Source organism: Bos indicus x Bos taurus, chromosome 7, assembly GCF_003369695.1.
Source record: "Bos indicus x Bos taurus breed Angus x Brahman F1 hybrid chromosome 7, Bos_hybrid_MaternalHap_v2.0, whole genome shotgun sequence".
Taxonomy (NCBI): domain Eukaryota; kingdom Metazoa; phylum Chordata; class Mammalia; order Artiodactyla; family Bovidae; genus Bos; species Bos indicus x Bos taurus.
Window position 1 is genome coordinate 17784605 of NC_040082.1, and position 144179 is coordinate 17928783.

Here is a 144179-nt window from a genome sequence, read left to right on the forward strand (position 1 = left end):
CCTTGTCTAACTTATTTCATTCAACATAATGTCCTAAAGGTTCACCTGTATTATTACAAATAGCAGGATTTCTTTTTTACGGTTGAATAATATTCCTTTCTGTGTGTAATATTTTCTTTATTCATTCCTCTGTTGATAGACACGTTGTTTCCATGTCTTGGTAATTGTAAATAAAACTACAATGAACATGAGGGTGCATATCTCTCTTTGAGATAGTTATTTTATTTCATTTGGATATATAGTGGAGTTGCTAGATCATGTGATGATTAGGATTTTTTGGTGGCTCAGATAGTAAAGAATCTGCCTGCAATGCAGGAGACTCGGGTTCGATCCCTGGGTCAGGAAGATCCCCTGGAGAAGGAAATGGCAACCCACTCCAGTATTCTTGCCTAGAGAATCCTATGGACAGAGGAGCCTGGTGGGCTACAGTCCACGCGGTCTCGAAGAGTTGGGTATGACTGAGCGAATAACACACACATGGTAATTATGTTTTTAATCTTTCTAGGAAACTCCATTCTGTATTCTATTTTTTTATTGAAGTATAGTTGATTTAAAATGTGTTAGTTTTTGGCATACAGAAAAGTGGATCAGATATATATGGGCTTCCCAGGTGGCGCCAGTAGTAAATCACCTGCCTGCTAATGCAGGATAGGGAGGAGATGCAGGTTCAGTTCCTGGGTTGGGAAGATCCCCTGGAGAAGGGCATTGCAACCCACTCCAGTATTCTTGTCTGGAGAATCCTATGGACAGAGAAGGCTGGGGGGCTACAGTCCATAGTGTCGCAAGGAGCTGGACATGACTGAAGCGATTTAGCACACGTGCACACACACACACACACACACAACATATATATATGTCCATATTTATAACAATTTTCCATTGTATGTTATTACAAGATATTAGATAAAATCCCACAAGTAAGACCTTGTTGTGTGTCTATTTTTTTATATAGTAGTTTGTATCTGCTAATTTCAGATTCCGAATTTATCCCTTCCACTTTCCCTTTTGGTAACTGTGTGTTTTCTATGTCTGTGAGTCTGCTTCTGTTTTGTAAATAAGTTCATTTGTACCGTATTTTAGATTCCACATATAAGTGATATCATATGATATTTGTCTTTTTCTGTCTGACTCACTTCATTTCACATGATAATCTCTGGTTGCATCCGTGTTGCTGCAGATGGCATCATTCATTATTTTGATGGCTGCATAGTATTCCATTGTGTGCATTAATGAGCATTTAAGGTTGTTTCCAAGTCTTGGCTACTATAAATAGTGTGGCAATAAAAACTGGGGTGCATCTATTCATATTCCCGCCCAAAGATGTGATAACAGACATTGTATGTATCACGGGCAGGTGGATCCTTATCCCCTGAGCCATCAGGGAAGTCCTAAAACTGACATTTTTATTTACATTGCTGTGATCCTTGGGTCTTATTTCTTAATTGGGTCTGCATTCAGAGGGACAGTAGCCAGTAAACAATACCGAGAAATATTACCGTCTATTTGTGCTTCTAACTCCTCCAAAGCTATAAGGTTTGACAATCATATGTGAAGTGCCTAGCCCTGTGCTGGTCAATAGTGGAGATTAAAGAAACGGAAGCTGATGGTAAGGATCTCTGTCATAGTTGTTTCCTTACCATCATTAATGGGTCATGGATGCGTCACTAGTCCTGTGGGCTGGCAAGTGTTTTTCTTTCCTCTATTATTGTGCACCAGCATAATGTTTCCCAAGATCCACCCTTCCTTCTGTATTACTATGACAGCTGTTTCCTTACCTTGTTATCAAGGGCCATTTTTCATTAGTGGAAAGGGAAGATTTTTTTTTTTTTATCTTCCCAGGGCTCTGTGGCTGTCTTTGGACTGTTTGGATATGGGAAAGAACCAAATTATTAAGAAACGCTATCCCGGGTGTCAGAAGCCGGAGAGCGGATTTCCCCACATGCCTGAGCTGTGCTGGAGCTGGCAGGATTCTTTTTCGGAGGACAGTTCGTTTTTGGCTGCCTCAGTACTGATTTCCTCCTCCCCACCAGACCTGTTCTCCCCGAGAACCCACCTTTGGGCGATGGATCCTTCCTGCTTCCTGTTGCCGAGGCTTCAGTTTGTGCAATGGCTCTTTAAGCTGTCCGATCACCTTCTCTCCCACCCTGTCCTTTCATTGTGCAGCGGGGCAGGGGCTCGGGTCTCTGCCTCCTGTGTTCCTGCCCCCCTGCACTTGCTTCACCGTAGTGGCTTAGAGACTCAGCCAGGCGCCCCCAGCAGCACAGCGGCCCATCACCAACCTCCTCCTTCTCCCCTCTGGCCTGGCACCTCTCGCCCTCAGTCACTGTCTGGCTGTCTTCTCCCCCAAACTTGCGGTCCACGACCGCTCGAGTCACCTGCCGTTTTTTAAGAGCCCTGCGCAGATCCCATCCTTTCCTGCTGACCCTGCTTCCCTGTCTCTCCTGACCCTTCCGTGTTCTCGCCTCCCGCGTCCTCCAGCAGCACCTTCACCACCTCCCTGTCTAAACTCTGCCCTCGCTGGCCCTGCAACCTGCAATAGGCTTCCTCCTGAAAGTCTTCCAGGCCTTTCAGGAATCCATTCAAATTCTAACTCCCCAGAGAGGTTTTTCCTGGACCCCCCTCCCATCCTTCCTCATTCTTCGTGCCTTTTCTCTGCTTTATTATTTTCTTCTTTTTCATCATACCTTTAACTAGCAGATATTCAATTATACTTTCATTTGCTTGCATTTTGTTTATTACCTATATCCACCACCCCCACACCCTCAGGCTCCATTCCAGAATATAATCAAGCCCCCTGAGAGCAAGATTTTTTTCTGTGTTTTGTTCACTTGGGCCCAGAACTTAAAATAGGGACTGGAAGCTAGTAGGTGCTCAGTGGATCACCCTCCCTATGTGCTCAGTGGCTTCAGTTGTGTCTGACTCTTTGCAACCCCTATGGGCTGTAGCCCACCAGGCTCCTCTGTCCATGGGTTTCTCCAGGCAAGAATACTGGAGTGGGTTGCCATGCCCTCCTCCAAGGGATCTTCCTGACCTAGGATTGAACCCATGTCTCTTATGTCTCCTGCATTGACAGGCAGGTTCTTTACCACTAGCGCCACCTGGGAAGCCCTTACCCTACCCTATGGTAACGCAATTCCATCATTCTTGATAACCTTAGCTGGTTATGAATTAACATATGTTGATAAATGTGTCAGGTATAAAAGGGAAAGTTTTAATTTATAAGTATAGACTTATAATCTCTTCTGTGAAAAAAGTTTTCTTCTTTTCTAGCAAATTCATTTGCCCAAAACCTGACCTGAGCTTGTATAGTGTAAGTATAATATTTATTTAACTCAGTATGACTCTTCTTATATGTCACTGCCTACATATTAATGCGCTTGATTGCAGGGTGCTTTTCCAGACTGAATGCACCATGCAGTTTGTGCATTATCCTAATCTTAGAATTTGAAAAGTTCTGAGTTTCTGAATATATCTGGCCCTAAGGATTTCAGATAAGGGAGTGCAGACCAAAGTTTGCAATCCCTTTTTTTTTTCCATTCTCTTCTAAAGAGGGTAAAGGGAAGAGAGAGAGGTAAGGAGGTGAAGCGAATTAGCACAAGGCGAGATGGGGAAGTAGTTTGGGGGAATTTATGAAGAGAAAGAAAGGGAGAGAGAGCTGCCTTTTAGAACTTTGGGATGTGTTAGGAAGATTTTTAAGGAATTAGGTCTTGCTGCATATTATGTAAGGCAATTCCTCCATGCTACTAACTCCAGATCTACAATAAGAACTTCCATTATATTTTAGTGTTTTATGTACTTAGATTTTTATTTTGTATGCATCATAGTGCTGAGATAAAGTTTGAGGGACACCCAGTACATTTCTGATTCTGTGCATGAAGTGAAAGTGAAAGTCACCCAGTCAGGTCTGACTCTTTGTGACCTCAAGGACTATACAGTCCATGGAATTTAGCCTATCCCTTCTCCAACTGATCTTCCTGACCCAGGGATTGAACCCAGGTCTCCTGTGGGTAGATTGTTTACCAACTGAGCTATCAGTGCATGTTTGTATCATGATTTTGTGCATGTTCAGAAGAAATTACATATCTATTAGTGGTTTTTACTTCCTGTTCTGAGAGTTCTTTTCAGAACCCAGGAATATGGATAGGTCCTTACCAGAATATAAATAAAACCTATCTAGATGGTCATAAGATTAATTACATAAATTAATACATGAGACACCAGTTGAAGATAAGTTTGGGTTGGTGTTGAAATATTATCTGTTAAGCAACTGCATTAGGTACTCTGCCAGGAACTTTCAGATCAGATCAGTTCAGTCGCTCAGTCGTGTCGACTCTTTGCGACCCCATGAACCGCAGCACGCCAGGCCTCCCTGTCCATCACCAACTCCCGGAGTTCACCCAGACTCATGTCCATCAAGTCAGTGATGCCATCCAGCCATCTCATCCTCTGTCGTCCCCTTCTCCTCCTGCCCCCAATCCCTCCCAGCATCAGAGTCTTTTCCAATGAGTCAACTCTTCTCATGAGGTGGCCAAAGTACTGGAGTTTCAGCTTTAGCATCATTCCTTCCAAAGAAATTCCAGGGCCGATCTCCTTCGGAATGGACTGGTTGGATCTCCTTGCAGTCCAAGGGACTCTCAAGAGTCTTCTCCAACACCACAGTTCAAAAGCATCAATTCTTCAGCGCTCAGCCTTCTTCACGGTCCAACTCTCACATCCATACATGACCACAGGAAAAACCATAGCCTTGACTAGACGAACTTTTGTTGGCAAAGCAATGTCTCTGCTTTTCAATATGCTATCTAGGTTGGTCATGACTTTCCTTCCAAGGAGTAAGCGTCTTTTAATTTCATGGCTGCAGTCACCATCTGCAGTGATTTTGGAGCCCAAAAAAATAAAGTCTGACACTGTTTCCACTGTTTCCCCATCTATTTCCCATGAAGTGGTGGGACCGGATGCCATGATCTTCGTTTTCTGAATGTTGAGCTTTAAGCCAACTTTTTCACTCTCCACTTTCACTTTCATCAAGAGGCTTTTTAGTTCCTCTTCACTTTCTGCCATAAGGGTGGTGTCATCTGCATATCTGAGGTTATTGATATTTCTCCCGGGAATCTTGATTCCAGTTTGTGTTTCTTCCAGTCCAGCATTTCTCATGATGTACTCTGCATATAAGTTAAATAAACCGGGTTACAATATACAGCCTTGACGAACTCCTTTTCCTATTTGGAACCAGTCTGTTGTTCCATGTCCAGGTCTAACTGTTGCTTTCTGACCTGCATACAAACTTCTCAAGAGGCAGATCAGGTGGTCTGGTATTCCCATCTCTTTAAGAATTTTCCGCAGTTTATTGTGATCCACACACTCAAAGGCTTTGGCATAGTCAATAAAGCAGAAATAGATATTTTTCTGGAACTCTCTTGCTTTTTCGATTGCCAAGAAAATGCACTGGTCATAACAAACACCCTCTTCCAACAACACAAGAGAAGACTCTATACATGGACATCACCAGATGGTCAACACCGAAATCAGATTGATTATATTTTTTGCAGCTAAAGATGGAGAAGCTCTATACAGTCAGCAAAAACAAGACCAGGAGCTGACTGTGGCTCAGACCATGAACTCCTTATTGCCAAATTCAGACTTAAATTGAAGAAAGTAGGGAAAACCATTAGACCATTCAGGTATGACCTAAATCAAATCCCTTATGATTATACAGTGGAAGTGATAAATAGATTTAAGGGCCTAGATCTGAGAGATAGAGTGTCAGATGAACTATGGAATGAGGTTCGTGACATTGTACAGGAGACAGGGATCAAGACCATTCCCATGGAAAAGAAATGCAAAAAAGCAAAATGGCTGTCTGGGGAGGCCTTACAAATAGCTGTGAAAAGAAGAGAAGCAAAAAGCAAAGCAGAAAAGGAAAGACATAAACATCTGAATGCAGAGTTCCAAAGAATAGCAAGAAGAGATAAGAAAGCCTTCTTCAGTGATCAATGCAAAGAAACAGAGGAAAACAACAGAATGGGAAAGACTAGGGATCTCTTTAAGAAAATCAGAGATACCAAAGGAACATTTCATGCAAAGATAGGCTTGATAAAGGACAGAAATGGTACGGACCTAACAGAAGCAGAAGATATTAAGAAGAGATGGCAAGAATACACAGAAGAACTGTACAAAAAAGATCTTCACGACCCAGATAATCATGATGGTGTGATCACTGACCTAGAGCCAGACATCCTGGAATGTGAAGTCAAGTGGGCCTTAGAAAGCATCACTATGAACAAAGCTAGTGGAGGTGATGGAATTCCAGTTGAGCTATTCCAAATCCTGAAAGATGATGCTGTGAAAGTGCTGCACTCAATATGCCAGCAAATTTGGAAAACTCAGCAGTGGCCACAGGACTGGAAAAGGTCAGTTTTCATTCCAATCCCAAAGAAAGGCAATGCCAAAGAATGCTCAAACTACCACACAATTGCACTCATCTCACACGCTAGTAAAGTAACGCTCAAAATTCTCCAAGCCAGGCTTCAGCAATATGTGAACCGTGAACTTCCTGATGTTCAAGCTGGTTTTAGAAAAGGCAGAGGAACCAGAGATCAAATTGCCAACATCCGCAGGAACTTTCACCTATGTCAAATTCTAAATTCTAAGGAAATCTGAATGATATTTATTTCTCTGTTGTGTTTTAATCAAATGTTAGTATTTCCCCATCCCTTGTATGGTATTGTCTTTTAGTGTGGAGTAGAATAGAAGGCATTTTTGTTTTGCTTTGATTTTGCCATATAATGGTTAATTTCCTAGAATAAAATATCGAGATGATTGCATTTGTCATTTTTCTTCTGGACATTTATCAATATGTAAACATAGACTTAATCATAGTTTATCTGGGTTGTTGGGAAATTGTCTCAACATTATTGCTTAAAATTTTCTCACTGGTTAAAACAATTAGATTCTATCTTTGTCATGCTTTCTTTGTTTCTAGTACTTTACAGTGTGGCAAGCAGGAATTGCAGAGCCTTGTTCCTTCAGTGAGTATTTTCTGCCTTGCTCTTGGGCAGAGCATGACTGTCTGCAAGTCAGGGGAGAAGGGAAGGATTCATGCCAGGAGAATTAGTTAGCCCATGACCAAAGAGCATCCAAACCCTATGAATGGGGGAGTTAAAGGTAATCAGAGTTCCTGAATCTGATGATGTCTTGATAATATTAGGTGGCTGTTCTAAATTAACTGTAGTTGGTATATCAGAAAAAAAGATTTGCTACACTAGTGGAAGGCACAGTGTGGTTAATTTATATAATATGACAAGATAACTAGTATTGGGGAATATATTGGTAATTATTAAAGTAATTTTTGCATCTCCTTTCACACTATCTTGAGTAAATAGCTTTTGGGTATTGCCTAGGTAACAATATTTCAATTTCATTCAAAATGATCACTATTATGATAGTAAAGATCAAATTTCATTAAATCTAGACACATCATACTTGTCATTTTAAGACTTCAAAATATTTTCTCTTTTTAAAGGAATACCCAATCCTATATGTGTTAAAAGTTATAATGTAAATACAAAAATCTTTACATAAACTTCATAATTATGAAAAAATTACACTACCTACTGTGTGCCAAGGTATTGTGCAAGGGGCTTTAAATGTATTCTTCTAAGTCTCACAACAGTCCTGAGAGAGGGGAATTGTTAAGCTCATTTAAGGAACATGCTCACGGTCATCTAGGTAGTCAGCAACAGATTCAGGATTTGAACGTGAGTGTATCTGACTGTCAACGCCTTTGAAATCTTCCAGAATGCCATGCTGCCTTCTCCATCCATGTAAACAAATGATGGTAGCTCACAAGACACATTATGTGTTGAGTATGTTTCAGAAGAAGAAGAAGGAAAAAAAAAGCCTAAATCCAGATGATGACAGAAAATGACAGCCTATAAAATGTTCCAACAATTTGTAAAACATGGGTGTTGCTTTTAAAGCTTCATGACTTAGAATGACTAACAAATACCTGGCAAAAGTTGCAGAGACAATTGCTAAGATTTAACTATTTTTAAACTAGAAGAGTTCACATGTTTCTCTCTGTGATTTACTTAGGCTTCTTTAAAGATCATGAGTATTCGGTGAGTGTGAAGCAGATTGGAACTCTGAAATTTGATCAGTGAGACTGCTTTGGCATGAGTATAGATTTTTCAAGTGAGCAGTAGCATACTCTCCCTGGTTTTGCTAGCTCCAGTGTCATGATGGCGGCACAGGACCCTGTGGTTTGAAAGCAAAATCTTACTATTTCCATTGTTTTGATTCAATGTAAATAATAATATTCATTTTGCTTTGAATCAAATATAACATTCAAAGGAAGCATAAGATGTTGATACCTATGAAAGGACGATATGAGTTTCAAAAATTTGAAAAACTCTTTGCTGAAGAAACTTCTTCCTTTCAGACTGCTTGCCTTCTGCTGACTCACTAGAGCACAGAGGCCTCTATGGTAGACTTGCTTCTAGGGTGAGTTACTAAGAAAAACAAGCATCTTACTTATAATAATAATGCCTTTATAATACAGTATAAAATACAGTTTGAAAAGTTAATACATAAATTGATAATTTCTACTGTAACCAAGAAATCCATTTTGAAGCTTCTAAGTACAAGTAAAGCACCTTATAAGGTAGAAGGTTACCTGAATCCATTTTAATCATTAGTCCATTTGAATCTTCCCCTGAACACTTGGGCCATTTTCTTGGCTTTTGGTTAGTTCAGTGTTTTCTATTTGTCCTAAGCTACTGGTAACAGTACACTAAACCCCAGGCATTTAGTGTTTTCAAATGATTCATGGTTCCTTAGAGCACAGGGAGGTTTATAGTGGTCAGGTGTCAAATTTCTGCGTTAGCTCTCAGATCTTTTCTGCTATTTTGTGTTAAGTCTTGATGTGCACTCCCTTCCCTTTTCTCTCAGGGAATTGAGCGGCCTTTTATAAAGTGGAGGCACCTTGTAAATACCTCTGTTGCTGCCCTGTCACTTCTGACTCCAGTCTGTCTCCTTCACCATGGGATATGTCCTGGCTTTTCCTAAAGGGATCAGACCTTCTACTCTCAAATTCAGAAGTGAAATAAAAGATGTGAGAGCTGTATAATTAAGGAGGGGGAAAGGAAAGAACTGACATTGGCTGAGTACCTGTGGCCGGCATGCTGGCCGGGCCTTACATATGTTATCTTATTTGGTCTAGATAGACCCTAGAGACCTTAAATCCACTGTACTTATAGTATGCTGATGATGGCGTCAGCTCAATTTCAGGCTCTTCTGATGGTCTTTCTGATGAAAACTTTTGTCATTTGCTTTGTGTATAATTGAGAAAGAGTTGGGGGCGGGAGGATGGGTTTGTTGTTCTAGTTGTGCTACATGTTGACAGATCATGGTTGGTTAGCGCAATGGGGGTCAGAATGTCTCCAGAACGGCTTTGTTTCTGAGTGCTGATATGGTGAGAGCCATGTGGATGGCATATGGAAAGCTTGGGGCAGCCTAAGTCAGCTCTTGGTGGGCTGGGACTGGTGACTGAGGACACAATGAACAGACAAGGAGTAAATTCAAGGTTTCAACCACCCAGTTAACTAGATATTAACTTTACACTCCTTTCCCAGTATGGACTATAGTTAAGGCTGGTGGCCACAGCTCCAGGTGAATCCAGCTTTGGGGCCCAGTCTGGCTTGTCACTATGTACCGGTATCAGGAGACAGTATAGTGTAATAGAGAGGGTCAGCGTGCTGCCTCTGGAGGGAAGCCGCCTTGTACGAATCCTGGTCCTACCTCAAACTGCCTTGGGGACTTTGGATAAGTCACTTAACTTCTCATAGAATCAGTTCTTTCCAACTATAAAATGAGAGTAATCACAGCACCCACAATGCATGTAGAGTACAAAGCACAGAGCCTGGTATATTGTTAGTACTCATTTGTAATTTTTTTTCATACTAATGGGCTTCTCTGGTGGCTCACATGGTAAAGAATCTGCCTGCAATGCACAAGACCAGGGTTCGATCCCTGAGTCAGGTAGATCCCTTGGAAAAGGGAAAGGCTGCCCACTCCAATATTCTTGCCTGGAGAATTCCATGGACAGAGGAGCCTGGTGGACTACAGTCCAAGATAACAGCAACAACACTATTATGTTTAAATCTATAGACCCAATAAGAATAAATCAACTTAATGACTTCAAGGAAGCTAATGCCATTAACATGATGGCCTCTTAAATTTCCATATAGTGCTAATTTATGCACTTAGTGATCTTAATTGTCAGGAAACGTTTCTTCATTTTTAATCTAAATCCTGAATGCTATAGATAGGTTCTCATTCCTCTTGAACTACCCATGGAGATTGTTTTCCTTAGAGTCTTCATTTTCTATAATATTTTCTCCATCCTTCCTAGAAGGCCCAAATTTCATTAGATTTTTGGAGGACATGGAATGTAAGTTTAACCCTTGCAATAGCATCATTTTAGTCTATTTTGTCACCTCAAGTAAATTCTTCAGAAGAAAACCGAAGTTCTTCCCCTTCATTTTTCGTGACTATTTTATAACGGGAGGAACCATATGGATAATAAGCATTGTGGCAAAATCATTCTTTGGTAAGGGCAGTTTGAAACCATCTATTTAGTGGGATATTTTGGAAAAAAGAAAAAGAAAAGTCATGTCAGCCCAAATTTTGTTTTGGGCATATTTAGGTGACAAAGTTATTTTATAGGAACTGGTTTTACTTTCCTTAGTCTTTCCTTAATGTGGTTGCATAATTCATGTTCATGTTAAGTGTTATTAAAATAAATGTAACTGTTTTAAATTTGATAAGCACATAAATTCTTTTCTTTCAGTGGAAGCATATATGCCGTGAAAAATTTCACTGTCGGACAATTCATATCAGTAGAGACAGATCTCATAAGATGTCTTCTTATTTCAGCTACAAATCAGAAAGGCTGCGTGCTGTACTCCCGAGAAGATGTGTGCATGCATTATAAATTCTCTTTCACATTCTAGAAATTACAACCAGGGACTTCAGGTAGTGTTGAAAGCTCTTTCAAATTATTAAATGCTGGAGACCAGAACTTTTCAAATTTTAATGAGTGGAGGAGTCACCCAGGGGATCTTGTTGGAATGCAGATTCTGATTTAGTAGATTTGGGGTGGAGCCTGGAAGTCAGCTTTTCTAACAAGTCGCAGGTGATGCTCAGGCTGCTGGTCCTGGGAAACATCAAGATTGTGGACTTACCTTCCTGTTTGCGACTTCTACCCATCTCAGGAACTCTACAGGGTATTCTGTACGCCAAAAGTAGGGGGCAACTGAAGTCAGTGAGAAGGGATGATAAAACAAATAATCACATAGGTAAATACAAGTCTCACGATAAATACTTGAGTCACTATAGTTTGTGGTCTCTCGGGACAGCAAGTCTGAGTCAGCTCTTCTGCGTTGTGGTTCCATTCTCCCAAGATTCATTATTCACTATTGTGATTACCATTACTTTGCCTCTGCCATTTCTATGTTTGGTTTCTTTCACAAAAGCTGGGAAGACAATGCAGGCTGCAAGATCCAAGGAGGTTCCGAGCTCAGATAAAGATGTAGCCTTCATAGGAAAACCAGTATCTGCCCTAAAATTTGGTGGTTTTGTGTGTATGTGTCGGGGGGAGGGGGGTTGTTTACAAGCATACATTACCTTCTACTATTTCTATTTATACCAGAGTGCCTAAAATAGTGTCAGATACTTAGGAGTTGTTTAATACAGAATTTGGTGGCTGACTCCTACAGTGGTGTAAGAATGCTCATTTGCACTAGAAAACAATTCTGAAGGAGGATGTGAGGTCTGCGCATTAAAGGAATAGCATTCTCTCTATTAGGGGAGAATAGGTTGGCATGGTGCCTCACTTCTTCAAACCCAGCAGGGCTGGGGGATTGTTGTAGTTTAAATGTTAGTTAAATACTGGCCCACACTGTCCTTCATGTTGAAGAGAGAAGCCAAGATGAGAGGTATTAAACAACAGAATTAGTTGCCAAAGGCAGTAACCCTGGAAAACGTGAGAAAACTAATGCATAACTCTATTTAAAAAGAAAAAAAACAAACAAACCTCAACTTTTGCTTTGTTTGATTTTGTTGAAAGTTTAGGAAAAGGGATAGCCCCTTTAAAAAGGCTTGAAAGAAGTTTCTAGAGAAGTTAATTGGTAATCTTTACTATTATGGGAATAATGGTAACTTTTATAGCTTCAAAGGGTTCTGGAATGAATGATTAGAAAGTTACTGTCCAGGGCTCCTCTTGCTATTTGAAAGAGAGGCTGTTCTGGTTTTTCAGTGTCTGGGCTGCTCGTGGGGCTGGTGGAAGATTGTCTCATTTTGGCCAGTTGAAAGGGAGCTGCTGGGAGTCAAGCTATGTGACAGAAGTGTGCCTGTGCAAAAAGAGCCAAAAAGAGACATCCTTCTGGGAAGATAATACAAGAATCAGGGACCCCAAAGCCGTCCTTTTCTTCACATGAGTGTGTGTGAATCATAAACTGCTGCTACAGTTATTTCAGTTAGTCCAGATGGTTGACCAAGTTGCCACAAACCGTGAATCTCTAGCAGGTACTGTTTTCTGTTGTTGGTATTGTTTGTTTGTTTTAATATGGAAAACAACCTGTGTTTTTCTTAAGGAAGCATAATGTTAGAGTAATAACTGATAATGCTAGTTTGGGCTGGTATAACAAAAATACCATAGACTGGGGGTCTTCAACAACAAACATTTATTTCTCATAGTTTTGGAAGCTGGGAAGTCCAAGATCAAGGCACCAGCAAATTTAGTGCCTCATGAGGGCACATTTCCTGGTTGATAGGCAGCTATCTTCTTGCTGGGCTTTCACGTGGCAGAAGGGGTGAGGGAGTACTCTGAGGTCTGTTTTATAGGGCACTAATCCCATTCCTATATGCAGGTCAGGAAGCAACAGTTAGAACTGGACATGGAACAACAGACTGGTTCCAAATAGGAAAAGGAGTACGTCAAGGCTGTACACTGTAACCCTGATTATTTAACTTACATGCAGAATACATCATGAGAAACACTGGGCTGGAAGAAGCACAAGCTGGAATCAAGATTGCTGGGAGAAATATCAATAACCTCAGATATGCAGATGATACCACTCTTATGGCAGAAAGCAAAGAAGTACTAAAGAGCCTCTTGATGAAAGTAAAAGAGGAGAGTGAAAAAGTTGGCTTAAAGCTCAACATTCAGAAAACGAAGATCATAGCATCTGGTCCGATCACTTCATGGGAAATAGATGGGGAAACCATGGAAACAGTGTCAGACTTTATTTTTTTGGGCTCCAAGTCACTGGAGGTGGTGATTGCAGCCATGAAATTAAAAGATGCTTACTCCTTGGAAAGAAAGTTATGACCAACCTAGATAGCATATTCAAAAGCAGAGACATTACTTTGCCAACAAAGGTCCGTCTAGTCAAGGCTATGGTTTTTCCAGTAGTCATGTATGGATGCGAAAGTTGGACTGTGAAGAAAGCTGAGCGCCGAAGAATTGATGCTTTTGAACTGTGGTGTTGGAGAAGACTCTTGAGAGTCCCTTGGACTGCAAGGAGATCCAACCAGTCTATCCTAAGGGAGATCAGTCCTGGGTGTTCTTTGGAAGGACTGATGTTGAAGCTGAAACTCTAATACTTTGGCCACCTCATGTGAAGAGTTGCCTCGTTGGAAAAGACCCTGATGCTGGGAGGGATTGTGGGCAGGAGGAGAAGGGGATGACAGAGGATGAGATGGCTGGATGGCATCAGCGACTCGATGGACATGAGTTTGAGTAAACTCTGGAAGTTGGTGATGGACAGGGAAGCCTGGCGTGCTGCGATTCATGGGGTCGCAAAGAGTCGGACACGACTGAGCAACTGAAATGAACTGAATCCCATTCATGGGGGCTCCACCCTCTTGACCTAATCACCTTCTGAAGACCCCACCTCGAACTACCATCATATACGAGACTGAAAAGTGAAAGTCTCTCAATCATGTCTGATTCTTTGCAATGCCTTGGACTATACAGTCCATGGAATTCTCCAGGCCAGAATACTGGAGTGGGTAGCCATTCCCTTCTCTAGGGATCAAATCCAGGTCTCCCACATTGCAGGTGGATTCTTTACCAACTGAGCCACCATTAGGTTTTGGCATATAAATTTTGGGAGGATACAAACATTCAATCTATAGCAGGTAATATTTAAAGACCAGAAAATAACAAGGCCAACTTTTAAGAACTGATTTTAAATTACATCATAACCTAGGTTTATTAAACAAAAGTTAGCATCTGTGTTATATCTTTAATATACATTTTCATTTGTATGTAATTGTGACCATATAGGTTTACTTCCAGTTTCTGACTTCCATGCTTGGCTGACCTCTGAAATGGAAGCTTAACCTCTTTCTTTTCTTTATGGCATTGTCCCTAAATGAGGCATAGAACTCACAGGAAGGATCATGGAAGGACCCTCTCTTTACCCCAGACAGTTTTAACAGGCTCTAAGCCAGTTCCCCGGAGAAGGCAATGGCACCCCACTCCAGTACTCTTGCTTGGAAAATCCCATGGACGGAGGAGCCTGGTGCGCTACAGTCCATGGGGTCGCTAGGAGTCAGACACGACTGAGCGACTTCACTTTCACTTTTCACTTTCACACATCGGAGAAGGAAATGGCAACCCACTCCAGTGTTCTTGCCTGGAGAATCCCAGGGACGGGGGTGCCTGGTGGGCTGCCGTCTATGGGGTTGCACAGAGTCAGACACGACTGATGCGACTTAGCAGCAGCAGCAGCAGCAGGCCAGTTCCCAGGTGGCGTGGTGGTAAAGAATCTGCCTGCCAGTGCAGGAGACACAGGAGGGGCAGGTTCAATCCCTGGGCCAAGAGGATCCCTTGGAGTAGGAAATGGCAACCCACTCTTGTATTCTTGCCTGGAAAACTCCATGGACAGCCATGGCGGGCTATAGTCCATGGAATCACACAGAGTCAGACACGACTGAGCATGCACACACGTGTATGCAGGCAGAAGGCAGGGTGGGTGGCCTATGAGTGGGGTTCTTTAGTTGCAAGTGACAGAACTAACCCTAGGTTATTTGAGGAATAGGGAATTTATAGGAAAAATGTGAGAAGAGGCAAAGCTCAGCAGGAAGTCTGTAACTCCCAAACTTGGAAAAGGATAGACCCGGAGCAGCTCTAGGGGTTTGGGCAGCAGTCTCATGGCATCATTGCTGGAACAAGAGAGCCCATCTAACTTGGCTCCTTGCATCCTCCTGCTCAAGACTCACTTCCCACAAAAGTAAGCATGTCCTTAGCCCTTTAGCTAAAGATGGTGGAAGACACTTTGTTCCCCAAAGAGTTTATGCCTTGGGGGAGCAATAGTTCCCTAACACAAAATTGAGATGCAGTCATAGAAGGAGGAAGGAAGTCAAGTGGGTGAGAAAAACAGATGTACAGAGTTGCAAAGAATAAGCAGGGACTGAGAAGATGGTTCTTCGTCAGTTCTTTCTGTTGCAGGAGGGATTTTGAGTCTATAATCTAGTTGTTGGGCTCTGAGGGCAGGCCTCTTTAACTGTGTTGCTCACGTGTTCAGCTTTTAATAAGTGTTGCTTTCTCAGTGGGTACCATTGCTGAGGAGATGCTGATTATTTATTTATTTTTTAAATTTGATTTCCATCTTGAATCCTGGAGATTTGCCACCCTTGTAAAGAAAACTAAGGAAAGATGTCAATAACCTTGCTTAATGCTCCAATAAATAATATTTATTTGGTCATTTCAAAACCATTTCCTTCTCCTTGGCCAACCTTTGCATTCACAGTTGCATGCATGCATGTGTGTGCACACACACACACACACACACTTCTGGGAAATGTTTCCAGACACATGGTGGAAACAGTGAAGGCGATGACAAGACCGTTTCCCAGGTGCCATGAGCATATTAATCATCAAAGAGGAGAAGGAAAAAAGTCTGAAGTTTTGTGATTCTTGAGCCTTTGCTTGCAATTGATTAGGCCAAATGGATTTAGCGTGATTGGCCTTGCTGGCAGTTTTAACTCTGTAGTTGATGATAAAGAAAAAATGCTTTTTTATTGGAATTCAGACACACATTACCCTATCCTAGTCTGCAGGATGTATGCAGTGTGTAATCACATAGAGTCATTTTTAAAAATCGGCAAATCCTCTTCTTTTAATTTTGTGTAACTCTAAGCAAGGTTTAGTTTTTTAGCTTAAAACAAAATTGTTGGCTAACTGTTTTTTGAAAAGCTTGTGGCAGTCACAACCCAGCTGAGAACAAGTGGCATAATTCTAAGGGTATTAGGGGAATATATAACCTCAAAAAATTATTTCCATCGTCCACAGGTGACCATTTCCCTTAGTAACAAAGGTTAACATTTATTGAGCACTATCTGCCAGGCACTATCATAAATGCTTTTCATGAAAAAGGGAGTTTAATTTCCACAAAAATCTTAAGAGGTCTGAACTTTTACTATCTCAGTTTTACAGATGAATCTGAGGCCCAATGAGATAAAGTAATATTTAACAATGAAGCCTAGATTTAAACTCAGGAAGCTGACAGACTTTTGTTTAAACACCATACTGTGTTTCTTCTCATGCTGTGGGGTAAAATTTAGAAAACAAATTGGCTTTTATTTTTTCCATTTATTTTTATCCCACGGTCCTTCTCCCATTCAAGTTGGAATCTTGTAGCATTTGCTGCTTGGGAAGGGGTCATTATAGTCAAACCCCTTAGGACAGTAGCCATGGGAAGATAGTCAAATTGTTGACTTTAGAGTTTCAGAAAGATTCAAGCATGGGATTGGATGATGTGGAATGGTACTAAGGATACTTTGTTAGAGTCAGGACCTCCCACTCTTATAATGTTTGCTGATAAGGGAGGGACCATGTATAAAAGAAAAGGGAATCAAGCTGAAGCTGGAGGGATGCTTCATCCTTTAGGGTAGGTTTTGAGAAGGGGATTTGAGGATTGAGTCTTAAATCAGGGGTGAGAGCCATTGATAAAATGCTTAGATTTGCCACTTTGTAAAAGAAGGGTTTGAAATAGATACTAAACTCTCTAAAAAGTAGAAAAGTCCTATATCTTATACACCTGAATTTTGCTTGAGAGTTACTCCCTCTGAACTCCAGTAAGTCTACCAAGTCCTTTGCCTAGAAGTCTTATAAAAACCATTAAAGCAGGAAGAAAATACCCGATGGCTCAACTGAGGTCAAATAAATTAGCGGGAAAACCAGTTTTCTGAACTGGCAATCCTCATTTTGCCTGGTCTAGGTATGTGTGAGTTTCAGTTACCATCACTCCCCCAACAAAATGGTTCAAATTTCAGTATTAATCTCAAGTAATTTGTCCACAGGATAAACTTTGCTGCTAGCTCTCCAGCTCACAAATCAAGACATAAAAAACAAATGCACCCTTCTTTATGGAGAAGTAGTTCTCCATTAGGCTTCACAGGTAGAGCAATGGTAAGGAATCTGCTGCCAATGCAGGAGTCACAAGAGACATAGGTTTGATTCCTGGGTTGGGAAGATCCCCCGGAGACGGAAATGCAAACTGCTCAAGTATTCTTGCCTGAAAAATTCCATGGACAGAGGAAGGTTGGCTACAGTCCATGAGGTCTCAAAGAGTCACACCTGACTAAGAGTGAGCACACACACACCAATATTCCATTGTGTATATATGTTATATCTTCTTTATCCATTCATCCATTGATGGATGCTTACATTGTTTCCATACGTTAGCTATTGTAAATAGTGCTGCAGTGAACATAGGAGTGCATATATCTTTTCAGATTCATGTTTTCAGGTTCTCTAGATAAATATGCAGAAGTAGAATAGCTCGGTAATATGGCAATTCTATTCTTTTTTTTTTTTTTTGAGTAATTTCCATCCTGTTTTCCATAGTGGCTGCACCAATTTACAGTCCCATCAACAGTGTACAAGTGTTTTCTTTTCTCCAAACGCTCTCAAACATTTATTGTTTTTTCAGTTCAGTTCAGTCACTCAGTCGTGTCTGACTCTTTGCGACCCCATGGACTGCAGCACGCCAGGCCTCCCTGTCCATCACCAACTCCCGGAGTTTACTCACACTCGTGCCCATTGAGTCAGTGATGCCATCCAATCATCTCATCCTCTGTCGTCCCCTTCTCCTCCCGCCTTCAATCTTTCCCAGCATCAGGGTCTTTTCTGTTGAGTCAGTTCTTTGCATCAGGTGGCCAAAGTATTGAAGTTTCAGCTTCAGCATCAGTCCTTCCCATGAATATTCAGGACTGATTTCCTTTAGAATGGACTGGTTGGATCTCCTTGCAGTCCAAGGGACTCTTAAGAGTCTTCTCCAACACCACAGTTCAAAAGCATCAATTCTTCGGTGCTCAGCTTTCTTTATAGTCCAACTGTCATGTCCATAGATGAGTAGTGGAAAAACCGTAGCTTTGACTAGATGGACCTTTGTTGGCAAAGTAATGCTCTCTAGGTTTGTCATAACTTTCCTTCCAAGAAGCAAGCGTCTTTTTATTTCATGGCTGTAGTCACCATCTGCAGTGATTTTGGAGCCCCCCAAAATAAAGTCTGTTACTGTTTCCACTGTTTCCTCATCTATTCGCCATGACATGATGGGACCAGATGCCATGATCTTAGTAATTATTTTTTATCTTTTTGGTAATAGCTATTCTAATATCTGTGAGGGCATAGCTCATTGTGGTTTTGACTTGCATTTCCCTAATAATTAGTGATGTTGAACACCTTTTCATGTGTCTGTTGGCCATCTGTATGTCTAAGTGTCCTTCGATGGATGATTGGATAAAGATGTGGTGCATAAACACAATGGAGTACTGCTAAGCCATAAAAAGAATGAAATCCCGCCATTTGCAACAATGTGGATGGACCCTGAAGGTATTATGCTAAGTGAAATAAGTCAGACAAAGGCAAATATCATATGATTTCACTCATATGTGGAATTTCACAAAACATAACAAAACAAACTCATAGGGATCAGGCTAGTGTTTACTAGAAGAGAAAGGGGTTGGGAGTGGGCAAAATGGGTGGAGGGGGTCAAGTGCATGGTGATGGACTTCTGGTGATGTTCACTTTGTAGTACATGCTATGCTATGCTAAGTCGCTTCAGTCGTGTCCGACTCTGTGCGACCCCATGGACGGCAGCCCACCAGGCTCCCCCGTCCCTGGGATTCTCCAGGCAAGAACACTGGAGTGGGTTGCCATTTCCTTCTCCAATGCATGAAAGTGAAAAGTGAAAATGAAGTCGCTCAGTCGTGTCTGACTCTTAGCGACCCCATGGACTGCAGCCTACCAGGCTCCTCCGTCCATGGGATTTTCCAAGCAAGAGTACTGGAGTGGGGTGCCGTTGCCTTCTCCGTTGTAGTATATATGATGTCAAATTATAATTTTTCATATATATATATATGAACACTATGATTAGTGACACTGATCATGTGATGAGTCATTGATTAGATAAACCTTATGATCAGTGACCGGAGAAGGCAATGGCACTCCACTCCAGTACTCTTGCCTGGAAAACCCCATGGACGGAGGAGCCTGGTAGGCTGTGGTCCATGGGGTCGCTAAGGGTCGGACACGACTGAGCGACTTCACTTTCACTTTTCACCTTCATGCATTGGAGAAGGACATGGCAACCCACTCCAGTGTTCTTGCCTGGAGAATCCCAGGGACGGGGGAGCCTGGTGGGCTGCTGTCTATGGGGTCGCACAGAGTCGGACACAACTGAAGCGACTTAGCAGCAGCAGCAGCAGCATGATCAGTGACAATCACATCACTTTATTCAGTGCTTGTCACTGATGGCTCACTGTGCACAGATAGCAAAGTGCATAGTGATGTTGTGTCTTTGTCATCCAGTGATAAGCTCACATGACTTTTTACAAAACTGGATCCTTGAAACAGGGAACTGGCCAACAAAGATGAAAGTGCAGCGAAGAAACAAAAAGACTCTGGAAGTAAAATTGGAAAGTGGTTGTGAACAATAGGATGAAGATATCCCAGAGGAAGTGACGATAGTGAAAAAAAAAGCTCGAAACAAAAAAGCTCACATTAAAGAACTCTTCGAGATATTATATGATATTTAAATCAAGCAACAAAGAATGAAAGGTTAGAAGGTGACCCAAACTTAGAAAAGAATGTAATAACTCAGTAAGACAGAAAAGATATTTGCTCCATATCCTATCATACAATGAAAAGGCAAGCACTGTTTAAACTACTTTTGATGAGATTCTTACAAAAATTTTAAACACATTTATTTACATTTAAACACATTTATACACATTTAAGCACATTATTTCTAGTGTTTTAAATTACAATGTATAAAATAAATATTAATTTTTCTTTTGTTTTAGTTTCCCTATGTTTTTATAATTGACAGTAAGAGGTGATATATCATCTGGCAAAAACTTCCAGAGGTGACGAAGCAATCAGAATTTCTCATTGATTATTAAGACGACATGCATGGTCATTTATATCATCTCACACCGTGTAATATGAAGACTATCAGTACCCAGAAATGTTCTTTTACCTACATATTTAAAACCAACCTCAAAATATCTCCATCTCAAAAAACTGTACACCTAAAAATTCTCATGGTGTTCTCAAGAGTTGTCCTGAAACTGGTGTTTCATGCATGCAGTGGAAGAGAAAAATGTGCCGTGAACTCTGTTCTGAGGCGTTAGAAGTCCTTTAGGAGCGTGCTTAGTCAGTGCCTTCTCTCCGACAAGCCTTCGGTGTCCCAGGGTCCCCCTCGGCTTTTTAATAGTCCTATGTGGTTGTCATTGCTCATTTTTGGTGTTGTTATCACACTGTCTCATAAGTGAACCTATGGTCATTGTGTGGGATGTTCACAAACCCAGTCCCTGCACTCCAGCCATTACTACTCATTCTCCTTGTCATGCTTTACGTGGGAATATGCCTTGTGGGACAGGAAACAATCAGACACTTATATTAGCAGAGAGGATAACAGATGTGCTCTTCTTTTATTGTCTCTGGGGTTCTTTTAGATCATCTGAAAGGGCTACATGAAGTTTAAAAATATTTCACCAAAAATGCTTAATGCAAGGAAAAGTTGTGCTTTCCACACATGATGTTTCTCGAGACAACCTTCAAATGCTCCGAGAAAAAAGAAAGGTTAAAACTTTTAAATAGAGGGTTTACTAGGTGAAAAAGTATTCCCTAGAAACCCTTTAAATATGCTTTTAGGTGTAATTATCAGTGACTTTAAGGAAAGGAAGGAAAAACAAAAACAGAAATTGGGGAAATGGATATTTGTTAAGTAGCTTATAAATCCTAGCCTTTTTCAAGACTGGTAAGTTGGTTTTATAATTTCATGAAATGCATATACTAGGTATTGTGTGTGTATATATATATGTGTGTGTGTGTGTGCTATAAGACACTACTGAGAAAAGTCATGCAACAGGCTGAAATAAATTATTTAAAAAGAGATATCTGTCAAACATTTATCAAGAAGATGTAAAAAACTCCTGCATATCAATAAAAAAAAAGACAAGCAACTTTATGAAAATGGGGAAATGATTAGGTCAGGCACTTCAAAAAGAAGACAGGCAACTGGACAATAAACACGTGACAATGGGATCCAAATCATTTGCCATCAGGGAAATGTAAATTAGAATCACAATAAGACAGACTTTCACAATGACTAGAATGGCTTCTGTTAAAAAGGACTTACACCACTAAATATCTGTAAGACATGCAGAAATTGGATCTTCTAAGCATTACAGGAGGGGTATAAAATGGTATAACAAGTTTGAAAACTGTCTGGTACCTTTTTACAAAGTTAAACATAAATAATACCTATATTTGCATAATTATACTCCATTGTTTCCTAACCAAGAGAAATTAAAACTCACATCCACAAAAGACTTGTACAAGAATGTTCATAGAGGTTTTATTCACCAGTTCATTTCAGTTCATTTCAGTTGCTCAGTCATGTGTTTGTGACTCCATGGAATGCAGTGCACGAGGCTTCCCTGTCCATCACCAACTCCCGGAGTTTACTCAAACTTATGTCCATTGAGTCAGTGATGCCATCCAGCCACCTCATCCTCTGTTGTCCCCTTCTCTTCCTGCCTTCAGTCTTTCTCAACATCAGGATCTTTTCCAATGAGTCAGTTCTTTGCATCAGGTGGCCAAGGCATTGGAGTTTCAGCTTTAGCATCAGTCCTTCCAATGAATATTCAGGGTTGATCTCCTTTAGGATGGACTGATTTGATCTCCTTGCAGTCCAAAGGATTCTCAAGAGTCTTCTCCAACACCGCAGTTTGAAAGCATCAGTTCTTCGACGTTCAGCCTTCTTTATGGTCCAACTCTCACATCCATATGTGACTACTGGAAAAACCATCGCTTTGACTAGACAGACCTTTGTCGGTTTTATTCATAATAGCCCCAAATTGGAAATGTCTCAATGTTTAACAACAGAAGAATAAATATATAAACTGTGGTATTTTCCTACAATGGAGTACTACTTAGCAAAAAATAAAATAGAATGAACTAAGGGTGCTTAACTATATGGGTGAATCTCAATATGTGGAGCAAAACATTCCAGACTCAAAAGAGTACATACTGTGTGATTCCATGTATATGAAATTCAAGGAATGATAAAACTAACATTGTGAGATTTTGAAATCAAAACAGTGCTTGTCTTGTGGAAGGAGGATATATGAGAAAATTTCATAGAGAGATGAAAATCTATATTTTTATTTAGTTATTGGTTACATGTGTGTTTGGAAGGACTGATGCTAAAGCTGAAACTCCAGTATTTTGGCCACCTCATGCGAAGAGTTGACTCATTGGAAAAGACTCTGATGCTGGGAGGGATTGGGGGCAGGAGGAGAAGGGGACGACAGAGGATGAGGTGGCTGGATGGCATCACTGACTCGATGGACGTGAGTCTGAGTGAACTCTGGGAGTTGGTGATAGACAGGGAGGCCTGGCGTGCAGCAGTTCAAGAGTCGGACCCTACTGAGCGACTGAACTGAACTGAACATGTGTGTTTACATTTATGTATTTAACTTAAGGATTTCATGGTATGTAAATTTCACCTAAATAAAATTAAAACTTTCATTATTCAAAGATTTCACATTTCTTGTAACAATGATCAAGATATTAGATTTTAAAGAGTAGTAGTTGCTTGGTTACTAACATCTGCTTTTATCTTACTATGAAGTTTCCCTGTCAAATTTAATCTTTGTGGTTTTGTTTGAAATTTGAATGGGGTTCTTCACAGGAGAGTATTTTCACCCAAAATGGGACTCTGGTGTCAAATTGTAAATTGAAAATCAAGATAAAACAACATAATCTAAGTTCCGGAGCTGAAAAATTGGCATTTCTTTGGAACATTTGTAAAATATGTGGAAAAAATGTTTAATCTGTATGAACCTTACCCATAAGCACTGTGCAGGGAGTTGATAAATACCTGGAAGTTGTCACTGAAAAAAGGTAACAAGCGCAGAGCAGCTATTTGAAATAAGCATCCTTTTTCAGTTCCACCCCTAATCTGATCTATAAGATCAGTGATCTTTTTCAAAGGTCCAGGGGCTTTTTCCATGTCAGTAATGGTTCTGTGTAGTCCATGGTTCTATTTTATTGAATGCAAAAAATGGATCTAAAGAAGGTGGGTTAAACAAAGTGGACTCATTCTGTTTGGGAGCAAAGAACAGAATGAGTAGAGACCAGTTATCAAATCTGTCTCATTGCTTGGCTCAAGCTAGGGAAGAAGGCTGGGTAGGTACTGATGCAAGGAAAATCACTCTACAATCTTCTTCGACTGAGTACAGACTAGAGTCTTAGAAGGCTCTACACCATGTCACTATGTCTTATCTTTCAAATGTCTGCTACTCACCTTTACTTCAATCACGCTGGCCTCCACAGGCCGGGTATGCTCTTACCTCAGTGCCTTTGCACTTGCTTTGCCTAGAATTCCTTTCCTCCAGATAACCATGGAGCTCACTCTTTCATCTCTTCGAAGTCTTTGTTCAAATGCCATCTTCTCCACAAGGCCTTCCCTGACCCCAGTAGTTAAAATCAAACATCTCTGCTTTATTGGACACTCTGAATTCCCCTGTTCTTGTTAATGCTTTTTCCTTAGTAGTATATCACCTCCTCATACTTTATAACATTTACTTATGTGTTTAGCTTATTGTATGTCTTCTCACACTAGAATGCAAGCTTCACAAGGATGAGTACTGGAACAGTGCCTAGCTTAAAGCGGGTACTCAGCGTGTATCCAAAGATGGAGTGAGTGAATATAGCTGGGAAAGCGCCTGTGAGTAAGCCTGGAGACTCCTGATCCAGACTATCTAGGTAGAAATCTGACTCTGCTAGTTCCTGGCTATGTAACCTTGATCCAGTCACCTAGTATCTGTCCCTCAGTCAAATGGCATCTTCCTCACCTGACTGTGGTGAGGATTAGATACTGCAGAGCATTTAGGACAGTGTCCGGCATGTTTAGGCTCTACAAATATTAGTTATTGCTGATAGTAGTCTATGGATAAATTTTCTTCAGGTCCTATGTGCTGTTATAAGGGAATTTAAAATGAGGGGGTCTAAGCGTCTGAGAATTTAGAGGTAAATTTTCATATAATTCCATTTTCCCAGAAAGCCCTTTCACACACTGCCTATTGCATTTCAATTTATTCTCTTAAAAAAATTCTCACATTTGAGACCCAGCTCAAATGTGACCTTCCTGGTGCTGCTGCTGCTGCTAAGTCGCTTCAGTCGTGTCTGACTCTGTGTGACCCCATAGACGGCAGCCCACCAGGCTCCCCCGTCCCTGGGATTCTCCAGGCAAGAACATTCGAGTGAGTTGCCATTTCCTTCTCCAATGCATGAAAGTGAAAAGTGAAAGTGAAGTTGCTCAGTTGTCCGACCCTTCTTGGTGAGGCCACCCCAATTTTCCCAGGTAGTGTCAGCTCTCTTTGCTTTGAATGCAAAGCATTCATTTATTCATATGTTTATTTTGCAAAGATTTATTGAACATCTAATTGTGGGCCGGACGAGGCACTCAGGATATAGGGAAGACTAAGATGCAGCTTTGACTTTGAGGGGTATGTAGTTTGTTAGCAAATGCAGACATATACAGAAAAAAGGGCACAGTGGCGTCATCTGATTGTTGGCAGGTAGAGTGCTTATCTGTTTAATCTCTGTTCTGTCTCCTGGAATGTAAGCTTCTGTAGCCAGAGTCTCTGCTGCTATTGCTGCTAAGTCGCTTCAGTCGTGTCCGACTCTGTGCGATCCCATAGACATCAGCCCACCAGGCTTTCCTGCCCCTGGGATTCTCCAGGCAAGAACACTGGACTGGGTTGCCATTTCCTTCTCCAATGCGTGAAAGTGAAAAGTGAAAGTGAAGTTGGCTCAGTCGTGTCCGACTCTTAGCGACCCCATGGACTGCAGCCTACCAGGCTCCTCCATCCATGGGATTTTCCAGCCAAGAGTACTGGAGTAGGGTGCCATTGCCTTCTCCGAGCCAGAGTCTCTGCATTTCAGTTATTCTTTGTCACAATTCCATCTAGAGTGCTGGTCTGGCACAGGACATGTACTTAAATGTGCTTATTGAAATAATTGATGTAATTGGGGAAAAGGAGAAATGCATAACAGAAAGATGAGTAAAAGAAATGATGATGATGATATTAACAGCCAGTACTTACTGAGTGCTTACTGTGGGTCAGTTACCGATCTAAGGACTATGCATATTTTACTTCAGTTTAACCTATGTAACAATGGAAATAGCAAGGTATTATCATTTGTATTCCATGGATGAGGAAACAGGTTCAGAAAAGCTAAGCAATGTGTCTGGGGACAGAACCATGGTTACAACTCAGCATGGTTTGCTTCCAAAGATTATTTTTGCCTGCTACTCTGTACATCAGTAGGATGTTAGCTGGTGTCATTCTGGAAACTTTTTGTGGTCAGATACTTGTATCTGAGTATTTGATATTTCTTCTCCTGCTATTTTTCTTTCTCCAAATGCTTCAGACACAATTATGGACACAAAGCTTGTAGACAAAGGGCTCCAGGGAGTTGTGTTTCAATTAGCAAAGTTGAGGCCAGTGTGCTCAGCTTTCTGGATTCTGACATACCTCCTCTCATCTTTTCCTTTTTTTTCAGTGTAGTTTAAAATGTGCTGATAGAGAATTAGACTGCTGACAGTAGCACCAACCTACCCATCAAAAAGAAGGAGGCAGTGGGGAACAGTTAGGAAGAACATAAAGATATTCCTTTCCATTTCTTAAAAGCTTTTACTGGTGGAGAGAGAGCCAGAATGATAGGAGATAGTCCAAGGGGGCCTTGCCTTTCATGAGTTTAAAGGTACTTAGTGTGGGGTGAAAAGTTATTTTTCTTTTTTGGCTTCTCTAAATAAGGATAGACAGATCATATTAGAAAACAAAGGAGGATTCTATTTCAGCATCTGATGTAGTATTGGGCTTGGAAATTATTGTATACTCTGATATATTTTAATGAGTATCTATTTAGTCAAAATTTATAAGGGAACATAAAATCAAGTAGTTTGAATATTCACAATTAGTTAAAATCCACATTTTTCCTCTCAAATGAGCTAGTCAGGATGAGAACTCGAGTTTATTTTAGCAGACTTACCCCAAGAACACTGACTGCAAGATGCCAGTGGCTAGCTGTTTGAGGAGTCAGTACACACAGAACAAAAGGGGGGAAAAATCAGCTATTTCTGTTACATTAGTTAGGAATAGAAGTAGCAGGATTTGACATTTTAAGCAAACCCAGGAATGGGTTTACTTTGAGGCCAATGCATGATCATCTAAGCTTGATAACTTCTTCAGCCCTGATATGGACCAAAAATATCAATTAATTTAGACCACATTCCAACAGTCAGCTTGTAAATTGTGTTCTTATTATGGTTTCTCCCAAGAAAATCTAAATATATTAATACTAGCAGAATTATTGTAAAAGGACAAATTTGATAACACTAAATGAAATGATAAGACCTCTGATAGTAAAATTAGAGTTATGCATGGGGGAAGATAAAGCAATTCTAATGTAATGGTTATTACAACATCAGGATTGTTATTATCTTAGAATTGATATTATATCAATTATATGCTTTTTGATAGCAAATCTTAATAAGTTAATTTATTAAGATTTGCTATCAAAAAGTATATACTATGTGTTGTCAATGTTAAGGGACTGTTGTACTGATACTATTTTTGTATTTTTTATAGACAATAAAAATTATGTTCTTAAACATCAGATTCAAACATCTATTTACATAGTTCAGTTCAGTTCAGTTCAGTCGCTCACTCGTGTCCGACTCTTTGTGACCCCATGAATCGCAGCACGCCAGGCCTCCCTATCCATCACCAACTCCCAGAGTTCACCCAGACTCACGTCCATTGAGTCAGTGATACCATCCAGCCATCTCATCCTCTGTCATCCCCTTCTCCTCCTGCCCCCAATCCCTCCCAGCATCAGAGTCTTTTCCAGTGAGTCAACTCTTCGCATAAGGTGGCCAAAGTACTGGAGTTTCAGCTTTAGCATCATTCCTTCCAAAGAAATCCCAGGGCTGATCTCCTTCAGAATAGACTGGTTGGATCTCCTTGCAGTCCAAGGGACTCTCAAGAGTCTTCTCCAACACCACAGTTCAAAAGCATCAATTTTTCAGTGCTCAGCCTTCTTCACAGTCCAACTCTCACATCCATACATGACCACAGGAAAAACCATAGCCTTGACTAGACGGACCTTACATAAGCTTATATTAAATCCAACTTTAGCATAGTTTGAGTAGTTAAAGTCTGACTGACTCTGATTTGAAGATTTCCATGACCATTTCTCCTAGAACTCAGCTGATACTCTTATTATACTTCTTTCCATTTACTTTATTATTCTTGGAGTAGAACTATGTTAATTATTTATTTTTATAACAGAATACAAGCAGCATGAGGTTATAGAGTACAGAGAGCCTGATATGTCTTTTTGATGTCAGACTGGAACAGGCATTCAATAATATTTGCTGAATGAATGAATAATAACTTGAAGGTACATCTTCCTATCTGGTAATCATAATCATTATATTAACCAGCAATTATTGAGTAGTTACCATATCTTAGGCATAACATCTTTGGCTTTTTATACATCATTTCTCACAGAGAGGGAAGATTAGAGAATTTTAAGTACCTCATCCCAGTTCAGATGGCCAGCAAGTCTAAGCTCAAAGTCTTGCAGAGTCTTGCAGAAGCTGTTCCTTTCCCTTGTTCTGCAGGATTTTTCCCACCCTTTTTCTGTTAGTCTCACAAGTAGCAAGTTCTGCAAACTGGACACTGCTAGTTGAGAGGGTTGTCCCAGCCCTGCTCTCCATCCCTTCTGTGGGGTCTGATCTCCTCCTCAGCTCCAGGGCCACGAGGTGGATTTATCAGCCCTGAGTCATTCTCCTTCAAGCTGTTGCTCACTAGTGGCCCCTGTGATCTACAGACATTCTCTTTTCCTCCTTCCCTGCCTGTGTACTGAGCTGATGTCTTCCAAGCAACATGATGTTTCTCATCAGCACTTTCGTCCGATTGAAGGGAGACACTATCGGAACTGCTTGGCAAATACCATGTTTAATTGGAAGTCTCTTTGACTTTGCATTTTTAATTGTATTAACAACAGTGGACTGGAGTGACTTAAAAAATGTTTATTACTTGACCTAGTTGAGGCCTTGTTTACTAAAAAATATTGAAAAATTAAAATTCACCCTTAAATCTCCCTTTGCCCTTTGAGCCAAACCAAGCCAAACTTCACCGAAAGACCAGGTTTGGGTTTTGAATCTAGAGTGTTTTGAACTGAAAGAAATAACTTACTTGTTCACTTTTAGTATGTCTGTTTATGGTACTGGATTCCAGTGCCATTGTTTTGAATGTGTGCTTTCATGGGTATATACTTACGTGCTTGGCAGAGCACGAGGTCTCAAACGTGGAGGAGACTGCTTAGGATTGTGTGATGTGAGACACAGTCTTGGCTTCTTGCCTTTGTGTTTCATTGCATGAAAAACCATCATCTCAATGTAGAGTACTCTAGCTCTTAAGTATATCGTATTAGTGATACATAAATATTAAGAACAAATACATAAATATTAAGAACAAAATACATAAATATTAAGAACAAAATATGCTATGAAACTGTTTACTTCAACACACTATCAAGTAATGAACAGTAAAGTTTTTAGTCTGTTTAATTTACTCATGACAGTTAATTCCCCATTAAAGGACAAATCAATATGACTCTCCCCACCTCAATATTTTTGACCCCAAAATAGAAAACACGCAATTTTAGGTAGAATTTCCCCTCCAGCTCAGATGCTGCTGGGTTGAACCTATAAAGAATGAAAAGTAATTGGATAATACAGTTATTTCATAAACTGAGAAACATGTTGCAGCTGGGCCAATATTGCTGACTCAGCATTCCCTCACTTCGTCGAATCCCATTTTCACTTGCGATAAAAAGCAAGTTCAGATTTTCATACCCCAAACAGACTTTTTTGGAAAAATGATATGAAGACATGAGGCTGTTGCCAGAGGGAGCAAGACCCACTGTCCTGTTACCTCGAGTGCAGGTTGTCTGGAACGCGGGACCGTGGGGAGCACGGTTGACAAAACCAGCCCTGACTTGGTGTGAAGGCTCCAGGCCGATGAAACACCTCTGGAAACGTGCCCAGTGGAAACTCATAACGGCATGGGTATGGTTCCACGCCAAAGATTTTTGGGACTGGGGCCAAAAACATCTTCTGTAAAAGGAAATGAAAGAGGAAATAACTTGTTATTCCAAAGGAGTGAGAGGTTGGGTGAGAGCTGAAAGAAGGGTTGAAAAGAGAGAAGGAGGGTGAGGATACGCTGAAGAGGGCAAGGGAGCAGTTGGGGCTGGAAATTTTAATAAGCTCACAAAGATAAGGAGGAAATAGGGGCTGTTTAGAAGGTAAACACACCGTAAGGCAAGGAGCAGCCTTGCCAAGAATAACAACAGCAAGATAATTAAAGGAAAAGGGCTAACATAAATGTGAGGAAAAAGAGACAACGCTGAACAGGTCTTAAATATAAGAACATTCCAACTCAGCATTTTGTAACTGACAACATAAACAGGAAAAGGAAAGAGAGGCCTCCCACGGCTACGCACACAGAGAGCCCACACCCTGTGGTCTTGTTTTATCACTCAGATTTCTGTTGACTCAGGTACAGTGGGATGCATTGGGTGGGGTGAGAGTATAACCTCAATTGTTTATCTTTCTGAGTCCTGTATGTTTTGTATATTTGTCAGAAAGCCATGATAGCAGGGTACTTAATTTCCTGAATTGTATTATTTTGCAGTGTTAATATCTATCATTTAGTAGTCCATAAAATTAAGTCATATCCTCCTTTATCCATAAGATTTTTTTTGAGCTCGTTTCATTCTAATTAATAGACTACCTGAGAAATAATTTTAAAAGGTGATTAAGGGAAGCCTGGCGTGCTGTAATCCATGGGTCGCGAAGAGTCGGACACAAATGAGCGACTGAACAACAGGTTTATTAAGTGAAGTCGCTCATTCGTGTCCCACTCTTTGCGATCCCATGGACTATAAAGTCCATGGAATTCTCCAGGCCAGAATACTGGAGTGGGTTGCCATTTCCTTCTCCAGGGATCTTCCAAACCCAGGGATTGAACCTGGGTCTCCCACATTGCAGGCAGATGCTTTACTCTCCAAGCCACCAGGAAAGCATGCTTATTAAGGTTTATTACCCACTCCAGTACTCTTGCCTGGAAAATTCCATGGACCAAAGGGCCTGGTAGGCTACAGTCCATGGGGTTGCAAAGAGTCGGACATGACTGAGCGACTTCACTTTCACTTTTGCTTTGAAGTGGTGTGTTAATCACACACAGCATCGTATGGTGTAGTACCCCACTCCATTCTGTTCTGTAAATAGTTAATGTTATACTCTTTATTTGTGTTTTCCTTAAGTTCTTGAGCATCTCACAACCTTCTTTCTAGAATAACAATTGTTCAGAATATAGGATATATAAACAGGGAGTTATTAAGAGGATAGACAAAATTAATATATACTTCGTAGTACAGAGAGTCAAATTAAGCTTCTAATTTAGTCAAATGAAAGAAATGTTGGGGTCACTTCTCTAAATCATTACCCCAAATAATACATATGTATAACTTTGTTTATTATGAAAAAATATAAAAAATGACACACGTATATGTGTATTTTCCTATGTCATAAAATTTACCAAATGTAATTTTACTTCAATACTTGTCTTTAACAAAATTCTCCCAAAGGTTGTTCTATGCGTATCTAGGTTTACAGTACTGAGTCATGCCTTTTCAAAAATGTATATTGATATATTGAAAGTGAAGTTGCTCAGTCGTGTCTGACTCTGCGATCCCATTGACTGTAGCCCTCCAGGCTCCTCTGTACATGGAAATTTCCAAGCAAGAACACTGGAGTGGTTTGCCATTTCCTTCTCCAGGGGATCTTCCCAACCCACATTGCAGACAGACTCTTTACCATCTGAGCCATCAGAGAATCTTATATTGATATATTGGGTTGGCCCAAAAGTTCATTGAGGTTTCCCCAAAGATGATATGGAAAAACCTAAACAAACTTTTTAGCCAACCCAATATAAAACCCTAGGAATGATACATGACTAACCAAAGTAATCCTTGCTTTCTTTCCTCTCTTTGAGGTAACTTTTTGTCAAATTTAACGTCATCTGGTTCTTTAAAAATGTTTTCACTAGTTGTTTTATTATTGTTACCTAGAATTCCTCACAGTAGTTCATAAAGTCTTAAAAGTTTGACATATTTCTCTTCTTTTGCCAGGAGCAATTGGTGACAAATAAAATGCAAATCCTAACCTTGGCTCTTTTACCACGATCGATCGGAGCCTGATTATCTATCACTACTGTCTACATGTTTTCAAAAATTTAAGGCCAGGAAAGCTGATGTTTGAACAACCTTTTTTCTTTTTTTTTTTGAAAAGGCAGAATTTCTATTTGATGATCAGATAGGTATGTGCCCCGGAGCTCTGAGATAAAGTCTAGACCTGACTTTGTCACAAACCGCCTGTGTGGAGAAGGGAGAAAAGGAAAGGCTGCCGTCTAGCAGGGCTGGGGAAATGAGTAAAAGGAAAAAGGAGAACAAGTTCCCTGAGGACACTGGGAATTGAAGAACAAGTTATTCACATCCACCAGGAGAAAAGAGCATGGAGGGAAACCTGGAATCCAGTCAAAGGAAACAGTAAGAAGACGTGGCTGCGTTTCTGTGTACAGAAAGAGTAGCCTAGCTTTTCACGAGGAGTTGTAATGAGCTTGCTGTTGGATTTTGGAATTGAGAATGTAGTTTTCAACCACCGGGCTAGACTTATTAGTACGAGAACTTGATTGACTGGTTATAGATGCCTGCTGGAAAGGGAGGTGTACCTTATAATTTTTAGTTTTTAAAAGAAGAATGTTGGTTTTAGGATTATTCTTATTGCATTTGAGGAAATCATTTACATACTTGATTTCTATATATATATATATATATTTCTATCCATCTAGCTAGCTTTTGAACTGTGATCTCAAAGAATTAGAAGTCCCTTTCCAACACAGTTGAAAAATATAGACTAGTTCTCCATTATTTACGGTACTGGATCAGCAATCATTGTTACCAGCAATTCTTACTAGAAGAAGAGGGCATAGAGGCCAACAGATGCTCAGTGGAGCCCATAATGTCCCCATGGCAAAGCGAAGTGTGAGTTGCATATTGGTGACTATATGCTTCCTTCTATCTTTATCTTAGAAAAAGTTTCTGTTAAGACCACTCAAGGCAGGTGATTTATTAATCATTGAGCCTCATCCCCAATGTCAGCGTCTAGCTTATTTTCTTGTACATAGTAAGGGTTCAATATTTGTTTGATATATCAAATTGAACATAGAACTCAGATGTGTAAGAATCAAATCTCCCTGTTCATAGTATATTTTTAACTATACAGAATTATATAAGTAAACCAGTCCATCCTAAAGGAAATCAGTCCTGAATATTCATTGGAAGGACTAATGCTGAAGCTGAAACTCCAATACTTTGGCTACCTGATGCGAATAACTGACTCATTGGAAAAGACCCTGGTGCTGGGCAAGATTGAAGGCGGGAGGAGAAGGGGACGGCAGAGGATGAGATGGTTGGATGGCATTACTAACTCAATGGACATGAGTCTGAGTAAACTCTGGGAGTTGGCAATGGACAGGGAGTGTTGCAGTCCATGGGGTCTCAAAGAGTCGGACATGACTGAACGACTGAACTGAACTGAACTGAAGATTAACTTTCACTAAAAATCTCTGGGATGTAGAATGAGGATACACTGAATTCAAGTTGTAGCTTTCCTCCAAGTGGGATCAGGGACAAACAGAGATAGGCACTTGTCTGGACACATGAACCACACTTTCTCACAACTCGTGAGGAAGATGGGCTGTAAAAGATAGAGATCTCCAGACTTTCATGTTCTAGCCCCATCTTTAAGGTGTCCAGACTCTCCTGGAAGAAATATATTTTTCATGAGTTTCCTAAGGACGTCCTGACAAAACTTAAATGATTCTGTTTTTTATTTCTGGGAGCAAGTCTTTTCTTGATGTCATGATCTTATTGTTCATCAAAATGTCACAAGGAAAAAAAAAAAAAACTATCCATAAAGCAATTTCTTCCTTTTACTTCAGAGTGTGATCGGCTGCCAGGATGCAGGAGGGGAAGTTTGTGGGAATGGCAATTATCTAATAACAGCATCTTAAATACATCCTTATTTTATGGGCTGTGTTTGGAAACCACTTCCTTACACTGCAGGTTTTATTAGTACTTAAAAATAAGCTTGAATTTCCCTGCTTCTTGGGCATATAAAAAGTGCAATCTTAACTTAGTCTGATTACCTTTTTATTGTATGTAAATTTTGAAAGGATTATTTTAATTTTAATTTAATCAAAGGAAACATAAAAACATTCACCCTAGTGATGTGAATCTCCTCTTTGGCTCTCTTAGAGGAGGATGAATAATTCTCCGGTACAGAGTCTGAGAGGTTGTTCTGGGTTGGAGTAAACTATTGGCAGGATCTCTCAGAAGACGCTTTTCTCTGGTTCAGAAATCATGACTTGATTTCTGCCTTCTCCTCTCCAAGATAGAAGGGTTGATAACTTGCCTTCCAAGTATCAGAAAGGAGAAAATAATTGTGTGTTTCCTGTTGCTACTATACCTATTGACTACAAACTTAGTGACTTAAAACAATACAAGTGTATTCAGTTCTAGTTCTGGAGGTCATTTTTACTGGGCTAAAGTCCAGGTGTCAGCAGGACCATGCTGTAGGGGAGAGTCCACTTCTTTGCCTTTTCTAGCTTCTGGAGTTGCACTCCTTGGCTCCATCTCCAAAGCCAACAACCAGCACCTTTTTTCTTGACTTGGCTTCCCTCTGCTTCTGTCAGCTTCTGTCATATGGGCTCTTCTCTTCTGTGACCAAATATTTCTGTGGTTTCTTATAAAGACACATGTGGTTACACCTGGATAATCCGTGATAATCTCCCTACACCAATATCCCTCATTTAATGATTTTTTCAAAATCCCTTTTGCCATATGGAGTAACATTCACAAGTTCCAGGATCTGGGTAGTTGGGGGAGCCCGTATTCAGCCTACCACAAGATTTTTTTCAGTCTTTTCTAAGAATGTAGGGGGCCCTTTCCTAAATTTTTGTTTTTGCTCTTGTGAAAATTTGTAATAGGAAAACAAATGTTTCAATGAGGGAAATAAGGAATTTTTGAATCACAAAAACATAACTGTTTCTCCTATAGGAATTTAGGCTATAAAGGTGTTTTCATAGTTATAAATGAATTTTCAGGAAAACTAAGAAGAGCCAGATTGGGGGAATGAAAGGACTTCTGTTTTACAGATAAGGAAAGTGAGGTATAGTGAGATTATATAACACGCCTATAATTTGTCACACAATTAGTAAGTGATTAAGCTTGGATTGAAACTCAGAGCCCATATTTTACCTACTCAGTTCCGTTCAGTTCAGTCACTCAGTCGTGTCCGGCTCTTTGCGACCCCATGAATCGCAGCACGCCAGGCCTCCCTGTCCATCACCATCTCCCAGAGTTCACTCAGACTCACGTCAATCTACTCAGTGATGCCATCCAGCCATCTCATCCTCTGTCATCCCCTTCTCCTCCTGCCCCCAATCCCTCCCAGCATCAGTCTTTTCCAATGAGTCAACTCTTGGCATGAGGTGGCCAAAGTACTGGAGTTTCAGCTTTAGCATCATTCCTTCCAAAGAAATCCCAGGGCTGATCTCCTTCAGAATGAACTGGTTGGATCTCCTTGCAGTCCAAGGGACTCTCAAGAGTCTTCTCCAACACCATAGTTCAAAAGCATCAATTCTTCAGTGCTCAGCCTTCTTCACAGTCCAACTCTCACATCCATACATGACCACTGGAAAAACCATAGCCTTGACTAGAAAAACCTTTGTTGGCAAAGTAATGTCTCTGCTTTTGAATATGCTATCTAGGTTGGTCATAACTTTCCTTCCAAGGAGTAAGCATCTTTTAATTTCATGACTGCAGTCACCATCTGCAGTGATTTTGGAGCCCAGAAAAATAAAGTCTGACACTGTTTCCACTGTTTCCCCATCTATTTCCCATGAAGTGATGGGACCAGATGCCATGATCTTCATTTTCTGAATGTTGAGTTTTAAGCCAACTTTTTCACTCTCCACTTTCACTTTCATCAAGAGGCTTTTGAGTTCCTCTTCACTTTCTGCCATAAGGGTGGTATCATCTGCATATCCGAGGTTATTGATATTTCTCCCGGCAATCTTGATTCCAGCTTGTGCTTCTTCCAATTCAGCGTTTCTCATGATGTACTCTGCATATAAGTTAAATAAGCTGGGTGACAACATACAGCCTTGACGAACTCCTTTTCCTATTTGGAACCAGTCTGTTGTTCCATGTCTAGTTCTAACTGTTGCTTCCTGACCTGCATACAGATTTCTCAAGAGGCAGGTCAGGTGGTCTGGTATTCCCATCTCTTTCCGAATTTTCCACAGTTTATTGTGATCCACACAGTCAAAGGCTTTGGCATAGTCAATAAAGCAGAAATAGATGTTTTTTCTGGAACTCTCTTGCTTTTCGATGATCCAGCGGATGTTGGCAATTTGATCTCTGGTTCCTCTGCCTTTTCTAAAACCAGCTTGAACATCTGGAAGTTCACGGTTCACGTACTAGACTAGAATAAAGAATGGAAGGTGATGCTAAGAGAGATCAGTATCAACAGAGGTGGGAAATACTATTGGCTTCTAAAGTCAGAAACATAAATCTCATTGAGTTGGAAGGCAGCTAGACTTGCTAGATTTCCTGGGGGGGTACCTTTCAATCTGGCATGTTGGGCGGCAAGGATCCAACCTAGGTTAGTTTTTTGTTGTTAATATTATGAATAGCAGTCAGCATAAAGAACTTTGAAAACACAAGGCTTGTGCCTACTAATGATAGAAATAGAAGTCCAGTGGGGGCCTGACACCCCTTCCATTCTCACCGGCTCCAGATCTTGTTCCATCCATTATTTTCTTCTTTAATCATCAACCCCTCTTCTGTTTTGGTCCTGTTTGATCAGCCTACAAACATGTGAGATCTTTCTTTTTAATTTTGGCACATCCTCTCCATCATCACTCAACTTCTCTCCTTCAATTTACCACCAAATTTCTTGAAAGAGGAATTCAGTCCTGCCAAACTTAACTCTCTCCACATCCACTCACCCTTCCTCCCATTGCAGTCAGAGCTCCACTCCCATTGACCCACTAGCACCTCTCTCAGGGGTCACCAGTGTCTTCCTAGTTACCAAGCCTGCTGATCTATTTCCAGTTCTTATTCTCAGTGACCTCTCCTGAAATATTCGAGAATATTGACTACTCTCTACTTTTTGAAGTCCCCATTTCTATGTCTCTCCCTTCTGAGTCTTAAAAATTTTTTTAATTGGAGGATAATTGCTTTACAATGTTGTACTGGTTTCTGCTTTACCACAACATGAATCAGCTCTATGTGTACATTTATCTCCTCCCTCTTGAGCCTCCTTCCCACTCACAGCCCCCACCCACCCCTCTGGGTCATCACAGAGCCCCGAGCTGAGCTCTCTGTGTTATACAGCGACTTCCCACTAGCTCATTTTCACATGGTAATGTATATATGTCAATGGTACTCTTTCAATTTGTTCCCCCTTCTCTTTCCCCTGCTGTGTCCACCAATCTATTCTCTATGTTTGTGCCTCTATTCCTGCCCTGCAAATAGGGTCATCAGTACCATTTTTCTAGGTTCCATATGTATGTGTTAATATATATATTTTTTCTCTTTTTGACTTACTTCACTCGGATAACAGAGTCATCCACCTCACTAGAACTGACTCGAATTTGTTCCTGTTTATGACTGAGTAATACTCCATTGTATATACCACATCTTCTTTATCCATTCATCTGTCAATGGACCTGCTTCCATGTCCTGGCCATTGTACATAGTGTTGCAGTGAACACTGGGCTACATGTGTCTTTTTGAATTATGGTTTTCTCTGGGTATAATGCCCAGTAGTGGGATTGCTGAGTCATATGGCCTTCTGAGTCTTCTCTTCATTTCTTTTCCATTCCCACATGTTAGAATACTGAGGGTTCTGCCTCTGGTCTTTTGCTCTTATTTCCACACACCTTCTCCCTGTGTCCTCTCCTCTGCTCCCATTTCTTCAGCTCCCATGAATGTGGGGAAGATGTATCAGTTCTAACCTGCAGCCTGACCTCCCTCCTGAGATGAAAGCTCTTATTTTCAAAATCTTCCCTAGTATCTCCTTCTGCATATGACCTGCAGAACTGCAGACTCATCATCTCAAAACAGGACTCGGTGTCTTACTTCCTAGATTTATAGTGTCTCCTCCATTATTTGTCTCATTTTATTTCATCTTCCTAATATAGCAAACCAGGAAGCATGGTGTTATCGCCTCTTTTTCTTTCTTTCATGTCTCATTAGTCAGTAAATTCTGGGCCCTTGGCATCCTCATCACCACTTCCTTAGCCTAGGCCTTTATTCTTGCCCTCTCTTCTCCAGGCCTCTTCAATACCATTCTGCTCTGAAGTGACCTGTAGTCAGTCACTGTTGAGAATGAATGCCTTGTGTCCTTCACAAAGTCCTTCCAAGTCTTCCAGACCCATCTGGAACATGGAACCCTTCTCTGTGGAGGAGGAATTGGCTGCACCGCATTCATTGGTGGGTTCTAGTCAGTTTCTGATCCTTGTCAGACCCTCCTTCCCAGTGGACTGAAGGTATACAGGGATTTGTCTTGGTTCCCTTAGAGCCTGGAACAGCACCTGGGTCCCAGGAAGTGCTCATGAATGTCTGTTGGGTGAACTGTGGGAGACATGATGGGATGACTGAGGGATGAATCAATGAAGTGATGGAAAGATGATCTTCAAAATGAACAAAAGACCCTTTTCTATGTCATATATTTTCTTTTCCAGTTTCAGTTTGGACTTTAGGGTTCACTGATCCAGACTATACCTTTCAGTACCACAGTAAGGAAAAAAAAAAAAAAAAAACCCTGGAGAATAAAGTAATTAAATTAGAAGTCCCCAAGAATGTCATTGTTTCCTGGCACTGGGTTAAGCTTTCACCCATTAATTCCCAAACAAATTTTTCAGAAAGCCTCACTCATACTTTAATTGAGAAAAAAAAACTTTACTTGGTCTCCTAGTAATTCACAGGTGATTTGGGCTTCATTTATATCTTTGATAAGGTACACACTTATAGACAGTGAAATTCAAAAGCATTTTGAATACCAGTTGAGGTCCTCTATTGGAAATCTCACCATACATTATGAGAAAGAGGAGGCAGCTGTCAAGAAGAAAAGAAACTAATACTTACTGAGTCACAGATACTTGGCAAGCACTCTCCTAAGTGCTTTCACAAACATCTCACATCCTACACCTTTGCCTGGAAGGCAAGACAAGACTGAGATGAGCAGCCAGGACCTCTGCCTTCAAGTTAACACTCTCGAGATATTTAGTCACATTTCTATAAAGGCTAAGTGGGCACTGGGCGGGAAAAACCAAGAAAGGAGATGTTACACAGACTCAGCTTCCACTTCATTGTTCACAGCAATTCCTCTCTGGCTGCAAAAAGCAAAGCAAAACCCTGCATTACCTAGGTCTTTCGTCCTTTGAAGGCAGCTTATGCTCACTTGTTATAACTGAAGAACACCTCCTGTGTGCTTACCTTTCCACTGTACATGGGACTGTGGTAGTCAGAACATAGATGAAGCCCTGCGTGTATGCATGCTAAATCGTTTCAGTCACGTCCAGCTCTTTGCAACCATATGGACTGGCCCACCAGGCTCCGCTGTCCATGGGATTCTCCAGGCAAGAATACTGGAGTGGGTTGCCATGACCTCCTCCAGGGGATTTTCCTGACCTAGGGATGGAACCCACGTCTCCTGTGGCTCCTGCATTGCAGGCAGATTCTTTACCACTGAGCCACCAGGGAAGCCCCAGAGACCTAAATTGAAACATAACAGTCCAGTATGTAAGCAGTCTGGGTTGGAGTGGTCTCTGTGGTATGAGAGATTCAGGCAACCTCTAGCTTGTTGCTGTGCCTCCCCTAGAGAGGATATTCATGTTCATGTCCAAGATGCTTTCTACCATGTCTGCATTCCATCCAGTGGGAAGGAGAAAAGGGGCAGGGAAACGAGAGGCCACTCCCCTTCTTTGGGCATGGTTTGGAAACTGCAGATATTTATTTGTGCTCACACCTCATTGGCCAATACCTGGTCACATGACTCAATTGAGAAACTTCAGCCTTTCCAGCCTGACCACATGAAAGAAGGGGGAAATGGACATTAGATATCAACTCTTCCCTGCCAGAGGTTTATCCAATAATGTATTTCAACTAAATGTGATACTCTTTATAGGAAGAGGTCTATATCCACGTTTTTCCTAGTTATAAAGCTGCAAATGACAGGGAGGTTTAATGCCCTTTTTAGTTTAGAATCTTTGGCCTTTGCCCTGATAGCCCATCCCTTTCAGACTCGGTTGTAGATGGTACGTCCCCATCTCATGAATGAGATCAGAGAGCATTAATGAAATGGAGATGGTTTATTTTTCTTTGAGCTTTCCCTTGTTCTTTCTTATCTTTGTGTGTGCTCAGTTGCTCAGATATGGTTGACTCTGTGACCCCCAAGCCTACCAGGTTCCTCTGTCCATGGAATTTTTCAGGCAAGAATACTGGAGTGAGTTGCCATTTCCTCCTCTAAGGGGATCTTCCTGAGCCAGGGATCAAACCTGTGTCTCTTGCATCTCCTGCATGGACAGGCAAATTCTTTACCACTGAGCCACCTGGGAAATCCAAATAGCTCCTACAGTCACATACTAATATAACCTTTATATATGCAATGACTACTTTCTGGGTTATTCTTACAGGAGAAGACAATGGCACCCCGCTCCAGTACTCTTGCCTGCAAAATCCCATGGACAGAGGAGCCTAGTAGGCTACAGTCCATGAGGTTGCTAAGAGTTGGACACAACTGAGGGACTTCACTTTCACTTTTCACTTTCATGCATTGGAGAAGGAAATGGCAACCCACTCCAGTGTTCTTGCCTGGAGAATCCCAGGGATGGGGGAGCCTGGTGGGCTGCCGTCTATGGGGTTGCATAGAGTCGGACATGACTGAAGCGACTTAGCAGCAGCAGCAGTAGCTTACAGGAGAACTTTCTAGAAGCTAATAAAAAAATAACACTTTCTGTTGCCACTGATTAGGTTTAAGCGTCTAACAGCTATTTTTTGCTGTTACTCAGTCTTAGCCAGTTCTCTCTCTCCTTCCCTCCATATCGGTGTCTACAGAAAAGTTCTATGTTTAGGGGCTCTCAAGCAGTTGTAGGGTGAAGCAATTGAGGAAACAACTGTGTAACCACAGTCCTTGTCATGTTTTGGGGACCCAGTCACCAGGCCCCACAGTTCATCCAGAAGCAGAGGCACCAGGATCAGGTTCTGCGGAAGTCCAATGGCAAGCATTTTCAAAAGCATGGGCAACAATATCTGCTTGTTTCCTCTTTTGCCCCCCAACTCCTTGCTCTTTTTGTCCCCTCTTCATCTTTTCCTGGAGGACTTTCTCAAGTTCAGATTTTCTGAACCATCTGAAACAGCTCTGAATTGTGCTAGCGCTATGCTAGGAGCTTTACCTTTCTTAGCCACTTAATCCTCACTGGCTCGGTGGTTAAGGAGCTGCCTTCAATGTGGGAGATGAGGGTTCGATCCCTGGGTCAGGAAGATCCCCCAGAGGAGGAAATGGCAACCCACTCCAATATTCTTGCCTGGAGAATCCTGTGGACAGAGGAGCCCAGTGGGGTACAGTCCATGGAGTTGCAAAAGAGTCGGACAAGACTTAGCAACTAAACAACAACAAATGATATAAGCACTGTTAAAACTCCCATTTATAGGACAGGACATTAAGGCAGAGAGAGGTTAAGAAACTTGTCCAAAGTTACGCAATTGGTAAGTGGCAGGATTCAAAACAGTTATTATCCGCATTCTGTATATTTAGAAAGCTGTGGCTACTAGAGGTTAAGGAGTTAAGTTGCCTAACTGCTGCACAGGTGGCACAAACGGGTTCAAGTCCAGGTCTCAGACCCCCAGTTCTTCTTTTCCACAATGCTTAGTACAAAATATGGTCCCTACAATATTGTGGCCACCTAAGGGGAGGGCAGGGCTCCTTAGCTTGGTCTGTGCTTCTTCTAGAAGCCTCCGCATGCTCCACCCCCGGGATGGAAACACTGGCTTTATCCCGGCAGAGCATAGAGGCAGCTGGTGCACATAGGCTCCAACATAAGGCGCTACAGAAATATTACCTATATTTCATCTCCTTGTTCAAATCTCCACTCTCCCATTTACCTGCCAGCATAAGGCGTGTGGTTTTCTTTTGCAAGAGGATAATATGAAATGCTACTTTTGCATCAGAAAACTAAGAGGTTCATATATCCTGACTGGATGGGAATGTTTTTCAGCCTCAGAGCCTATAAAAATACCGTGGCATGAATAGTTCAGCTGAAACAACAGAATGCTGGGAAAATGAGTCTGCACAATGTACTTGAAATATCAGTCATCAACATGGTATAAAACACCACTTCTCCCACAGAGGGAGGCCTGTGTCTGCGAGCTAAGTACACTTTCACCTGCAGGACCAGCTGGGATTTTAGGTTTATGCTCTGCAAAGTCTTAACTACTCAAACCCATCTACTAACATGAAGATTAAAGACTAGGGAATGTGCCTCATTCCTCTGGGCTCCCTGATATAACCTCCAAGGTGATAGAAAACAGAGGGTGTCCTTGTACTGTAAAGGGATTGGAATATATATTAAAAGTATGTATAAATATTATATAAAATGTATGTCTACATGTGTATATCATATATGAATGGAATAAATGTTGCATTTTTTATCTTAAAAATATAATATATATTTTCTATAATATAAAATTATATTTATATAGATACACTATTATATATGACATGTAATTTATATATTATTTGTTTCATATATAATAAGTATGTCATTCCTATTATTAGATATATATTAATATTATACATAAATATTATGATATATTATATATCATTTGGTGACTCAGATGGTAAAGAGTCTGCCTGCCATGTGGGAGACCCGAGTTCAATCCCTGGGTTGGGAAGATCCCCTGGAGAAGGAAATGGCAACCCACTCCAGTACTCTTGCCTGGAGAATCCCATGGATGAAGGAGCCTGGTGGGCTAGAGTCCATAGGGTCGCAAAGAGTTGGATATGACTGAGTGACTTCACCAAACATATACAAATATAATTTATTTTATCTACATTTCATATAAATATAGACAGTATATTGTATGTATGCACATATAAGCGAGGGGCACAAAATTTGCTTTTAAAATAACCTGGAAACAAGAGATTCTCTAACCTTTGTTTCAATCAAGATGTTAAAACTGAAAGTGGAAGTAAAAGAAGAAATGCAAAAGATATTAAAACTTGCTGAGGGCATTAGTTTAGGTGTTTTGTGGAGATGTGGATCCGGCAGAAAGAGGGTATCACTTTCTATATAACTGATGATGGGGACTGGAATGCAAAGGTAGGAAGTCAAGAAACACCTGGAATTAACAGGCAAATTTGGCCTTGGAATAAGGAATGAAGCAGGGCAAAGACTAATAGAGTTTTGCCAAGAAAATGCACTGGTCATAACAAACACCCTCTTCCAACAACACAAGAGAAGACTCTATACATGGACATCACCAGATGGTCAACACCGAAATCAGATTGATTACATTCTTTGCAGCCAAAGATGGAGAAGCTCTATACAGTCAGCAAAAACAAGACCAGGAGCTGACTGTGGCTCAGACCATGAACTCCTTATTGCCAAATTCAGACTTAAATTGAAGAAAGTAGGGAAAACCACTAGACCATTCAGGTATGACCTAAATCAAATCCCTTGTGATTATATAGTGGAAGTGAGAAATAGATTTAACGGTCTAGATCTGATAGATAGAGTACCTGATGAACTATGGAATGAGGTTCGTGACATTGTACAGGAGGCAGGGATCAAGACCAATCCCATAGAAAAGAAATGCAAAAAAGCAAAATGGCTGTCTGGGGAGGCCTTACAAATAGCTGTGAAAAGAAGAGAAGTGAAAAGCAAAGCAGAAAAGGAAAGATATAAACATCTGAATGCAGAGTTCCAAAGAATAGCAAGAAGAGATAAAGCCTTCTTCAGTGATCAATGCAAAGAAACAGAGGAAAACAACAGAATGGGAAAGACTAGGGATCTCTTTAAGAAAATCAGAGATACCAAAGGAACATTTCATGCAAAGATAGGCTTGATAAAGGACAGAAATGGTATGGACCTAACAGAAGCAGAAGATATTAAGAAGAGATGGCAAGAATACACAGAAGAACTGTACAAAAAAGATCTTCACGACCCAGATAATCACGATGGTGTGATCACTGACCTAGAGCCAGACATCCTGGAATGTGAAGTCAAGTGGGCCTTAGAAACCATCACTACGAACAAAGCTAGTGGAGGTGATGGAATTCCAGTTGAGCTATTCCAAATCCTGAAAGATGATGCTGTGAAAGTGCTGCACTCAATGTGCCAGCAAATTTGGAAAACTCAGCAGTGGCCACAGGACTGGAAAAGGTCAGTTTTCATTCCAATGCCAAAGAAAGGCAATGCCAAAGAATGCTCAAACTACCGCACAATTGCACTCATCTCACACACTAGTAAAATAACGCTCAAAATTCTCCAAGCCAGGCTTCAGCAATATGTGAACCGTGAACTTCCTGATGTTCAAGCTGGTTTTAGAAAAGGCAGAGAAACCAGAGATCAAATTGCCAACATCCGCTGGATCATGGAAAAAGCAAGAGAGTTCCAGAAAAACATCTATTTCTGCTTTATTGACTATGCCAAAGCCTTTGACTGTGTGGATCACAGTAAACTGTGGAAAATTCTGAAAGAGATGGGAATAGCAGACCACCTGACCTGCCTCTTGAGAAATTTGTATGCAGCTCAGGAAGCAACAGTTAGAACTGGACGTGGAACAACAGACTGGTTCCAAATAGGAAAAGGAGTTCGTCAAGGCTGTATATTGTCACCCTGCTTATTTAACTTATATGCAGAGTACATCATGAGAAACACTGGACTGGAAGAAACACAAGCTGGAGTCAAGATTGCCGGGAGAAATATCAATAACCTCAGATATGCAGATGACACCACCCTTATGGCAGAAAGTGAAGAGGAACTCAAAAGCCTCTTGATGAAAGTGAAAGTGGAGAGTGAAAAAGTTGGCTTAAAGCTCAACATTCAGAAAACGAAGATCATGGCATCCGGTCCCATCACTTCATGGGAACTAGATGGGGAAACAGTGGAAACGGTGTCAGACTTTATTTTTCTGGGCTCCAAAATCACTACAGATGGTGATTGCAGTCATGAAATTAAAAGACACTTACTCCTTGGAAGGAAAGTTATGACCAACCTAGATAGCATATTCAAAAGCAGAGACATTACTTTGCCAACAAAGGTTCGTCTAGTCAAGGCTATGGTTTTTCCAGTGGTCATGTATGGATGTGAGAGTTGGACTGTGAAGAAGGCTGAGCACCAAAGAATTGATGCTTTTGAACTGTGGTGTTGGAGAAGACTCTTGAGAGTCCCTTGGACTGCAAGGAGATCCAACCAGTCCATTCTGAAGATCAGCCCTGGGATTTCTTTGGAAGGAATGATGCTGAAGCTGAAACTCCAGTACTTTGGCCACCTCATGCGAAGAGTTGACTCATTGGAAAAGACTCTGATGCTGGGAGGGATTGGGGGCAAGAGGAGAAGGGGATGTCAGAGGATGAGATGGCTGGATGGCATCACTGACTCGATGGACGTGAGTCTGAGTGAACTCCGGGAGTTGGTGATGGACAGGGAGGCCTGGCGTGCTGCGATTCACGGGGTCGCAAAGAGTCGGACACGACTGAGCCACTGATCTGATCTGATGATAAAAATTATTTAAAAAAATAATTCCCTTGACGGTTTCTGCAGAATTTCAGCCCAAGTTACCAAAGATTTCTGTTATTAGGGAGCCTTCTTGTCCTAGTCTGCTTAGGCAGGGGCTTCAGGTTCCACACCTGCCTTTTGGGCAGGAGAGTCCAGATTTTACACACATGCCCTGATACCCAGGGAGCTCTCCCCCTCACACTGCAGGAGGGTTACTGGATGGGTACCTGGCTGGGCAGGCTCAGTGGCATGGGAACCCAGGGACCCTCTCCTCCCTGGCCAATGCCTGCTGCCTCTGCAGTAGCTCAGAGGCCAATGTCTGCAGCTCAAGTGGACCTTTCCCCCCCACCCCCGCCATAGTATGGTCATATTTATTTCTTTATATTCTTGAATACATTTGTGATTGTATAAGTGAAGGTGAAAGTGGCTCAGTCGTGTCCGACTCTTTGCGATGCTATGGACTGTCCATGGAATTCTCCAGGCCAGAATACTGGAGTGGGTAGCCTTTCTCTTCTCCAGGGGATCGTCCCAACCCAGGGATCGAACCTAGGTCTCCTGCACTGCAGGCAGATTCTTTACCAGCTGAGCCACAAGGGAAGTGATTGGATAAATTACCTTTTAATTTTTAATACATACTCTCAAGCCATTTTATTGTTGTTTTCCAATCACTAAGTCAGGTCTGACTCTTTGTGACCCCATGGACTGCAGGACACCAGGCTTCCCTGTCCTTCATTATCTCCTGGAATTTGCTGACATGCATGTCCATTGAGTCAGCGATGCCATCCAACCATCTCATCCTCTGTCATCTGTTTCTCCTCCTGACTTCCATCTTTCCCAGCTTTAGGGTCTTTTCTAAAGCCATGCTCTTATATTTTATTTTTTCATTTTTATACAATTTTTAAAGGTTATTTCCTTTTGCAATTATTATGGAATATTGGCTCTCTTTCCCATGTTGTACAGTACATCCTTGATCCTATCTTACACCCAGCTGTTTGTATTGCCCGCTTTCCTGTTACCCCATAACTCCCCCCACCTTCCCTCACAGGTAACCACTAGTTTGTTCTCTGTATCTGTGAGTCTGCTTCTTTTTTTTTGTTCTATTCTCAGTTTGTGATATTTTCTAGTTTCCACATATAACTTGACTGATTTTTATAATCTTGGATTCAGAAAGCTTGAGTGAGCTGACAGCACTGGATCTCCGAAAGCATTCTGAATATAGGAGAGGGATGCTCAGTTCTAAAGAGCAGCCTCATGGGTCCCTGAACTTCCCCACATATTTTGCCATGGTGGGTACATACTTCTTGTAAGTAAAGGGCTCCTTTGCAAGAGTCATGTATCAGCCCAGCGTATTTCCTGGATGTTGGCCGCTTGACCATACGTCAAGGCACCAGCATTTGGTGACTGCAGGTAATGGATTTCTGTGTCTGTTTTATGAAAACTTTCATTCAACTACTTTGAAGAACTTTGGCCACACTTAAGTAAATGCAGCTCAGCACGTGACATGATGTTGGGGCAGCCACCTAGCCAGCAGTGCCTACAGCCTGCTCCCTCCCTCCCTGGCTTGGTGGTTACTGGACGCCCAAGAGAACTGGTCAACCTGGCTGCACAAGACACAGCCCTGTCGCCACACGGGCAGCTGGCTCTCAGAGATGTGCTGTCCACGTGGGCCAGGTATCACTTCCGAAGTCCTGGGCCGAGACTTGCTGAGTGGAGGATATGCCCACAGAGGTCCCAGAGGTGCTGGGGCCCAAGTTAGATCCAATACCCAGAGGCTTTTCAAGCTTCCAACCTTAGACCTTTTGGCTACAAGTCAGCACTGTGGCCTTCTCTCTAGTGCATCTCACCGCAGGCCTGGGCTTGTGGAACGAGCACTGGACTGGGAGTCCTCAGGGGGCAGGAATCTGGCACTTGCTCTGCATCTACCCGGATGTGTGACCTTGGCCATGAGCATCCATGCTTAGCTGTAAAATGCAGCCGATGGACAAAAGTTTCTTAGGGCACTGGGGACGTAAGCAGGGAGTGGAGGGGTGAGGCAGATTCGCACAGGCCCAGCAGCACACCTGCGGAAACACGGGGGCTGGCTCCCCTCACGTTTCTGAGATTACAGGGAGTGCCTCGCATGGGCATGGCAAGCAGGAAAGCCCTTGCGCTGCTGCTGCTGCTGCTGCTAAGTCTCTTCAGTTTTGTCTGACTCTGTTCGACCCCACAGACGGCAGCCCACTAGGCTCCTCTGTCCCTGGGATTCTCCAGGCAAGATCACTGGAGTGGGTTGCCATTTCCTTCTCCAATGCATGAAAGTGAAAAGTGAAAGTGAAGTCGCTCAGTCGTGCCTGACTCTTAGCGACCCCATGGACTGAGGAGCCCACCAGGCTCCTCCAGCCATGGGATTTTCCAGGCAAGGGTACCGGAGTGGCGTGCCATTGCCTTTTCTGAGAGACCTCGTGGAGTGTGATAAATGAAAAATTCTAAGAAGACATTTACTTTTACAAGTCATACATTTAAGTGGGTTCTTTTTATGGAGCATTTTCAATTTTTATATCACCTAAGAGACTTCTGCATTTCTTACAATTCTTCTGCACATTAAAAATGAATTATAGTCCTATCCATTTTAAGAAAAGAATTTGGGGGAATTTGTAAAACAGACAAAGGCCACATATGCCCTGAGACAGTCTAATAACCTGAATGAGTTTCTCTCCTTGATTGATATACTAGTACTGGTGACTGAGGAAAAGACATTAAATGTCAATAGTTCAGGTATGAACCTAGTGTTTGGCATCTTTAGTAGATATTTTCACCATCTCTCCCACTGTTTCATGCGTTTCTTAGTGTTTGTTTGGGGAAAGTCCTATGGCCAGAAATAAGCAAGCCGTGGACGGATGTTCTGAGCCCAGACTGCTTAGACACTGCCTGATGCATCACCAGGCTCAGTGCTAACTGGTTTGAATGTCCCAACTCATACAGTTCTCACGACAGCCCTATGAGGAAACATTGGGTTGTTCTCTGCATTTTCAGATGGATGCTCTGAAAGGTTAAGGAGTGTGTGACTGTGGAGGGTGGTGAACCCAGGTGTCCTCGTCCAGACTCCTTGCTGGGTACCACTGTGCTGTCCTGACTTTCCCTCTAGCTTTCACTACATGGGGTCAGGACTGACATCCCAGCGGGCTCTGTGTGTGTGTGTGTGTGTGTGTTAGTCTTTGCAACCCTACGGACTGTGGCCCATCAGACTCCTCTGTCCATGGGATTCTCCAGACCCTGTAAGCTATCCTATTTGTGTAAGTTTCTTGAGACGAGGATCCAGTTTGACTGAAGGTACTAACGTTATACTTGCTGGATAACTGAGCTGAATCGTGTGTCCTCTCTGCGCACAGCACTCCAGCAAAGCATTTGAGGGGGCTGGCTTTCTACCCTGGTACACAGAACTAGTGGAGGTCCTGCCATCCTCCCCTGGCCAGATGAAGAGCAGCAGATTCTAAACTCTGGCCATCATACAGCTAATCAGGGCAATAGTAATGGGTAGGGTAGGGAGAAGGATCTTTATTTTGGAGTTATTTGAACTGGGAGAGAATTGCCCGTGGCTCCTGCAACTGGTGCTTAAACTAGTTCTGGAATTCTGTTTTCTTCCAACACTGTCAGACATCTTACACAAATTAGAGGTGTCCACAAATTAGAGAGCCCCAGGAAGGGGGAGCCAGGCCTGCGAGGGGTCTGGAAACTACCAGAACAGTGGAAGTGACTGTGAATATCTAGCTCAGAAAGAAACTTTTACTTGTGTTAGTAATATTGTAATTCGTGTGATCTTTGATGAATAGAAAATTAATTTATGGAATATTTTGGCTTACAAAGTCCATTTTCCCAGCATTCCATGGCATATTTGAAATATGGGACAAGGCACTCTTATGAGTCATTTTAAGAAGTTAGAAATTCTCTGGGCTTCCTAGGTGGTGCTAGTGGTTAAGAACCTGCCTGTCAATGCAGGGGATGTAAGACACAGGTTCGATCCCTGGGTTGGGAAGATCCCTGGAGGAGGGCATGGCTACCCACACCAGTATTTTTGCCTGGAGAATCCCATAGACAGAGGAGCCTGGTGGACTACAGTCCACAGGATCACAAAGAGTCAGATATGACTGAAGCAACTTAGCATGCACACATACAAGTTCTCTACAAAACGGGCAGGAATTTGATTCTCCAGCTCACAGCTCTTTCCTCAGCACTTAGAACAGTGCCAGGCATTGTTCAGGTGCTGGGAAATATTTGCTGAATGACTGTGAATGAATGAACTGTGTAGGTTGCTTAAAAACCCTGCCAGTTCCCGACAGATCTCATCACCTTTGCCACTGATGTTTTCTTTTAGTGGTTTTAAATATAAGACAGAAATTTTATATAAAATGAATATATAAATAAAATGTTTTAAATTAATAAGTTCAAATATATAACTTTCCCTTATTTTACAACTACTCAATGATAACAGTGAAGTAGTTATAATGCCAAACTAAAATTTGAAATCCAGGACTGTGACAGGTGCAGACATAAGCAGCTTCAAATTCAGGGTATTTCTGTCTTCTGTTTGCTTGCCTGATAGAGTATCAAGAAAATACTGGTTCACAGAAAAGTCTTTTGCCATGCAATCTTGGGATACTCTTCAGTGAAGCTTATTTGGGAGCTTGAGAGAACTCATAAGTGTTTGTTTTAAAATTGAATCCTTAACGATATATTATTTGTTTGTTCTTAAACCACATCATCAGCGTGATAGATCAGATGTTCTGCAAACGTTACAGAAGAACCAAGGATGTCTGTGATCTGGATATGTGCGAGGCACTCATTTGCCATGAAGGGAAGCCGGCTGTCGACTTCCCAGGTGGCGCTAGTGGTAAAGAACCCACCTGGCAATGCAGGAGACCTAAGAGACGTGGGTTCAATCCCTGAGTTGGGAAGATCCCCTGGAGGAGGGTATGGCAACCCACTCCAGTATTCTTGCCTGGAGAATCCCATGGACAGAGGAGCCTGGTGGGCTACAGTCCATAGGGCTGCAAATACTCGGACACGACTGAAGCTACTTAGCCTGCACAAAGCTGGCTGCAGCTGTGCTGAGCCTTGCCGTAGGTAGTGTACTTGAATGTCTGCCCAAACCAAATGTTCTCTGGTGCTTGCGGAACCTTGGGATTCCAAAGAACAGTGTGGGTAGGAGGGAAGAAGGTAGGTAGGCAGCAAGAAATCTCACTAGTGAATGGGACTTTATGGGGCTTTATTCAAATTAGGCTTTCACGCATTCATCCATTTGCTCACTTCTAAAAAAATGTTGAGGGCTTCGCAGGTGGCTCAGTGGTAAAGAAACCTCTTGCCAACCTGAGACACAGGTTCAGTCCTTAGGTTGGGAAGATCCCCTGGAGAAGGAAATGGCAACGCACTCCAGTGTCTTGCCTGGGAAATCCCGTGTACAGAGGAGCCTGGTGGGCTACACAGTCCACTGGGTCACAAAGAGTCGGACACAACTTAGCGGCAAAACAGCAGCAACAATTATTATCTGTTGAGCATCTACTGTAATTAATGGGCTCTTTTCTTTAAAGAGGTTAAAAGTCCAGCTTCTGCGGATTTGGAATCACTGTTAGGGACGAGGAAATGAAAGAAGAGTAGGACAGTGTGGTTCAGATCACTCTGAGGGAGTACAAAGAAAATACAGTGGAGGTGGTTAGTGGAGGTTTCTCTAGTGGCCAGTTTTTTGAATGGCTCTAAAATAGTTAACAACATGCTTGGCAATCAACATCTAGTTGTATGCACACACACCTCATCCAGAGTCACTGTTTTTCAGGAAGGCTTTAGTTGTACGAACTCTGGGAAATCAGAGCAACATCAAAGAGCTTTCCTGACTGAGCTCTTTGGGGTTGGTCTTGACCACATGTCACCTAGTAATGAGTGACACAACTTACTCTAGGTCAAACTGGAAGCATAAATTAGGACAGCTGAAACATTTCCACACACTATGAGTGCCCTGACTTATGGGGCGCACTTTATTTCACCTAATAACTATAGGTTTATTTGAATTTCAATCAGCTGCCAAGTAAATATTGAAAGTTGACTAGATGGAGCCAAGAAAGCTCATAATTCCTGAAGGGCAATGTGGCTTTTTTCTCTCCTCTTGAAAATATGGAGGTGACTTGGAAAAGGAAAAAAAAAAAACACATAATTTGAAATAAAATAAAATGTTTGTTTATAGGTTGAAGGCCACAAATGACAACCCATTTCCTTGATGGATGTTATAATTTTGACCCAGGAAAGAAAACACTGTAATTTCTTTTGATGTTTTCCTTCTTGAGCTCCCACTGTATCATTAGTGCCCAGGTAATCCTGACTTCCAGGAGAAAAGAATTAATAGTCACTAATCATTAATCACCTGCCATTGGAACCGAAGACTATAAAATGTAAAGGATGAGCAGAGAGCAGATTAGCTGCAAGGGAAGGAAGGAGGGCTGTGATGCTTCTTTGATGTTAACCCTTTAATGAAGCATCTCCTTGGACCTAACTTTCTGCTCTCTCTCTGCAGCCTGGCTCCCTGGCAGTACTTCTGCAGGGAGGAGGAGAGATGTATAGGTCAAACTTGGTCATGGGAGGGGTGGGGGTGCTCTGGCTTCCTGGTCTAGCTGGAGGCTTGATTCAAACATGAGGTACAAGGTCAAGTCAGGTCAATAGGAACCAGCCTAGGCAAGCAGCAGCTGCTCTATCGCCTTGAGTGCTTTTCAATTTGGAAGAACAGAGAAGAGCAGCTTCTCTCTGAATCATTGCTTTTCCAGGCTTATGAATTTCAGAACCTCTTGTACTTTCCATTGCTTTCCAAACACGGACTTGTTTCAGGCTTCCCTGCACACAGATTGCGGTGATGTGGGCAAACAGTTTTGACAAGATATGCAGCTTTGAGAAAAAGCACTTTAGGCTTACAAGGACACGCACTGTTGTTGGTTTCTTTGTTGGGGGGGGTGCTGGTGGTGGGGTGGGAGCTGCCACGTCCAGCACCTAAATGGGAAACCCAGATCTGGTGGGGGAGGGCTCCACTATGTTGGGGCCCAAACAGCCAGGGAGCACATATCCAGCATTCTCCATGGACCTTATCATCAGATTTATAACCAACAGGAGGTCGTTTTCTGTTCTGGGCTCTAGGAAAGAGAAAACACATCTCACCCAGGGCTTTTTACTCATACTTCTTACATTTGAGTGCGCAAAACATTTATTGAACACCAGCTGTGTGCAGAGTGCTGTAGAAAGGTGAAGAAGAAATTAAAGATCATCCTTCTCTTTGAAGAGCTACTTTCTAAATTGAAGCTGAAAGCTTGTGAAAGCTGCTGTAAATGCTTCCAAAACAGCAGAGAAAGGACAAATGAATATTTCAATAAGGGGGGAGATTACCCTGTGTCTTCCCCCTCTGATTGTCACAGGGGCTGTGGTTTTGCAGCAGACTTTTTGTTTTCTTTTTATAAGGTTTTCTGCCACTTATTCATTTTCTTCGGGCTCCTCTGGTTGATCGGATTTAGTTTCCTTCTGTGCAAGAAGGTGGGTCTAATCATTAACTTCCAGTCTCCATGCTTGTTGCCTTCAAAGAGTAACTCCTCCCACTCAGGTGGACCCTGATGGGGAAAGAAATCAAATGCCTGTACGTGCAGCAACAGAAAAAGTGAAATGAATTTGAATTAAGCTTTTTGAATTTAAGAGAATAAGAAAATGATCTATTGTCTGCTTTTAAATTGAATGGCTCTATTTTATAAATGTACACAGCACTTTACAGAACACATATGACAAGTGATAAAATAAATTTCAAGAGTACGTTTTGCTCAGTGAAAGGAAAAGAATGTAGAGAGGATATCTAGATAGGGAAATGAAGAACCCAGAGGAAAGGCAGACCCAACCTTGATGGTTTTCAAAATCCTGAAAGCAAGTTCTGCAAGTCAAGGCAGTATGCAGAGCCCTGAGACAGCACAGAGCTGTGTAAAGACCACAACTCTGGGGCCAGAGAGACCGGCATTCCGTCGCAGATATTCTGGGTAATTGTCAGCAAGTGACTTAGCTACTTTCAGCCCCAGTTGCTTCGTTTGATTAAAAACCAAGCAACAGAGAAAAATTCTGTTTATAAGCTTTGTTGCCTATGGTATTCTGTTATAGCAGCCTGAATGGACTAAGATAGAATCAGAAAAAGTAGGAAAATGGATTCCCACTTATGGCCTCCTGGAGGAGCATGGCTCTGCTTGACATCTTACTTTTGTCCCCATGAGACCCATCTTGGACTTCGCCCTGCCAGAGCTATGACATGAGACGTGTGTGCTGTTTTAAACCGCTGCATTTGTGCCAATTTGTTACAGTTGCCATAGAAAGCAAATATATTCCCCTGATAATTCACAGAGGAGATAATCAATACCTCGGTTCTCAGATCCTGTCTGCTTAGGGATATATAGTTTTCAAACGGTCAGTTCTGGGAAGAGGTCAGAAGCAGATCTCCAGAATGGACAGGTGGTGATGGGTAGAGAGCTGAGGCAAGCGCATTGCCTCTCTGATTGCTTTCCCGAAGAGAAGTTGCTTTCTTGACCCCAGTGTTTCCCCCTTTATCCTTTCTGTCTAGTCTTTCTCTGCTTGAAAGTAAAGCATAAGCCTTTTCTAGAAAGGTGTGACCTTTAGGTGTACCCATTTATAGAAGTATGGTGGGTAGAGAATCACTACACTGTTATGGAAAACAAGAATCAACATGCTTCAGGATCAGCCCAGCAAAGGTTAATATACTGAGTAAAATTAGAATCAATCAATTACTATAAGAATATGAAAAGTGAAGGGATTTCATGTAGTAGCTTCACCTTCACACACAACCATTTAAGCTTATTTATTCATTTAAAATTATATGTAGTAAAGGGTGCAAACCTAAAACCTACTAATGTGAATATACACTTTGAATCCACATCACAAGGTAGAGTTTATTCCTAATTTAGGAGTGTACATACTAACTATATAAATATGATGTGTATCCACCTTCAGGGCAAAAACACATGTTTGAGTCAAAGGACAGCTTCCATTAGTCAAGGTTCTTGCATTTTTAAACGTTAGGCTTTTAGAGAAGCGTGGGAAATGAAATAGCAGCCCTTGGCTTCCTAAATTTCAGATCTTCTAACAACGAGAAATTAACTGATACTGTTTAGGGAAGCAAAGGAGAAAAATAAAAAGAGCTGATTCTTAATATCTTGGGAATGAGATTCCGAGTTTCAGTCAAGAAACATACTAGTGAAAACCCAACATTGTCTCCTCAGCATGTGCAGAGAAAGCTGCACAGAAAGCTTTCATGTAATACAGAAAACTATTTTTATTGTAGAAAATGAAGCATAACTGTTTTGAGCATTTTCTTAAAGAGTCTCTGTAACTGAAGAAAACACAGGATACAAGGTACCGTGTTTAGCGATATGGACACAGCTTTAGATCTTTCTTCCTGGGCCGGGAGTCTCTCACTTCTGCACACACTTCTGGGGGAATAGCAGAGATGTGACGAGTTCACTTCTCTGAAAAGAGAGAGCATTTAGGGAATCAGAACAGACAACAGCTAATGTCAAAAGGTGCCAAGGAAACTACCTATCACATTTCAAAGCATGTTGCTGTTTAGAGACAGGGAAAAAGTTAAAGCAAGAAAAAAGTTAAAGCAAGAAAATACCAAATTCAGCTATTAATATATCAGTTTTATAATTACTTCATTTAAAAGCCTATTTTTTCCACTTTGGTGGGTTTCTCACGCTCTTTGTAATATTTATTGAGTTAAATGTATTTATTTTTCTGAATGTATAAGCTTGTCTAGGTCATTGAGGCAATGGTTTCCAGTATGGATTCCGAAGTCTGAGAAGCTGAAGCAGGTCCCGAGCTTGATTCGGTGTTTATCACTGTAGTTCATCAGGAATTTACAGAGGGATCTAAAGCGCCAGTAGGGCCCACATGGGGTTGTTTTAATCTATACTATTAATCTGGAACATTAGACTGTATTTTCCGTTGTATCTGAGGCTACTGTTGCTATTGTTTGATTGTTCTGGTTTTTAAGGAAGCACTTGTATACTGGGAGACCCTAGATTACCCACTCTAACAATTTATTTTTGCATTCTAAGCATAAAGAACAAATAAAGAGAAACATGCATTGGAGTCAGAAAAAGTAGTCACCATGATTTAAATGTGAAAGAATATCTTTCCAAATTTGGGTTCCCAGCTCATTTGGATCTCCTTATTTTGAGACCAGTAAATACTATTTTATTTTTAATTAAAACTTATATTTAGCAGAAGTTTGTTTTTCAGCGTTCTCTTTTCCAAACAGCACATTTTTCAGTCATCATTCCTGACCATCATAATTAATGACACCAAACTTTTTCTAACAATATCAGAATATATTCTAATTTTGTTCCTTCTCCATGAAAACTACCTTTTTTTTTTTTTTTTTAACCTATCTATGATGTCTTCCACAAGTTCTGAGCATCACCTGCTGGATATGACAATACTATCCAAACTCAGTTTGTTCAGAACTGAACTCATTATCTTCCTTCCCCTCCCGAACCCCTGCATTGGTTCTTCTTCTGGAATATGAGTTTACACTCCCCTCTATTCGGTTCTCCATTGTGATTCTGGAAGGCTGAGAGTCACTCTCATCGGCTCCTCCTCCTCCACAAATCCACGAACCACTGTGGATTCTAACTCCTCCTTATTGCCTGTTTCACTCCCTCTGCTTGTCTTCAGCTCCTTGGCCGCTGTCCTAACTCAAGCCAGCATTCGTTGTGCCTATATTCCTTTCATCATCGGCTTATTTCCCAAGTCTCAGTCTCACCCCCTTTCATCCTATCATCCACCTTGACGTCAGACAGATCTTTCTAGTATGCAAATGACATCACATCACTCCTATTTCCAGTCCCTCCGTGGCTCCTCATTGCCCGTACGACTGACTGTTCAGATTCCTTTACAGGGTAAACAAGACCCTTTAGGATGTGACCTCCATCTATTTTTCCAGTTTAGCTTCTGCTACTCCTGCCCACATATGTTAATGGAGCCATCCACATGGTTTGGCTTACCAGTCCCTGAGAGCACCTGCCAATATATGCCCTTGGGCCTCTGCATTTGCTATTCCCTCTGCTTGGAGCAATATTCTCCCACCCTGTCAACTCCAGGGAGATCTCCCCTTTAATGTCATCATTGGACTTAATTAATACATTTTGCCTTCAAAGTACATTTTCCATGTTTGTCTTCTCAACCTGTTGATTATATTTTAAAAGTTTTATCATCTTGTCTTTCTCCCTTAAGTTTTCAATCCACTTGGAATTCATTTGTGTCTATTGTGTGATGTCAAGTTTTGACTTTATTTTCTTCCCTATCAGTTCAGTTCAGTTCAGTCGCTCAGTCGTGTCTAACTCTTTGCAACCCCATGAACCGCAGCACACCAGGCCTCCCTGTCCATCACCAACTCCTGGAGTTCACCCAAACCCATGTGCATTGAGTTGGTGAATAAGCAATTGTTTGGATAGCATTTATTGAAATGTTTCCTCATTGATCTACAATGCTACTGTTTATAACTCAAGTTTATATGTAGGTGTTTATTTCTTGATTTTTATATTCCTTTCCTTTATTTTTCTTTATGTGTACTTTTCCTACAGTATATTAATTAATGTAACTTTATAATATTTCTTGATGTCAGACAGGGCAATTCACTCATCTTATTCTTTGTCAGAAAGGAGACTTGGTATACATATGTCCCCTCCTTCTGGAACCTCCCTCCAAACTCCCACCCCTTCCCACCCTCTAGGTCGTCACAGAGCACCGGGTTTGAGCTCCCTGAATCATACAGCAAATTCCCACTGGCTGTCTATTTTACAGCCTATGCCTGATTCATGTTGATCTATGGCAGAAGCTAACACAATATTGTGGGGCAATTGTCCTCCAATTAAGAAGAAAAAAAAAGAAAAGGAAAAAAAAGAAAGGAGACTTGGCAATTCTCAACCCTTGATTTTCCACACAAAGTTTAGAATCAGCTTGTTGAGTTTCACCAAAAATATTTAGAAATTTGATTAGAATTGCCTTCAGTCTGTTGATCAATTTGAGGAGAAACGACATCTTTATAATATTCAGTCATTCTATCCATGAACATGGCATGTTTCTCAACTTTTAAAAAATATTCTTTGATGTTTTCCAATCAAGTATTATAATTTCCTCAGTGGGAATATTGCAAATCTTAATTAATATAATAAAGTTTGGGTTCTCTATATGTGTTATCATATTACCTGTGAATCATGGTAGTTTTCTTTTTTCCTTTCAAATCCCCTTTATTTATTTTTTCCCAAGGCCTCAATATGCTGTTAGGTAGAAACTGTCATAGTGGAAAGCTTTATCTTCTTCTTCATCTGTTAAAAATGAAGAGGCCTTCTGTTAAGATTTTCTTTGTGCTTGGTTTTCTGTAACTTGAGTATAATATGCCTAGGTATTTTTGTTGTTGTTGTTGTTGATTTGTTTGTTTTTGTTCAGTTTTGTTTCCTTTGTTTTGTTTTGTTTTGGCTTAGTGGTCTTTGAGCTTCTTGGTTCTATGATTTGGTGTCTGTCATTAATATGAAAAGTTCTTGGCTATTATCACTTTAACTATTTCTTCTGCTTCATTCTCACTTACTTTTTCCAGTGTTTCTATTACGTATTTGTTACACCTTTTGAAGTTTGTTCCATGGGTCTTGGATGTTCTGTTCTATTATTTCTTTCTGTTTTCTCTTTGCATCTCAGTTTGAGAAGTTTCTATGGACCTGTTTTCCTCAGGTTTGCTAATTCTTTCCTCGTGCATATCAAGTCTACGATGAACCCATCAAAGGCATTCTTGGTTTCTTTTACTGTGTTTAAAAGTTATAACATTTCCTTTTTATTCTTACTTAAGGTTTCAATCTCTTTACTTACATTATCTATTTGAATCTCCATGTTGTTTACTTTAGAGCCTTTAACATATTAATCTTAGCATTTAAAATCCCTTGTTTGGTAATTCCAACAGCTGTGCATATCTGAGTCTGGTGTCTGGTTCTGATGATTGCTTTATCTCTCCAGATTGTGGTGGTAGGCTGGTGGAGGTTTTTGGGTTTTTTTTTTCCCTTGTCTTTTGGCATCCTTATAATTTGTTGTTGTTGTTGTAAGCAGGACATATTGTATTAGGTAATAGCAACTAATTTAATAGGCCTTTAGTGTGAGGATTTATGCTTATCTTACTAGAAGATGACTGTGTTTAATGTTCGCTGTAGCTATTGGCTCCAGAGGGCTTCCCTGGTGGCTCAGCAGTAAAGAATCTGCCTGCAATGTGGGAGAAAAGGGTTTGATCCCTGGGTTGGGAAGATCCCCAGGAGAAGAAAATGGCAACTCACTCCAGTATTCTTACCTGGAAGATTCCATGGACAGAGGAGCCTGGGGTCCTACAGTCCACGTGTTCACTTCGGACACGACTGAAATGACTGAGCACACACGGCTCCAGAAGCTTCAGATTCCTCTAGCATCCTTCCTTTGTCTCCTGTCTTTGCTGTGGGTCTTCCCTAAGTACTGCTCCTTAGAGTAGTATGTTTTACATACTACTATTACAATAGTAAATGTTTTACAATTCTTTTAGCTCTAACCCATTATTATTATACTGAAGCTCTGTGTGTATGGTGGTAGGGGTGAGAGAGGCAGAGCATTGCATAATCTGATTAACTCCGAGTCTTTTAGTGAGCCTGTGTCTAGTGGCTGTGGTCTTCACAATTGTTTCTGCCCTTCTTACAGTGGTTTTCACTAATTTTCCTTGTCCTGTCCTGCCTTCCCCCATGGTAGCATTTCAAAACTGCTTCCCTGAAGCCCTATTCCCTGTTCACTATAGTTTTTGTTTTTTATTCCCTCAAATGAGACAGAAGGGCTGGAGGTGGCTGGAATGGGGAGAAATTCTTGACCCCTAGGATAAGGTTGGTGTTGGAGAAGACTCTTGAGAGTCCCTTGGACTGCAAGGAGGTCCAACCAGTCCATCCTGAAAGAAATCAGTCCTGAATTTTCATTGGAAGGACTGATGCTGAAGCTGAAACTCCAATGCTTTGGCCACCTGATGCAGAGAACTGACTCATTTGAAAAGACCCTGATGGGGAAAGATTGAAGGCAGGAGGAGAAGGGGATGACACAGGATGAGATGGTTGGGTGGCATCCCCGACTCAATGGACATGAGTTTGAGTAAGTTCTGGGAGTTGGTGATGGACAGGGAGGCCTGGCGTGCTGCAGTCTATGGGGTCTCAAAGAGTTGGACACGACTGAGTGACTGAACTGAGGATAAGGTTTCAGAATCATGCTAAGGCAAAGTCCTTTGCCTTGAAGCGTAAGCCTCTTTAAGTGGAGATGTCGCTGAAAATGTTTCACAAGGACAACTCTTCCCCTCCCCTTACCAGAGACACAAGGGACTCCCTCTGGTTCTCAGATCCTCAAGTGAGAACCTGTTAGAGTTCCTGGAGGGGAAGCCTGTGAAAATCTGGGGGGCCATTTGAAGACTGAGGTCTCAGAAGTTTCTTACTCTCACAGGAGTCCACACTCAACCTTCTGTCAAAATTACCATTTAATTGATCCTATCGGTTTACGGCTCAGCGGTAGTGAGGTGGGTCTTGGTTGCGATCATCTTTCTGATGTGCCTCCCTCCACATTTGGGGGGCAGAAGTTTGTCTGACAACTTCAATTATCTTTCAATTATCTGATAGAAACAATTTGTTTTTTATTTTCATTTTCAGTTTGTCCACCTTTTCCTGGTTGTAAAGATGGGAGGGACAACTTCCAAGCTCCTTCCTTATATCTTGGAGCTGAAATCACAGGTCTTAACGTATTATTCTTGATAGAAGCCAAATTAACGATACTGTATTTGTATGCAGTGATAATTAAGCTTATTAATATTTTGGGATTTTTGAATCGAAGAGTCTCATGAACGAGATTGGCCTGTCATTTTCCTTTCTCTTACTGTCCGTGTTTACTTTTAGTAACTAGGCTTTATCAAATCACCAAAATGAGTTGTCCTCTTTTCTGTGCTTTTTTTCTATACTCTGGAATTGTATGTATAAGATTGGAATTATTTTTTCCCTGAAAGTTTTGGAGAAATTGCCTGTAAAATTGTCTGGGCCCATTTTTCTCTTTGCGGGAAGATTTTAAACACTACTGCAGTGTCCCTTCTGGTTACAGTAGTACTCAGTTGTTAATATGTTCTTGAGTATGTTTTGATAAGTTACTGTTGTCTAGAAATTTGTTCATTTAGTCTAAGTCTTCAAATTTATGGGCATAGAATGATTGATTGCATTTTCTTGTTAGTGTATCTACTGTTTTTCTTTTTTGATATCTTGCCCCTATAGAGTGAATCAAATTTGGGCTAGAGATAATTTTTTCAGGAAACTTCTGATAACCCAATATGTGATTAGGTCAGGGCTGGTTTTTAGAAGGGCTACCCTGGTAGCTCAGCTGGTAAAGAATCTGCCTGTAACGTGGGAAACCTGGGTTCGGTCCCTGGTTTGGGAAGATCCCCTGGAGGAGGGCATGGCAACCCACTCCAGTATTCTTGCCTGGAGAATCCCCATGGACAGAGGAGCCGGGCAGGCTGCAGTCCATGGGGTCTGTACTACCTGCTACTCTATAGTTAGGGTCATCTGTTACCAACTCTTAAGAATTACATCACCCTCCAATCATCAGTCATTCTTTGGCATACTTTGGGCCTTGGCCTACTCTTTTTATCTGTGTCTATAGATTTCAAATGTCTTTAATAATTGGATCTTTTTGATGTCTTAACATTTGATTACGATCTCTGCAACCAATCTGGCTAGATTCTGTGTGCAGCTATCCAACTCAGAGGCTGCATTTAGACACAGCCTGTGAATCCAAAGCAACATGAGCAAAGTTCTAGTCACGCCATAGTTTGTGGCTGCCAAAACGTGGACACGGAAGCAGTTATTTTAAAACTTGATAAGCAACACAGCATTTTGGAGAATTGTGGAATAAAATGAATGTTTCTTGTTGCCCAGTTGGAAAAGCATTTGCATGATTACTTACATCCTGAACATTGAATGCCCTTTATCTGGTCATAGAATTTATGTTTTGGGTAAGAATTCTCTTTAAGAGCATAATTTATTTTAGGTAAGATAATTTTTTCAAGTAAGATTTAGATTCTAGGGACTTTTCTCTGTTTAGTACTTTATTCTGGTGGGATTTAGTAATCTTTTGTTAAAAATGAGAATATATTCAATTTTTACATTTTAAATATAATTTATATAAAAATGTAAACTATGGATCAATCATATATTTAGATTCCTAGGTTCCTTTATATAATATTCTTGTATTACATTTTTTGGGGGTATAATTTATACACAAGTTAAATTGGGAAGTTGGAAACTTCTTCAGTGTTCATGTAATGTTTAATTTAAATTATTTCCAACCACAGCCCAAGTCTCATGCTGCTATGGACAATCTGTGTTTCTTGGTATATGTTCCAACATTTTATTTAACAAAATAGAAATAGAAGAACAAATATAAAGGCACCAAATGTGAAGTATAGCTAGAAGGCTTTGACAGACATAACAGCGAAGCTACTTCATCTTCACAGCATTTGATTCAGGGACATTGTAACTCAAGAGATTTCATCTTTGAGCATTTAATTCTGTAATTTAAAGAACAACTCAAAACAACAAAAAAAGGAGAAATGTCCAGCTCAGTCCTCACACAATAAATCCAAAACTATGAAGTGACATTAGCTCTAGCAAATGCAGTCTTGATTTGATTTTGATTATTTCAGAACCTCTTCTTGATCCTCCAACCAACATGCTCATTTAGTTAGATTCAAGGATATTAAGTCAGCTTGGAAAAATAATTTTTAATGATTAAAAATGTATGCTACAGTGATAAAATATGATGCTGATACCTTGAGATTATAGGATATACATTTATGAATGAAGTAAAATATGTAAAATGCTAAAATTACCCTTTATTTAGTGATAAAATAGAGACATTAACTACTAGAAAAAAACTGTTAAATAATAAAAAAAAAATTGACCAAGGCAAATAGTCTATTTTATAGTCTTTTTGCATAGATTCCTTAGAAAAGAGTAACTGCTAATGGATTGTTGGAAGGTGCATCTCAGGGAAGCAAGAGTAAGGGGAAAATATTAGGGAGGCAGGGAAGGAGAAGAAGTCCAATGTGATTCATCAACAAAGGGAATGGATTTTGGTCCTTAGGTCACGTGGAATGATGCTGGAGAGGCTGTGTGTAACACTGTATCTTGGAAGAGTCTTCTGCAGAGGTGTGGACATTCATCTGAGCTCTTACCCATCACTTGTATTTTATTTATCTAAATCAAAGAAACTAACTCCTGGAGACTTCTGAGCAGCTGTTGAAAAGCTAGGTTTCTCCCTGTCCATTGTTGATGTCCCTGGAGGTTCCCTTTGCTTTTCCACCAAAGGAATGGCCTATCCCTTTGCTAAGGTAGCTCCTAGGAGAAAGCAAGAAAAGCAGCAGAAGCTTTGGGGAGGTGGCTGGAGGGAGAAGGCAGGATATGAAAGGTGCTTCAGTTGGGTTTGTTACTAGGATATCTGCGAAAGGAGTGTGTGAGTGTGTGCATGTGTGTGTGTTTGTGCAAGTGATACATTCAAAGTTATACATGGGTTGGATTTCCCAACAGGGATCTATTAACTAGGGCTATGAGTAAATGGAAGAGTGAAGGGTATATTGTCGCTCTAAAAGAGCTTGTTACAGAGCCTATAAGGGGAACTCAAATTGTATCAGAGTTGAGAAGCCTTTAGATGTTTGCATGGGAGCAAAGGAGATTTCAGTGTCAAAGTTTCTGGGTGGCACTGTTGGCATAAAACTAGAAGAAGTGTAGCTGAGAGACAGCTATACTGATACGAGGTCTTTGAGCACCCTTTTGAGATGGCTGACCTGTGGCAATAACTTGCGAAGATGTAGCCGAAGGAAAATTCAAATAGGTATTGGGGCAGCCATCACAGCCCTCCCCAGGGTCTTAGTGGACAGAAGTGTAGGATCTATTTCCACATAGTCTATTTTACTCTCATTTCTAATGATTGATTCCTTAAATTGGTGTATATTCTTCATCTCCTCATCTGTAGAAATTTAAGTCTTCTTAGAACCTTAAAGAAATGGAAGAGATTCTTAAGGCTCATCCATCAGCAAGAACAAAGTCTCCATCAGAAGTAACACGTGGAGATGTCAGAGCATGGGGAAATTGGGAAGAGTTAATAATGAATGTAGTGTTGTTAAAAAAGGCAGTCTACTGGTTGACCCAACTGAAAATTTTTGTTTTATCTGTCTAGTTTCTGTCATGTAGACATATTTGATACCAGGAATGATATTTGGAAGCAATGTTGTAAGTGGAAGGATCCTTTGATTTAAGACCCACTCTTTTTAGAACGATTTTGGAAAATTTCTCAGATTTTTACATTTGGCTGTCTGCTTTCTACCTTAAGAGGATGTGACCAACCAGGTGGATGGTGAGACTAAGTTTAGTCATGGGAAGACAAGCCTTCTTGTATGCCATTTCTGAATTCTCTATTCAGATCTTTTTTATAGTTTCAGCATGTATTAGATAATGACCAACCATCATTGTCATCCAATATGCTTATTAATTATTAATCTATAAACCTTTGAGATTCTATGTTATCTTACTGAATTATAGGTCTGCTTGTGGAAGCTAATTTAGAATATAGTTTTGTTCCTGTGCCCACTGGTAAATTTAATAGTCTATGCTCAAAATTCTCCAAGCCAGGCTTCAGCAATATGTGAACTGTGAACTTCCTGATGTTCAAGCTGGTTTTAGAAAAGGCAGAGGAACCAGAGATCAAATTGCCAGCATCCACTGGATCATGGAAAAAGCAAGAGAGTTCCAGAAAAACATCTATTTCTGCTTTATTGACTATGCCAAAGCTTTTGACTGTGTGGATCACAATAAACTGTGGAAAATTCTGGAAGAGATGGGAATACCAGACCACCTGATCTGCCTCTTGATAAATTTGTATGCAGGTCAGGAAGCAACAGTTAGAACTGGACATGGAACAACAGACTGGTTCCAAATAGGAAAAGGAGTTCATCAAGGCTGTATATTGTCACCCGGTTTATTTAAATTATATGCAGAGTACATCATGAGAAACGCTGGACTGGAAGAAATACAAACTAGAATCAAGATTGCTGGGAGAAATATCAATAACCTCAGATATGCAGATGACACCACCCTTATGGCAGAAAGTGAAGAGGAACTCAAAAGCCTCTTGATGAAAATGAAAGTGGAGAGTGAAAAAGTTGGCTTAAAACTCAACATTCAGAAAACGAAGATCATGGCATCCGGTCCCACCACTTCATGGGAAATAGATGGGGAAACAGTGGAAACAGTGTCAGACTTTATTTTTCTGGGCTCCAAAATCACTGCAGATGGTGACTGCAGCCATGAAATTAAAAGACGCTTACTCCTTGGAAGGAAAATTATGACCAACCTAGATAGCATATTCAAAAGCAGAGACATTACTTTGCCAACAAAGGTTCGTCTAGTCAAGGCTATGGTTTTTCCAGTGGTCATGTATGGATGTGAGTTGGACCGTGAAGAAGGCTGAGTGCCGAAGAATTGATGCTTTTGAACTGTGGTGTTGGAGAAGACTCTTGAGAGTCCCTTGGACTGCAAGGAGATCCAACCAGTTCATTCTGAAGGAGATCAGCCCTGGGATTTCTTTGGAAGGAATGATGCTAAAGCTAAAACTCCAGTACTTTGGCCACCTCATGTGAAGAGTTGACTCATTGGAAAAGACTCTGAGGCTGGGAGGGACTGGGGGCAAGAGGAAAAGGGGATGACAGAGGATGAGATGGCTGGATGGCATCAATGACTCGATGGACATGAGTCTGAGTGAACTCCGGGAGTTGGTGATGGACAGGGAGGCCTGGCGTGCTGCGATTCATGGGGTCGGAAAGAGTCGGACACCACTGAGCGACTGATCTGATCTGATCTGGTCTGATTTAATGCAATCTATTAAATAATAAAGGGCTTCCTGGGTGGCTCAGTGGTAAAGAATCTACCTGCTAATGTAGAAGAAATGGGTTCAATCCCTGGGTAGGAAGAAGGGTTCAATCCCTGAAGAAGGAAATGGCAATCCACTCCAATATTCTTGCCTGGAAAATTCCACGGACAGAGGAGCCTGGCAGGCTACAGTCCATGGCGTTGCAAAGGAGTCAGAAATGACTTAGTGACTAAATAGCAACAATAATTAAATAATAAAACAAGTTTAAATAAGACTTTTTCAAGAGTCACATGTTAAAATGTTTTGGTGAAAAATTTTGGAGGGTACACTTATTTATCGTGTTGTAAAATATTTCTTTAAAGTCAAGAAAAAGATAGTTGTGGATGAATGTGGATATATTTTCATCAATTGTCTCCATAATTGCAAAATGTAGTTTAGAAGTGCAAACTCCAGTAATCTGAGTGAACCACCAGGCTTTCAGAGGCAACATTTCAAGCATCCTAGCATTACCAAATCACAGGCATCACCATTTTGAAATTCAAAGAATGCTTTTGGATTATGGTGGTAATTATTTGTGAAAATAATAGTATCCATCGAATGCATGGTGAAACTGAGAAGTGTTCCCCTTCCCATTGCTCATTCAAACCTGAATAGATCTTCTCTGCCTTTTGGATGAAATATGGGGCAGGTCCCATTATTTTCCCAGTAACTCCCAGAAAACCAAAAGCCTTCTAGTCCCTTTAGTCATAAAACCAATTCTCTCTTCAAGTGTCATGTGATAGCACAATTTTGTATTTCCCATCAGATTAAATCTTCTGTCCTCCTCCAGCTAGGACTTGTCTAGGTTGGACGTTTGCAGGGGCGGGCAGGTATGAAGAACACCCTGTGTTCTCACAGTTTATTTCTTCTCTCCCAACCTACCCCATCTAGCTGCCTCTGTTTCCTCCAGGGTTTTGAGGGGATGGGAGAGAGGGAATAGGCAGGAAATACCTTGGCCTGGTACTGGGGTCTCTGGGCTTAGTGGCTGCTGGAGGCTGACTCTTGAAGGGGGCGCTTTAAAGTGTGTCTTTGACAGTCATCCCTTCTGGCACACCCGAGTAAACTTCCTGTGACTTGGGCAATGAATCTTCCATTTTCTAGCTGACTATTTTTAATTTTCACCTCAGCCTCAGGGCATGCAGTAGTCCATCACCTTCATCCCTGAGAGAGTCGTAACACCCTTTCATGAAGCCCTTTTGGACACAATTTAAAATGGTTCCAGGCTGGCTCTCTCCCTCATGTCCAACATCTGGTTCAAGTAAAGCACACAGCATTGCTTCTACTGCCCTGTTTGTTATCACAATTTACTTCCAGTAAAGTTTTCTTTGTCAGCTGCCATTAGCCACTTTGGCCAATTTTTCCCTGGTAGAGTTTTTTTCTGTGTGATTCAATTAGCAGTTCACTGAATCCCTAAGCTCTAGGAGGAGACAGGCCAAGCTCCTCCACCAAAAGGGAAAGCAGCCTCCTTCCTGTCCCCACCCTTGCCCCCAGGCAGTGGCAGGAAAAAGGCCATTGAATTTCAACACCTTTCTCTAGAGATGTTTTCCTTAATGACCTTTTCAATCTCAAAATTTTTATACTCTCAGTGGGTGGGCTAAGGGTAATAAAGTCAAAATGCATATTGCTTACACCCATTAGGAGCACAACACTTCAGCCAGGAAACCCGGAATATATGCCCTCTGTGTTCTCTGATTCATACCAGAGACTGGAAGTGAAATGGTCCACTTTTAACATTTTAGTATATAAAGTAGAACCAAGCTAAGAAATGCATAATTATTCATATTTTCTGTTCATTATGTGTAGATTTAGTAAAAATTGTGTTCAGGAGTATTAAAATCCATCAACAGAACAAAACCAGAACAGAGTGACCTAACACTGTGTTTGTATGTCTTGCTGTATTAACAGTTCAGGTTCAGTTCAGTTCAGTCACTCAGTCGTGTCCGACTCTTTGCGACCCCATGAATCGCAGCACGCCAGGTCTCCCTGTCCAACACCAACTCCTGGAGCTCACTCAGACTCACGTCCATCGAGTCGGTGATGCCATCCAGCCATCTCATCCTCTGTCGTCCCCTTCTCCTCTTGCCCCCAACCCCTCCCAGCCTCAGAGTCTTTTCCAATGAGTCAACTCTTCGCATGAGGTGGCCAAAGTACTGGAGTTTCAGCTTTAGCATCATTCCTTCCAAAGAAATCCCAGGGCTGATCTCCTTCAGAATGAACTGGTTGGATCTCCTTGCAGTCCAAGGGACTCTCAAGAGTCTTCTCCAACACCACAGTTCAAAACATCAATTCTTCAGCGCTCAGCTTTCTTCACAGTCCAATTCTCACATCCATACATGACCACAGGAAAAACCATAGCCTTGACTAGATGGACCTTTGTTGGCAAAGTAATGTCTCTGCTTTTCAATATGCTATCTAGGTTGGTCATAACTTTTCTTCCAGGGAGTAAGCGTCTTTTAATTTCATGGCTGCAGTCGCCATCTGCAGTAAAATCATGTCTAATAATAAATAATGGCTAAATAAAACTGTTTTAAAATTAGTTTCATTTATTCGTGTATCCTCAAACATTTATAGAGCTCTATTATGGAGCAGGCACGATGCTAGAGAGGAAAACAAATATGAACATGAGGGTCCTTATCCTTGTGGAGTGGGGCTAGGCAGGGATACAAGGTGAGAGCAGAGGTGTCTGTGGGCATGGAGTTGGAAAAAGACCGTATAGCTGAATAGATGAATCTGGAAAGCAGAAGACAGACTTGGCCTAGAGTTATAGAGCTGGACTAACTGAATGATGATCTTTAAGAGGAAAAGCTAAAAAGCAACCAAATGAAACGTTTCCTTGCCTTTTCTTAGAAATGACCTACATAAGCAGGACCCAAGTGGAAGTCAGGTTGGAACTTGTGCATTTTCCCTAGAAATAGCTACTGGTAGATTCTCAGGCCACTGGCAGCATAAAAATGACTCCACATCACTTTTTCTTTGTAGTTTTTAGAATGAGAAGACTCATTTGAATTCTAATTTGCAGTTCTAAAACTTACCTCCCCTTCCTCTGGCTGCAAAATTGGGACCAGTCATGGTTCATGAAAAGCCCATATTCCTATAGGCATTGAGTACTTTAGAGACACCTTGGAATCAGTAACTTGTTACATACCGACACTTGTATAGGAGAAGCTGTCTCTTGGTGTCAGTCTCTTCCCAGTTCTTAGAGGGAAATGGAGCTGCTGCCTGGAGGCAGCAGAACAGCCAGGGCTGGCAGAGCCCGGATGGGCCGTGTACATGGGGTACTTGTGTGCCATGGAGTGTCCACACCAGCTGTTTATGTTCATCTGTCCCCTAGATCACTGAGGATTTTTGAAGTGGATGAGTTTTCTCCACAAATGAACACCTAACAGGCTTTTCAAAAACTTTCAGAGGGCTCCTGGATCTCTTGACGCCCATCCCTGAACCTCCTTTTGCATACTATAAAAATAAAAGAATAAGTTCTCATAAAAGGAGGCTTCTATAACTACATCCAAGAGAAAAGGATGATAGAATTGTAAGTGATAAAATTTTAAATACATATTTGTCTAAGACACACAGACAAAAGTATGGAAAAAGGAGTGGTTTCCAGAAAAAGAACTAGAGGGAAAAGATAGATCCATGCAAGGTCAATGTATCCATTTAAAGGATACTGTAGAGAAAAATAACTTCACTTGTAAATGAAGCAGGAAAAAATGAAATAACTCCTTTAAAATTTCTTTCTCCAGCAAGAAAGGTAAACAAAAAGAAGTTAGTCAACTAGGAAGTACTGGTGATATCACAAGAATAACCATTTCCCATGGGTGAATAAGGAGATTCTTTTAAAAATATTTAAGAATTACAAATAGGTCTGAATAATGAAATTAAGAGAACTGGCTATTATTCTTGTAGAACCACTAATAATTGTTTTTGAAAGTGGACTTTAGAGGCTGGTGATTGAGATTCATGTAAAATACCTGTATATTAGTTGATAATATACATATATACCATTTTATGTTCTCCAATAGCTTAATCTTTCGTTTACCAGTGCTTCCTCCTAGAAAACCAATATTATTGTCATTGATAATGAAAATACTGACACCCTGCCATAACGGTACTGTGCAAATTTTTCTTTGTTCTGTCTAGCCCTAATGAATATGGAAGGCATTAAGTAGCATTGGAAACAAAGGGTTACTGCCCAGATGTGAGCTTGAACGAACATTAAAGAGTTCGGACATATTCCAGAAGGAACATTAAAATGTGACAACTTGGATGAGAAGCAAAACCAAGGGAACCTAGCATGTCTGACAGATAATTTCAGTAAATTGAAATACAAATATTTATTAAAACATGAATGTAACCTTGAAATCTTAGAACCTGGAGGGGAAATTTGACTGGTGCCTAGACGGTAAGAAATTCATCCCATTAGTGTGGGTGGTTTCAGAATCTGAACATTTTAGGGAGCCGTTTCCACACTAAACACTGTGGGGGGTGGGTAGGTATCTAGGAGAGAATTGGTAGTAGTTTCTACAAATGAAGATACCCAGGTGTAGACCGATGATGCAGTCCATGGGGAGACCTGTTGCAAAGGAGACAGTGACACGACCAGTCTTAAGTGGGGATAAAGTGATAGTGAATCTGCTATCTATCAGTTTTTTGCCAGTAAAATGGACAGAATGAACAAGTGTGTTTCTAGTCTGATGTGAACCAAAAGATTAGTCACACTTCTGAAAATTCCTAAATACTAGAATTTGGTATTTAAAGCAACATATCTTGGTATTTGTCAAACAAGATGAGATAGATTATGAATGTTTATCTCGAACGCCAACTGTCCAAACTGAAACTAGAAACATCTGTCAAATGATTTTCATTCTACTTTTTAAAGCTATTTTTTTCTGCTTTAGTTTTTTCCAAAAACCATGTGACAGAACGTCAATAAGAAAATTCTTGATATAACACCAGGAACACTGGACTTCTTGAAGTTGCTGTAGGGCTTGGAGTCAACTAATTTTGGGTTCCGATATTATGATTGGGGATTTCCAGATGAAAATCTTTCTCTAAGCACTCTAAACTATCTGCATAATTTTTTAATTTCTATGATGAATGAATTTTATCAAAATGACCTGAAATATATATTTACTAAGCAAATTACACCAGACGTACTTGATAAATTGAAGAATCTCTTCTATTTAATCTTAAACCCAATCATCAAATGAGAAATAATGACCATCAACACCTTGCTAAAATGTGTTTGATAATCAATTTACATTTAATATATCAATAAAATGTTTATTGAACATATAAAATTAAAAATAACAAAATTGAACATATTGGTTTTTAAAGATCTTGACATGTTAAGTAGTCTTTTGTTGAGTTTAAAAACTTGCGGTGATTTGATAGACTGTTTCAAGTTTTTCTTAAACAGAAGCATTGCCCAAGTTTCACCAAAATAACTCTATAACATTAATCCATGTAATAGTGAAAGAACCATTCACCTTACATTGGAGTTGTTGTTGTTTAGTCATTAGGTCGTGTCTGACTCTTTTGCAACTCTGTAGACTATAGCCCTCCAGGCTCATCTGTCCATGGGATTTTCCGGGCAAGGATACTGGAGTGGGTTGCCATTTCCTTCTCCAGGGGATCTTCCTGACCCAAAGATTCAACCCCCATCTCCTGCATTGGCAGGCTAGTTTTTACCACTGAGCCACCAGGGAAGCCCGGTGTAAATTGAAATACTACTTGTCAAATATAAACAATGAATAAAGCCCAATATATACTAACTGGCAAATGCTTTTCTTTTGCTCCTCTGTTATTGAAATACAGAATTGCAGCCAACCTGTACAAAATTCCAGAAAAAGCACAAAGCAACATGTGGTTCTTCAAAGGGAACATGGGACCCAGATTGCCCACAGCATGGTGGTAATCTGACCTCTCTTTTCCCTGGTGTTTCCAGCTAGTGACTGTCCCAATGCTGCTGCTGCTAAGTCACCTCAGTCATGTCCGACTCTGTGCGACCCCATAGACGGCAGCCCACCAGGCTCCCCTGTCCCTGGGATTCTCCAGGCAAGAACACTGGAGTGGGTTGCCATTTCCTTCTCCAATGCATGAAAGTGAAAAGTGAAAGTGAAGTCGCTCAGTTGTGTCCAACCCTCAGCGACCCCATGGACTGCAGCCTTCCAGGCTCCTCCGTCCATGGGATTTTCCAGGCAGGAGTACTGGAGTGGGGTGCCATTGCATTCTCCAGACTGTCCCAATAGAGTTTTAAAAATACGGTATCTGTGGAGACGTAGATTGTAGAAACAGTCAAATATTAATAGAAGATTTTGCAAGTCAGTCTTGGACCTCCTGATGTGAAGTGGTGACTTTTGAGCTCCAGGCTGACTTGTTGCTGATTCCAATTCTTCAATAATTAAAATGGGGACTTTTAAACCTTCTTGCAGTTAAGCCTCTCTGTACTTCCCTGCATGTATTAATCAACTGTTATGAGTGCCCCTCAAAGCAAATGTTCTTCCTCTTTTGAGTGTTTTTTCTTCTTTAAGAAGAGAAAGATCACTGAGCAAGATTATAAAAAAATTAAATTCTTTTCATGGAATTATTTTTATACCTTCGGAGTAACAGGAGGTGGTTAATTCTGAACATTTATCTGAAACTTTACACCAGCTTTGCCCAGGGCGAATTTGCAAATCTTCTTTCATGCCATTGGGTCTGACTGAGGAGCTTCCATTTGCAGAACCATATGTGCAGTAACCGGTCCTTGGGGTCACCCTGGCAACCACACAGTCTCCTCATTCCAAGCCACACTGGTGCTTTGCCAGTGAGAGGGACAAAATGGAGAAGCCTAAAATGATGCTGAGAAGGGGAAAGAAGATGAGAGAGAATTTTGAAATTGAGTGAGCCGATTTCATATCCCTCTAGGAGTTTTATTCAGAAGAAAGTGATCTAATCAGAAGTGGAACAGTCATTCACTCTTCCAGGGATAGAATAATAGAATGTATTTCTGTGGTGGTTTGTAATTAGAGGTAAAATTTGGGTAAACCAATATAAAAGGTTCGGAGTAAATAGTATATCCAGCACAGAAATCCAAACTCTACTCGATTTAAAGGATTTTTTGTCCAGGAGTAGGAAGAGTGATTTATCTTGCGGGAGCATTGTGTAAAATACCTTAAGAAACAGCCCTCACTTTGGCTTGTCCCTTTCATGCCGTTTGCCTTCTGTCTTGATATGTGTTTCTGTTCCCTTTCTTTTTCTTCTGTGAAATGCGGAACAAAAAAATACCTGAAGGATAGCACTTAGAAGTCAAAGAGAAAAATTCTTAAAACATATACAAAAATAAAAATAGTTTTCTTTTCTTTGACTGTGATAGGGACAAATGGTAAACATATTGTGGTGCTGAGAAAATACAGCTTCACCTCTCACTTTGGCAGTTTTGCTTGTTAACACAAAATAGCACCCATAGGAGAACCTAATTACTAATGCTGAGTTCCATTAATTACTGAGCAGGAGCCATTCTTTGGGTCTAAGGATGAGATTGTTGGTATTTCTGATTTTTCACTGAGAAGGACATCTTCTGTAGACTGTAAAAGATCCCTTAGATCAAAAGGAAACACACAAGAAAGTATGGGACAGTATGAGTCTAGTCAAATAGCAGTCTAAAAATTTCTGTCAGCATTCGAGTTTAAGGCATATATGCAGTCAGAATTAGAGCTGTCAGTCACATGTTTATTTTAAAAGAGAATAACCTAAAATATTTGTGTCTACCCAGATGTAAGCTCTGCTCTTTGCATTACCAAAAAGCCCAGCAGCATCCTGTCAATGGAATATCTGAAAACACATGGGACTCCTTGCAACGTTTATTTGTGTTGAAAGCTGAACTGATACTGCTGGTAATGTTAATGATAGCAAATTGGGTTTGAAAAAGGTTGTATTTCAGTGACTTTTGTCCTGGCTGAAATGCCAGAAGAGGTAAAAAAATTTTTTCAGCATGAAATGATGATGTACCCTTTACAAATTAAGGTTTGTGTGTCTATGTGTGTTAGAACTGGAGTAATGTCCCCACCAATTTAATAGCATCTTCTGGCTCTGACCTCGTCCCCTGACTTTCAGTATTTGGGGAGGACAAAAGAAGGATTTGGAAAGAATGGAAAGAAAAGGACAGGAGGGGAAACAGTAAGTTCGGGTCGAGGGTAGAAGTAAGGGAGTGCGGTTAAGTCTCCCCGTACCTCCACAACCTCCTGCTCACCACCCACCACATCAAATGATAATGGTCTGAAGAGAAGAGGCTGGGGAAAGAAATAAAAAACCCAGACCCAGAAAGGTCACACAGAATGCTGAGTGGCTTATCGGTATTAGGAATAACCTGAATTTTGGTTCCTGTACAAGTCAGAAAAGCACCTATAACCCACAATTCTTTACATAAAATTGCTTGGCAGTTGCCACTGCAAATCTCCTGGTCTTTTCCTGTCTCTAAGAAACAATATGATAAATGCAACTGCTGTCAATCATGGAAGGCTGCCTCAAGGTTATTCCAGGTCAGATCTGGAAACCCAAGGATCAGTGAGTGAGGTGTTGATGGCAGGGTGGGTGGCAAAGATGAACGGAGGGAGCCTGAAATTTACAAACTGCTGTCACAGGAAGATTAGGGCTAAAAGAAGGCTTAAGTTTGGAAGTCAGAGTTGAAGGAAGATCAGGAAGTGCAAGACTAAAGGAAAAATGTGTTGTAGTTTTATTAGAGAAAGGTTCATTAATTTCAACACTTGGCTAAAAGAGGTTTAACTTTATAGTAAGCACAATTGTTCCATATAACAGACCAAATTAATATTCTACCTTCCTATAGTACTTCTCCTTTATCTTATGCAACTTGGCTGTTTCATGACATCCTTGTAGTTTCTCTGAGTTATGTTTTCTAGTCCATCTCAACAGTTTCATACTTTGCTGTTTAGAATTAAATTCCCTGTTCATCACAACAGATTGGATGTTATTTAAAAGGATGGCAGTTCAGTCAGGTAAATAGGTACTTTTAACAGAGAGAAGTGAATTAGGCTGAACATAGAAGTAGAAGAAAGAGAGGTCAGCCACATCTTTTAGCTTTCTGTTTTCCCACATCCCTTCCTGCTCAGAATATTTCAGCATATCATCATCAAGTATTGAAATGCTTGTCTCATACCCATCTTAAAGTTTTTCAACATATTTTGACAAATTAATAAGTTTATACTGAACTGTCTTGATTTACTTTTATCTTAATACAAGGATGATTCTTTTTTTTTTTTTTTGGCCCACAACTTACAAAGTACACTACCTGTTCTTTCAAATAGTGAATTATATTTCTAGTGATTAAAAGAAGAGGTATTTATCATCTCTTTTCCTCCTCCATGAAACAGTCATCAGGGTTATTCAATGACAGTTATGAATGGGCGTGTATAATTGATGCAGTTTGATATTTCTATTTTTAGTGTAAAATACACCTCAACAGAATGTCTTAATGTTCAGTAACTTAATGGCAGAATTATCAACCAGATGCGTCCCATCCAGCTACTACTGCACCTCCATTGTTTTAGAAGGTTTGAAAGCATCAGAGATACAATTTATGCAGCTAAACTTAACCAGTCATCCTTTGGGACCTAAACAAGAAAAATAACATTGACAATAGAATGAAAAAGTCTAAAATATATATAAGACATCATTAGTATTTTTCTTTAGTTTCATATGGATAGCATTATAATCAATTTGAAATATGCAGCAGATCATTTCTCTCAAGTTATTGCAATTAAATGGGGCCGTGAAAATAGAAAGTCTAGAACTGACTTAGAATTTTTTTCAGTTTACTGAATGAATGTCAGGAACAATGTAAGAGTTAAAATTCTTATTAACAAAGACTGAAGTATCACGTCTTAAGCAAACAGAAGCATCTTCGTAGAACCAAATATTCTCTTGAGTTGTCCTACAAATGTAACTCATAGCTTAATAAAATATCTTAGGCCTATGGGTTCCTGTGAATTATGAGCAAGAGAAAGTTTCTTTACTGGGATGGAAGAAAATTATATCCTGTGTTGATGGTTCCCAGAAAAAAGTCTCACAGATCTTTCCCCCGTACTCTCCTCCCTGGGGTTCTGTGATCACACGTGCTGTGACTTCCAGCTGCCCTTCTGCTGGTGACCGCTCAGCTTTGTGAAATTCCCTGTGTCACCATGGCCCTTAAATGCTGATGCTACCTGGGTTCTGTGTTAGGTCCTCTTCTCTCACCACACCCACTCCCTTTGGGTCTCTTCACTGACAGCGTAGGTTACCATCTATAGACCAATAATTCCTAGGTCACTATCTCTAATCCAGCTCTCACCCCCAACATTCCAATCAGAAGACCTACTGGACCTTCTGCTTGGTTCTCCTAGGCCACTCAGAATTCGCGAATTCATGAGCTTCGGTCCCTCCACTCTGCCCAGTCTGTGTTCTCTCTTTTCAAGGGCACCACCCATGACCCTGTGGCCAAGCGACAGAGCAGACTCATCCCGATTCTGCCTCCTCTCTCAGTACCTGCAGCCAACTGACCACCAGTTTTTATCAGTTTTTTCCCTTGGACATCTCTTTGTTCTGTCTGCCCATCATCATCACTCCTTTCTTAGGCTACTGTCACCTTTCTTGTGGATTAGTGCAAAAATGTCCTAATGGATCTCCCTGCCTCGGGTCTTGCTTCCCTTCAATCCATTTTTCAAATCACTCTTAGAGTGATTTTCTCAAGTGTAAATCTGGCCTTATCAATTCCCCATTGAAACTCTTTAATGCCTCCCTGACCAATATCTATTTGAGATATGCAACAGATCACTTCTCTCATGTTACTGAAACTGAATGGGACCATGGAAATACAAAGCCTGCAACAGGTTAAATCCAGTCTCCTTAATGAGGTTTACATGACTTCATGATTTAACCTGACTGCTTCTCCAGTCTCCTCTCCCTTCCTCTCTAATTCATGAGTGCTCTTTGCTGAGTTTTATGGAACTTCTGATTTCAAATTCTCAAATGGAATATGCTTCTCTCTGCTCTCTGGATATCTGCTCATGTGATTCCCTTTTCTCCACTTCAGGAAGGGTATGTGTGTTATAGTAAAGAGCAGAGGCTCTGAAGTGAGACTGCCTCTGTTGGAATCCTGGCTCCCCATTTCCTAGTCTTTAATTCTCCTGTGATGTTAGTAACAATTTCTACTTTTCAGGGTTATTACAAAGATGAAATGAGTGAGACTTTGAATGATACCTGAGCTCTAGTTGACATTCAATAAACTTTAGTGGCCATGATTATTATTTCCCATCTGATACCATTTTAAAAAAACAATTGCTATGTCTAACCTCTGTGTCTGATCATGTCCCTTTTATGCTTTTCTGTAGCACCCTGCATATACCCTTGCGGTGACAGGTGTCACACTATATGGTAACTGCTTCTCTATTTGTCTCTCTCCCCTGATTAGTTATACATTTCTTAAGGTCAGAGTTTTACTTTGTTCACTACTGCTTCTCTGGAATTAAAAAAAAAAAGTATCTGGCTCATAACAAATGCTCAATAAGTTATTTCCCTAATGAAAATTCTTCAATGATTTACTCGCTCAAGGCTTCAAGTAGGAATACCTGAATTGAGAATACCAATCAAAATTCTAAAACAATAGCTTGTCCAGCTTTTTACAGAGACATAAAGGGCTTTATTTGCTTCTAACGTGGAACTTAGAGTAGATAACTTTGAAAGCAGAAGGCAGACTGTGATATTTCTTTGCCATCCAGGCTTCTGATGAAGTGAATAAAAGAAGAACCCCTTGTCCATTTGAGAGCTAAGCTTGAACTGAACATTTCTTTACCTTCTGAAATGTTCAGTTAAGTGCTTTTACACTTCAATTTTCCAGCCTGGACCAAGACCAGAAATGCCAAAATGATATGAGAAAGGCTGTTCTTACTGTTTTTCTGGCTGGGATTGGAAGAGAGGGTGCCAGCAATCTTGTAAGAAGACTGTTCTCGAAAGATCTGCAACCCAGTTTGCAGCATCAAGGGGTGTGGATAGTTCAGATGAGTTTGGCTGGGTGTCCTGGTGTGCTCATCTGAATCACACCCTGCAGAAAGCGTTTTGTCTTATCAAAATCAACCACAAAATACTTTGTGTACTTCTTCAGACATCTTAACCATCAAGTGTGCCCGTCCAGAGAGACCGCTGAAGGCTAACGGTACTCTGCCAAACTGAAGGGCTTGAGTGTGATCCCTACAACTAGGTTTCAGATTTCAACCTGAAATAATAAAAATGGTAATCGCAGTGATAATTTTATGGGATGTTTATAGAATTGGCTCCAAAGGGCATCAGAGTCTGTAAACTACAGAAGACGTTAGAGATAGTGTAGCCTAACCCCTCGTTTTATACTTTAGTAATTTAAGGTTCAGAGAGGTGAGGTTATTTGCTCAGTTTCATGGAGCAAGATAGAAGCAGAATCCAGCCTGGAAAACAGGATCTCCTCTTCCCTGCAACACATCACGACGCAGGCTGAGTGATTTGCTCTGTAAATGCATGAGTCCTCGGAGAAAAAATGTAGCTTTACCGTTACTATGCGGTTATAGGATGGCAAGTAAAGGAAATTCCTGTACAGACTGAAATGGAAGGCCACCACTTCAGTATCAGGGCTGGAGTGCCAAACAGTAGATTCAGATCTATTAAAACCCCTCCTTGAGAAGTGGTTTCAGTAGACATCCTTTTTTTTTTTTTGTAACATTACATGCTAGAAAAATTTCTTGCTAAAAAACCTTATACTGTTAGAAAAATCTTATCAAGAAAGGAAATCATTGCTTGGAGGACCTTTGGGAATTCTCAAACATATCAATTCAAGAATCAGTGGTAGAAACAACTGTTGCTCGCAACCATCCCTTCAGGACTTTGGTAGGGACAGGGCAGCCTGGCTGAAGACAGGAGTGTGGAAGTAAACGCTGTGGATGGGCCGCAGAGAGGATCAGCTCTGGCCTCAGTGGGACCAAGTGAGCTCAGTGCCCGGCATTTCGGCCTGTTAATTGCCCCCCTCCACCAGACAGGGCAACGTTGTCCCGTCGTGGTTTCTGCTCCCGGAAATAGCAGAAATCTGCTCGCTTCCAGATCTACAAAGAGGTCGATATCTCCCTATTGTCAAAACTCTTCATTCTTCACTTGTGAAACACCCGTTTCTTGCTTTGTTTTCTTTCCCCCACCCCTATGGTTGTAGTTTTACTATTATAATTTTTTACCTGGCTCTGCTTAGCTGAGATTTAATTCAAGACAGTTTTTTTTTTTTTTTTAATATAAATAGCATTTGTAATGGTAATTATTGACTTAGTTTCCTCCTTGGCTAATTGAGTTTGTTCTCTCTAATCTCTAGGTCCCATCTATCTCTAACATACTAGAATTTTGTGAGTCAGGGCCTTCTGATACACACCTTCTGTTTTTTAGCCAGGTAGCCAACCAGCCACCCTGTATTCCATACCACGTGTATTTGTGTAACAACAATGTTATGGGACGGAGAAGGCAATGGCCCCCCACTCCAGTACTCTTGCCTGGAAAATCCCATGGACGGAGGAGCCTGGTGGGCTGCAGTCCATGGGGTCGCCGAGGGTCGGACACGACTGAGCGACTTCACTTTCACTTTTCACTTTCATGCATTGGAGAAGGAAATGGCAACCCAATCCAGTGATCTTGCCTGGAGGATCCCAGGGACGGGGGAGCCTGGTGGGCTGCCATCTATGGGGTCGCACAGAGTCGGACACGACTGAAGCGACTTAGCAGCAGCAGTATTATCAATGTTATGGGAACCTGGCATGAACGAACGTAAATACATCTCTAACGTGACTGCGTCATATCATCTTAGTAAGCTGGAAAAAGTATTTCTATACGCATAGCACATGCACTACAGAATCTCTATGCTATGAAGCACTTTAAAGTTATGATGAAATCCATACTGACACAGACATGGAGAACTTTGGCGACCACTGTAAGTGGAGTCTCAACCAGGGCAGCATCATCTATTCTCTACCACCAGGCTAAATACCCACCTGCTGGTGTAATATCAAGGACCTTGTGCTATTCACCACAGCCGACAATTTATTCTTAAAGCATTTAAATAAAAGTTCAATCCTCTATAACTGTTGGTATGGTTAATATAGGCACAATGACTGTTTCAGAATACAATGAAAATACATGATATTCCTAAGAGGCTAATAGTACAGCTGATTTTACTCATTTTATTTACTATCATTGGTTTTCTTTAGCAGATGTCACAATATATGCAGTTTCTACTAATGGGAGCACTGAACAGTTTGAAATTGGGCTTTGAAGTGAACCAGCTGGTTCAGAAATCATGTTTATATACATGTACATTCTATGAGATACCAAACCAAGGCCAAAATACACATTTTAACAGGATGTAAAACCTTACCTCATTCTCTACTCTCTAAATAGCTATCCTTTTTACTGTAGAATTTAAGAGAAAACAAATGTTAAGTATTAGGTCTTATTATGAAATCGAGTATTAGAGAAGGAAATGGCCACTCACTCCAGTATTCTTGCCTGGAGAGTCTCGTGGACAGAGGAGCCTGGTGGGCTATGATCCGTGGGGTCACAGAGTTGGACATGACTGACCGACTAAACACAAACACACATGAAATCAAGTACATATTAGAAGCCTATTAGCCCATTTATATGAGGAATCCAAAACTGTCAAACTCATGAAGCAGAAAGTAGAATGGTGGTTACCAATTTGCTGCAGGAAGGGGAAAACGGGGAGGTGTTGGCCAAAGGGTATAAAGTTTCAGTTATGCAAAATGAATGAGTCCTAGAGATCTACTGTACCGTAGGGTGCATGTAGCTAACAGTGCTGTTCTGCATATATCAAAATTTGCTAGTTCAGTTCAGTCGCTCAGTTGTGCCTGACTCTTTGCGACCCCATGGACTGCAGCACACCAGGCTTCCCTGTCCATCACCAACCCCCAGAGCTTACTCAAACATGTCCATTGAGTCAGGGATGCCATCCAACCATCTCATCCTCTGTCGTCCCCTTATCCTCCCACCTTCAATCTTTCCCAGCACCAGGGTCTTTTCTAATGGGTCAGTTCTTCGCATCAGGTGGCCAAAGTATTGGAGTTTCAGCTTCAGCATCAGTCCTTCTAATGAATATCCAGGACTGATTTCCCTTAGGATTGACTGGTTGGATCTCCTTGCAGTCCAAGGGACTCTCAAGAGTCTTCTCCAACACCACAGTTCAAAAGCATCAATTCTTTGGCACTCAGCTTTGTTTATAGTCCAAATTTCACATCCATTCATGACCACTGGAAAAACCATAGCTTTGACTAGATGGACTTTTGTTGGCAAAGTAATGTCTCTGCTTTTTAATATGCTGTCTAGGTTAGTCATAGCTTTTCTTTCAAGAAGCAAGTGCCTATTAATTTCATGGTTGCAGTCACCATCTGCAGTGATTTTGGAGCCCTGCCTAAAATAAAGTCTCTCACTATTTCCATTATTTCCCCATCTATTTGCCATGAAGTGAGGGGACCAGATGCCACGATCTTAGTTTTCTGAATGTTGAGTTTTAAGCTAACTTTTTTACTCTCCTCTTTCATTTTCATCAAGAGGCTCTTTAGTTCTTCTTTGCTTTCTGCCATAAGGGTGGTGTCATCTGAGGTTATTGATATTTCTCCCAGCAATCGTGATCCAGCTTGTGCTTCATCCAGCCCAGCATTTTGCATGATGTACTCTGCATATAAGTTAAATAAGCAGGGTGACAATATACAGCCTTGATGTACTCCTTTCCCGATTCGAAACCAGTCTGTTGTTCCATGTCCAGTTCTAACTGTTGCTTCTTGACCTACATACAGATTTCTCAGGATTCAGGTAAGGTGATCTGGTATTCCCATCTCTTTCAGAATTTTCCAGAACTTAATGGAAATTCCATTCCAGAATTTCCAATAAAATTCCATAGAATTTTATTGTGATCCACACAGTCAAAGGCTTTGGCATAGTCAATAAAGAAGAAGTAGATGTTTTTCTGGAACTCTCTTGCTTTACTGATGATCCAACGGATGTTGACAATTTGCTCTCTGGTTCCTCTGCCTTTTCTAAATCCAGCTTGAACATTTGGAAGTTCACGGTTCACATACTGTTGAAGCCTAGCTTGGAGAATTTTGAGCATTACTTTGCTAGTGTGTGAGATGAGTGCAATTGTTTGGTAGTTCGAACATTCTTTGCATTGCCTTTCTTTCGGATTGGAATGAAAACAGACCTTTTCCAGTCCTGTGGTCACTGCTGAGTTTTCCAAAATTTCTGGCATATTGAGTGCAGCACTTTCACAGCATCATCTTTTAGGATTTGAAATAGCTCTACTGGAATTTGATCACCTCCACTAGCTTTGTTCGTAGTGATGGTTTCTAAGGCCCACTTGACTTCACATTCCAGGATATCTGGCTCTAGGTCAGTGATCACACCATTGTGGTTATCTGGGTCAAGAAGATCTTTTTTGTATAATTCTTCTGTATGTTCTTGCCACCTCTTCTTAATATCTTCTGCTTCTGTTAGGTCCATGCCATTTCTGTCCTTTATTGTGCCCATCTTTGCATGAAATGTTCCCTTGGTATCTCTAATTTTCTTGAAGAGATCTCTAGTCTTTCCCATTCTATTATTTACCTCTATTTCTTTGCATTGATCACTGAGGAAGGCTTTCTTATCTCTCCTTGTTATTCTTTGGAACTCTGCATTCAAATGGGTATGTCTTTCCTTTTCTCCTTTGCCTTTAGCTTCTCTTCTTTTCTCAGCTATTTGCAAGGCCTCCTCAGAGAGCCATTTTGTCTGTTTGCATTTCTTTTCCATGGGGATGGTCTTGATCCCTGCCTCCTGTACAATGTCATGAACCCCTGTCCATAGTCCTTCAGGCATTCTGTCTATCAGATCTAATCCCTTGAATCTATTTCTCACTTCCACTGTAAAATCATAAGGGATTTGACTTACATCATACCTGAATGGTCTAGTGGCTTTCTTTATTTTCTTCAATTTAAGTCTGAATTTGCAATAAGGAATTTGTTATCTGAGCCATAGTCAGCTCCTGGTCTTGTTTCCGCTAACTGTATAGAGTTTCTCCATCTTTGGCTGCAAATAATCAATCTGATTTCAGTATTGTCCATCTGCTGATGCCCATGTGTAGAGTCTTCTCTTGTGTTGTTGGAAGAGGGTGTTTGCTATGATCAGTGCGTTCTCTTGGCAAAATTCTATTAGCCTTTGACCTTCTTCGTTTTGTACCCAAAGGCTAAATTTGCCTGTTACTCCAGGCATCTCTTGACTTCCTACTTTTGCATTCCATCCCCTATAACGAAAAGGACATCTTTTTTGGGTGTGAGTTCTAGAAGGTCTTGTAAGTCTTCATAGACCCGTTCAACCTCAGCTTCTTCAGCATTACTTGTTGGGGCATAGACTTGGGTTACTGTGATAAGATAATCTCTTAAAGAATTATTAAAAATCTCTTTAAAAATTGCTAAGAGGACATATATTAACAGTTCTTATCACACACAGAAAAGAAAATAGGAAGGGCAGGAGGACATTTTGGAGGTGATGTATAAGTTTATGACACAGATTGTGGTGATGGTTTAACCATCATAGATGTTGTTTTTTAGTCAGTCAGTCGTGTCCAACTCTCTTGTGACCCTGTGGACGGTAGCTCAGCAGGCCCCTCTGTCCATGAGATTCCCCAGGGAAGAATACTGGTGTGGGTTGCCATTTCCTTCTCCAGAGGATCTTCCTGATCCAGGGATTGAACCCACGTCCCCTTTTTGTAGGTGGATTCTTTAACATTGAGCCACCTGGGAAGCCCCATCAAGTATATTCTTATCTCCAAACTCATCACATTGTATATCTTAAATAGGTACAGCTTTTTGTATGCTAAAGAAGGAAAAGAAAAGGAAGTTAGAAAGAAAGCTAAAAAAGAAAGGTAGAAAAAGAAACCCATGAGGCTAACTAGAAGCTAACTCCCTGTTACATCAACAAAGCACAGACTTAATCATCTGGAGCATTTGCAGAGCAGGGTCTGTGTATCAGAGACTGCGGGAACAGTGAGTGTCTTGGAACCAGGTGGCTGCCACCGGCAGGTTTCCGGGCAAAAGTCAACCAGGCTGTTGATGAGCCGTCCTCTCACCTCCTTTGCCTTGCCCCTCTCTCTCTCCAAGTCCCACCGGTCCCCTCCCTTCTCTGACTCCTAAGCGGTCTTCTTGTCTCATGCTACTCTCACACAACCTTCCCTTTCTACGCGTTTAGATGTCTGTTCCCCATCACCCCCTTCTCTTTCTTTCAATTGAAAATACCCATCTCTCAGAAAATACAGATTATTCTTTAAGAGATTATTATTTTAAATAATGCATACTGAGTCAGCCACTGGACCACCAGGGAAGTCCCTAAATAATGCATACTGAGTTTCAAGGTACTTGTAATGAAATATACTCTGAATTTGCACTAAAAAAGAAGAAAAAACAGATTATTAAACCAAACAAATGGAAAATTAATATGGGCATGTTCCTAAGTAGGAAAAGACTTCCTGGTATTTCCACTGCTCTGATGTCTACTGTGATATCCATGTGTTTCCAATACATTAAAAAAAAAAAATTAGTGCTCAATAAGCAATATCTTTACTCCTAAAACTCTGCAGACTCTCTTTCTATCCCTGCAAACACCTAGTGAGGGTGGAGGGTTGTGCCTTTGGATGCTAGAAATTGACTGAAACAGGTAAATAAGACTGAAATAGTAATTTTTCTTAATAGTGGTTGTATTTAATGTTTATTTTTGAAAATAAGTAGTTGATTCACGTGGTTTAAAAAGTTAAGAATAAAGTTTAAAGAGTAAACTTTAAGTTTAAAGAGTAAAAATGAGCACAATAAAATTATCCTCCTCATCATGCCCCTATCTGCTGGTTTCCAGCCCTTCATCAAAATAGATGACCTCTGTTATTACTTTCTTGTGTAGATTTCCATATATTTTTAAAAATGTATATATAAGCAAAGCCTAGCACATTCCTTTCCCCACTTTTAAAACAAATGTAGCATACTATGCATACTTTGAGTTTTCCCCCCTCATTTAACAATGTATCTTACATATCTTTACATATTAGCACTATAGAACTTCTGTATTCTTTAATATTTTTTACTGTGGCTGAACAGTATCTCATTATTTCCATATGCCATGATTTATTTAAACAGCTCTCTACTGACAAACTTCTGTTTATTTATTTATTTTTAAAATGTATTTATTTTGAATTGGAGGATCATTGCTTTATAATGTTGTGTTGGTTTCTGCCAAACCTCAACATGAATCAGCCATAGGTATACCCATGTCCCCTCCCTCTTGAACCTGCCTCCCAGCTCCCTCCCCATCCCACCCCTCTAGGCTGTCCCAGAGCCCCAGGTTGAGCTCCTGTGTCCTACATCAAATTCCCACTGGCTGGCTGGCTTACGCATGGCAATGTATATGTTTCAGTGCTTCTCTCTCAATTCACCCCTCCCTCTCCTTCCTGCCCTGTGTCCACAAGTCTGCTCTCCGTGTCTGAGTCTCTCCTGTGCCATACAAACAGGCTCACCAGCACCATTTTTCTAGAGTCTGCATGTATGCATTATACACGATATTTGTTTCTGACAAGCTTTTAGATTGTTCCAATCTTTGACTATTACAAGAACTGCTGCAGTAAATAACCCTACACATTCATGATTTTGCCCGTGTGAATATATCTGTAGAATCAACTCCTAGAATTGGAACTGCTGAGTCAAAGAGTATATGCATTTGTAATTTCAATAAATATTGCCAAATTGCCTTCCAAAATGATTATACCTATTTACACTCCCACCAGCAATGAATCACTGTTCCCGTCTCTCTGTATCTTGCCAACCCTAGGGGTTGTCAAATTTTTGGATTTTTACCAACATGATAGCGAAATATGGTATCTTGATGTAGTCTTAATTTGCATTTTTTTCTATGTAGGAGTAATTTGAGCATCTTTTCATATGTTTATGAGTCATTTATATTTCCTTTTCTGTGAACTATTACTCACTTTCTAATTTTTTTGTGAATTCTGTGGTCTCCTTATAGATTAGAGAGTTTAGTTCATTGTCTCTATTGTAAATAGAATAAATTGCAAATATTTTCCCCCAGTTTGTTGTTTGTCTTTTTACTTAAAAGAATTGCTCTAAAGACTGGATAATGTGGGATAACTGCATTAGGGTTTCATGTCATTTTGCCTGCACACACCGCTATGGATGAAGATAGATAAATTTTGTATGTGTATGTATGTAGATTTCTGAAAAGACTCTTCTTCTTAGAGCACAAATACAATCATGCAAACAACTCATGCATCTAACATACAGGGTCAGCCCTTCCTGTAGGCAAGAGGAATGCATCCATATTCTCCAGAAGAGGTTCAGGTGTTCATAGTTGCCTACGAGGCAATATTGATGTTGGCGCTCAGTATAGAAAAATGACTGAGACATTGAAACTTGACTCTAAAAATTCACAGTTTGGTGGCAATGATGAGGAAGTTTAATGTTCACATAAAGACATATAATAGAGTGGAAGACAAATATAAACATGTAAATAGAGAATTAAAACACAGCAGGATAATGTGGATATAGTTACAAACACAGCGATGAGGGAGTCGGGAGGATGGATGATTGACTGTAACCTGTTTTTATCATTAAACTCATTGTATCAGTCAGAGTTCAGTGCAGAGAAAAGAAACTGCTGCGAGTGTTTCCAACAGAAAGGAACTTAATACAGAGGATTATGCGTTCATGAAACCCCTGGGGGAGGATGGAGGAGAGGAAGTCAGGGAGCTGTCCTTGACTTCTGGTTTCTGGTGGGCCCCCTGCCACGGCAACTGAGCAGTTAGAGCAGCATAGCATCTCAGGCTACCGCTGTTTCCGTATGACGGCCTCCACCCAAGGTGCTTATGAGCGGGGAGCAGAACGTGGACCCTCTCCACTGCCAGCCTGCATGACTTGCTTGTCAAGTGCAACTGCCGTGGAAACATTGCCTAACCTGGGTTTCAAATTTGTCACAAGCACATCTCTTTGGCCAGATCCAGTATGCACCTGGACTTCCAGCTCTAAGTGGGGGTAGCAATGGATGTCAAGAGGTTAAACCCAATTTCAGTCACTTTGGTATGTATTGATTATCAAGCATACAGCAGGACTCTAAAGGATGGGTCCATTAAATCAATATACCCTGTCCAGGTCAGGAAGAAGACTGAATTCAGGGGAATTCTAGAAAATAGGATGTACAGAGGAGCCCACCTGGCAGGAAAGCTGGTAACTGGAAGTGGGAAGATTGAGCACAAGGAGCCCTGAAGCGTAGATTGACCTGGGAGAGTTATTAAAAAAGTGGCTCGGAGTGCTGAAGAGAGAGAAATTGTGTTTCATTGCTGTATAGACATAGATGATGATAGGGATGATAATACAAATAATAATATGAAGATTTAATAACATAATGCGTGTGAAAACCTCTGATGACTCTCGATGCCATGACTATAAATGATACTGGTGGTAGGTGGTGGTGTTCTTATTTGTATTCGAGGAAACAGGTTTTTAAAATTAGCAATTTGTCAAAGCTGACTTTACTGTTCCTCTCTTCCCTTTTCTCTCCCTCCTCTTTGCCTTCCCTTCTTCTTTCCTGTAACTTATTGAGCATTTACTATCTGCTTAGAGTCGTGGTTTAGATGATCAAAGCAAAATCCTTTCCCTCAAGGAGGCAGTAGACTTCTAGTTTGTCTGATGTTCATTCAGGATTTTTTTCATTGTATAACATATGCTTCCCAGAATTACGTTAGGAGCCCTGGATTCTGTTAGGAAACTAGCCGCTGTTATCCTATTCAGAACACAAAGACACAAACAAGGCACAGGCCACTTCTAACAATGGGGTAGGAGACTTGAAACTGAGAATTTCAAATCTCAGCTGCCGCGGTAAACACGGCTTCTTGCTGGTAAATGGGTCATATGGATTTTATAGAGAACTGCCTACATGGGAATGGGCTTTAGGACTTGAATCCTGGGAGAAAGTAAAATGAGAGACTAAAAATGGCTGCAAAATATCTCCAGGATATTAAAGTGAAGCTAACCACATAAAAGACACATGACATTCGCTGTGAATAGAGCGACTGAGCATTTTGGTTCTTGTGCTGCTTTTTAGCTGCCAGTGATTCTCGGGGCAGCAATCCAAGTTTTCAGGACACTATCACATTTTTGAGTTTTCCTAATGAATGATAATAACATTTCTGTAGTTTACATCAAATCGTGTTGAATGGCATTTTTAGCAAATTGTGTCACTGTGAATTTCCAAATCTTACAAAATTTCTTGTGCCAAAAAATAATCAGTGAAAATGATTTTGTGTGAAACTTTTTGAAAGCCAAGTTTAGCTGATTTTGCTAAACAGCACAAGCAAACAATTTATTCCATCTTTCTCCAAGCCCTTTTTCTGTGTCTTGCTCTCTGCTTCCAGGCCCCCCTCCCTGTCCCCCTTTCTGAGCTTCTTTCACTTTGTTTACTGGCCTTTGTTTCTGATCCTGGTTTGTCTTTCTCTAGCATTATGAGCCCTCCACTCACCCCTCCACCCATAGCTATAACCAAGCCTTGGGCTATGATTTTGGGCGGGGCGGGGGGAGGGTCACAGAGGTCATGGATTTTCCACTGAAAGAAAGAAAAAGAAAAAAGGGGGGAGGGGAAGAAGACTGATCACTTTTGCTCTCACTTCTGCCCTTGGTGCTGAGAAAATAGAGTTGAGAGTATCCTAGTGAGTATTATTACACTGCATTGAGACAGACACAGTACTCACCACAGGATAATGTTGTTGAGGATAAAAGAATACATTCTTCTGTGCTCGGACTTGTGCTTTGAGATCCTTGCATGGAGGCAGTTAGACTACCTCCTTAGGTCTGTGAGTGTGTCCTTCTGAACTGCGCTGACTCTGTTTCCCAAGGAAGGAGGCAGTCAAGGGGAATGGAAACAGCATGTGTTCTGCCGTTAGAGGTCCTGGGTTGGAATCCTGGCTTGCCAGCCACTTAATCCTCCTGAATGTTAGTGTTTTTTGTTACCAAAGAAGGAAACGAGTGACTGATCTGGCTATAACAGTGTTCCCACTAACAATGCTGTGAACGTTAATTGAATATTTACTATATGCTGGGTATTCTCTTATGTTTCCCTTGTGGCTCAGTGGTAAAGAACCCACCTGCCAATGCAGGAGATGTGGGTTCAATCCCTGGGTCGGGAGGATCCCCTGGAGAAAGGGGATTTTTGCCTGGAAAGTCCTATGGACAGAGGAGCCAGACTGGCTACAGTCCATGGGGTTGCAAAAGAGTCGGACAGGATTTAGTGATTAACTAACAACAACAACAACAAAGATACTCCGTTACATACATGCCTCGTCTTAGGCAATAGCAAAATTATTATCCCTGGGGCTTCCTTGATGGCTCAAATGGTAAAGAATCCACCTGCAATGCAGGAGACTTGGGTTTGATCCCTGGGCTGGGAAGATCCCTTGGAGAAGGAAATGGCTACTCACTCCAGTATTCTTGCCTGGATTATTCCATGGACAGAGGGTCCTGGTGAGCTACAGTCCATGGGGTTGCAAAGAGTCAGGCATGACTGAATACCTTTCAGCTCAGCTCAGCCCATGGGTGAGAAGATCAGATAAGTGGAGCTGGGTCTGATTCCAAAACCCTTCTTTGAACCACTACACTAGGTAGATAGAGGATTAAATAATAAATGCAGAATATCAGATATATAGAAAGTTTTGTTTCAGATCATTTTGTTTAGGGAGGAGGGCTGATGCTGAAGCTCCAACTCATTGGAAAAGACCCTGATTTTGGGAAAGATTGAGGGCAAGAAGAGAAGGGGATGACAGAGGATGAAATGGCTGGAGAGCATCACTGACTCAATGGACATGAGTCTGAGCAGACTCCAGGAGATAGTGAAGGACAGGGAAGGCTGGCATGCTGCAGTTCATGGAGTCACAAAGAATCGGACATGACTTAGTGATTGAATAAACGATAAAAGAGAGATAATAAGAGGTAAAACAGCAGCTCCGGCTCCTAGGCTGTTTTTTTCTGACTGTTGTCTATTATACTCCTGACGTGGGCACACGGACTTGAAAAGATGGTGACTGAAGTCTGTGACCCAAATCATGAGAGATATTAAGTCATCACCAATCCTATTTCTTTGACCACATTTGATATACTGTCTAGAAAATACCACAACAGACTGTAGTTGGGGTCCTGTCTAGTTTCAGATCAGAGATTGTAGGAGGCAGGAATGGACGAGGGAGATGGAATGGAGAGCAGAAACATCTCGCTGCCACCTTCTTGGTGGGGTTCCTGATGGAAGTCACAGAAGCTCACGGAGACTCCTGCGCAAGAGTCCTGTGATTAGAGGACAGCACTCTGTCCCAGCCTCTGTGGCTTTTGTGTGTGTTTGTGATCCTAGGTGGCGTCTAGCCCACGTGCTAATTTCTACCTCCTGAACCCAGTTTGGTTTGTAAGAAGTGATGCTTTTAGAAACTTTCTCAGCAACTCATCGCTGAGTGGGATTCCTTTTGAAACCACGTGATGGATCAACATAAACATCTGACTGGTATGTTCAGCTTCAGAATAATGATCTTCTGCAAAAAAGATCATAAAGCTCCTAAGCTAACTATGGCAAGTGCTTTAGGTCTGTCTGTAAATTTGGGCTTCTGTGAATTTAGTTAGGCTCCTTCAACTCTGCCTAGATTGGAGTTTGTTAAATCACAGTCATGACTGAGGTTCCAGGAGGTCTTTGGTTATTTCACCACCTTTTCCCTTGCTGTCGTTCAGTCGCTATGTCGTGTCCAACTCTTTGCCTTTTTCCTTAAATAGCACCCATTACTTTGATACAAGAATTTTTGAAGTGCTTCACAATCTTTCACTATTCCCTGGGGTCTGGGTCAGCATTCCTCTCTTCTCTATTTTAAGATGAAGCACAGAGAGTTTAAGTGATTTTCCCATGGGCTGCCAGCAAGTCAGTATCAACGCTGGACACACGCTTTGTAAGCCTCTGGCTTTAGATGGGCTCACTGAGCCACACGTGTCCCCCAGCAATTATTTAGCCACATTATGCCTTTGACCTGGAATATGCTGGTGCTTATTTCCCATTTGCATAATGAGGCATACATCAGTCTCCCAAGAAGGAATATTTCCTCCATACAAGTAGCCAAGCCCTAACATGGACCTAGCTTTGTGGGCTCAGGGAGGGTCACAGAGGAGGATAACCCGGCTGGCACCAGCCTGAAGTGCAAGTCTGGGCAAAGTCTAGTCAGAGGGAGGTTCCAGCAGGGAGCCCTGCAGCCTCATGGCTGGAAGACAGGGGAGGGGGACATATTTTCTCACTTGATTTCTTTAAAATGCAGTCTAATGGTGAAAGGCTGAAACCTTTTCCTGCTTATTAGGTAGCTGGAGAGGAGTCCAGAGGAAATACTCCGAGTTACCAAGTTTATGTTCAAATAGAACAATAAATGTGGGATGTAAGGACAGAAATTTTAATATTTTTGTTTTCTGCTCTTTGTACTCAGAGGGACCAATCATGAGGATTATTTTTAAAAACTATGAGTGGAAAAGTAAATATGATGGTTTGGTAAGCTATTTCTTTTAAAATGAGTTTTATTAATAGTGCCTTTGTTGCAAAACTATCTTGTCATTATAAGTTCATTAAAGTAACTTTAGAAAGTACAGGCAAGAGAGAAAAGAAAAGAAAATCACCTTGAATTCTACTACTAAGGGGTAGACTTTATTACATTTTCATGTATTTTTTTATTTCTTAAAAATGGGCTCACTTTTTTTTTTACAATGATTAAACATTATATACTTTACTGCCTATTATTATACAAACACACAAAAGGATTAAACTATGCATATTGCCTTATAACCTGCTTTTTAAGCTTAAATCTAAAATAGTTTGAAAATCTTCTCAGGTCATTAAACAGTCTTCCCCAATACCATTCCTCATGGTTGCATGGCATTTCATTACATGAGTGTATTATCGTTTATTTAACTAATTCCTCATTGCTAGACATTTATGCTGTTTCCGGGTTTTCTCTGTTATAAACAGGCTGCAATGAAGATGTAAATCTTACTTATCATGGCATCAGATCATGCATTTTATTTGTATCTTCTGGAAGACTTAAAACATAAGGTTGCTAAGAAATATCACGGCTGTATGAATCCTTTAATGGTAAGACTTGAGGTGAGAGAGCTGCTTTGAGTCTAGCCAGGGCGAAGGTGACAATATGTCAAACAGTAAAGGGCTTATTCTTGTTCACTCCAAGTGGAGATAAGCCCAAAAAGCTAAGAGCTCTGTGTAGCTAAGGAAATGGACTTCTCACACAGCAAACCAGATACTGGTAGAACAGCACTTAATTAAGATACTGAAGTCAGCACTTAAAACGTGTTAAAAAGGAAGGAGCTCATTTGTCTAAACTCTAGGTGTGCTCAAGTGGTTGTCTGAGGATGTAAATAGATCAGATCAGCGATCTCTGATGTAGGCCTCTCCAAGGCGCATTTCTAAAATAAAGACAAGGGAAAAACAAACAGAAAAACTCCGAACCTTCAAAGAACAACAACAAAAACAAAACCCCAAACCTACCTTTTGTTGATTGCCTTTGGTTCTCTGTTAGCTCTGCCCTTCCAGATTCAGCAGCTCTCTCCCTGACTGCTTTGGGAAGGCCAAGTGACCTCAGGCAAGTTTTTCACGGGCAGGTCTACACGGCTAAAGAAGCAAGACAACTTGTTTTGTACCATTCACTTTAGCTTAAAAAAAAATTGTGGAAATCGAAAGGCGCCCATTGAAAGTCTCAACTCTTACCTACTCCTAGCTAATTTTTTTTTTTTTTTCCCAAAAAGCACACACATTTTCTATGACTTTCAAGCTCGCCCTGATGATAACTTGACTGGCAGATATGAAGGTCTCAGCTGAAGGGACATGTGATCTGAGCAAATTGCAGCAGTTCGATAGATTGAAGTAATCAAAAACAGACATTTTTGACTGCTCAGGCATTTGTGGGCTGTATCTTCTATACCAGGACTCAGAGTGGCAGAGTGATGTCAGCCTGTCTCCAGATAGTTTTCGATGGCTCTGTGAACAAGGTTAGAGAATAACCTGTTTTGTTTTCCTTCTCCTTGGGGTGACCGTTGTTTCCCCTTGGTCCTGTGCTCAGCGAGTCATTAATTAAACCCAGAGTCTTTATAAGTGACCTGTTGCAGCGTTGAGGTTTAGTCCGAACTTATTCTGCTTCACTGCATAATATTTGGCCAACGGGCCGTGTTCTTATTTTTCAAAAAATTTCCCTCATTCTTCCTCACACCATGAGGATTCATTTTTGAGATGAAGAGCAAAAGGCTAGGTTAAGAAAAACACAGCCACCTCCGGAGTGCAAAAACTGCAATAAACCCATCACCTCTAACAACAGCAGAGCATGAAAAGATAAAAAACAGCCTGCCAAGAATGTAGTAACCACCCATTCACTTTTAAATGCTCTCCACACTTCAATGCACAGACCTAATTACTTTTCTGCATTCCCAAATCCACTTTGCCCATACTGCAATCAGAAACCTGGCGTTAAAATATTTTAGACTTGGAGGATCAAGACTAATTATGGGCCTTAGCCGCACCTTTTGGCTTTCCTCCCCTCAACCCCCTCCTTCTCTTCTTTGGGGTACTTTAAAGCACGCTCCACTGGAAGAAAGGCTGCCCAGTCCCAGTTGGGGGTGAAGCTTCGAGAGAATAAAACAAAGAGCAACTCAACTCAATTCAGTAAGCTTCAATGAGGCTGGTATATTTAATGTGAGCCCAGGGTTAGCCCACAGAATTGTGGCAGAATGCAATATTCTCAACAAAAAAAGATGTGTTTAAGGTCGGCTAAGGCCCCATAAGGCTGTTGTTGGTGTTTAAGCAGTCCACTGAGGTATTTAGCACCGAGGGTTTCTAAACATTCCAGCTGAGAATTAAACTGCCGCTTTACAGTAGCTGCTTAAAGGTTTGGGGGGGTGGCTGGGAGCGTCCCTCCCCCTTGTATTGAAAGGTCAACAAACAGTAGGAAAGATCATGTCATAACAAAGATGAAGCCACCTATTATGGTGTATAGTGACAGCTAATAGCACTATCAGAGGGACTAATCCAAGGTATTAAATAGTGTAATTGTTAAAATAATATCATGGTTATTAGAACACCCAAGCATGAGCCGTTTTTCATTTTATATAACACGAAAGTTTTGCAGGTAAGCTCAGCCTTCCCATGACAGGCACTTGTTATAAATATGTAAATATTAGAAAATTGCTTCAGTGCTCCAATTTTCCTGCAGCATACAGAATGCATTTTTGATACGCAGATGTTATGTTTCACGGCATTTACTAAACTACTTTTGGGTAATTTTGCTGAGAGTTACACTCTTAAAAAGCTTTCATTCACACAAAACAATTTGCTGTGAAAGTTGGCGCTCGTGTTGTACTTCATTGAGGCATTTTTTTTCTTTCGTGGATTTAATAAGACAAATGCTAACACACAAAAAAGCATAATTTATTGAAGACGAGTTCATGAAAACAGCTTAGGGAGGCTTAACACTGATAAAGTTAACTTTGTGGGAACTTTGGCTCTAAGTTTGCGCTGTAGTAAGTTTTGTGAGGCTGGATCTGGGCATAGGTATCTTAAGTTTACACAGTTCTTACTCAGGATATTAGAAAGAAATGTGGTCACCTCGGAGTACAAATGTCACAAAAACAGAAGAGCCCACAACATTGAAAACACACGAAGCTACTAAAATGTTTCCCTGCTTCTTTTCGTTTCCAGTAGCCAAGAAGCCAAACCACAAGTTGTCCTGGAGGAGACGGTTTAAAACAATAAGATGTTTCAGATGGTCAGAGTTTGTAGGGCATGTGAAAAAAAAATAAAACGAGGGGCACATATATTGGCTCACAACCACCAATTAACCCTCCTTGTTAGATAGGTAATTTATTCCACTCAGAGGCATCAAATATCAGAGAAATCATGGGCCAAAACAGTAATTATCTACAGGGAATTCAAAGGCTTTGAAAGCCAATAATTCCAAAGAAATAAAAACAGAGTTCTTTCACTGTATAGACTTCATCTTAAAACCTATAATAAGAGCCAGGCCCTGGCTGTGAACCTGTGCACTTCAAGGAGAAAAAAGGAGGCGGCTGAAGCAAGGGCAATGATCACAGGGCTTTTCTGTATAACACTATCTGGAAGCTGAGGTCAAAGACCAAATGTTCCAAGCATGGTCTATGTCACACACTGTCCTAATCTGACATGGAAATGAAGGGCTTGACTGGCCAAAAGTGGGAATGGAGAAAAATATTAAATTACTGAGCTAAAGAAGATGACAAGAAACTCTATTTAAAAAGTCTAGTGGGTTAATTTGAATTTTTAAAGCTTGAGTGAAATTAAATAATCCTTGATAGGATAAAAAAAATCACAGAATTTCTCAAACTTCATGGCAAACTCTTTTTAAGAAATGCATTTATCCTTAATGCTTCATTTTCTTTATGCAGCATTCTTATTTTCTAAGGTCTAGTCTTGGAAAGCTGTAGCCAGTGGATCTGGTCATTGAATATTAGACAATAGAGCGCTCCTATAATTGTACCTTCACTTATTTTTTCCTTTTTCTTATATTTTTGCTGGCTATATGAAAAAAAAAATTAAGGCTAGACTTCAAACCTGTAATAAATCATCTATGTTGTATCTATATATTCCATGCACGAATGGACCTTTCTACCCTTTCAAACACATGGCTTAATATTCTGTAAAGGAGGCCTTCACTTTTACACATATACTACCAATTTCATAGAAATTCATGGGGGTAACACCTACTTTTCACCTAAAAAGGTCAAGGCGCAAATCCACATGCCTAATTTAAATGATTCCTTTTTTGTTTTTTTTTTGCATCATTCTAAACCCATACCAGATGTGAGGGAAAGAGACGCTCTATTCCTTGTAGTTCAGTTGCCCTGACCACCTCTGTTGATTCTCCTGTGGACCTGGGAGAACAGAGTCGCATTTTTTATAGCAAGCTTTCCCAAGGAACTAGAACTTTCCTAAATTCTGTTTTTGTCCGAAGTTAGGTTAATGTTAGAATTGGACCCCGCCGCAGTCTATGACAGCCTAAGATACTGAATCTGGTCACTTTGCAGATGGAAGAAGGCTCTTGGCTGATGTTGGAGGACTGTTGACAAGATGTATGTAGCATAACTAATCATGTAGCCCAGCTGTCATCCAACGTGGCTCAGCTAGCACCTCCTGGTATGGCGTCCAAGGCAGTTGGACTAGATCTCTTTGATGCTCCTGTCCAACACTTAAGGCTCTGTGGTACTATAATTTGTCAAATTTAGATCAAGACATTTCACTATACTTAAGAGAGCACTTTATTTTCTGACTTCAGTAAAGCAAGAAAAAATTTTAAATTACATTTATTTTGGTAATTAAAGATAAAACTGACTGTATCTGAGCTGGCAGGAACATTGAAATTCTTATCTAGCCAATGCTAAAGTGCCATTTTTAGCATTTCAAATTTCTTAGCACATTTAAATTCTCTCATGTGTTCCTTTTCCAGGGGTTTCTACGGGGACATAGTGGCCACCGCTTTCAAAAAATGGAAAGCAAATGCATAGATGGTGAGACCCCCTCACATCCTGCCTGATCTTCAGAGTGAGACGCTGAACATTTTGTAGTGTTAACTAAGAAATAAATGAATAAGAGATAAATGAAAACTTCTCAGTGACACATGGACAGGGTAGAACAGCTCAGTGGTCATTTATGTGACTTAGCAAATTAACTCACTTGCTACCCTTTTCTTTATGTTGATGAGTGACATTTATATTTCATTCTGACTACTCACCAAAGTTTTTATTCTATCGTACAACTTTGCACAGCACATAGCCCAGTGTCATATGGAGTTCCATAGACTTACAGTTAAACTCATTTTGGTTTCCCAGTATCTCCTGTGTGCGGTGTTTATTTCTTTCCAAATCAAAGACTTTGCCTGTATCTTCCCCAACTTGGGCACCCCTCTTCCTCCTTGGGTCAGCACTCCTAACAGCATAACTATTGTCAAAGTTCTCCAGGTTCAAAGCCCTGAGGACATTTCTAATTTATTGCTCTTCTTCATCCTTTGTTATTAAGTTCTTAAAACATTTCCTTTAGACCAAGTGCTGTGATGTTCAGTTCAGTTCAGTCGCTCAGTTATGTCTGACTCTTTGCAACCTCATGGACTGTAGCATGCCAGGCCTCCCTGTCCATCACCAACTTCTGGAGCTTATTCAAACTCATGTCCATTGAGTCGCTGATGCCATCCAACCATCTCATCCTCTGTCCTCCCCTTCTCTTCCTGCCTTCAATCTTTCCCAGCATCAGGGTCTTTTCCAGTGAGTCAGTTTTTCGCATAAGTTGGCCAAAGTGGTGGAGTTTCAGCTTCAGCATCAGTTCTTCCAATGAATATTCAGGACTGATTTCCTTTAAGATGCAATGGTTGGAGCTCCTTGCAGTCCAAGGGACTCTCAAGAGTCTTTTCCAATACCACAGTTCAAAAGCATCAGTTTTTGGCTCTCAATTTTCTTTATGGTCCAACTCTCACATCCATATGTGACTACTAGAAAAACCATATCTTTGACTATATGGACCTTTGTCAGCAAAGTAATGTCTCTGCTTTTTAATGTGCTGTCTAGATTGGTCATAGATTTTCTTCAAGGAGCAAGCATTTTTTAATTTCATGGCTGCAGTCACCATCTGCAGTGATTTTGGAGCCCCAAAAAATAAAGTCTGTCACTGTTTCCATTGTTTCCCCATCGTTCCTTTTTATTCCATAGTCATCAGGCACACGCAGACACCCATCATGCCTAGCAGTTCTCCTGTTTGCCTCTTCACTTTCTCTATTGCCACCGTTAAACAAATGTTTGTAATGTACCCACACCCTTATTCAAAAGCCTGTGAAGGTTCCTAATCTCCTAGCATCCTGCCTGTGTGTCGCCCTCTGTCTGAATTATGGAATCACCTTTACCACATCTTCCATATCTCCTTGCCACTTAGTCTGGCCTTTTTTACCATTGATCTTGCTCTTACTTTTCAACTTCCTCCTTTCTCTTCCTATTCAACTCCCCAAATCATAATCATATCTTAGCCTTTTCCCCATGAGATGTTTTTTCATTTGTTTTCACCCACATCGATCCCCTTTCCTTTGAATTCCTAAATTATATCTTGTCTTTAGACTGGGTGATGATCTTGGCAGCTTTGGCATCATGGCAAGAACCTTGGGCTGGAATCAGGTAAACTTGCTTTCCAAAACAGATTTCAACAACATATCAACTCTAGACCTGGAGCAAGTCATTTTACCTTTCTGAGCCTGTATTGCCTTTTAAAAAAATTAATAAATAAATAAAATGCAGCTATTAATACATGATTAATACATGGAGAAGGAAATGGCAACCCACTCCAGTGTTCTTGCCTGGAGAATCCCAGGGACGGGGGAGCCTGGTGGGCTGTCGTCTCTGGGGTCACACAGAGTCAGACATGACTAAAGCAACTTAGCAGTAGCAGCATTAATACATGAAATGCAAAATGATAACAAATGTGAAAGTACTAAAGTACTGACATGTAGTCAGATCGTTAGTGTTATTTGAATTCGATTCTTTAAAATTGCTTTTAACTACTTTACGTCTGTCTGTTTTTCTAATCTGGCTTCAGGAGAGCAAGTACTCTGTTTTACATCCCTTTCTCCCCACAAAAGCTCTGGACGTTGTTATGTAAAAATTTGTAGCCAATTAATAAATCTGGAATGAAACTGTCATTTTGGAAACTTGGTCTAGTTTTCCAACAATGTGTTTTAAAGCTAGTCCAATCTTGAACTTTGAAAACAGAATGGAAACAAACCACAGCAATCTAAAAGTTGTTTCATATGGGGAAATCTTACGCCACTGGATTTCTTTGACAACATAAGTTTATATGAACTCTTGGACCCTGTCATAAATAAATTATCACTTACTAGATAGCTTATCCCTTTTCTTGTGAACTAAATGTATCAGTGGCAAAGAAATAAAGATTTGACGACATCCTAACCTGTCTCCATTCAGGGTGGTTTCTAATAAATACCAGCTAGTTTCACTTGATTATTTTAATTTAGTTACCAATCACATATTAATTATTTTTATAGGCAAGTATTATTTGATTGGATGTGGGAATTTATCATGCATCACAAGCTGGAATCAAGATTGCCAGGAGGAATATCAAGAACCTCAGATATGCAGATGATACCACTCTGATGGCAGATAGTGAAGAGGAACTAAAGAGCATATCAGTGAGGGTGAAAGAGGAGAGTGGAAAAGTGGCTTAAAACTCAACATTCAAAAAACTAAGATCATGGCATCTGGTACCATCACTTCATGGCAACTAGAAGGGGAAAAGTGGAAAGAGTGACAGATTTTATTTTCTTGGGTTCCAAAATCACTGCAGACAATGAGTATAGCCATAAAATTAAAAGACACTTGCTCCTTGGAAGGAAAGCTATGATAAACCTAGATAGCATATTACAAAGCAGAGATATCACTTTGCTGACAAAGGTCTGTCTAGTCAAAGCTATGGTTTTCTAGTGGTCACGTAATGATGTGAGAGTTGGACCATAAAGAAGACTGAGCACCAAAGAATTGATGCTTTAGAATTGTAGTGCTGGAGAAGACTCTTGAAAATCCCTTGGACTGCAAGGAGATCAAACCAGTCAATCCTAAAGGAATTCAACCCTGAGTATTCATTGGAAGGACTGATGCTAAGGCTCCAATACTTTGGCCCCTTGATGCAAAGAGCCAATTCATTGGAAAAGACCCTGATTTTGTGAAAGATCGAGGGCAGTAGAAGAAGGGGGAGACAGAGGATAAGATGGTTAGATAGCATCACTGACTCAATGGACATGAGTTTGAGCAAATTCCAGAAGATAGTGGAGGACAGGGAAGCCTGGCATGCTTCAACCATGGGGTTGCAAAGTGTCAGACACAACTTAGCAACTGAACAAGTGCTCAGAGAACTATGATCGCTTCTGATGTTATAGTTGAACATGTGTCTTACCTCAGTCTTGTTCGGGCCAACTCTCATGCACAAGGGCCTCCTAACTTACTGGTCTTTGCAGTCACATTTTAATACCATGAGAGAACCTAGTTCAATGAGCCATTTTGGTATACAAAGAATTGTATAAGAAAATAGAAATAATTGTAAGAAGTATTTTAATCTGCAGTGTCTTGTTTTACAAATGTAGACTCAAATGAGGTTTGAAAAGTCACCACTTTGCATGTGCTAAAACCCAGATATGTGTGTTTCTGGTAGAGTTTCTGTTGAGGCCCACGCTCTTATTGTCCTGCCTAATGATGAAAGGGGAGGGCTGATTTCCCTCATATTCTCCTGTATTTAAAAAGACCTTCACTTTCATTAACTAACTAGAATATATTAATACCTGTGTAAATTTGAAGGTAAAGTGGCTGTTAAAAATAAACATAACAGAGGATACGGGTATCAGTCCTCAAACTCAGATGTGCAATCACGTTGTAAAAATTGCTTTGAGCTAGCTACAATCTGTTCTCAGTCCTTCTTGTGGTCCTGATGGGAAGTTCAGTTCAGTGTGGGACTCTCTCTCCCTCCTGCATTGTGCAAAGGTTCTAAGGACTTACACAGAAGTGCTACATACTCTGCACATGTCTGGCCACAAGATATTTACCTCTAAGCCACCCATGCTCTTAGTCTGGATGTTCATTTCTGCTCAGGAGGTTTTGTTGCTTTTCTTCTGTGCCGGGATTCTTTGCCAAACCCTGAGCCCTTGGGTTTGCAGCCCAGTCCTACCAGCCACACAAAGTCCTCCTTCCCTGATCAACCTGGGTCTTACCACCTCTGCTCACACTGTCATGGAACATGCAAGGGCTCCACTCCTCCCAGGAGCCCTGCAGACTATCTCCTCCCCGATGTGGGCTGTCTGCCTCTCGCCCTTCATCTCAGAATCACTCCCGTCTCTCTCTTTTCCCTCCAGAACAATGAGAGTAATTTCTCTTCTACAGCTTGTGTGTTCTGCTCTGTTGCAAAGTCCCAGAGCAAGTAGAGCACAAAACCTAGCTCCTGGTTAGAAATGGTAGGAAGGACAGGTAAGAAAAAAATAAACAGAATAAAACCAAAATAATTTTTTGGTTAGGGGCTTCCCTGGTGGTTCAGTAGTAAGTCACTGAGTATTCTTGCCTGGAGAATACTTGCACGGAGTATTCTTGCATGGACAGAAGAGCCTGGTGGGCTGCAGTTCATAGGGTCACAAAGAGTCGGCCATGACTTAGCCACGGAACAACAACAATTTCTTGGTTAATTATCTCACCGCTGTACTATTTACATAGAGAAATATTCCTGTGTTGGGCTTACCTTTATATATGATAGTCATAAAATCCCACCACAATGCCACAAGGACAGGTTTCTTATCTCTACTTTACAGATGAAGGGTTGGTTAATTTCACTTCTAGGCTAGTCATGTTGTGACCAATAGGAGGGCCAGCATTTCAGTTCAGGCCAATTAGAGCCCAAAGTGATATTCTCTTTAAAAATATGCTGCAAAGGTGAGATCAAAACAAAATTTTCTTCCAATTCTCTTTACGAAGAAAGCACTTCCACTCCTAGAGCAGTATTTCTGCCATGTTATTAATGCAACCTGAACTGGAGAGTATCTTTAGTTCAGGTTTCTGTGGGCTGTCTGCCTGCCTCAGAGGCTTGATCTTCTAATTCCTCTAGGGCATATTTTCCCAAAGGGTATGCTTCCTGAAGGGGTGTGTGGTGTTTCAACTTGGGCTCAGTCAGTGTTAAACTTTAGGGTGCATTAGGATCATCAGAAGGCTTACTGGAACACAAAATTCTGGGCCTCACCTCAGAGTCTCTGAATCAGTGAGTCTGGGGAGGTCCCTGGGAATTTGCATTTTTAACAAGTTCACAGTGGGTGCTGATGCTACTGGTCCAGGGGACACACTTGGGAACCACTGTTCTAGGAGTAACGTCTTCTCTAGTTTAGTTTAATTGAGTAAGGGTGTAGAGATTAAAATAAGTATTCTAATGCCTCAGTTACTTGGGGAATTTGTTTCAGCTTAATGCTGCTAACTGCTGTAGAAGTCAAACATGACCAGATTTTAATTTATTTTCTTGATCACAGATAGTTTCGTCTTCCCAGGTGGCGCTAGTGGTAAAGAATCTGCCTGCCAATGCAGCAGAAGCAAGAGACCCAGGTCTGATCCCTGTGTGAGGAAGATCCCCTGGAGGAGGAAATGGCAATCCACTCCAGTATTTGTGCCTGGAAAAATCCCATGGACCAAGGAGCCTGGCAGGCTACAGTCCATGGGGTTGTGAAGATTCAGACATGACTGAGCACTTGTTAGCAGCATAGATAGTTCAATTTATACCTGTCATAGACTTGTTTAAAGAGAAGACAAACAATAGTGATACTGAAAGGCAACAAGTGAGAGGAGGAGCATACACATGATAACAATCCTGCAAATTTCCCTCCACAGTCTTCCACAGCCGTGTGTGCTGCATGCATTGGATCAAATTCTTGCACAGAAACCAAAATGAGTCTAGCATTTCAAAAACGAATATTAAAAAGGGAAAACATAACTTTCCAGTCAACTTCTCAACATTTTTTTTTACAACAATCACAATGCAGTTTTTAATTTACATTTGATATACTTTAAAACATGCTACTTTCAAATTGCTAGTCAGGCATATCATACTTTTGTTTCATAAATTGGGTTTAGTTAAATAACATGGATTTCTTGTTTATTATATAAAAAAAATTCTTTATATAAAATAAAACTTTAAATAACCTATTAAATAATGTATATGCTGCTGCTGCTGCTAAGTCACTTCAGTCGTGTCCGACTCTGTGCGACCCCATAGATGGCAGCCCACCAGGCTCCCCCGTCCCTGGGATTCTCCAGGCAAGAACACTGGAGTGGGTTGCCATTTCATTCTCCAAATAATGTATATAACCATATTTAAAAACTTACTAATCTAAAATAAAAATGCTTATATCACTTTTTATAAAAGGGCATAGGAAAATTTTTTTAAATATTTCTAAGGGTGTTCAAAAGATTAAATAATCCTAGGAATGGGATTCAGAACTCAGAGGAGGAAGGGGAATCTTCCTGTTTGGGCGTAGATCTCCACCCAACTTTGTGGTGTCACTTTACTGTCTTCTCTTTCCTCTGGCTGGTGTGCTGCATAAGATCATATCCAGGGAAGGCCTTCACTCTTAGAAGGCCTGATGGGCACAGAGCACATGCTGTGAATTCATAGTTGGTACAGTTTTCCACTGGGCTCTTGGGAGAAGTGCTGTCTCATTTTATGCCTCCCCTGAGTCAAGAGGACTCACACCCAGAGGTAGAAGATCTGACCATGGGCTCAAGGAAAGGTGGTGTAGAAGCCCACGGCGTGTCTATAGTTGGTCTTCTGTTAACGAACAAAAGTAATCCTCCCAGTTTTTGTAAGGCTAAGCCTAATTTCAGTGGATATGAGTTAGAGCAAACTCGGGGAGATAGAGGGGACAGAGGAGCCTGGCATGCTGCAGTCCATGGGGTCACAAAGAGTTGGATGACCTAGCCACTGAACAATAAAGACTTCCCACCCAAAACACTGTAAATTTTGCATTCTAACTCCAGTGCTTCAAAAAGTGGCTGTATTTGGAGACTGGGTTTTTAAAGAGGTAATTAAGGTAATGAAAGAGATGAGAATACCAGACCACCTGACCTGCCTCTTGAGAAATTTGTATGCAGGTCAGGAAGCAACAGTTAGAACTAGACATGGAACAACAAACTGGTTCCAAACAGGAAAAGGATTACGTCAAGGCTATATATTGTCACCTTGCTTATTTAACTTCTGTGCAGAGTACATCATGAGAAATGCTGGGCTGGAAGAAGCACAAGCTGGAATCAAGATTGCTGGGAGAAATATCAATAACCTCAGAAGGCTGAGTGCCGAAGAATTGATGCTTTTGAACTGTGGTGTTGGAGAAGACTCTTGAGAGTCCCTTGGACTGCAAGGAGATCCAACCAGTCCATTCTGAAGGAGATCAGCCCTGGGATTTCTTTGGAAGGAATGATGCTAAAGCTGAAACTCCAGTACTTTGGCCACCTCATACAAAGAGTTGACTCATTGGAAAGGACTCTGATGCTGGGAGGGATTGGGGGCAAGAGGAGAAGGGGACGACAGAGGATGACATGGCTGGATGGCATCACTGACTCGATGGACGAGAGTCTGAGGGAACTCTGGGAGTTGGTGATGGACAGGGAGGCCTGGCGTGCTGCGATTCATGGGGTCGCAAAGAGTCAGTCATGACTGAGCGACTGATCTGATCTGATCAGATATGCAGATGACACCACCCTTATGGCAGAAAGTGAAGAGGAACTAAAAAGCCTCTTGATGAAGGTTAAAGAGGAGAGTGAAAAAGTTGGCTTAAAACTCAACATTCAGAAAATGAAGATCATGGCATCTGGTCCCATCACTGCATGGGAAATAGATGGGGAAACAGTGGAAACTGTGTCAGACTTTATTTTTTTGGGCTCCAAAATCATGGCAGATGGTGACTGCAGCCATGAAATTAAAAGACACATACTCCTTGGAAGAAAAGTTATGACCAACCTAGATAGCATATTGAAAAGCAGAGACATTACTTTGCCAACAAAGGTCTGTCTAGTCAAGGCTATGGTTTTTCCAGTGGTCATGTATGGATGTGAGAGTTGGATGGTGAAGAAGGCTGAGCACTGAAGAATTGATGCTTTTGAACTGTGGTGTTGGAGAAGACTCTTGAGAGTCCCTTGGACTGCAAGGAGATCCAACCAGTCCATTCTGAAGGAGATCAGCCCTGGGTGTTCTTTGGAAGGAATGATGCTAAAGCTGAAACTCCAGTACTTTGGCCACCTCATGTGAAGAGTTGATTCATTGGAAAAGACTCTGATGCTGGGAGGGATTGGGGGCAGGAGGAGAAGGGGACGCCAGAGGATGAGATGGCTGGATGGCACCACTGACTCAATGGACATGAGTCTGAGTGAACTCTGGGAGTTGGTGATGGACAGGGAGGCCTGGTGTGCTGCAATTCATGGGGTTGCAATGAGTCAGACAAGACTGAGTGACTGAACTGAACTGAGGTCATGGGGTGGGCCCTAATCCAATCTAACCAATGTCTTTATAAGAAGAGAAAATCAGGACACAGATTTAATCTATGAACATTATCCTAGCAACCACTTGACTAGTCCATACTTATTAGGAGATGAAAACTGTATTCCTTTTATTTAGGATTATTTAATAAGGACATACTTAATTTTGATTAATTTTGGGAGCTGAGTAAGGACAGAAATGGTATGGACCTAACAGAAGCAGAAGATATTAAGAAGAGGTGGCAAGAATGCACAGAATAATTACACAAAAAGATCTTCATGACCTAGATAACCACAATGGTGTGATCACTCACCTAGAGCCAGACATCCTGGGATGCAAAGTCAAGTGGGCCTTAGGAAGCATCACTATGAACAAAGCTAGTGAAGGTGATGGAATTCCAGTTGAGCTATTTCAAATTCTAAAAGTGCTGCACTCAATATGCCAGCAAACTTGGAAAACTCAGCAGTGGCCACAGGACTGGAAAAGGTCAGTTTTCATTCCAATCCCAAAGAAAGGCAATGTCAAAGAATGTTCAAACTACTGCATAATTGCACTCATCTCACACACTAGCAAATTAATGCTCAAAATTCTCCAAGCCAGGCTTCAACAGTATGTGAACCATGAACTTCCAGATGTTCAAGCTGGATTTAGAAAAGGCAGAGGAACCAGAGATCAAATTGCCAACATCTGTTGGATCATCAAAAAGCAAGAGACTTCCAGAAAAACATCTATTTCTGCTTTATTGACTATGCCAAAGCCTTTGACTGTGTGGATCAAAACTGTGGAAAATTCTTCAAGAGATGGGAATATAGACCACCTGACCTGTCTCCTGAGAAATCTGTGTGCAGGTCCAGAAGCAACAGTTAGAACTGGACATGGAACAACAGACTGGTTCCAAATTGGGAAAGGAGTACTTCAAGGCTGTATATTGTCACCCTGCTTATTTAATTATATGCAGAGTACATCATGAGAAATGCCAGGCTGGATGAAGCACAAGCTAGAATCAAGATTACTGGGAGAAATATCAATAACCTCAGATATGCAGATGACTCCACCCTTAGGGCAGAAAGCAAAGAAGTACTAAAGAGCCTCTTGATGAAAATGAAAGAGGATAGTGAAAAAGTTGGCTTAAAACTCCACATTCAGAAAACTAAGATCATGGCATCTGGTCCCATCATTTCATGGCATATAAATGGGGAAACAATGGAAACAGTGTCAGACTTTATTTTTTTGGGCTTCAAAGATGGTGACTGCAGCCATGAAATTAAGACACTTGCTGCTTGGAAGAAAAGCTATGACCAACCTCGATAGCATATTAAAAGGCAGAGACATTACTTTGCCAACAAAGGTCCATCTAGTCAAAGGTATGTTTTTTCCAGTAGTCATGTATGGATGTGAGAGTTGGACTATAAAGGAAGCTGAGTGCCAAAGAATTGATGCTTTTGAACTGTGGTGTTGAAGACTCTTGAGAGTCCCTTGGACTGCAAGGAGATCCAACCAGTCCATCCTAAAGGAAATCAGTCCTGAATATTTGTTGGAAGGTCTGATGCTGAGGCTGAAACTCCAATACTTTGGCCACCTGATGTGAAGACCTGATTCATTTGAAAAGACCCTCATGCTGGAAAAGATTGAAGGTGGGAGGAGAAGGGGATGACCCAGGATGAGATGGTTGGATGGCATCCCTGACTCAATGGACTTGAGTTTGAACAAGCTCCGGGAATTTGGTGATGGACAGGGAGGCTGGGCATGCTGCAGTCCATAGAGTTGCAAAGAGTCAGACAGGACTGAGTGGCTGAACTGAACTGACTGATGGAGTAATTAAGTTGATTGTTGGGTATGACTTAGGGAATCTGGAGTATGGCAACCCACTCCAGTATTCTTGCCGGAAAAATTCCATGGACAGACAAGTCTGGCAGGAGGTCGCAAGGAGTTGGGAACAACTGAGCATGTACACATGACCCTAAGGAATCAGTCTTGTTGTTCTGAGCATACAAATTATGCTAAAAAAACATTTTCAAAATTGAAGTTTTGGTAAGACACATAAACTTTTTAAAGCTAAAGTTTCAATATGGCAACTTTATTCTTGAGTTTACTTTTTTATGAATTCAAATGATTTCTTCTCAATCAAACTTAATCAAAATAACTAACTGAATTAACAAAACAAAACAAAAATCCCTGAATTCAGTATTACCTTTTTCTGTTGAACTTATTTTGGGCATAGTATGCTATATATATTCATGTGACACAGTTTTTTTCCATATGTCTTTAGGCTTTTCCATGACTTTCCTTGTTGCTTATTGTGTATTTTACTGGAAAAAATGAAATTGGCCTTGAAAATTGGGGATCCCTGATAAGGAAATTGGGTGGAGTGTATGCTCTTTGTAGGAAAAACATTTTAACAAAGCAATTCCAAAAATGAAACACTCTGGTTGTAGCCAATTGAAGAAGGTCACAACATTTTAGACATTTTTCCTATTAAGAGGTGAGTTTGTGTCTTCCAGTCTTAAATGTGAGTGAGCTCTGTGACTGCTTTGACCAACAAAACATAATGCAGTTGATGCTCTGCCAGTTTCTGGGTCTATGCCGGAGGTGAGCAGAAGGGTCTACTTCCTGTTTCTCGGAGCACACATTCTCGGGTCGCTAACCTACTGTGTAAGAAATATGACTACCTGAGACTGCTCTGTTTTGAGGAAGCTCAAGCTAGCCGCTTGGAGAGGCAGAAGGAAGAGACACCAAGGTTGGCCAATCCAATGTCAGCCAGCTGTTTCAGCTATCCCATCCCAGGCTCCAAGTACATGAGTAAGAAACCCAGCCCAGCTGAACCACTAGCTGAATATCACCAAATGACTTCCATTGATGCCTGTGAAGCAAAAGAATTGTTCCACTTGAGTCCTGCTCTAATTGCTGACCCATAAAATAATGACCAATAATAAGTGTTAAATAAGTCTTAGAGATAATTTGTTATATAGCAATAGACAACTGGAACTTTAAAGACAAATGAGGATGATGTTAACTTCTGTTTATTGTGACCCCATGACAGTTCATGCAATTTTCCAGGCCAGAATACTGGAGTGGGTAGCTATTCCCTTCTCCAGGGAATTTTCCCAACCCAGGAATTGAACGCAGGTCTCCCACATTGCAGGCGGATTCTTTATTGTCCGAGCCACCAGGCAAGCCCACTGATAATTATAGAAAACGATTGTTTATTGTCCTAAAATTACAATAAGAAAAATGCTTCTTCATAATCACAGAAAGCTAATTTTCTGGCAAAATCTAGAGCCTTCCAACTTGAATGCCTTGGAAAACCTTCATCTTCTGTTTGAGTATTTGTAACGATTCAAGAAAATGTATCTGAATGCTTTTATCGAAAATAAATGTTGAATGTTTAAAAAAAAAGTTTATTTGTGAGAGCAGTTTTTGGTTCACAGCAAACCGGTGAAAGTATGTTCAGTTGCGTAAGAGACCACCGAACGGTCTGCCAAAGTGGCCGTACCATTTTGCATTTCCACCAGCAGCGAATGAGGGCTTTTGTTGCTGCACATCGTCTCCAGCATTTGGTGTTGTCAGTGTTCCTAATTTTATCCATCATAATAGGTGTATAGGGGTATCTCATTGTTTTAACTTGCATTTCCCTGGTGACATGATGTGGAGTTCAGTGGTTTTTAAAATTTATTCTTTGCTCTCTTTTGAAAAAATAAACTAAATGGGTTTCAAGTATTATATTGTATGTTTCAATAAAATTAAATGTAATAGTGCTACAAATATAGTTCTGTTAATATTGTAACTTCTTTGAATAAAAACTGTATACTGTGTAATATGCGATAAGTAGGAACATGTGAATAATAAATAAATGTTGCCTTTTTTTACTAGCAGTGCTTTGGCCTCAAAGAGAATCGTCTGTTATTCATAAGATTATTTTATAAAGTTAAAATATCCAGACATGTAGAGAAAACAATTCTCCATAGATTGGCCTCTTGGAGCAGAAACATAATGTATTAAAGATCAATTGATGCCTTATGTTCCTATCAGTGGTATAAGTTAAGATTTCGTTCATAATATAATTGAGACCTCACAAAATATAGAATAGCATTTTCATGGGGAATTGGAATTTCCCTATATCCTCCTTTTGAAAAATCATTCTTATGCATATAGGAGTTAATAAAGAAGAATTGTTTTTATAATAAGCATTTTCTCTTTTCTTTTTTGATGTCTTCTGTCAATGGAAAAGAACCCCCGGAATAAGTGCTGCTCCTTATCATTGTGCAAATGTGATTCCAGAGCGTACTTCTCTGTCTTAATCACTGAAATTGTTTGGTTATCAAAGCCATACACAGTTCATGATTTGACTTTCATCCTTTTCAGACTTATCCATGATATTGGTCTGGCCTTGAAAACATTAAAATGGTCTTTGTTTGATATTCAACATGTAATTTCAGAAAGACGTGTTCATTTTAAAAATTGAGACCGAGTGTTAGTGTGATAGAGGAGTCTTAGCAAAGCCTGGGAATAGAACCCTATTTTCCCTGAGTGTATGAGGGAATAAATTGAGTAACTAGCAAATGGCTGAGGGTGTTGTGTGTGTGTGATTATGATGTGTGTGTGTGCATGTGTATACATTCAGTTCTCTTCCCTATAGTGAACAGATTCTCTGTGTATTCATTTTGTATCCTGTAACTTTACTGAATTCATTGATGAGTTCTAGTAGTTTTTTGTATCATCTTTAGGATTTTCTATGTATAGGATGATATCGTCTGCAAAGAGTGACAGTTTTCCTTCTCTTCCAATTTTGGTTCCTTTTATTTCTTTTCTTCTCTGATTGCCATAGCTAGGACTTCCAAAACTATGTTGAATAAAAGTGACGAGTGGACACCCTTTTCTTATTACTGATCTTAGAGAGAATGCTTTAATCTTTTCACCATTGAGTATGATGTTAGCTGTAGTTTTGTTGTATATGGCCTTTATTATGTTGAGATATGTTCCCTCTATGCCCACTTTCTGGAGAGTGTTTTTTTTGTTTTAAATCATAAATGGGTGATGAATGTTGTCAAAAGCATTTTGTGCATCTTCTGAGATGATTATATTGTTTTTATTCTTCAATTTGTGGTGTATCATACTGATTAATTTGTGGATATTGAAGAATCCTTCCTCAGATCCCACTTGATCATGGTATATGATCCTTTTTTAAATAACGTACTGCTGGATTCAGTTTGCTGGTATTTTGCTGAGGATTTTTGCATCTATGTTCATCATGATATTGGCCTGTAATTATCTTTTTTTGGTAGTATCTTTGTTTTTTTGTATGAGGGTGGTGGTGGCCCCATAGCATAAGATTGGGAGCATTCCTTCCTCTGCAATTTTTTGGAAGAGTTTCAGTAGGATAGGTGTTAACTCTTCTCTAAATGTTTGATAGAATTTGCCTATGAAGCCATCTGGTCCTGGAGTTTTGTCTGTTGGGAGTTTTTAAATCACAGTTTCAATTTCAGCACTTGTGACTGGTCTGTTCGTATTTTCTATTTCTTCCTGGTTCAGTCTTAGGAGATTGTACCTTCCTAAGAATTTGTTTCTTCTAAGCTGTGCATTTTATTGGTGGGTAGTTGCTTGTAGCAGTCTCTTATGATCTTTTGTATTTCTGTGTTGTCCACTTCTTTTTTTCTTTTTCCAACTTAGAATTTTATTGATTTGAGCCCTCTTTCCTTTTCTTTTGATGAGTCCAGCTAAAGGTTTATCAATTTTGTTATCTTCTGAAAGAACCAGCTTTTAGTTTCATTGATCTTTGCTAGTGTTTTCTTCATCTCTATTTCATTTATTTCTGCTCTAATCTTTATGATTTCTTTTCTTCTACCAAATTTGGGTTTTGTTTGGGAGTTTGGGATTGACATACACACACTACAATATTTAAAATAGATAACCAACAAGGACCTAAGTATAGCACAGAGAAATGTACTCAGTATTCTGTAGTAACCTAAATGGGAAAAGAATTTGAAAAAGCCTAGACATATGTATATGTCTAACTGAACCAATTTGTTGTACACCTGAAACTAATATGACATTACAAATCAACTATACTCTGATATGGAGGAGGAAATGGCAACCCACTCCAGTATTCTTGCCTAGAGAAACCCATGGACAGAGGAGCCTGGCGGGCTACAGTCCATGGGCTCGCAGAGTTGGACACGACTTAGCGACTGAACCACCACCATACTCTGATATGAAATAAAAACTTAAAAAAAATGGGAACATAAAAACTATACCTCAATTTTAAAAAGTTTTATCCATTTATTAAACAAGTACTTACTGATGTGTTTAATACTTCGGATTCTATCTCTCATCGTTGTGGCAAGAACGAGCATCACTGGGAGGGAGAGATTTAAAACTGTTTCCAGAAGAAATCTTTAAAGCCCTTTTAAACAGAATTATGCTAAATTCGATATTTTGGAAAATAATTTCTTCCAATCAGCTGTTCCTAATAAAGAGCCAACAGGACATATGTTTTGTGACAAATTGGACTTGTTTTTGGCAATGGGAGTTACATGACCTGGTCTGGAAGTATCAGAACACTGAGAGATTAGCTGTCACCTGACTTCAGTTAACTTACTCCTGTGTGAAGGCATTTTTCTATGTCAAGTACATATAATGATAACAACACAATTGTAATGTTTTCAAAATAGAGATTAAGTTACTTTCTGACAAGTATGTCCAGAGTTTTATGCTGCTTTCTGCCATCAACAGTGAGCGAATGGTTTCTGCACAGCTTCTGTAGCTGGCTTTTCTGGCAGAAGCAGTTATTGCATTTGATTTCTTTCCTTTCTCTGAGAATGGAGAGGCACGGCAGTGGGGCTGGGGTAGAGACCCCAGACAACAACGGGGTGGGTGCCCCTGGATAGGGACTCAGGGAAATCCTAACTGATGTCCGGGTGTGCTAAACTATCCTGGGTCTTAGGAGAGGGGGTGTTTTTCGCCAGGATCCACCACAGAGGCAGTTCGAGTTCACTCTGTGAGAAACACCATTCCGGGGGTCACCGCACTGTTTATCTTTGCCACAAAATGGACCTTAACAACATGAGCGCACAACAAGATTGCTTCTGGCCCGATGAAAAATAAAGTGAATGCCACTTTAGAGTACAAAATCGACAGATTAACGTGTTCCTCCTCCCCCCACCCCTCCATAGCCATTAAATATAAAACTCAAATCATTTATTACTCATTAAATATCTTTTGATCTTTTTCAAGAGTGTGATATTAATATTCATGTTCACCATTCTGATTTGTGTGTGTGAAATCCTTTCTCATTAGGCATCCTTAAGAATGGCTGCTCGAAACTTTCATTTCCAATAAAGCTCTGATAAGTTGGTGCCTCTCAAAGTTCATCCTTAGAGACGCCCTTGCTTCATATATCACGATTGTGTGTGTGTGTGTGTGTGTGTGTGTGTGTGTGCGCGCGCGCGCGCGCGCGCACGCTAAGTGGCTTCAGTCTCATCGGATTCTTATACCTCTAACCGAAAGGCTGGTGAAACTCTTGACTTCTAATCATATTATCCCACCCTCCGCTTCTATTTCTGCTACTCCTCTTGTTGCACCCCCTCACCCCCGCAGCCAGGTGCCCACCTGATAAATCTGACAGCTGTCATCATGCGGTCACCCCGCCACCTCCCCAGCCTCGGGCTGTCAGGCGTGTGTGCTCAAGGGACCAGAGACGCAGACGAATTTCCCAGGTCATCTTCACGGACCTAGAAAACCAGAGAGGTTCCAGCTTTTGCCGGTGGTGACATGGCGCTGCTTGGCACAGCTAAGATGGTCAGTAGCCCGAGACAGGGGTCACGGCCACTGCAAAGTCAGGATGGTGTCGGAAGAGCCATCTGTGTTCTCACACTTTACATAGAAAAAATAATAACACCAACTGACAGCTTTCCCTTTCGCTCTTTGGTGGCCCAGCCGAAACCCTGTGGTTTTGTTCTAGAAGATACACAAACCCACTCACGATGATTTCCCAAAAGGTGGGATTCAGCAAACAGCACAAAAGCAACCAAAAGGCCCCGAGCGAGCAGAGGGTGGGCGCCCTTCCTTCTTGTTTGCCGTTTCCAACTCGCATGAAAAAATCCAGGAGGAAATGCGGCCGGAGGATAATTCCTCCGCCTGGCAGCTGAGCTGTAATCTTGCTTATCGTTCTTTAGTGAGCTCGTACTTGCTGGAGACGTTTTAATGTCTTAATGAAAGGACAGGGAAATTATCACTTGCTGATTTGTGTTTTTAAATCTGGGGTTTCTAAATTAAGACTACTTAACGATACAGGCATGCCCATTTCCAAGACGGGGTGTACAGCTCCTGAGTTGGCTGTGTCACCTTGAGGGTTTCCTGGGAGGTAATTATCATGCTGGGATGAGCTAATCTCCCCTGGAATAGTACACCTGCCTCATTCTGCTAACAAATAGGCCCCTGCCTTCTAGAGACTGCCTGACCTGACTTATTATATCTCCCCCATCAGCAGAAAGACTCATATCATCACTGGGCCAAAGGTGAATTGCCTAGAGACAAAGTTAGAATGAATTTTTTGCAGTCCCATTTCGCCAGACATTCAAACCACTTCATTCTGAAGAGTGGAGACCTTTAACTCTGGCACATATTTATGTATGCTTAGAAGGCCAGGGAAGGGTCTTTCTGCAGACCCGCTCTGCATGAACGTAGCAAAATAGGATTCTAGAGGAAACTGTGTCTGTCTCCCAAACCTTTGTTCTCCAATGTTATTAGTCTGAGGGAAGAGAGATACTGTTGCTGGTATTTCGGTTAACTTGCATTTTGTAAGTTGCACGTGTATGCTTTTGTTATGCGCCATTCAGCATAGAATTCAAGTCCAAACACAAGTTAGATCTGGACTAGGGTGAGAGGGACATGAATGTCTATCTAATCCTGAAAAAAAAAAAAAAAGACTTTTTAGCTGATGCCTGTTTTCCATATAAAATGTGGCTTTTTTTTTAATAGTTTTTCTCATTCCCTACAGCAAAAGAGGCTAATATTCATTTAAAACCCAATAACAATTAAAACCCCCAATAACAATTAAAACCTACAATGAACAACTGCTCTAGCTTTGTTTATTGCATGCATAAATAATCATACTTCAATGAACATGTTAGTATCTATGATCTCTTCCCAGATTAAGGTTGCCTCGAGACTGCTTGCTTTGGCTACTGTAAATGTGACATGAATTACGCTCAGGAAAATGTGTCTAACATGCTGGGTTTGAAGTAAATTATTTTCTTCTAATATACCTACACAACTGTCACAAGGAATTACACTGCAGATTTAGTGATGTTAAGTGTCAATTGTAATTTGGTGACAGCCATTTTATTGGCTATGCATACTGCTCTGCTAGGACTGCTTCTCAGTATGGAGGCCACCGTATCATTAAAAACCAGTGATCCTTCACTGATGACATAATTTGACTGGCAGAGAGAGGAGCAGAGAGGGGCTTGCTTCCACCTGCACAGAATCTGCTGTATGTCAGAGATGAATTTGCCTTCAAATTAGAAACAGCACTGCAGATGAGGGGCTGTGATTTTGCTTGAGTTCTTTTAAGGCATTTTTCTGGAATGGTTACTGAGCAGCTGATAGAAGTCTCCTTTAATATGTCAAACATATATATTATGCAGCCTGTAAACATTTCAAATATTTTTAGTCATAGCTTACAGCGAGTTATCTATGAAACAGTTTCAGCTGAGCTGAGCCACATGTATTTCTGCACACCCATTCATCCATTCTTTTGTCCGTCTTTGGCACAGGTTCCAGGAATAAAATGTATGTGATAAAATGGTAACCCTTCCCACCCCCCACCCAAAAGAAAAAAGCTTAACAAAAAAATCACCAGGGTCTCATATGTGCCCATATTATGTGTTTTGACAGGTAGGATAAACCATCGGAGCTATGTAAAAATTTACAGTAAGAACAGGACTATAATCATACATTCTGAAAACTTTATAAACTGACAATTCAAATTATGTGTTTTATGCTAATACACATTGTGGTAGGGTCTAATAAACTGTGACTCACTCATAAATAGTAGAAAAGCTGATGGCACACTCAGGCAGGCATATACACAGACTCACACACCTTCCAACTTATGCAGGAAACAGGAAATAGAGTCCAAGAATTTCTTAGCAAATTTAAATCAATATGACTGCATTCCATTTTCAGTATTTAAATTAAATTTTTTGCTGGAAGGCACTGTAAGGAACAAAGCAAAGTACCTTAAAAGAAAGTGTATCGCTCGTAATTTTACCTCATTTCACACCGATTTGACAGCTTCTCTTAGCCAATTGGTTTCGTTGAAAACGCTGACAATATTCACCTATTAGAGTCTTGCCCTTCTGCGTGGAGACCATTCCTCTTAGATACACTGTATTAGCTTTCAACACGGAAAAAAAGACTTTTTTCTCTCATCACACTGCTGACACTTGCCACTATTTCCCCTTTCTCTTAGCCCAGCATTATTTATTTATTTATTAAGAAAAGAAACTTTGCGGAACAATAAATAGCATAAATTATTCAGCCAATTGCAGTTCAGCCGCATAAATCATACTCAGGCAGACAAGCTACTTATGACAAATGCTTTGTCTAAGAGAAATATACCACTGAAGGTTTAATCAGAAGCGCTCAACATTTCAGACTTTCCCATTTTTATTCTTGGCCAGGAACTCGCCTTCTCTGTCTACAGAGGCTCTTGAGAATGCTCTTGCTTTTTCCCATGAGAATACCGAGACCATTTTTATCCCCAGGAGGGAGGAGGGTGTTAATCAAAGTGCACTTTTCTGAAGGAAAATTCAAATGGTGGCTGGCAAATCTTCTAAATTCTTGGAAGTATATTCCAGGACCAACTGTGGATATGTGAATAGCTTTTCCCATGACGGGCCATCAAGTCCTACTTTTCAAGGCTGGTCAGGGTGTTCCCACATCGACCAAAGAAAAAGCAAACAGAAACCAAGCAGGGTGAATCCAGAGTGGCTGGCACCATCAGGAGATGCTTGTTCTTTCGGCCCGTCGTTGGCCCCCAAGGCTTTTACCACTTATGTTTTTTTTTTTTTTAAACTGAGGCTTCCTCCTTTACTGCCTTATTAATATAAATGGCCCCATAAAAATGCGTGATTACAGCATGGTAGGCTAAAATATGCCCATAAAAAATCTTTTTTTGGATAAGCTTCGAATAACGGTGTTATTTTTTCCAGTAAGAGGAATGAAATCTTAATTCCCCTAATACTTTAATTGCCAACTCTTTCCTTTAGTTATTATTTAATTCCTAAACCATCAATGATTCAAGGCATAGATGTGTGTTCCTGGGGACATCAGCTATTTGGAACAACTTTGAAGCTTAAAAAATATTCGGTCCATGCTTGATTTTGGTAACCACTTACTCTAAGGGGAAAGTTTCTACTATACTAAAGCAATTGTGTATTAGTTGCTCAGTCATGTCCAGCTCTTTGTGACCCCATGGACTGTAGCCCACCAGGCTCTTCTGTTCATGGAATTCTCCAGGCAGGGATACTGGAGTGGGTTGCCAGTCCCTTCTCCAGGGGATCTTCCGGACCTAGGGATCAAACCTGGGTCTCCCGCAGCAGTTAATGAGGTGGTTTTCTTTTGAGGCGGGGCAGGGGGGCGGTGTTTCACTTTTGACAGCAGAAGGCTGTCACTCACTAAAGTAATCCAAACCTCTCTTCGGTGAACATGATCATGACTCAACAAGGAATTGCCAGTTTTGTCACCCAGTTTTAGTCAAAAAGGGGACAATGTTGTCCACATTGAAGCCACCAGGAAACATTGGGAGGAGGCAGGAATATGCTGGTCATGGTGATGGCAGAAGAGCACAGGAATTGTGGCTTTGGAGTCTAAAGGCCGGGAGAATATCCTGAGGGATCCGTCTACACCTGGGGTTCCCCAGCTCTTGCTGTGGAAAGCCAGTCTCAGGCCCAGCACCCCTCTGCAAACACGAAGGCCCTCTTCAGTGAAGCCACAAGAAAAGCAAGAGCAGGCCCACAGCGCGGCCTCCCCCCAGGCCTGTTTTCCACAGTTGTTTCTGGACTCAGCCTCGCTTCCCTTACAAGCTCTGAGTGAGCTGTGGCCCACGCAGCTGTGGCCGTGGGCTACGTGACCAAGCATTCCTTTCTGCTCTACCTGTGGCATGTTGCCATAACAAGGTGTAGCACATGGATCTCCTGAGGAACGTGCATCAAGTTTATTTTCTGACTAGTAGATGAATAAATTTTTCTGACTCAGTTGGGAATAAAAGGGAAATAACCTGCTTTTAGAGTGATCCCAGGGTCTGATTCTTTGGAGCGGTTGAAGTAATTTAACAACAACAACCCAGCCATCAGAGAACTCCCATGTAGGTATGTTGCCAACTATAAGCCTCGAAGACAAGGAAACTCTGGATCCCCAGGGGCTAAGGTAGACTAGGTAACGTTGAGAGGGAGAATGCTGAGAGTGCTGGGGGAGAACATTTAGCTCAGAAAAATGTCAGTAAAAATTCCAAGTATCCCATTCTAGATGGACTCATTGAAATTCCCAGGTTTTTAGGAGCTGATATTACAGTGAATTCCTAGAAATATTTTGGTTATGATTATTGTCTGTCCAGAGTTTTGTGTCCACTTGGATATATTTACCATTTATTTTGTCAGGGCTCTGGTAAGCATAGAAGGATTTGGAAAAAGTCTACATAGGCTAGTGAAGAAGCTAAGGAAAGCAAATGCAGGGATTAAAATCTCAATCCAACAAGAATTTACAATTTTAAGAAGGCACAAAGGTCAATAGAGTGCAGAATGTTATAACGTTTTCAATGAACAATTTAATTTCTCTTAGGCCAAGTTAGCATTGTCTGTGAATAGGGTGAGCCATTGTCCCGGTTTTCCTAGGACAGCCTCCCTTTGTGTCTGTTAAATAGGCTTAGTTATAAATAAAAATCCCCTTTCACTCTTAAAAGTGTCCTGGCTTGGGAGATCAGTTACATAGTCACCCTAAGCATAAACAAAGCTCCCTTGGATCTAATAGATTTGTATAAAAGATGAAAGGGGAAACATTTTGATTTGGTTTTCAAATCTGGTTTCCCGAAGTGATGGAGTGAGCAGGCAGGGGACATGGAAACCAGAGCAAACCTAGATGGTGATGCACTCAGGTCTGGGTCTTTCCTCCAACTGTTACCGTGCGTCCTTTGTCTTTCTTTCCTAGGCAGTCTCTAAGGATATTTGGAAATGTTTTCAGATAAACAACTTAGGGCTCTGAATAGTTTCAGATTTTCTTTGATAGCTGCAATATTTAGAAGAAAAAGTGAGGAACTGGATTTCATATGTCTTGCTTAAATTAATTAGGGAGTTGGGAATGGAATCAAATTTCACTTTGTTCCATCAGGAGAATTATCTTGGGTAGACTAGATGCTAGCCTTCTGAGAGCAATCAGCAATGAATTATAAGTAGAATATGACCAACAGATTCAATCTCTGTATGATGTGGAAAAAGTTCTGATTTTGCCCAAGTTACAAGAGACTGCCAATGAGTTAAGAAACAACATGATATTAAAAATGTTTGTAAACATGGACACTACTTACTTTTAAATATTTAAGCAAGATTTTTCATAAAGTTAGAAACTAAAACAAATTATTTTACTTATGTTTAATTCCCTAGAAGTTAAAAATTATATTTCATTGCCTTGCAGATTTTATTTTTTGTTTGTTTAAACACATGCTGGTTCATGTGAGGTTGCTGTGAATGATTTTTGGGGGGCTAAAATCACTGCAGATGGTGACTGCAGCCATGAAATTAAAAGATGCTTACTCCTTGGAAGGAAAGTTATGACCAACCTAGATAGCATATTCAAAAGCAGAGACATTACTTTGCCAACAAAGGTTCGTTTAGTCAAGGCTATGGTTTTTCCTGTGGTCATGTATGGATGTGAGAGTTGGACTGTGAAGAAGGCTGAGCGCTGAAGAATTGATGCTTTTGAACTGTGGTGTTGGAGAAGACTCTTGAGAGTCCCTTGGACAGCAAGGAGATCCAACCAGTCCATTCTGAAGGAGATCAGCCCTGGGTGTTCTTTGGAAGGAATGATGCTAAAGCTGAGACTCCAGTACTTTGGCCACCTCATGTGAAGAGTTGACTCATTGGAAAAGACTCTCATGCTGGGAGGGATGGGGGGCAGGAGGAGAAGGGGACGCCAGAGGATGAGACGGCTGGATGGCATCACTGACTCGATGGACGTGAGTCTGAGTGAACTCAGGGAGCTGGTGATGGACAGGGAGGCCTGGCGTGCTGCGATTCATGGGGTCGCAAAGAGTCAGACATGACTGAGCGACTGATCTGATCTGATCTGATCTGATTTTTCTTAGCAAGCATGCATTAATTAATTACCTTAAAATGTATACATGAAATGATACATTCAAGGGCTTTGGGAAAACAGGAAGCGTAGAATACTGGTATGTTTTGCTAGGAATATTACCTTCTATTTCGGTTCACTTATTTTTCATGTAACAAAACTCTAAATTGTTAATTGAGGAAACACCTGTTTTACCTGATTTTCTTAAGTGCACTGGGTGGATATTGGATGCCTTGCAGCAAAACTCTCATTAAACCAAGGATCCCGTGATATGAGCTACAATGGCTGAATTATTGCATCCAAGAGAATATTATACTAAAACTTCGCTGCAGCATGATCCTCAGGGGCTTTGCGATAGAATTACTTGTAAATGGAACCATTTTGTAAAAACATCCTTCTGATGCTTCAGGATTTCACGGAATTGGATGAAAAGAGACATTTTGTTACAGATAAGGAATTGATTTGGAGAAGAGAACGAATATTAGAAACAAATGAACATTTCTTGGGATAAAAGAAGTACAGGACGGGCTGCATAGAGCCTGTTTCATTGAACTTCTCCGTAAACTGCCTGGAGAAGCTGCAAGGACAGAAATACCCATCCCTGTGCTGCTGTTTTCTTGAATCAATCTGCACAGTCGTTGATGGGCTTGCGGCATGTGACGTGAGTCAGCGGAGTCAGCAGAGTACTGTGAATACTGGACTTGAAGCACTTTCTCTGAGAAACTTTGCACCTCCTCTGCGGCTGAAGCCATCCTTCCATGCCAAGGGTGCTAGTTTTAACATAGTCTCATCGGATGCTCTTAGGATAATGATGCTGATAGGATCGCTTTGGGGGTTAAATGAGAAGGTACACTGAAATTTTCAAGCTTTATAATGGCTTAAAGACTTTTTGGTCAGTGGAAAGGCAACATTGCATGAAGATTTTCCAATCTCAGTAAAATAGCCCTTACAACAGGGCTCAATAAATGCAGTTGATTTCTTTCTTCATTGGCGATCAGTATCTGTTCTCGGGTTTCGTCTCCCCTTCACCTTTCAGCCTGATACATGGATCGGTTTCCTTCTAGCATCCATGGCCCAGTGCCTGGGAATTCCCTACCTATCTATCAGGGGGCATGGGAAAACCCCATTATCAACCTTCACACAGGGTTGTGGCTGACGAATGAGCAGTCCTCTGCTATCCCAAGCTCTTAGATAGGGCAGCTTTAACCCAATCGCAGAGTAGCTGGACATTCCAGTCATTCCTCAGTGAAGTACAAATTTCCTTTGAGGAAAACCAGATTCAAGGGTGCAGGTTGTGGCAGACTGGACGTTCCCCAAATGACCACAGCAATACCTCCTCTCCCTCACGCTTTTCCAGGATGTCACCACTCCTTCAGCAAGAGGTGGAGTCCGCATCTCTGCCCCACAAAGCTCCGTGGCTTTTATGACCATTTCCCGACCGAGAGAGTACGAAAGAAGTGATGCTATGAGATTTCAAAGTTTAAGTTATGAGAAAGGATATCCTTTGTGCCCGGCTCCCCCATCTGGAGATGTACCCCATAAGAACCCAGCCAGTGTGCTATGTCGGGGTGTAGGCTACGTGGAAATGAACTGAGGCTCCTCCCAGGCAACAGTCAGCCCCAACTTTCCAGCTGCATTGAGTGCACCATCTTGTAGGTAGATCAATCTGCCTTCAGCTGGACTGTCAAGTGTTCTTTTTTTTCAGTTAATTTATTTATTTTGGCTGAGTTGGGTCTTGGTTGCTGTGCGGGCTTTTCTCCAGTTCATCAAGTGGGGGCTAGTGTCTAGTTGTGGTATGTGGGCTTCTCATTGCGACGGCTTCTCTTGTTGCAGAGCACGGGGTGTGTGGGCTTCAGGAGTTGTAGCATGTAGGCTTAGTGGTTGTGGCTCACAGGCTTAGTTGCTCTGAGGCATGTGGGATCTTCCCGGACAGGGATCTAACCTGTGCCCCCTGTATTGGCAGGCTGCTTCTTTACCACCAGGGAAGCCATGTGGACTGCTACTCTTGATGCTCTGTGGAGCAGAAATGAGCTTTCCCTGCTGGAGGTGAAAAGTGAAAGTGTTAGTTACTCAGTTGTGTCTGATTCTTTGCGACACTGTGGACTGTAGCCCGCCAGGCTCCTCTGTCCATGGACTTCTCCAGGCAAGAATACTGGAGTGGGTTGGCATTCCCTTCTCCAGGGGATCTTCTTGACTCAGGGATGGAATCCAGGTGTCTTGCATTGCAGGCAGAGTCTTTACCCTCTGAGTCACCAGGGAAGCCCTTTCCTTGTTGAGCCATACCCAGATTGCAGAGTTATGAGTGAAAATGAATGGTTGCTATTGTTTGAAGTCCTTGTTTTTGGTAGTTTGTGATGCTGCAGTAGATATTAATCCTCAGCATTTTATGAGGTAGTGCACCCCACTCCAGTACTCTTGCTTGGAAAATCCCATGGACAGAGGAGCCCGGTAGGCTGCAGTCCATGGGGTCACTGAGGGTCGGACACGACTGAGCGACTACACTTTCACTTTTCACTTTTCTGCATTGGAAAAGGAAATGGCAATCCACTCCAGTGTTCTTGCCTGCAGAATCCCAGGTACACGGGGGAGCCTGCTGGGCTGCCATCTATGGGGTCACACAGAGTCATGTGAAGTGACTTAGCAGCAGCAGCAGCTAGTATTATGCTCATTTTATAGAGAAGGAAATAGAGGCTCCAACAAACAATGAAGTAACTTGTCAGGGTCATCACGGTGTAAATAATGGGGGCAGAATCTAGAGCCTTCCTCAAAGCACAGATTCTCACAGACGATACAACACCCATGTATCATGGTGTGCTGCTCAGTGGTGTGGGCTCTCAAGACGACTACCTTCACTTGAGTGTCCAAATAGTGCAGAGCACTGGGGTGATCAGCTGTGAACAAAACAGAAATCCCTGCCCTCGTGGAGTTCCTTTTCCAGCATCAGAGGGACAATAATAGAAAGTCCATAATATATAAAGTATTTACCAGAGTGCCTGACACACAAATGCAACACGAATATTGATTATTGGTGTGATTATGGAACACGACACAGCTGTGGTTGTTACCTGTGACCTTGATGTTACAAACAGTATTGTTTGTCCACTTTAACAACCACATTTCAAGAGCGTGGGTAGGAAATCATGTTTTCTATGAGCAGAATACAAGTTTGAAACTGACTGAGGTAATTCTAGCAAATCATTCAGTGTCTAGTGTTGAATATTCATCAATATTATACACTGGCCTCTAGGACCTCACAGACCTATATAGAAATGTCAAATGGGATTATGAAATAATTTCATAGATACTAAGAAAGGAACTCCAACCAAAAATAAGGTGTGCCTGCAAAAGGTATAATCTTGGTTATCTGTGGTGTAATGATAGGCAGGGAATGTGTTGATAATTGAAGTCAATACAGAGCCCTCAGCTTCCTGGTTAATCAAACCTTTTCCCAGAGCTGATGAGCAGCAAAATTGCGTGGTTTAAATTTCACTTCCTTTTATTGCTCCCATAGAGCTGCTAATAAATAATAGGCAAACAGAGGCAAGAAACCAGGTAATTAGTCTGTTGTCGATGTTTGAAGCTGGAAAGGGTTTTGGAGGCCCCCTTGGTCTAGTTCCCTCATTCTAGAAGCTAGGAAACCGAGGCTTGGAAATCCTGAATGTCCTGATGGCAGGTGGGTTGGTGAGGATCAGAGCTGAAACAAAGTCCCAAGCTCCAGATTTCCAGTCTTCATTTCACTAACAGCTTTCACATGTTTTCTCTGACACTGTCTCTCTCCTTTTCTCTCCATAACTGTAACTATTAAAACATCTGGGGTCTATGCACCAGTAACTAAGTTAAAGGGAAACAAAGATTGCTTTTTCAATATTGTGTATTGTGATCAGTAAGCAAAGAGCCAGAAATTCCTTTAGCCAGAGTTGGAATTCCAGCCTCTGTGCCCTTGCTCCAGTGATGGATGCTACCTTTGAAAATTCTCATCCAACTGCTTTCCCTGTAAAGAACACTCCTTCATTCTCATGGTTGTTGGAGGAAGAGGTGTTGAGAGGATGTGACCACTGGTTGACCTATGACCTGGACCCAGCCAACTGGAGGCCCCTCTCCCCTCCCCCATCCTTGGAATGTACATTATACCCACTGTTCCCACTGTAGAAGCTGTTTCCAAGGACACAGCCTTGAGAGAGCAAGGTGGTGTTGAGACCATCTAGACAGGATAGTGACTGAACCAGTTAAGGCATCTATGGAAACTTTTGATTCTGGTGGGCGCGTGCAGATATCTGCTCATCTTGCACAGCTGTGCAAGACAAGCTTCAGGTGTGAGTTCCCTTGCTTATCAAACCTGTCACTTACCAACCTGCCATGGTCTGCCTGTTCGGTATCTTCTTCAGCCTCCGTGTACCAGGGGCCAGTTCCTAAGCAATCATCTGGGTGCAATGCCATGAAGTCTGCTCTGGCCTCTGTGGCCGAACTACTCAGCTGGGTCCTCCTCCAAGTTACCTTGTATTACAGCCCCATAGGATTACTTCCGTTCTAAACTGTCAGTTCCCTGGGGGTAGACAGGCGTTACTGTGACTGTGTGACACAGTGAAAGACCCTGTGAAAGCATAGTGTCTTTCATGAGCACGATAATCTGTGCGTGCTTTGTTATATACTGCATATCGTTCCTAGTTTAGTAATACATTTGCAACATATCCCTTTCGGGACTTTGTAGCTAGCCACCGTACCGTATTTAGCCTATAATTAAATTCCAGCACATGCCAGATTGTCTTGTCTGTTTTCAGTGTCAGTGGCAAGAGTAATAAAGTAGTAGGAAGGAAATGCTTTCTATTCAGTAACTGGGAGGGGAGTTTGCGCATATTGGATTCACGTATAATGTACGGCTGAGTCCTTTGCAGTCCACCTGAAACTGTCACAGCGTTGTTAACTGGCTATGTGCTAAGTTGCTTCAGTCGTGTCCAACTCTTTGTGACCCTATGGGCTGTAGCCTGCCAGGCTCCTCTATGCTCCAATGTAAAATAACAAGGTTAAAAAAAGAAAAATTACTAATGTGCTGCTGCTGCTGCTAAGTCACTTCAGTCCTGTCTGACTCTGTGCGACCCCATTGACGGCAGCCCACCAGGCTCCCCCGTCCCTGGGATTCTCCAGGCAAGAACACTGGAGTGGGTTGCCATTTCCTTCTCCAGTGCATGACAGTGAAAAGCGAAAGTGAAGTCGATCAGTCGTGTCCGACCCTCAGCGACCCCATGGACTGCAGCCTTCCAGGCTCCTCCATCCATGGGATTTTCCAGGCAAGATAAAATGATTTAGTCTGTTCACTTTAGAAATACTTGGATCACCCACTCAGTAGGTAAAAGGCAACATATTAAGCTCCATGTTAAATAAAAAGCTAAATAAAGGTAAACAGTTTCTTCTAATAGTGAATGATAGTGGATCCAAATCATATTTTATGTAATGCCTGTCCCTGCCCCTTCCCTTAGGAGATGGAAGTAGACATAGGGGCTGGAGAGGCAGGTTGTCATAGTTTTAATTTCCCTTTGTAGCCATTTATTGGAAACAAATATGTAGAACCAGCTGTGCTTGTGCAACCTGACCTATGCAGTCAGAATTAAGAGCAGACTAGTCAAGTCTGTAACATTCTCTTCTCTTTCTCTTGCCACTTTGGGCATAAGAACCTTGACTTCAACAGTCGTTTGTGTTCACCTAACTCAAATATCTATCTGCAACAGCATTCAAAGGGGCTATGAAGTGGCGATATTTATAAAAGGAGTTGAAAGGCTGAGTTGGCTAGAATAGACGGTACACAAGAATGTATGTGTATATTTTGAATTTTTGAAATTCACTTAATTTTTCTCCCCTTGGAATTGGTAAACTCTTTAGTAAGATATAATTTAGAGAACTTTTTCCTTATACATGCTGAATTTGTCCAGCTGTATTAGTTAGGCTGCTCAAAGTGAAACCATGGGTAATCAATAGTCAAATCCATTTTACCTGCCTTCACTAATTAATTAGTTTTAAGTGTTGCTAAAAAAAGACTTTCATGTCCTCCAGGTCTGCAGAGAGCCTAAACACAAAGACGGTGGCCTGGAGTTGTTTGCCAGGAATTGGAGTCAGCTGTGTCTAGTTTGAGCTGAGCTGGTTACGATCGGATAGCAGCACGGACCCTGTAACTGGGCATGCGCCGGTGTCTGATCTGATGTCTGACATCGAAAGTGACCTTTTGATGTTGGCGGGCTGAGAACTCCATCCTCAGGTGAGGTTACGGAGCAGACCAGAGCAGAGGCTGCAGCCTATTACAGGAGCGCAGACCATGATTACTGGCCTTTCTGGTCACCTTTGCCCACGCCCTGGGGTGCTCCCCATGCCCTCCGCACAGCAGATGGCCCTGCCCCTCTATTCGTTACCGGTAAATACCCTGGCGTCTTGTCTTTTAACTTTCTGGTGGGAAACTATGTGGAAACTTGATGGAGTTAAATTCGTTCTCATTTATATATTTTATCACTTTCAGCAGCGAGAAGGGGAGAGACCCAAGTTATGAGGCTATTATAATAATTTAGGTGAGAGTATGCAATAAGGGCTTGCAGTAGCAGTGAGGATAGAGACAATGCAATTTTTATTGATGGGGGTTAAAGGAAGGAGAAGAAATGTAGGATAAATATAAATAAAGGCTAAGTTATTGGTTTTGCAAAGAGTAAGAGAACACGTAGATAATGCACTTTTGAGGGAAGGATGATGAGTCACCGTTTGTTGGCATTCTGAGATGAATATAATCTACTGGGAAATTAGATTTAAGGGTCTGAAGACAGAAGAATGATGGGGGCAAATTAGGTTGGGGAAACAGAAGAAAGATTGTAGTTGGAGGTAAAACTGCTTGGGAAGCATGCAGAGGGTAGAAGAGAAGAGGATTAAGAGTTGAATTTTGGGAAGCCTCACGACTTGCAGGAAGGGTTGGAGAAGATGAGCATAAAAGGGTTGGGAAGAACTAGCCATAGAGGGGAAGAAGAATGAATAGAGAATTTCTTTGTCAGGGAAGTGAGAGGAAAGTGTTTCAAGGAGGACTGTTGAACAGATTCGACTCTAGAGAGAACAAGGCTGAAAACTACCCATGGATTTGAGAAGTGGGTCACCAATGGACGTGGTGGTAGAAATTCCTTTCCATGAAGGGGATGAAGCTGTGTTAAACTAGGTTAAGGAATCAACAAGAGGGGCTAAATTGAGATTTTAAAGGTGGATCCCTTTCTATAGAGACTTATAAGTGAATAGAGGATCATATTTAGGGTAGTGCCTATGGGGTGGTTGCCTGATTAAAACAGGCTTTATAAAGATATGGCTTTGATGTTCATAGGTTTACATACTGAGGGAGAAGGAACCAATTGAGAAGGGAGGTTAAAAGATGAAAGAGAGAGTGGGGATAATTGAGTGAACAATATCTGAGAAGAGGCAAAGGGGGAAGAAATGAGGTTACTGATTCTTCTCTTTCTGTCCCATGCTGTTCCTGCCCCATAACACACTGAGCCGGGCAGGTCACTTCCTTGTCAAACCTGAATATCAATTTGGTCTCCATATGGTGTAGTCTCTGTGGTGTTGAATTAAAAGAAATAGCCCAGCTACCAAAAAGTAAATTAAGATTTTTTTTAATTGGTGTCCTTCTAAAAATGCCAGGGGCTGGAGTATAGTCCTAACTTTGAAATTTCTCCTTTGATAGCTCTCAATTTTCTTTCATATATCATGGCTGCATTTTCCACAGTAAAATTGCACAGCAAAGCCTGTCTCACTCCTTTTTCAATCTCTTTCACTCTTGCCAAAGTCATACACTGGAAACTGGTGTTAAAAATCTTTCCTGTTACCACTCTTTCTTTTCCAAAAGAAGTTTTCTCTGTTAGAGGTGAGGGACTAAAAGACAGCAGAAGAGCATATGGAAATAAAAGGAATTTGAGCTAAAGAACCTAGCCCAGGAGTTCTCAAGTCTGAGTACTAATCAAAATTACCTGGAGAGTTTGTTGAAATACCAACTGCTGAATTCCACCTCCAGAGTTCCTGATGGAATAGATTTGGGTTGGGGCCCAATTATTTGTATTATGCTTTTGAACTGTTGTGTTGGAGAAGACTCTTGAGAGTCCCTTGGACTGCAAGGAGGTCCACTCACTTGATCGTAAAGGAAATCAGTACTGAATATTTGTTGGAAGGACTAAAGCTGAAATGCCAATACTTTGGCCACCTGATGTGAAGAACTGACTCACTGGAAAAGACCCTGATGCTGGGAAATATTGAAGGCAGGAGGAGACAGGGATGACAGAGGATGAGATGGTTGGATGGTTGGATCACCAACTTGATGGACAGGGAGGCCTGGCGTGCTGCAGTCCATGGGGTCGCAAAGAGTCGGACACGACTGAGCGACTGAACTGAACTAAGTTCCCAAATGATGCTGATGCTGCTGGGCTGTGGACCACATTTTGGGAACCAGGGAGCTATCTAGTTTAAGGGGAAGCAGACCAGAAAGAGCCTCAGGAGCAATGGAATGCTGTTACTAAAACCATAGTTCTCAGGCACAGTTTTTATCAAGGGTAAATTAGCGTGTCTGGTTTTTAGAAGATGTGGAGAAAGGCCCACTTGATGCTGAGCTACTTACTGAGTTACTGGCCCAGTTTCTTCTTCTTCTGATGGGGCTAAAACTGGTTCCACAGTTTGAGAAAGGAAAATGTAATATATAAGGGTGGTAGCTGGGTGCAGGCTTTGGGATTGGAGGCATTCAGAGGCATAGATGAAGCAGATTTCTATATATTAATTTTGCAAAGGATACAGTGAGGTGAGATGAATATTAGTATTCTGTTTTTTTTCCCTAGGAAGTCTCAAGAAGTATTATGACTGATCAAGTTTAGTTTGCATCCAGGCTGAAGTAGCTTTTCTGATCCTATAGATGAGTTTTTTTTTTTTTTTCCTACCTACAAAGTACTTTTAGGTGTCTACCTACAAGCAATCATGGAAAGTAGTTTGAGTCCCTACCACAGTTTTACCCGATGTTGAGTAATGAAGAATCTCAAGACACATTTCTTAATGTATATAATCATGTATAACTTTAAGTGAAATTTGAGCTGTATATTTCCGGCTCAAGTAATCAAATGCTTACATTGTTTAGAGGCTAAAAAATTTTGTTCTTAAAATATCCCTTAAGAAATTGATGTACTTTTTACAGTGTTGTGTTCTGCAGCAAATGTTGACTAATGCCAGATAAACAGATACAAAAGCAGGGAAGAATATTGGGTGAATGAGGTCTGTATTTTCATAAACTTGGGTCTAATTTTAACACAGGTTAAAAAATGTTTCATTTCCCTTAATAGATCTTTTCTAAGTAAATAATAGTTAGAATTCCTCATGCTGCTGTGTCTATAGCTGTACCGTTGAGCAAACTAGATGGTGAGGAAATAAACTGCATTTGTGAGAGGAGAAAAACAACAGACACATAATCACCTAAACTTTGGACAAACCTCTGAAATGGAAGCCAATATAGCAATGAAATCACAATGAAATTATAAATTTATGGAGGAAAAGCTGGGAGGTTAATTTTACCCTTTAAAACCTCAATGAAGCACAAAATTCAGGGGGAAAACTAATAATTATGACAAAGAATTGTAAGATTTGGAACATCAACTCAGCAAATGAAGACATTACCACATGGCGGACATTAGCCAATAAAAGGCATCCAATCACTCTAAAATGAGCTCATAACGCAAAATGTGAGCACTGTGGGTTTCCAGAGGCATGGTGCATTTAGAAAAAAATTCATTTATTACTTTCCATGACTGAGCTCATTCAATTTACATTTACTGAGCATAGACAATGGCCTTGCACTTTGTATGATGTGCTTAGGAGGGCTAAAAAAATATATTGGGTACAGATCCTGACCTTAAGCAGATTACAGTTTAGTTGGAATGTCTGACTGGAGGGAAAAGAGAGGAACATAAACCCATAAGATAAGGAGAAATGACAAAGATAAAATAAACCAATATGAGGAGGCAGGAAAAAGGAGTGTGAGGGGTCAGGGAGAGGGTAGAGTTTAGGGTGATCTTCAAGGAGGAGAGGCAATTGAGCTGAACCTTATAGCATGTTTGATATTTGATTTTTATTTCAAAATTTCTCAAAGCACACACTATCTTCTCTGAGCTGAAAATGCCATGGCATATATGTTTTCAAATGGGATTTGCTATCAAACCAACACACTTTAACACATGAATCAGATAAAAATAAATGCAGAGATGTAAAACTCATTGGATATAAACCAGCATGAGCTAATTTATGCCCCAGCAAGAAACTTCCCCTATAGCGCTGTGATTTAACATAACTACGGTTTATACAAGATAGATTATGTGTAGAAAGGTAATTTCGTGAAAAGTGTGGAGAGTGGCTTGAAGGCAGGGAGAAGCTTTATAGGATTCCTGGAAGAAGTTGGGCAGGTTAATAGTGAGGGTTTGAAGCAGGTGCTGTAGCAGTGCAGCTAAACAGATGAGACGGATTCAAGAGCTCTTCACAAGTAGATTTAATTGGACCTACTTGATGGAGGGACAGAGAGAGAAGGATGCGTTAAGTATAATCATATGGAGCTAGTTGGGTGGATGGTGATACTATTAACTAATAAGATAGTGTTTACTGGAAGCAGCAGCAGTTTTGGAGTGACATTAACTGCAGTACTTGCAGGAAAATTACTTGGAGATATCAACTGACAAATTACAAGATGCATGTTTGGATCAAAGAAAAGAGATAGGACTAGAAGTAGGTTTGGAAATACTTGATCTTCAGTGTCAGTGGAGGCTGTGGATGGCTGAGATTTCCCCAGGAGGAAAGGACTGTGTGGAACTTGGAGGCAAAGCCTTCATTGCTGGAAGAGGGGAGTCCTCTCCAGCTTTGATCTTTGCTACAATGGGCTTTTTTTTTGTTTGTTTTGTTTCCTTGGGCTGTTGTAACAAAGTACCACAAATTAGGTCACTACCCAAAAGTCTCAGAAATGTATTGCCTTCCAGTTCTGGAGGCTAGTAGTCCAAGATCAGGGTGTCAGCAGCGTTGATCCCTTCTAGTGTTATGAGGAAGAATGAGCCCCGTGCCTCTTTCCTAGCTCGTGCTGGTGTGCTGGCGCTCTTTGGCGTTCCTTGGCTGATCAATGCATCACCCCAGTCTCTGCCTTCATTTTCCCTCATGGTGTCATCCCTGTGTGTGTCTCTCTTTGTGTCCAAATTCCTCCTATTTATAAGGACAGCAGTCACATTCCATTAGGGCCCACCGTAATGACCTCATCATAACTTTATCATCTGCCAATGCCATGTTTCTGAATGAGGTCACGTTCTAAGGTCCTGGAGGTTAGAACCTCTGCATGTGAATTTTGGAGGACAAAATTTATCCTGTTACGGTTTTTTTTTACCCCCTCCTCCTAGCATGAGTTTCCGAGTTGGGAGAAAAAGCCAGCGCAATAGGCTGAGAATTAAGAGGAGATAAGAAAGTCAAGGCTGTAAATATAGATCATTTATTTGAAACTATATCCATTACCAGTCAAATGGTGAGGACGAGGGCTTCACAGATGTTACAATTTCCAGGAAAAAAAATCCTTCAGTTGGCCAAAGAATCATTCAAAGTCTATGGCATCTTAACAGTGCTTCCTGCAAGATTATCTCTTCAACCTAAACCATATGGGCTTGCTTATTTGGTGAATAATGGCACAGAGCCCCAGAACATGAGTTAGTAGTCATTCACTTTGCATCTAGTTTAATGTGATCTTCTCTGATGAAACTTAGAAGTTTGACTTTGAAAAATGATGTGTCTAAGAGTGTGGACTAAGCAATTTTAGACATGGCAGAGCAATAAAAAATATTCTTGCCATGGATTCATTGGAGGTGCAAGGACACAGATTAACCTTGGGAGGTGTATTAGAGCATTTATTTTTTCAAAGAAAGGAAAGATTTGGTATTTAAATTCTCACTTTCATGTGAGGAGAAAAAATATAAATCTTGGGATGTCTGAAAAATATTAAAATGTTCACAGAATTAACTGTCAGTGATAATAGCAAATGTCACATTTCTACTTCATCACATATTGAGAGAAACTGAAATATATAACCAAATGGTGGCATACTAGGCTCTTCTCCTATGCATCGTGGTGTGTTAACTTTATACCAAAATTTCTGGGTGTAAATAAGAGTATACAATTTTGTTTTGAATCTTAGATGATGTGGTTTGTAATTTCCAGTTGGGTTTAAAATAAACACCAAGGAATTGAAATGTTTTTGTAACAAAATTTTAATAGTATTTATCTTTCAGTGACATTTGTTTACCCTCCTAATTTTCCATTTTTAATTGCTTTTTGGTTTACAAATTATACATGTTGAGAGAGCAACTATTTGAATATATGTTTCCCTGAGTATTATATATTAAAATCAGCAATGCTTCTAGAGCATTAGAATTCTGAAAGAGCAGTTGCATATCTCATGGTCTTCTTTTTCCCCCCACAATTTATATAAGTAGGATGTACTGTTCCTGGGGGGAAAGTAGCAATTATGAAGACAGATAGTGATCTTATCTCTACCCTGGCAAAAAAGTCAGAATCCAGTTATTTACATATGCTACATTTCCCATAAATTGGCACAGAGTGACCACAATCGAAATTGAGCTTTTAATGTAACTGTATCCAGTATTACTTCTCTATCATGCTTGCCTGATTCTTTTGCTTTCTAATTGGTCTTGGGGACTTGACTGTTGCTTTTGAACCTTGTGCTAAGTACTGAGCCCTTTACTTTCTCTTTTCCTGTCTGACACATAGGACAGCCTCTCTTCTTGTTTCACCCACATTTCTACATTTCTCGGAAGGCAAAATGACTAAACCTTGTTTTCTGTAAAAACATTAAAAATGTTTTTAATGTTTAGTGAAGAGAGGGAAAAGAATACTGGACCTAGAATGAGATACGATTAGATGTTATCAGGCAATGGCACCCCACTCCAGTACTCTTGCCTGGAAAATCCCATGGGCGGAGGAGCCTAGAAGGCTGGAGTCCATGGGATCGCTAAGAGTTGGACACGACTGAGCGACTTCATTTTCCCTTTTCACTTTCATGCATTGGAGAAGGAAATGGCAACCCACTCCAGTGTTCTTGCCTGGAGAATCCCAGGGACAGGGGAGCCTGGTGGGCTGCTGTCTATGGGGTTGCACAGAGTCGGATATGACTGAAGTGACTTAGCTATAGCCGTAATCCTCATTAGAAGAATCCCTAGGTGGCTCAATGGTAAAGAATTCACTTGCCAAGCAGGAGATGCCAGTTTGGTCCTTGGGGCAGGATGATCCCCTGCAGAAGGAAATGGAAACCCACTCCGGTATTCTTACCTGGAAAATCCCACACAGAGGAGCCTGACAGGCTACAGTCCGTGGGGTCACAAAAAAGTCAGTCATGACTTGGCTACTAAACAATAAGAATCACAACAAATCCTCACTAAACTGCTTATAGCTGTGTATTCTCAGACAATATATTAAACTTCTCAGTAGTTCATTCATTCAAGAATCCACTCACTTGTTCACCTATTTGTCTACTTCTAACAAGCATTTCTTGAATATTTCTTGTGTTTTAGGCACCATGCTAGACACAGAGGATGTTAAGATGAAAATCAGACCCTTCCCTCGAGGAGTTCATAGACCAGTCAGGAAGATAACAAAGCTTATGATAAAGGTGATAAATGTTAGAGATAATCATCTGTAAATGAGGAGGTGGAACAATATGATTTCTATAATTCTATGGTTTTATAAAAATCCTAGAAGTTGTTCACATGCCTTTCGAGTTGGGGAATAAAACAGGCCTTAAGATAGAAAGATAAAATAAACCTGTTTCCTTCACTTAACAGGCCCCTGGCTTGAAAGGAAAAGGGGATGAGTAATTGAATGTGTGTGTGTGCCTTTATTGCTGTTTGAGTCCTTGGACCACAGCATTCTCCTATTTCTGCAGGTGATTAATGGCATTCTGGCACGCTGGGCTACAAATTGTTCAAAATAAGAGAAATTTGGGAGTGGGTGAGTGGTAGCACGTGTGCTATACGGAGCAGGGAAAGAAAGTCAGAACTCTGCGGTTCTTATATCCATATGTGCTTAAAGACAAGGAGAGTCATCAGAGAGAGAGGAAACAACAGAACTCCAAAAAACGCTTCTGGAATTTCTTCCTAAGTTCAGAGACAATTCTTAAAGAGCATAGGCAGCCTATGATTTGAGGAAATGGATGGCAAAAACTTAGTCATAATAACTAGTGTTTTTCATTCTCTGCTGCAGACACTATTTAGGCCATGGTGGAATAATTACTTTGTAAGTAAAACTTGTCTTTGGGCAGTCATGATGGTGTGTCGGTATTACTCCAAAGGTCTCCATTACATTCTCTTGAACCACGGTAAAGATATTTTTAAAAAGCAACTAATAATACTTCAATAGGTAGACATTGTTTAAGTATAATAGAACTCATATGATTGACATATTTCTGGTATCAGTCAGTGTTTAATCAGACAAACAGAATCCACTTGAGGAATTTCAAGCAGAGTTAATTTAATACAGCTACAGAATACTAGAAGGCTGGAGGCACTCCTAGGGAAGGTTACCTGGAGAGTAGTAGCTATACAAAAACTCTACCACCCGTAGGCCTGGGGCCCAAAGGAAAAAAATGATGTTTCCTTGGGATCCCAGTGAAGCTGAGGCTGCTGATGTTGAAATTGAGTTACCTGAGTACAACTTGGAACCACACTTCAATGGAACCATTGCTGATGCTGAAATTGCTGTTAGAATCTGCAAAAAAAAAAAAAAACACCACCCCCCAAAACTAGCTTCTTGTTTTCTCCAGCATCCTATCAGTGCTCCCACTGATGAAACTTAACAGAAAATCAGGTTGCAAGGGAGTCTGGGAGATGGAGCTTTGCAGGTTTTCTTGCCTCTGAGGTATGGACGAGGGTAAGGAGGAAACCAGGAGGCGCCGGGAGACAGCACGCTCGCCAGCACACCTCCGCTGTCCTTTCTCTCTGTGATAATCTTGTTTACTTAGCAGACTTTCCTCCACCACAAATGAGGCAGTGAAGGGGAGAGTGATTTAAACCAAGGGAAGGAGGAAGACCGTAACATGGTGAGGTGACGGTCTTGAGAGAAGGGAAAGAAAATTTGGTCTGAGAATTGGTAAGACAGAGTGGGTGTGAATGGCAAGCGGTCAGATGAGAGTGTCCTTGAATTTACGTCATGGAGTTCAAGCCCTTTGGGTTGGGGTGAAGTGAGGGCTGGCAGAAAAATCTGATTAAAGTTGTGGGATTCATGGATTGGGGGGTTAGGTTAAGCTTGCTACTTGTTTCAGGATCTGTTCTGGGGAAAATTTCAAATTCCTTGGGGTCCCATGTTGATCATGATACAACACAAATATAGCATCACATGACCGGTAAATTAGGAATGACCAAAGGAAGCATCTAGACAGGAGTGCTAAGTAATGCCCCTGGGTTCCCATGGCTCATGAGATGGTATCTAGGAGTTCTGTGACTTCTTAAGTCTCCTAGTACTAACAGACTCAGTGTGATGTAAGGACAAGGATGCTACAGGGCATGGGACTTGCTACAGAAAGCTTTGGGAATGGTGCCACCAAGATCCTAAGCCTCTCTAAACCCCCAGAGCACTAAGCAGTATAAAATACAATGTGTTGGATGCTAGTAGGAGATACCCAGAAGCCTGATGCAGAGAGGAATAGCTGGATCGGTAGAGGCCAGCGGAGCCCCAGATGTTAGTACACAGCCACAAGTAGTTCTTTCTCTGGACATGAGAGCATCCTCTTATACCTAGGTAGCCTCTTGAGAACGAGGGAGGAAGGATCTCTTTGTAAGATCCTTTGAGAGGAGAGAATTATTCTTGATAGAGACTTTAAAGCAGTCTTTTTCAACAGTCACTTAGGGTTCAAACAGAAAGATTCAAATATGATTGCTGCGGAGCAAGATGAGGTGCGTTACACAGCGGAGAAATACATCCACACGCATACGCTTGTTCTTGGAATATCGTGTTTCTGATTGGCGAGGGATGTAGTGCTCGTAACTGGTTATGATAAATGATAAAACTTTTCTGCCTGAACCCTTTTTAGATAGAATGTTGAAAAATGTTGAATCTGTTCATGATAGGTAAATTAGAACGGTCCTAGAGAATTGCTTCTGAATTATTGGCATTTATTTTCATGTGATATAAAATAATTAAAGCTAATTTTCAACAGCAAGATTTTGTAATTATTCATTATTTATACTATGATGAGAAGGTTTATGTAGTATTTTAAAGAGCCTATAGGAAACTTGATCTTTTGTTCTGAGAAGCTCATAATCTAAAGTGATTCATTTATTTGTAAGGAAACAGTTATTGTAAGAACAAAGGATAGTCTTTATTAAAGTTTATAAGCTAAAGGAGAGGAGATTGTTTCCATTCATCCCCGTCTTTTCATAATGTTTTTGTAATGGGAACAAATATTAAAATGATCCATTCTTGTCAAAAAGGGGTATATTCAGATTTGGACAACTTAATAAATAATAACAGAACTCCCAGACTACTCACTCAACTAGGGGCCCCTGACCCCAAAGGTGCCACCCCACCTTGAAGTATTCCAAAAGCCCATAAGATGCATTATTATACCTTTATTTGTGTGAACAGCAATATTAAACTCTATTGAATAACTTCTTAAATAAGTAAAATAATAATTTAGAAGCAAAACTGTTATGTTTGTGCTTAGAGTTTTATAAGCAGACTAGTTATTTGTGTCCATAAATGTATGATGATCTCATAATGAGTTAGTTTATAGTTTTATGCATTAACTTCTCAGGCTGCTGGAGTATCATTTTCTGCTGGCTATTATATTATCAGGTCACATAATGCTAAACTGTAGGGCGTTTTTAGCTGATAATTTCTGGAAAGTGCTTACTTTTGAAATAAAAAGCAAAGCAAAAAAAAAAAAAAAAAACAAGCCACAATGCTGACTGAAAAAAAATATTTATATTTATATTAAACCCCTCAGCTAGATTTTCAGACACATCACTGCTTAAAATGCAGTCACCTGACAAAAACAGTTCTAATTATTATCCCCTTGGGCTAACATTTTTCAGAGTGACTGGCTAAAATGCACTCCAGCTCATAATTTCTGCCTCTGACAGTGGAAGACATAACCTAGTTTCCCCTAATGCAAAAGTCTCTAATCTAGAGGGCAAGACCCTGCTCCATCTAACACTGAAGGGAGAAAATGCAATTTGAGCACAAGGAAATTGCACACACAGTTTGATAGTTCTACCACTCTCGGATTTTTTTTTTTTTCTTCCCTGGGTTTAAATGTCTTGTTTTATTTTATACTAAATTATGACCTGGCTGAAACTGCTCTGTTTTCTTTGTCATATTCTAGAAACCTCTTACTATAAAAGTGAAGGTTATACTATAGCTCCATACTTTTCAGGGGGTGGGAATGTTCACATTTTGACAGTTCAGCAGTGAAAACATTAAAAGTTACTGTGCTTGCTACAGCGATATCTTTTTTCGTGTTGAATAATAGCTCTTTTGTCTTGGCAAATGGGGCATATATACTGCATTAGGAAAAGGTAATTAAATCGTCTTGAAATGACGAAAGTGCAGATTTTTTGAGTTGGCCTAATCAGTAACAAGTTCACTGTTGAATCTACGAACGAACAAACTTTTATGATTGCTGGGAGAGGTGAATTAACCTCAAATTGTTCTGGTTCACTTCCCAGGCGGTGGCCGAGTAATACATTGCCCCGAAACTGATAAGCCAGGAGGCTAAAGAAGTATGGAGGCAGTCCGTCAGGAATCTTGCAAAGAAGGCAGCTCTCAGTAGACAGTACTGGAGATTTTTATGAACCATTTTTAGTTCTGTGAATTGAAGAGACCTCGCCCCTTTTCTACCTCTTTCTGCTGACAGCTGCTCCTGAACACCTCCCTCCCAGCCGGGAGGGCAGCCGGATGGCTGCCTGTGCAGCTAACGCCAGGATGGCTCCTGAGCGAGCATCCAGGGTATCAGTTTCCTCCTGGAGACTCACGTGTCACCTTCACGTCTCGTGTATCTTCCATCATTTACGTGAATATATCAAGGGCTCTGGTAGAGGCACCAGGCTATGAAAGCGCAGTCTAACCGGTGGCTGGGAACAAAGGCCGCCTTCAGCTACAAATGATTCACTATGGTGTTGAGACTTTTTTCCCTCCACGATGACTTTGAATCCTAAAGATTAAATGAGTGTGCTTCCATTCGCAGAAAATAAAAGTGAAGGGATAGCCTAGGAAAAGAATTACTCTAAAAAAAATACTGATTTTAAGAACCAATTTAGAAAATTACAAAGGTTTCACAAGGATGTAGGGTGTACTTGTAATGGCAGGAGGAAGATTTATACCCAACTCTTCTCACAGATGCTACTGTAACTTATCATCCTCAGATTACTTAGTTTCCATCAGAAGATATCACTATCTGATCAGTCTCATCATTCATATTGGGTGGCAGTATGGACAAAGTTAGAGTGAATTATTTGAAAGGTCATGTGACTATATCTAACAGATATTTTAAAATATTTTGTGTGGTTCATTAGCCAGTTTAATACAGTGGGTTAACAAAGAAGTTCTATAGTTCATCTCTGGAAAATTGAAACATGGCTCTTACTTTTCAACCATTATTAAATTAAAAATATCAAAATATTTTTAAGAAGATGCATGTTTCCAGCACATTCTATGTCCTTGGGAAGCAAATAATAATGAACAGGATTAGGAAATAATTTCAGAGAAGACAATGGAACCCCACTCCAGTACTCTTGTCTGGAAAATCCCATGGATGGAGGAGCCTGGTGGGCTGCAGTCCATGGGGTCACTACGAGTCAGACACGACTGAGCGACTTCACTTTCACTTTTCACTTTGATGCATTGGAGGAGGAAATGGCAACCCACTTCAGTGTTCTTGCCTGGAGAATCCCAGGGACTGGGGAGCCTACGCTGCCGTCTATGGGGTCACACAGAGTTGGACACGACTGAAGTGACTTAGCAGCAGGAAATAATTTATACTGAAGTATATAACCCTGAGATGGCGGTGGATCAGCCCCACCTCTTTTGACCTTGGCCCCTTTAGAGGACAGCCTGGTTTCAACCAAAGTAACCTTGAACTTGGGGAGAGGCTGCAGCCCAGAGACACAGAATAGGTGTCGTTGGTGCTAATTCACTGTGCTTATGCACTGGCGAGCTACAGTCCATGGGGTCACAAAGAGTCAGACATGACTGAGCAACTAACACTTTCACTTTATGCACAGTTTATTAAGGAAACTTTCAGATTATGGAAATATTTGACAGTTTCTTCTAGATATTCTGTGGCTTCCGTGGTGGCTCAGACGGTAAAGCGTCTGCCTGCAATGCGGGAGACCTGGTTCGATTCCTGGGTTGGGAAGATCCCCTGGAGAAGGAAATGGCAATCCACTCCAGCACTCTTGCCTGGAAAATCCCATGGACGGAGGAGCTTGATAAGCTACAGTCCATGGGGTTGCAAAGAGTCGGACACAACTGAGCAACTTCACTTTACTTCACTTCTAGATATTACGATTCTTCTTCAAATAGGATTCTTTTTCATATATTTAATATGGTATTTAAAAGTTGTCAGTAGAGAAAACATGCTAAAGTCTGAATACAAGAAAATAGTTCACAGTAAAGAACAATTATATACTGAGTATAATTTGAAAAATATTTGAATATTAAACTTGTCTTCATTAATATCAGTTACAGGTCCCAAGGAATATGTCATGATCTCTTCATTATTCTACTTTAAACTCACAATATTATCTCCAGGGGAATTTTAAAAACATTTTATCAGGAAGCTTGCTTCTAAGTTGTTTGGTCAGGTCTGTCTTTCGTAAAGTTAACAGTTTCTAAATATTTCCAGATTTGGCTGTCTGATACCAGAACAATTACAAAATATTTTCGGTAATACTATGTCAACAAGGTCTTTGGTATTATTAAAACAGGCATCTATTAACTGCTTTAAAATGCTGAAGATACTAAAAATAGTTCAAATTAACTCAATTAAAACTAAGGACCTATTCATACAGTACTATTTTATACATAATATTTATTGAAGACTTACTATGTTCCAAGCACCTTTCTTTCAGGGCCATTCATGTATTATTTCATTTAATCCTCAAAATAATCCAGGGTAAAAATTATAATTTTATGTCCATTTTATAGACAAGGAAACTGAGGCATAGGCAGGGTATGTAACTTGTTTCAAGGCACGTAGTTGATAAGTAGAAGATGTGGTATAAAATCCCAGGTAGCTTGATGCTGTGCTCTTTGCCCTTGTACTTTATTATATTGCCTCATATTAGTTAATGTTCATTCAAAAACTGTATTAAGATATGAGACTGCAACCAGTGTAAGATTCCTTGACAGGAAAAGCAAAGATGTTTCTGTAAATCAATGTTCATAGCATCATCCTCTGTCCCCCATCACTCACCTTGGCGCTTGGTAGCAGAGTGAGGAATACACCGTGTCTCCATGAGCAGAGCTTCATGGCACCCAGTTCGCATGTGGGATCGCTAAATTCCAAGGCACAGAAGTAACAATTCCATAGAAAATAGGCACCTTTATAATTTCTTACATATTAGTGAAATTTCTACATTTTCAAGAGCAGATGATACATTTAATTAAAATATTGACCTTGATATCAAGGATAGTATTACATGCTGAAATTACATATTAAAATAGATTGTGGGGGGCTTTTTTTGGGAGGGAATATTTATTGCAACTTCACTTTTTGATTAAAATAGAAAAGAAATCCTCCGAAAATTACTTTGATAAAACGGACTTCAAGTTAAAATCCACATGAATCATGTTGGGTTTTTCAGGAAGAATCTTGTTTTGGCCTAAATGATACCCGAGATCAACTTAGACCTTCCTACATTTTTAACGTGATGGAAGTGCAGTGGTCTCTCAGCTGGTGTCAGAGAGGAAGTACTTTCAGGAAGACTTTGTCTACCAGAGTTAGACCCAGGGAGCATGGTAGCCTGAAGTCTCCTTGTCTCCTCGGTCTGCTCTTGGTTCTTTATCACCAGAAAGGCTAGAAAGCAGAAAAAGTGAAAGTTTCTTCTGAACAGATTCTTTTCATTACAGACTTCAGAAATGTCGGAAAGCTAGCATAGGGCAATTCGTATCCCGAATTCTTTTTTGCTGTAATAACACGCAGCAACTAAAATCTTAACATTTTTGTCAGATGTGAAAAAACATACAATCTTATTGTTTCTCACATTTGGTGTTTTTCGGGGGTGGAGGAATCAATTATTTTGTCTTTAGAAGCTGTAAAATAAAATTCCAATAAAATCCATGTTACACATCTATGCAAACCAATAAAAAGAGAATATTCGCATGTGTCCTATTAATCAAAACCAGTTTCCCGCAATTCTAAAGACATATTCTTCAAGGAGTTTTGCTTAATCTTCCCTATCCAAGTTAAATGGTCATACTTGGGAATATATGTTTTGTACATATATGCACACATACAACAGAAAATAGTTGGGTTTTAACTATCAGATATTTTAGAGGTCAGCAATGACGACTTTTTTTCCACTTAGGTCTTTAATTCAATCTAGTATTATACATGTTTTCTACTCACTTCTGTAGAGACCAGTGTAAACATTTGGAAGGCATTTTGTATGGCAAGTTTGTGTATTGCAGTTTTTGAGCAATGCAAACATCCCCCTTAAATAAATGAAAACAGATCCCAGAAAAGGGTATGCTTCCAACGCATTCCCCAAAGATCTGAGTGCCGCTGTGCATTCTTGCTCAATTTAAACAAACTAAACTTCAGTTAGTCTCCCCTCCCCTAATGGGCACCCCCACTGGGAACATTGTTAGGTTACCACCATGGCCAAGGCCTCCGTACAGCTGGATCTGTAAACAAGACCATAATCCGCAGGAAAGAACTTGCAGAGTTTTGGCAGCGCTCACAGTGTTGTTAACATATTGTGCCAAAGCAATAACAAAGCCATCATTTTTAAGTTTGTTCACGGATTTGTATTAATCAAGAAATTTTCCAGAAATTACTTCTAAATGAGGAACCTTCCAGAAAGTTACCATTTGGCAAAAAGACTTCCAGATGCCTTTTTTTTTTGCTTATCTGCAACATATTCTTCCAAATAAATCACAAATTTGTGGAAGTTCAGTGGAGACAGAAAACACATTGCCGCTGTACTGGCAGGAGGAGGCTCCCTTCAGTTCCCTCCCGGCTTCGTCAAAGCCAGGCGAGTGCTCAGGTCATTTTTTCTTATTAGGAGGAGGTGGCTGGGCCATCTAACTTGGCATTCTGGCAGTAAACATTAAGTATTGATATTTGGATCAGAAAAGCAATGATTAGATTACAGTCAGAACTGCACACTAAGCATTTAGGAAAAAGACCAGGAGAGGGTGTTGGACCTTTGAAATTTAGTTGTTGGTTTTTATTGGCATATTAGGCAATTGATTCTCTCAACTTCAATATTTTTACTTTAGACCCTTTTTTTTTTTCCCCCCAAACTTGTGCACAAGCACGGCTTCTGCAAACTATTATGGCTGCTCCATCAGAAAACAGAAGGGAGGAAAGGGAGAGCGTGATAGCACAGTTAGAGCTGGGGAGTGAAATAACCTATGTTTTAAAAATTTTTGACAATGTATTGCTCCTTATAATGCCTGTAATAGTAATTTTTTGATGTAAGTTTTGTGTGATTTAAAAAAAAAAAAACAACTTCTGGGTAAGGTAAAAATAAAAATCCTGGGTAAAATAAACTTTTTAAAGGGTGCTAAATATTCCAAACTCAGGGATGATACATCCCTAACAAAGGGCTCGTCTGTGGCTCCTGTGGTGACAGCTGTATATGGGCTCAGACTTCTGAATCAGGAGTTGAAAACCTATGTAGTGAGTCTATTGGCTTCCCTGGCCCAGCGGTGAAGAATCTGCCTGCCAATGCAGGAGACGCGAGTTCAGTCCCTAGGTCTGGAAGATCCTCTGGAGAAGGAAAAGGCTACCCACTTCAGTATTCTCCCCTGGAATATCCCATGAACAGAGGAGCGTGGCGGGCTACAGTCCATGGGATCGCAGAGTTGGACACCACTGAAGCGACTTAGCGCTCAAAGAGAAATTCAAGAAACAGGCTGTTAAGAAAAATAACTGGACAGACATAGCACATGTGATCTAAATCCCACCAGCTGAACAGTCTCAAGGCTGTACAGATCTGAAAGACCTTGTCAAAGAGCCAGGAAAAGGATTCCCTCTGTGCTGGTGCTCCAGGGATGATGGCAGCTTGTCATTTAATGTTTGAATGACAAATCTAAAGGATTGCCTTAGCCAGTTTTAGGTAAGATCTATTATTTACTAGAAAGGGCAATAAGAAAATAAATAAGTTTTGTTCATAGTCAACCAGTGTTAAATTGAAGGAGCTCTTTCCAGTAAACAACAGTGTCCAAAAGCAGATGTGACGGCCCACATGTTTCTCTTGTACTCAAAAGGCAGAAGTCAGCCTAAGTAGTACAGATCCTTGTGAGTTTCAAGTTCTTTTCCTCTCCAATCAGTATTATCTAGCATTTATTCAGCACCTGTATTAAATGCTTTACATGTTATCTTAATTCTCACAATTTAAGACCTGCATACTGTTGTGTATGTATACAGGATAGTTCAATAATGTCTCCCAAGATAGAGAGTTAATTGGAGTAGGGACTGAATTCAAACCCAGGACTATTCGTGTGTAGAGCTTTTCCTTATTACAGTTTTGTTACACCACCTCTGTGGTCAGAGGACAAGACCTAGGATCCAGTCTGCTAATATTTCTAATTCGCTGACATGTTGTCATGTATGTTGACACCTATAAACATGCACAAGGAATCAGGGAAGAGCATTTCTCCACCCAGGGTCATCTTTATCATTTCTCTCCTCACACACCTGAGCTGTTGAATGTTGCTATAGAAAATCGCAAATCTATTCTGACTGAATCTGTAGAGCCATGTTTTCTAATTTTACAGCTGTTCACAGTTCTTTTGCTAACTTCCTATCACATTTTCTTCAAAAGCGTTTCCACCCCATCCTTCATCTCAGCAAAAGCCTTCACTTCTGGCTCAATTGATTAATGTTTGGAAGTGTGTTCTGTTGGGAAACTGTCTTCCTGGCCCTCTTGTTTCCATGTTTCTTGGGAATGAACAGTATTGGAGCAGCACTTCCTTTTCCCCATTCACTTCTTCTTCTTATCCATCAGGTTAAGTGATTTAGTTGATTATTGGTATAAGTGGGCTCTGGCATCCAAAGATCTCTGTTGTTCAGTCTCTCAGTCATGTCTGACTCATGCCAGGCTTCCCTGCATTTCACCATCTCCCGGAGTTTGCTCAAACTCATGTCCATTGGGTCAGTGATGCCATCTAACCATCTCATCCTCTGTTGTCCAGGGGTCTGTGTTCCTTAATGAGTCAGGCTGATGGTTGTAACACACTGCTCCCTTTGCTTACCCTTCTTCTATGTCTTCTAAAGTAGCCTGTTCTCAGGGTAAAAGTATTATCTTCTCTTCTTCATATTACAGTTTACTGGGGCAGGCCTATATGGACTAACAAGGCATCAGTTTATTCAACACTTAGCAACAAAGTCCATAGACATGTAGCACTGACTCTGTGGCACTTACTGAACTAGGCTCTGTGGAGTATAAAGATGCCTAGGGCCATTCTGATCCTCAAGGACATTACACACTGATGGGCAAATTACAGCCAATGATGGTAAAATATGGTCTGTAAAAAAAAAAAATGTATGTTTCTAAGAAACACAGAGAGTATGAAATTCCAGAGAAATGAAACAACAGACCATGTAAACTTTGAAAACAACAGGCTGTGGAATTTCACACATAGTGCCTCAGATGATAAAGAATCTGTCTGCAATGCAGGAGACCTGGGTTTCATCTCTGGGTCCAGAAGATCCCCTGGAGTAGGAAATGGCAACCCACTCCAGTATTCTTGCCTGAAGAAATCCA

The 144179-nt window shown here is 40.9% G+C and overlaps 1 long non-coding RNA gene across 1 annotated transcript; it reads right to left on the minus strand.

Moving 5' to 3' along the window:
* Positions 1–54841: 54841 nt before the first annotated feature.
* Positions 54842–92803, minus strand: LOC113895004. The gene is made up of 3 exons (XR_003511732.1): positions 92467–92803; positions 92248–92370; positions 54842–55091 (listed from the first exon to the last, which is right to left on the minus strand). It is a non-coding gene; the product is annotated as an uncharacterized LOC113895004 (long non-coding RNA).
* Positions 92804–144179: the final 51376 nt, after the last annotated feature.